The 142,737-nt window shown below is 47.0% G+C and overlaps 4 protein-coding genes across 10 annotated transcripts; 1 reads left to right on the top strand and 3 right to left on the bottom strand.

Annotated features, from left to right (window-relative positions):
- Window positions 1-36,890: 36,890 nt before the first annotated feature.
- Window positions 36,891-46,287, bottom strand: Smug1 (single-strand-selective monofunctional uracil-DNA glycosylase 1). The gene is made up of 3 exons (XM_032884297.1): window positions 46,245-46,287; window positions 40,798-41,398; window positions 36,891-39,838 (listed from the first exon to the last, which is right to left on the bottom strand). Exons 2-3 carry the CDS (start codon window positions 41,113-41,115, stop codon window positions 39,287-39,289), a joined length of 870 nt encoding a protein of 289 aa, XP_032740188.1. The 5' UTR covers window positions 41,116-41,398; window positions 46,245-46,287; the 3' UTR covers window positions 36,891-39,286.
- Window positions 46,288-81,917: 35,630 nt separating this feature from the next.
- Cbx5 (chromobox 5) lies at window positions 81,918-124,251 on the bottom strand. 4 transcript variants are annotated; one of them, XM_032884271.1, is made up of 6 exons: window positions 99,699-99,736; window positions 99,466-99,565; window positions 97,773-97,955; window positions 88,494-88,680; window positions 83,596-83,696; window positions 81,918-82,462 (listed from the first exon to the last, which is right to left on the bottom strand). In XM_032884271.1, the coding sequence occupies exons 3-6, from the start codon at window positions 97,907-97,909 to the stop codon at window positions 82,312-82,314; spliced, it is 576 nt and encodes a 191-aa protein (XP_032740162.1). In that variant the 5' UTR covers window positions 97,910-97,955; window positions 99,466-99,565; window positions 99,699-99,736; the 3' UTR covers window positions 81,918-82,311. The 4 variants fall into 4 exon arrangements, with proteins under 4 accessions (XP_032740162.1, XP_032740153.1, XP_032740169.1 ...); XM_032884278.1 differs by having other exon boundaries at window positions 82,194-82,462; window positions 99,708-99,779; XM_032884262.1 differs by lacking the exons at window positions 99,466-99,565; window positions 99,699-99,736 and adding an exon at window positions 124,122-124,251.
- Window positions 124,252-124,724: 473 nt separating this feature from the next.
- Hnrnpa1 (heterogeneous nuclear ribonucleoprotein A1) lies at window positions 124,725-130,837 on the top strand. 4 transcript variants are annotated; one of them, XR_004385733.1, is made up of 12 exons: window positions 124,725-124,912; window positions 125,459-125,575; window positions 125,835-125,981; window positions 126,153-126,363; window positions 126,451-126,543; window positions 126,631-126,723; window positions 126,868-126,942; window positions 127,146-127,304; window positions 127,826-127,981; window positions 128,172-128,237; window positions 130,515-130,592; window positions 130,693-130,837. XR_004385733.1 is itself a non-coding variant. In XM_032884250.1 (11 exons), the coding sequence occupies exons 1-10, from the start codon at window positions 124,898-124,900 to the stop codon at window positions 128,225-128,227; spliced, it is 1,122 nt and encodes a 373-aa protein (XP_032740141.1). In that variant the 5' UTR covers window positions 124,725-124,897; the 3' UTR covers window positions 128,228-128,237; window positions 128,456-129,175. The 4 variants fall into 4 exon arrangements, 2 of the variants coding, with proteins under 2 accessions (XP_032740141.1, XP_032740147.1); XR_004385734.1 differs by lacking the exon at window positions 127,146-127,304; XM_032884250.1 differs by lacking the exons at window positions 130,515-130,592; window positions 130,693-130,837 and adding an exon at window positions 128,456-129,175.
- A 1,157-nt stretch (window positions 130,838-131,994) lies between these two features.
- Window positions 131,995-139,249, bottom strand: Nfe2 (nuclear factor, erythroid 2). Its single transcript, XM_032890921.1, has 3 exons — window positions 138,995-139,249; window positions 134,474-134,640; window positions 131,995-133,230 (listed from the first exon to the last, which is right to left on the bottom strand). Exons 2-3 carry the CDS (start codon window positions 134,585-134,587, stop codon window positions 132,223-132,225), a joined length of 1,122 nt encoding a protein of 373 aa, XP_032746812.1. The 5' UTR covers window positions 134,588-134,640; window positions 138,995-139,249; the 3' UTR covers window positions 131,995-132,222.
- Between the last annotated feature and the right edge of the window lie 3,488 nt (window positions 139,250-142,737).

Raw genomic sequence — 142,737 nt, 5'->3', positions numbered from 1 at the left:
TGACCTGGGGAACTAAATCGTTTTCACAACATCAGCCTGCAAGATGTCCAGAGTGGGGAGCTGACTGACTCCCAGGGTCTCTTTGCTCTACAGCCCTCTAATTTCCCGCCTTTGTGTACACTTCACCAGCTCCCATCCGAGTGGGGATACACTCCTGCAGCAGCTGCTCCACCCTCCCCCACACTGGAAGAATGCGACCCTCCCCTTCTGCTCTCCTCCAGGCGCAGACAGGGAGGGAGACAGCATATGGCCCCATTTTCCTTGGCCCGGGGAGGCTATTTGGGAAATGAGAAACCCCCTTGCCCTCCCTCCCCTCTGGGGAGAGGCCGCCCTCCCCCTCTGCACATTCCCCACAAGTTCTCAGACACACAGCCTCCCCTACGTGCCGCTATGTGGTGAACTCACCAAGTTCCTCTCTCCACCCACCCCCCCAGAGGCGCCGGAGCCGGGAAGGGAACCTTTGATGTAGGCGCGTTTTAAAAGGCCCACCTGTCCTGTGGCTTCCCGGCCCCACGCCTGAGCTGCTGGGGCCCTTCACCACACAGCTTTAAATCCCAGGCTTCCTGAGCCCCAGCTCGGCCAGGATTGGGTCACGCAGGAACCTTTTCCTGCTGGGGTGATCAAACCCAAGCAAGCTCATTGGGGACATCTGTCTCTGGTGAAATCAGGTCAGATCTCAAATTTGAGGGGTTCTGTGACACTTAGGAACTTCAAGCAGGAAGACCTGCAATTTTTCTTGGACCAGGGCCTGTGGGCAGGGTCTGTGGGAGGGTCGCTTGGAAAACCTCGTTTGATGTTGAGCTTTCGTGGCAGCGGTTTGATCCAGATGTTCCCCAGTTGTGGGGTTTTCTTCCTGGAGGGAGGGCACTTGGCTGTAAAGGCTTTTCCATCATGTGCACACTTGGAGGGTGCTGAGGGGGGGGTGCGTTTCTGGCTGCCTCCAATCTGCTTGCTCATCAGGCTTCTTCCCCTAACAGGCACCCCTAGTTGCTGGGCTGCTGTCCAGAAATTGTTCTGCACCTCTATTCTCCTGACACCATAAGATGGAGCTGGAGGTGTTTCCCCAAAACGGTTCTCTGGTCAGGGGTCTATGGGAGGAAGGCAAGGAGCCAGATTTCTGGCCAAAACACGAATAATCACATAAGAAACTGCACAGAATTGGACTGAAAGTCGATGAATCCGGGCTCTTGAACAAGCAAGTGCTTGTCCCTCTTTGGGGTCAGCTCTGCAGAGATAGAAGTGAGCATTTCCAGGCCTGTCAGCCTTTCTGCTACCTCAGAGTTCGAAAGGATGGAGTTCCTTCCTACTCCCCCACCCATCAAGAACTTCCCCAGATTCCTGGAAATCTTTCCTTCCAGAGACTAGTCCTTGTCCAGTCTAAGGTAGCTTCTGGGGAAAGTGTGTGGGTCCCTCTCAGCTCCTCAAAAGCCTCTGGTACCTTTGTTGACTGGAGGATTCCTACTTGCACTGTGCATATAACAGCCTAAACTGGACATGGGGATGATGAACTCAGATACAAATCCCAGAGGCTTCTGGGTACCCCTGAAGACCTGTCATCGATGCAAGTTTTGGTAAGTAGACTTTTTCAAGGGAGACACTGGGAGAGGAGAGGAGCTTGCCTAGGTATGGTACAAGAAGAGGAGTTAAAAGGAAACATAGACCAGAGTCTTCCAGAAGAAAGGGCACCAGGGGCACCTCGAGCAGCAGGCTAGTAGGTGGGTGAAGTGCTAGACCAGGCATGGCAAATGTTGGAAGAAAGTGGGCACTGGACTGAAACAGGGAGGAGGGACCAGCTCCATGCCTTTTTCCTACAGGAGAATTTCTATTGAATCCACAGATCCTGCTCTGTGCCTCATCAGAACAAGGTACATTTTTGGAATCACACCAGTCCTGAAGAACAATTCTCAAGTGGCCCCTCACCACCCTCTTCTCCAGCCTGGTATAGATGGATTGGGTGGTACAGTGATGGGTGGAAGGGATGGGGTCCCTCTACCTGAATGTTTTCATATTCCTCCACATCCTCTTCAGTAGGCAATCATTCTCACTGTGCCTGGTCTTATATACCCCATATGTCCTAAACTCGGAGAGCTAAGAAACACCCCATCATTCTTAAGCCATGTCTCACCCACCCCCTCTCCCTCCATACTTCTCTCTGAACAAGGAAGGGCCCTGTAAGGGACCTTCACAGCTGGACAACAGCTGGAGGCCCCACCTATTCTGTGCACTCAACATGACTTCTTCAGGGGCTGTGCCGCCAGAGGGGGAGGGAACAACTCTTAACAGTGAGTGCTCCACCTGACCTGCTCAGATCTGGGGCATAGCAAATGCCCGGCCAGGATCCCAGCCAAGTGGTGTTTGGTGGCTCATGCCTACCATCGCAGCACTCCAGAAACTGAAGCAGGAAATGTGCTTGTTAGTTCAAGGCCAGCCCAAGCCACATAGTGAGTTCTAGGCAGCTTGGGCTCCAGAGTAAAATATTGTCCAGGGCGGGGGTTCTTCCTGGTGTCTCTGTGGCAGGGATGGCCAGTGGGGCATGTGAAAGTTTTGTGTCCCTCACTCTCCTTGGCCTCTTCCCTTTACTCCTGACAAGGGGCTCAAGATAAAGACATATATCTATGAAATGCCTCCTTCACCACCCAGACTAGCTCCTGAACTGCAGGTCTTGGAGCTTAACCCCATGAGGCTACAATAACCACTTATCTCCTTTCCTGAGGGGCTGCCAGAGCCCCTACCACTCAGGCCCTGGCAAAGCTGGGAAGGGGCAAGGACCCAGTCAGGAACAGGGTGCCTTCCATGCTCCCCTTGTGAATGCTGGTGTATTATAAGCCAGTGCCGGTGGATAAAGGGATCCCGAGAATGGAATCATTCTACTTCAGAGCCAGAGTAGGCTCTACACACTGAGTTCATCCTCCTCCACCCTATGTCACCAGGATTCAGGGTACTTTGAATAAGCTATGTCATCTGCAGCTTGGCTATTTGGGGCACCGGAGCCCATTGGTAGAGAGTTTTCTTAGCATGTTTGAAGCCATGGAGACAAAGAGAAGGAGAAGTGGGGAGGGAGAGAAATAAACAGAGCATAGTAGCACACATTTGTAATCCTAGCACTTGGGATGGCTGAGGCAAGAGGATCTGTCACCATGAGATTGTCAGGAGTTCAAAGCCTGCCTGGACAATACTATGAGACCTTGTCTCAAAAGAAGAAAAGAAATAGAAAAGAGAAAATAAAAATAGAAAGAAGGTTGAAGGGAGGGCAGAAATGAGAGAGACTTTCTTGTGCATTTACTATAGGCCTGGTTGAACAGAAATACTGAAGTCTGCCCTTCCTGGGATCTAGACTGGGTCTCCCAAGTAATTTATTCCAATGAAAACCTCCCAAGCACTGTTACACTCGTGGGCACTGACAAAGTCATAGATGCTGAACTGTGTGCCTCTGGCAGTGGGTGGGACTTTGCTCAGGAAAAGAGGGGAGAGAGGTATCTATGTCACTGGGTTTGTACCCCAAATACCACATTAATTCATACAGGGCCATGTTGCAAATCTCAGAGGCTCCAAAACTTTAGTAGAACCCTATCGACTTGGCCAGGCAGTGGTGGCACATGACTTTACTCAGGAGGCAGAGGTAGGCAGATCTCTGTGAGTTTGAGGCCAGCCTGATCTACAGAGCAAGTTCCACGACAGCCAGGGCTACACAGAGAATGCCTGTCTCCAAAAAAGAAAAAAGAAGGAAGGAAAGAAGGAAGAGAGAGAGAGAGAGAGAGAGAGAGAGAGAGAGAGAGAGAGAGCAAGGAACCTTATCACCTGCTCTCACACCTATCCAGACATACGATGACATGTGAATCTCAAGTCAATAAGGTAGACAGGAGAAAAAGAACTCCCATGGAACATCAGTACTGAACAATAAATCAGACTGGAATGCTTCTCTTCTTGGAAGGCAATGAACCAGGAGAACCTCACCCTGCTGGACCAGAAGTAATGTAAGGCTTCTGCTACACCAAGGGGGATGTCCAGGGAGACACCCCCCCCCGGACAGCTCCTGGGACAAGGAGGAGAGGTGGAAACTCTAGGCAAGGCCTGGTGAGGAGGGGACCCAGAGAGGGACTGACAGGAGAGGGAGGGTTGGAGGAGGAGGGGAGATGAATGGTCTTGGCAGGACTGATGGCCAGAGTCAGGATGGATGGATGACGGCCGAGGTTTGTTTACTGGCAGCCCCCAGCCCGCTGCTGCCCGGGGAGAGCAATGGTGGCTGGCACATCAGAGGGCTCTTAGAGAAGCTCTCAGAGATGATTTAGATGGGAATGAATCAGTCCCATATGGATTAAGTGTCCCGGCAAATCCCAGGACCTTACAGATGAGGGGACGGGGCAAGGGCACTGGAGGGAGGGACATCCAGAATGAGGAAGCCCAAGCTTGGAACCACAGAAGGTGCCTTGGCAGGTGCAGCAGGGCAGCCTGGCTCAGATACAGTTCTCTCTTCCCTGAGTGGCCCTGGGCCTTAGAGAAAGACCAACTCCTGCATAGTAACCAACTGGTCTCCCCTTGTCCATCTTTCTGTCTTAGTCTTCACATATCTTCTTCTCATACCCATTTTTCTATCCCTCTGTTTACCTGGCCTCTTCTTCCATACAGGATCTCTGCCATTGTGTCTTTTCCTAGAGACATAAATAGCTTGAGGGGCCTGCCTGGTCTCTGTTCACTCTGATCTCAATGCCACTCTTCCACCTTGCCAGGCCTGGCATGGCCCTATTTCCCGTTGCATGCACTGTGCTGGTCTCTTGTGAGTCCTTAGGTTCCGCAGTGGCAGAGGACCAGGACAACATTCTGGCTGCAGGATGTTTATTCTTTCCCTCTCTTGCACTTTGCTTCAAGTTCCCGGTCCCATTGTGGTGGAGGCTCGGGACACTGGTGCTCATTGGCTAACCTCAAGTTGAGTTACTTACTCACCTTACTCCCAGGCCATGAGGGTAATAGGTTGTGCAAGCCCCATCTCCCAAGCCCCTCTTGGGGATTCTCTGTTATAAAGCCAGCTGCTGTGTGGACAATCTGGAGTCAAAGCATGGGGTAGTCACATATGACGATTGGTTGAAATATCACAGCCTCCCCCTCCCCCATTGGTGATCTATGGGCTGTATGCCCTGTAAAAATTATTTATCGAGGCCTCAGAGTGTCCTGATTTAGTGCATCTGCCTCTGGGGCTGAGAGGCCTGCCTGTCGGCTGGAGCCTAAGCGTTAAACGACGCTAAAAAGTTAAACGGCCAACGTTGGGGGCTCACTCAAGGAGGCACCATAAAGCTGTCGGAGCTGCTTAAATCAGGAATGAGGATTCCCCCGAACATCTTCTCTCCATATGCTGCAAACCAAGAAGCCTTTCCTTGCCCCTCTGCGGCTCCCCAGCATGAGCAGCCCGAAGAAGACAGGTTTGCTTGAGTAGACATTTCCCTCCAGGGGCTCCTAACAAGAGCCCGGAGCAGATGAGGTCATGGTACCCAGCCACCTCAGGCTGGGGCGGGGGGCGGGGGGGTCTCCTTCATGAGAGTCTTAAAGACTCTCATCGAAGATAAAGAAGCTAAAGGTGCAGCTTGTCCCCAAGGGCCTGCCTTGTCAGGGTTCTCCCTTGAGCTTGTCTCTTTTGTTGTTGTTGTTGTTGTTGTTGTTGTTGTTGTTGTTGTTTTAATTTTTTTCCCCCAAGACCCGGCTTCCCTATGTAGCCCTGGCTGTCCTGGAATTCACTATGTAGACTAGGCTGTCCTTGAACCCAGAGATCTGCCTGCCTTTGCCTCCTCCCTGGTGCTGAGAATAAAGCTGTACCACCACCCCAGCAAGCTCGTCCTGATTTAATTTGCATTTCTGTGAATAGAATCCTCTGGAACTCAGTGTCTTCCCACTTGGGTTTGAAGAGAGAGTTCTGTCAAACAGGCTGTGCCCTCTGACCTCATGTGCGACACACACACACACACACACACACACACACACACACACACACACCTACTTTCATGACTCTTTGAAAGACACAGCTTATCCTTTGAGTATGAGGTGACTGGGGCACCTCTGAGTGCCAGCACATACTCAAGCCTGGCAGATGGCTCTCAGCTGAACCCCAGTCCATGCTGCCACCACCCGGCCACTGCCAGGCAGGAGGGAAGGTGGGTCTCCATGGGCTGTCTATCATGCCTACTTTCAGCAGCAATAAAATGTGCCTCTTAAAACCTCCACTCTAGTCCCTAATATTTGCCTGGCCATATATCTCTAGTGATATACGGGCAGAAATTGCTCATAAACAGCTATAAAACCTCTTGGAGCTGGGGAGGAGGCACAGAGCCCAGGCTGCAGGAAGATCGGAAGTGGTTCAGCTTCCGATCCTCCTCTACCCCAAAATTAACCCCATATACCAGTGCTTCATGGAGGAAGGTGACCCAAAGGAAGGTCATGAAGCCCCCAGGCTTCATCTGGCTGCTCCTGGGATGTACTGTGTGACCTTGTGCAAGTCACCCAGCTCCTCTATTCTATGCTTTATTCAGGATGTCAGCTGCCTGAGCCCCTCAAGAAGTTGTCGTGAGGACCAGAGGAGGCAGAGTCACGCATACTATTAAAGAAATTTAGTAGGACACAGGCACTGTCCAAACACACAAGCTGGATACAATCATGCCCACTCACTTTGTAACACCCTGACATGTAACTATTGCTATTGTCCTGCCACAGGTGCAAAACCTGGGGCCCTGAGAAGTGTGCACAGGAAATCGATGTCAGAGAACTGACTCCAAAGGGTGGTCCTTGCCCTTCCCATCTGTCAGGATGAAATCCTGGCGGGCAGGGGGGGGGTGGCTGAAGGGGACCTTCTTTCCTGGGGCTCATTCCTCCCAGTCACCCAAATGACAGCTTCCAAAGTAGAAGGTGCTTTGAGAGAAGCGAAGCTCCTCTCAGAAGAAATGGGAGCCGTACATGCTGAGTGGACCAGCCCCGAGAGCTCTTCGTGGGAGGAGTACAGACCATAACAACTGGTTCCAGCATCCCTACTCCAAGCCCCGCCCCCAAGCCATCCACCAGCTGTTCTTCTGGTCTCCGCCCTCTCCCTCCATCTTTGCCGGAATACCCCTTCCTTGGCAGATTCCAGCCACCATCACCCCTGATATGTCTCTATCTGCCCCCTCTGGTCCAACTACCTTCTCCCCTCCCACCTAGAGTTCCCGCAGCCTCTGGCTTCTCCTTCTCTCTTGGATTCTCTATGCAAGTCCCTAGCTGTCTCTTGTGACTGCCCACCCTGCCCCTCTCTCTCGGTGTCCCCCCAGCTGCCTCGTGGGACACTTAGCCCTGGCCCTTCCTAATGCCCCTCTAGTTTCTACCCTACCCCTCAGAACTCCCAGATACTGCCTTACCCTTTGTCCTTTGTCATGTTCTGGGGTCTTGCTTTAAAAGGCCGCAGCGTACCCCACCACCTGGCTCGGATGAAACAGCTGCAGTGGAGTCCCCTGTTTGCTTGGGTTCGTGATAAAGGTCTCTCATCTCTGAAAGTTTGAGATCTCCCAGGAGAAGGGTCTGTAGCAGTGAGAGATAGCTAGGAGGCTTAGAGTGGAGGACAGAGGTGTCCAGGAGAAGGGGACAAGAAGGTTGCCGTCACCCTGGCCCCGTTCCAGTCTGCCTTGATATTGGAGTCTAAACCATGGTCCACAGCTTCATCTGTTGGCAATGAGGGTCTGGAAATAGAGACAGGCACGTCAAAGACGGCCATCATTGTGCCCCGCACCTCCCCTTCCCGGGTGGCTCCCACCCCCAACCCCACTTTTCTTTAAGTTTCCAAATCAACCTTCCTGCAATAATAATGATAAAGCAGGAAGCTGGGCCAGAGGACAGTGCAGATTTTTCTTCTTGACACGGAGTTTCCGATTAAAGGCAGAGGGACATAAATCCTCCTGCGTAATTGCTGTGCTCCGGCTCAAAGCCACTTGGGAGGGGGCTCCCACCCCCTCTGCCCCCCCTCCATCCTGAGTGGATTGGGAAGGGGGAAGGGAATGTAGCCTTGGTGCACAGGCTGTGCGAGGGGTGGGCTACATGCCCATTTTCCTGCCAGGGGTCCTAGCCTAGAAAGACTGAGACTCACAGTCATGTCAAAGCCCCTGGTTCTCCCACCAAGGAGCCCTCATCCTTCCCAGAGCCCTCGGTGGCTCCTGGGACTTATGATCTTCCCCATACTCATAAGGACCTTGAATTTTATAAATTATTATGTGAGATTGATGTACGGGAAACTGAGGCCTCTTGAACAAACTGGATGGTGGCAGACCTAACGCTGGACTGCTGTCTTAGCTACATTAATACTTGCTCTGTCACATGAAGGAAGGAGCTGACGGTGTTTGTTTATATTAAATCCCAGGCTTCCTGTAGACTGTAGAGTAGTTTTCATATAGACAAAACACACACACACACACACACACACACACACACACACACACACACACTGAGAGAGAGAGACAGAGAGAGAGAGAGAGAGACAGACAGACAGACAGAGCTTTTTGAATAAAATCAGGAATATCCCATGCTATTTATCCCTCTTTACAAACGAGGGGGAAAGAACCCTCAAAGCAGCAGTCAACTGGGGTCTCAAAGTCTTCTGACTCAGCCTCATATGCTTGCCCCATCTCAGAAATTCCCTTTCTTGATGTCTTCTTTTTCGATTTGAGGCCAGCTCTCCTCCTCCACACAACCCTCCCGAATTAAAACCCTTGTTTCTACTCTCCTATCTCTCCCTGTACACCTTTGAGCCATTCCTGTCAGGTCCTAGATGTCTCTTTTCTTTCACCAGACATGGGCTCTGCTCCCCCTAACCTATGTGTTCACTACTGCTCTCTTCCCTATACAAGCATAGTTCTAGGTTTCATTCTATACACAGGAGACATCTGACTTGCCTTGCTCTTGAATCCTGTCTGACATCTTAAGGGAGGGATCCCCTCAACTGGGACCAGGGAGGATGCCATACCATCACCAATCTCCAGATACGACCAGACCCAGCTGATTCCTGCCGCGCTTCTTGGACCACCTGACAAGGAAGCACTGACTAGATCCTGCAGTCACAACTAGTCCTGTAGAAGCCCAGGGGCGCTTTGTGGACACACCATGGCTTGCCCCCAGCAACACTCAGTGGGAGCAAGGACCAGGAAAAGTTGTGAAGTCCTGTCTGGGTTGGGGAGAAAGCGTAGGAAGGATATGAGAAGACATGCATGGAGGGAGAGCCCATCCAAAGCAGCCTGTGTTCAGTTGCAGGCAGTGTTTGATCTCTAAGGGGAAGAGTTTTGTAAAGGCGGGAGAGAGTGAGGGTCCTTGGGAAGGAGGACAAAGGTGTCCACAGAGGTAGGAAATGAAGTTGCCAGGCAGCTGAGCCATGTTCTACCCTGTCCCAGTGTCCAAATCCAAACCGTGATCCATAGGCTCATTCATTGGCTGTGAAGATCTTAAACCCAAGAAGGACCCTTGCTGCTCTGGGTGACTACAGAGCAGACTTCCTGCAGGGCGGAAGGACCAGGCAGAGGGGTGTGGTTACCAGCAAGATCCTCCAGGGTCTGTTTATGTATTCCTAAGCAAGCCCTGGGCTCCCTTTCTTGCTGAGAATCATGCCTTGGGTATTCCTGACACAGGGAGAGTCCATGAGGAAGATCTGGAGCCTTCTCACAGGAAATCCCAAACTACCAGGGATGACAGACCTTCACTGAATATCCAGGCAAGCAAACAGGAACGTTTTCCACAGCTTAATCCTGTCAAACTTCCTGAGATGGATGTATGGGCAGGGACTGGGTGGAGAGGTGCGTAGGGACAGCCTATGAGAAGCAAACTGAGGTCCATTCAGAGACAAGCAAGGATGCCCTGGAGACTTGGGGTAGAGAAAGAGCCTCCTGTTCCTATGCTTCATGGTAAGAGCAGCTATACAGCAGGCACAGGACCAGGAGACAAAGACATGAACCTGAGAGGCAGGAAGGGCACTGGAAGAGCTCCAGAAACTCAGTTTCCCCCCTCCAACAAAAGTGACCTAGACATTTAAGGCCACTAGCATTCATGCTCACCACAGGTCTACACATCCTGGCCCCCAATGTCCAAAGACATTCATTCTCCTGCATTCTAGCTTTCTTCTTTCCAGAATCCTCATTCAACTTATGGCCTGCCCCTCCCTCAATACAGGAGAGGGAGATCCATCCAAGCATCTGAGGAACTAGGGCTAGACATCCCGAGCTCCTACCTAGTGGCAGAGACTGAGGAGCCTAGGGGGCTGCCAAGGATGGATGTGTGAGCTTGTGAGTCCAGGCTGGATCCGACTCTGCCTCTTACTGGTAGATACATCACTCATCTGCCCAGGGGTGGAGATGGGGCAGGGGGAGGGGATGAAAAACACCCACAGCCCATTAACCTACTTTTGCAACTTCATTAAAACAGAGTCTCCGACATGTCGCCATAAATTGTCTTCTGAGGAAGAAGTCTAATCCAACACGGAGTTCAAGCAGCACGGCCTTGCAGAATCGGATGTAATACTGAGCGGAAGAACTGTGTGTGGCATGGGGTGGGGTAGGGGCAGCACTCAGGGCTCTGTGGGCTGGGCTACTCCGGCTCCTGGCACAAGGCCTCCTGGGACAGATGAGAGACAGACAAGGGCTTTGGGCTTTTTCTTCTGGAGAACAAGTCTCACTGTGTAACACAGTCCAGCCTCAAACCCACAATCCTCTTGCCTAAGACTCCAAGCACTAGGATTAGAGACATGTACTACTGCACCTGGCTAAAAAGCCAGCTTTTCTTTTCTTTTTTTTCCCCAGTTCTTGGAGTTGAACCTCACTGTTGCTTGGGAAGTGTTCTACCATGCAGCCACATCCCCAACCCAGGGAAGAGATTTTTCTACAGTATTATACATGTGATGCTCTGGCCAAGAACCCTCAGAGCTTCCCGAGCCCCTCTCTGCAAAGTTAAACCTCTTCTCAGTTTTCCAAGGCCTCCTCCAAGAAGCCATGTTTTGGCCTCACATGGCAGCATGTGCCTGCAATCCCAGGACTCAGGAGGCTGAAGCAGGGGGATCTCCGGTTCAAAATCAGACTGAACTACACAGCAAGTCCCTCTCTCAAAATAAGAAAACAAAACAAAACAAACAAAAAGAATACCCATGCTGTCCTAAGGCCATTTCCATAAGTGTATGTGGTGAGGCACTCTGTCATCCAGCCTGAGCTCAGCAGACCCCAGTGGCCTCCAAAAGGCTAGATGATGCCACTGTCCTGAGTGAATAGGTGGCCGAACCAAGTGGAATATTGGCCCACAGACAGCAGGGCTAGGTTCTCAAGCCTGGTTAGGAGACATGGATGAGAGCCCTGGATAGGAGTTGCCCGGGTCCTGAATCTGCCTTTGCTGCATACAGGCCTCAGTTACTTAGCTTCTCTGTGCCTTAGTTTCCTCATAGGACTTTCTCTTCTGGAGAACAAGTCTCACTATGTAGTTACGTAATACTGCGTGATCATGTGGTTGAATCTTAAATAGGACAACCTATGGAACATGCACAGCACGTAGCACCCAGCACATCCTAGGGGTCAGATACATTGTCTATTATCACTGTCTCGCACTCATTCTAAAGGACCTCTGAAGTTCACAGATCCCAGCTCCATGTCTTACACACGAACTAAGGCCCAGAAAGAAGAGACTTGCGTCTGAATCAGAACCTAGATTTTCTTTTACCCAGGCTCTTTTCTCCGAGACATGCCGCCCTTAGTTGAACAATGAAGGATTCATCTGGGGTAGTGTTGGGTTTCCTGTCACTGTGACCATGCCTTGAGGAACAGCTGAAAGGGCCACGTCTCTGCTCACAGTCTCAGGCCTTCAGCTATGGATGGGGCAACACTGTGTCCACTGAAGCAGAGCATCACAGCTGTGATGAGGTAGGGGACAGAGCTACTTACCTTACAGCAGCCAGGAACAGGACCCTTCAGAGGTATGCCCCAGTTGCACTCCTCCATCTAAGCCCTGCCTCCTAAAGTTTCCACCACATCTTAAAACAGCGCCCCCAGCTGGGGACCAATTGGTTCCACATGCAAGCCTGTGAGGGAATATTTCATATTAAAACCATAACAAGCAGGCAGTGGCTTCCTCTGTCGTGAGCATTCTATTAGGATGGTTGCTTTAGATCCTCTTTTCAAAAAGACCTCCCTGGAAATAATGAATGAGAAGAAAAACAAAAATGACTCACTCTGAATCCCACAACAAAAGTGGACCAAGGAGCTGGAGAATTGGTAAAGTGTTTGCCTAAAACGCCCAAAGCCCCCCGGTTCAATCCTCACCACATTATAAGATGGGTGTGGTGATATAGGCATATATTCCCAGCACTCAGGAAGTAAAGATAGGAGAATCAGAAATTCCAGGACATCCTTGGCTACATATCAAATTCCAAACCAACCTAGGTTAAATGAAACCCTGTCGTCACACAGCCAAAAATAAAGGAGAGGGAGAGAGAGCGAGAGCGAGAGAGAGAGCGAGAGAGAGAGAGAGAGCGAGAGAGAGAGAGAGAGAGAGAGAGAGAGAGAGAGAGAGAATTGGGTTGACTGTCAGAAGAAAACAATGCCGGGGGCCAAGAGCAAGATGGCCTGGGGCCTAAACATCGGGGTCCTCTTCCCTCTACCCTGGCAGTCTGTCATAAAAACCCTGGGGTGTCACAGATCCCAGACTTAGACCCTGACAGTGTGGTCTCAGAATTCCCACCACTGATGCTCCAAGAGGTGGGGCCCCAGAAGGGACATGTGCTCCCCAGGGCTTCCTTGTGAGAGAAGAAAGACCACAGGAAATAGTTCCTGGGGTAGGTTCTTTGGACTTTTCTACTCTGACAGGAAGTGGGGTACCGACCGGGGAGTGGAGCAGATGCTCTGCTGGTCCAGGTGTTTCACTCTGACATGTCTCAGTCCTGAGCCTGTAACTCCACCCTAGCTACAGCCCAAGAAAACACTCCATAAAACACACACTGCTTTAATTTTCCTTTGAAGGGGCAATTTAGCAGGCCGTCTGCAAGCCCTTGGGAGTTAAGGGCATCTATCTCGTTTTCTCAAAGTGCTCTCCCCAAAGTGGATTCCTGAGATCGAAGTTCACAGGTAACTATCGAGGAGGAAGAGGGTTTTTGGAATAAGCATTGGGTTTGCTAAAGTAAGAATGAAGAATAGAAGGGGTTTTTTTTATTTATACAAAGGAAAAAAAAAAAACAGAGCAGGAGAAAGTCAGGCCCAGCCAACCATGAGGAGCACACAAATGCTGTGTGACTCCGCCTGGATTTTTTCCCTCTCTGGGTTGCCTGTAAGTGAAGAGCTCATAAAATAAGAAATGTGTGACTCAGCTCCACCCTCTGGGGCCCTCACACCTACTCAAGATGAGATTCTCTGATATTCATGCTCACAGCCAAATTTTATGTACAGAGCCCTGGCGTTTTCCTTTTTTGGGATCTTGCCAGGACTCACTAAGAGCAATTTCAGCCCCCAGCAACCACAGACCCTCCTCTGCCCTCTACATCACCCCTGGGTTCCTCTGCCTGTCTTCAAAGGTGGATTTTATTAGGCTGCTGGGAAGAGGGAGCCACCACCCTTCCTTAACTTTTTTTTTTTCCTGGTGATTTTCCCATGGCCTTTCTCCTCCTCTCTCTAGAGCAGGGCTGAGGGGCAGCTGCTCCTGGGTCTCTGGATTTATCCAAGATCCTTAGGGACCACAGAGAGTGGGAGATGGAGAGGCAGGACCCTAGGGTGCTTTGAACATGTACTAACTCCCCTTCGCTCCCTGCAAGGAACATCTCCTGTCTGTAAGGTATGTAAAGCTCAGAAGTTTGGGGGTACTCCCTGGAGCTTCCGCCAACTCCTCTCCCAGGGGCGATGTGAGAAAATGAGGGCTGCTCAGAAGCAGAAATGTCAGATGAGGGTCTCACCCGCTCAGGAGCCCTCCCCCTTCTTCACACTTTGGAAGAATGTTTTCTGGTCTCTTAGAATTCCAGCCTCAGTATTCTCAGAGAAGGGGTGATAAAACAAGGAGCCTGTTCTCAGGCTAAGAAGGGCTCCAGAGGTCAGGGTCAGGGATAGAAGGCAGGATATCTTGGCTATGGGCCGGAAGACAGAAGTATGGGAACCCAGGGTGATGGGAAACTCTGGTCCCTGAGGTAGCAGCAGTAGCAGAGGAGACCTCACCAGGGGCGCGCCCACTGGAAATTTGCCGAGCTTCTGCAGCCCAGACTTCCCAGTGGGGACCCTGAGAAGGCCTGATGCCAAGTCACTGGGCTGGTTCTAGGGGAGGGAAGTGTGGATCCTCTGGAGCAGTTGTCAAGGGGAAGAGAAACAGAGTAGAGCCCCCATGAGGGGAATGAGAGGGAGGGGACCAGACAAAACTCAGTACCGGAGTCCTTCTAGTACTGTGTGTGATAGCTAAGCTCCCCTGTTTGTCTGTATGTCTGCATTTTGAGATAGGGTTTCTCTACATAGTTCTAGCTGTCCTGGAACTCACTATATAAATCAGAGTGACCTCAAATTCACAGAGATCCACCTGCCCCCTGCTTCCCAAGTGCTGGGATTAAAGGCTTGTACCACCAAGCCTAGTTTTCCTCTGGAGCCAGGCTCTCGGCCCATTTAAACACACAGATGCCAGGCACCATGGTAGGGCCAGGGAAGTGGAAATTAACAGAAACCCTGCTTCTGAGGACCAGCAGGGCGGGGGGTTGCAAAAAGACATACCCTCTCCAAATGCAAAGCACAAAGTCCTAAGGAAGAAGTTAATATAAACAAGAACAATCAAAAAGCATGCACTGCATGAACCAGGTGTGGTGATAAACACGTGTTGGAAAATAAAAGCAGAACAGGAGTCTAAGGTTATATATTAAGTTCAAATCCAGCCTGGGCTACATGAGACCCTTTCAAACAAACCAACCTCCTGTGCCAAGTATATTGACAAGTTTCTGTAACCCCAGCACTCAAGAGGAGGGAAATATATCAGGAGTTCATGGCAAGTCTGGGTTACACAGCAAGACCCTGCCTCAAAAAATGGGACCTGAGAGAGCTAAGCATGTTGGAGCATGCTTTTAACCCCAGCACTTGAGAGGCAGAGCCAGGTAGATCTCTGTGAGTTTGTAGCCAGCATGATCTATACAGTGAGTCCCAGGACAGCCAGGGCTAGAGAGGGGTTAGAGGGATGGCTTAGCAGTTAAGAGCACTTGCTGCTCTTCCAGAGGACCCAGGTTCTATTCCCAGTAACCTCGCATCAGCTCACAACCATTTGTTAATTCCAGTTTCAGAGGATCACGCGCCCTCTTCTGGCCTCTCTAGGTACTACATGTTAAGCAGACAAACATGCAGAAGAAAACATCCACATATAAAATAAAAAGAAATATTTTTTTAAAGGTGGGGGTAGCCTGAGAAATAACACCAAAGGTTTCCTCTGCCGAGTCCCCATGCCTCCTGGAGGGTACAAGCACAAACCAGCAGCTATTGAGGGGCACTTTGGCTACTCAGGCAGAGGCAGTGCAAATGTAGATAATTAGTCTTCTTTGGAGACTTATCTTCATATGCGATAAGGCTGGAGGCAAGTTGGGACTAGATCAGAGAAAGCCGTGAATTCCTGCTGGAAGTCTTAACTACTCTTCATCAGTCCTGGGGAGTGACAGAAGGCTTCTGTCTGGAGTGAGAGAGAGAGGAGCCTCGTGCAACAGGACTAGAGATCTGCCCTGGAAGCTGCTCACAGATCAGGCTGCCTGTGAGAAAACTTGAAGCAACAAGCATGTTGGTGTGATACCGTCTCTGGAGGTGAGTGTGTGCTCGCACACACAGACACATGCATACATATATAAACCTGGTGATCAGTCTAAGAGAGCCTGTTTTCAACCAAACTGCCCCAGCCTGCTGTGGTGGGGAGACCGTGAACCATCACCTCCCTTCTTCATTGCATCCTCATCCTCCTAACTACCTGGATGGGCAAGAATGCAGCTGCCACCACCACCCCAGGCGCCTGGTGTATCCAGGCTCACCCTCACCTGCTCTAACTGCAGTCTATTCCTGCAGTTACTCCTGCAGACGCATACACAGCCGGGAACAAAGTGAGCATCTCCCCCACCGGGTAATGCTCCCAAATCTAATGCCAGCAGTGGCTGACACCGTAGCATGAGATAGGGAATGACCATCCTCCAGTCTGATGTCAGCTCCTAAAGGTAGTGAAGAATCGGGTGCTGGGATGAAATGAAGGGCATTGCTGATGGGGGCCAACCCAGGGGACCATGTCAACTCTGAGGTGGGGACATAACTGAAATAGATATGAAATAAGACGTAAATAGAGTTGGGGAATTATGCAGAAGAGGAATCAGTGGGGGACATGAGTGACCTCCTGTCCCTCCCCCCAACATTCTCATTCTCTCTCTCTCTCTCTCTCTCTCTCTCTCCACTCCTTGCTGAGGTCAGGGAGATCCACTGGCATGGTTTAAATCTGAAACGTCCCTCGGTTCCTCGAAGGCTCACATTTCAAGTGCTTGTTGCTCAACTAGTAGCATTACTTTGGGAGGCTTTGGAACCTTTAGAAGGTTAAGCCTAGCCAGGGATGTCAAGATGGCCAGGTTGGTAAAGTGCTCAACACACACATGTGAGGACCTAAGATCAATCCCCAGAAACTAAGTAAAAAGTCAGGTGTGGTGACACATGTTTGTCACCTCAGCAATGGGACACGGAGAGAGAAGGATGCTGTGGCTAGGTCAACCGACCTAGGCTGACTGTCAACCTCTGACCAGTGAGATCCTGTCTCAAGAAGACAAAACCACCCAAAGCTGACCTCTCACCTCCATATGTAGATACACTCGTGTGCGCATGCACAAATAGACATGCACCTGCACACGTGTGAATGCAAGCACACGTACAGGAAGTGGACCTACCTGGTTAAAATAGGTCACAATGGGAAGATCTTGGATGTTTATACCCAACCGCCGGTTCCTCTTTGCTTCCTGCTCTGCTGTGGCATGAGGGACATCTGCCAAGCACCCCTCCCACTGTGAACTAAACTGATTCACCATGCTTCCCTCACCATGATGGATTAGACCAGGAGCCAAAATAAATCTTTCTCTCAGCTGATTGTCAGGTACTGTGGTCACGAGGACACGATCACATCACCACTCCGGACAACTGGTTTCTTTTGCCCTTTTTTGGGACCCTGGTGCCCAGGTGCTTAGGTCGGGCCTTATCCTTTCTCCTTCACCCAAGACCCCCAAAGATAGGGATCCTGGTGCAGTAGGCATCCCTGAGCTATCAACGAGTCATCAATTATCAGTGGTTAGCAATTATCATATCTACCTCACCGCACCCTCCACCACCCAAAGAACTGACACAGGCTTGGTCCTTTGGTCTCCTTGATTCTCAAGCTCTGGACATGGGGAATTGTTGAATACATGCTTCTGACCCTTAAGACCTTGGTGACCCTGGGGAAAGGTCAGCAGGAGCTTACCAACCTTTCAATCCTTGGGGAGGGTCTTTCCTCCCTCTCCAGGCCAACCCCGACCAGAGCCTCCGGGACAGACACCCTTTTCAGACAGCCAGTGTCACCCACTCCTCCCCTCCAAACAGTGATTCAGGCTTTTTCTCCTGCCCTCCTGCTCTAACCCCACACTATCTCTGAGGCTGAGGCCTGTGGGTGACCCTCTGGGCAAGAGAAGGAGATCCACCTCCTCACAAGTGTCACTGTGCTTCTAGGCCCTCACTTCTGCCTTTTGTTCAAATATGCCTTAGCCCTGACTATACCAGGCATTTCTCTGTGACACTTGTCCTTGATCTTGCCCTCTGTGGGAAGGACACGAGGAAAAGGCCATCTGTTTTTAAGTCCTATGCCAATATGCCAGGCCACTGGCACCATGGCTTTGAAAAGCTTTCAGACTTCCAGCCTTGCAGAATAGCTCCCCTCATTTCACACCCCTGACTGGCGCCCCTGTAACCCCATCACCAGGGGCACTGGGGGGAACACCTGCCTCCAGATCAGGATGGCAGCCCTGGCCCCAGAGGGAAAGCTGCCTCACACAGCCCAGCCCCCAGTCCTCGTTCTAGAAGGAGGTAATTAGGAGCTGTGCAGTCCTTGTCCCCCAACAGGTACAGCTAAGCAGCAGCATCCATCATCAGGGGCAGCTGCCAGAGATGGGAAGAGTCACGTGACTGGGCAGGACCAACGGGAGGGTGAGGGGAGGCCTCTGAGCTAGGGATTGGCTGGGCTGAAGCTGGAGAGTTGAGGGCTGTTGGGGATAACCTAAGAATGACCTTGTAGGGACTTTAGTGCCCCTGGCTCTACCCTGTCTCCCAAGACATCCTTCCATCTGCCTCCAGCTCCTCATCCGAGGCCCGCCTCCCTGGCCCTAGCCTTTTCTTCTGCCCTTACACGTCATTGATTTAGGCCCATTATTTTTCTCTTTCTAAAGAACGCTGGCCTCTTGTATGCTTACCTAGTCTGAATGAGATGAAGAGTTTTCTGGCCTAACCAGATGGGTGCTGATACCTCCATGAGCGGAAAAGGGAAAGAAGCTGACAGGAGTAAATGCCAATGCAGGTGTGATCCCCAATTGCCCACGCCCATGCCAGGCTGTGCCAGGCCGTGCCAGTCTGTGTGTATGAAGTGCATGCCAACAGCTGTACACATGGCGTGGGTGCAGCCTGGGATGCATTTTGAACACTTGGCACTGATGGGACACGTTACCTAATGTGCTACAGTGCACGAGAAAGAGCTGGACACAATGACCTTGTACCTTATTTCTGTGTGCATGCACAAGCTTACCGTCACATGTCCCCAGACCTGTCACTAACACGATGGACTTCACCTTGACTGTTTCTGACCCAGGTAAGGGAACCCCGGCTTACTTGCCTCTAACTCCTTGGCACATCTCCAAACCAGATGAGGAACTCCCTCCTCAGCCCCAGAGCCACAGGTCAAAGTGGCAGCTGGCAAGAGAGAAGAAAGGGAGAAGAGGGGGGGGGCTTCCCCAACACCTGTGAAGGGTCTTCATTACATATGCAAATTCTCTCATTAGCAATGCAGAACACTTCCTGAGTTAATGGCTGCCTCGTTTCTGTGAAGATATGCTGAGAGGGGACTATGGGAAGGAAAAGAGTTGTGCCAGGGCTTTCCATCCCCCAAGGCTGATCCCTGGCAGGCTTCGGGAGGGGAAGGGGGAGGAGCCTATGGCAGGGACAAAGGACAGCAACCAGCAGGCTTCTGCTATAGGTTTTGCATAGGATATTTGGCTGCGCTTGGGCAAACTGGACAGAGCATAGCTCTGCTCCTGTCGGGGACAGGACCAGCAGGAGTAATGCTGGTGCCAAGTGCACCATTCTCCTCGCCACACCCTCATCTCTCCATCCCCCAAGCCCAAAAGCTGCGGTCCTTCTGGCGTTGGTGAAGTATGACCCTGGTTTCTGCCCCACAGGACACGGAGAGCTCCCTCCCTCTTACTGGTTTAACATGCATCCTCAAGGCCTCATTTCTCCCTGCCTTTGCCCTTGAACACCAGAAGAAGAAGGGGGGGACCATTCCACAGTCTGTCACCCCAATTATAGAGAAGGGAGTCGGGAGTCAGACTCTCCCTTGCCTGCCCCTGCTCTTGTATGCAACTATGTACAAATGAGCCATTTCTTGGGGCTCATTTATGTTGTTTCAATCTCACTGTCATCAACATGGCACCAGAAACAAACACAAGCAGTAACAGTCAACCCACAAGCGTCCTCCGAAACACAGGAGCATCTGCTCACCTCACAGAGGCACAGGCCGCCCTGCTCATATTAACTTGTTCTTAAACACACACCCACGCTCTCTCCAGCTTCTGCTATCCTTGTGCAAGCATATCACCCCGTTTTAGGGACAGAATCCACAGAGACCTCCCCTGCCCTACCCCCTACCTTTCCTTTCTTTGCTTCTTCCTTCCCCCTCCCTCCCTCATCCCTGGGTACCCGTTTGCCAGGGTTATTTATAGAAGCAAGCGATAAATTCAGTGTGTTTCTCGGCGTGCAAAGCTATAAATAATGGCACAGATCATTAAACCCCGAGAGCAGGCCCAGCCGCCCCGCAAACAAGATGAAGTGCAAACCACCACGTGAGAGGGAGAGAGGGAGGTGCAGGGGAGAGAAGCAGGCCCAGCCTGCACCCCTCAACCTAGGCCTAGGGAGCATGGGCTTCCAAGGTACCTGCTGGGCCCAAGGGTTGGGGCAAGCTCAGGGGTGGGAGTGGGGAGGCTCACACACTGGCAAGACAAGCTTACCATATACTCCATCCTTCCTTCGTCCTGCCTCTCTCCCCATCCTCCGCCTCTCACTTCCTTCCTGCATGTTTCTCCCACCTTTCATGTCTCTCTTTAAAAAAAAAAAAAAAAACAAAACAAACTATCCTTCACTGTCCTGGGGTAAGGAGTCACTATTTTTTTAAATTTATTTTTATTTTATATTCATTGGTGCATGTATGTATGTATGTATGTATGTCTAAAAACATCGGTGCATGTATTTCCTGCATGTATGTCTGTGCGAAGCTGTCAGAATCCCTGGAACTGACTTTACAGACAGGTTGAGCCTGCTACGTGGGTGCTGGGAATTGAACCCAGCTCTAACCACTGAACCCACCTCTCCAACCCTGTTTTGTTCTGTTGTTGTTGTTATTTGTTTCTTTTCTTTCAAGACAGGGTCTTGCTATGCAGCTCTGATTGTGTGGATCAGGCTGGCCTCAAACTCACAGAACTCCACCTGCCTCTGCTTGAATCTAAGTCCATACCACTATACCACCCCATATTTTCCCAAGTCCCCTCTGCTCTTCTTCTGTTTCTCCAAGTTCCCTCCTGCCCTCTTACCATCTGCCCTTCATCTCTCCCTCTGCATCCACCTGTTTCCTTCTTCCTTCCTTCCCCCCCACCCCATGTCTGCAGGCTCCCAGAGAGACTCTGATCCCACCAGGAGCCTTCAGAGGCAGAAAGTTCCCTGTCAGCAGAACACTGGTAAGGGCTGCTGATTCAGTGTCTGTAATATCCAAGGCAGAGGTGGTCGGCAGGGGCAGGGAGGAGGACAGGGAAGATGGATGAGGAGGGAGATATCATAGACACCAGGGACAGGCTCGGGATGAGGGGCTTTCTCGGGAGTGGAACCAGAACCAGGCTCCAACTTGAGCCCATTGGCCCTAGCTTGTCAGCCCAGGGAGGGGGACTTTCAAGGTCTGGAGGGAGAAAGCTGTGGGAAAAGAACAAGAAAACACAGAAGCAGATGGGAGAGGAGGGGAGCCTCAAGGAGGAGCCACTGGAAAAATTGAGAGGAGTAGGAAGCGGCAGAGAAGTCAGCAGGCGCAACAGAATGTGATCCCACCCAATGTTACCTCGCCCCCCAGATCCATGCAGACCTCAGAGGCCTCATTGCCTTCCTGAATATGGGCCAAAGTATAGAAAGTTTGGGATCCCAATTATGACTACCCACCCCTTTCCCCTTTGCTCTTAGGAAATGCCTCTACCTTCTGGGGTTCACCCACCCCTTTCTGGCCTGCAAATTTGCCTCAGCCCCAATGGTCTCTACATCTCATCCCTTCACACTGAGCCTACAATGGTCAGCCCAGGAGAGGCCAAGCAAAGCCCAACTGGGAAGCAAGACCAGAACCTAAAGCAGTAGTCAGTTTTATCCTTTTTGGAGTTGGGGAGGGCTATCAGGTGAAGCAATTCCAAATGAAATTGTAGAGATAGGAGTCTGCCACCGGCCAGAGCCCCGCCTCAGGGGATGACACATAGGGCTGGTAAGATTTGACTGACTGGACGGTGGGCCTGAACAAGGTGTTGTGTCCTGGTGGTGTGGCCAGAGATGGATGGCAAAGCCTGGAGTCTTCCCCACCTGCCCTGCACCATGGCCATACAAGCATCTGCTCCTACTCACTCCTGGGCAGATTTGATGCACAACTTGGTTATTTGCCCGGGGATTTATAGTAGGAACCAGCACTAAAGCTAAATCCCCCAGCCACTGAGTTAAATCAGCTGCTGCGATGGGCCGGAACGACGGAGATGTTGGGCTGCGAGGCTGCACAGTGGGGCTGGAGAAGAAAACACTTGTCCCTGCTCCCTGGGGATCCCTGTCTATAAATCCCCCTCAGGCACCCATTAGGGAGAGCAGTCTCAACAGACTTTAGTGCTGGTGACACAGAGGACGCCACAGCGGGCAGTGCTTGAAGAAGCAGACTGTAGCCAAGGGCTGGGGTAGAACTACAAGAACAGCTTAAAGCATTGGGCTAGTCACAGTGGATGCCACAACTCTGTTTTGAGGGGCTGTGTGAAGTAGAGTCTCTAATGAGAGGGTAGGTTCTGGACAGCCAAAATTCCCTGGGCTCAGATCCTTGCTCAGCCACTTACTGTGTGACCCCCTAGGCAAGTTCCCTGGGCCATTGTCTCACCAGCAGAGACCTCCTAGAGTCTCTGTGACTAAATGAGATATAGTGCCTACATCTGTGCCTCAAGTTACAGAACAAACTCTTGAGGCCAAGCTAGGAATGTTAAAGGAGGGACCGGGCTGTCAGACCCTTGGAAGACTCTAGGGGGGCCAGGAGAATGTTTAAAGAAAGAGGAGGGAGCTGAGAAGTTACCTCGGTGAGTAAAATGCTTATGTTGCAAGCATGAGAAAGTGTTTGGATCTCTAGCACCTATATAGAACACAGGCATGGCCGGAACCCCAGTGCTGGAGAAAGGCAGATCTCAGGGCTCCCTGTCCGGTCTAGCTGAAAAGCTCCAGGTTCAGTAAGAGACTGTTTCAGAAGCTAAGGAGAAGAGCAAGGTGAGAGGTTAGCTGAAGTCAATCTCTAGCCTCCACATAGATACACACATTCATATACACTTGTGTGTACGTGTGTGCTCACACACACACACACACACAAGAAAGACAGAGACAGAGACAGAGACAGACACAGAGACAAACTCTGATTTATTGAGGTCGAGATTCTCAGTCTCACTGAGAGAGTGAAACCAACCTTCCCCAGGGCTCTGACTGAGCATCCTCCATTTGCCTGTCCAATGGGATTGACTGAAAAGCTTTCAGCAAGCTATTTTGATTCTCTAGACCTGCTCTGCTCATCTACAAAATGGGCACAATAAGATTCTTTTTTCCGGAGTTAAGCTCTGGAGTAAGTACTGATTAAATTTAGCCCCGCCCTTACTATGACTTCCTCAGGTGGGCAAGTGAAGGTTGAGCATGGACTCTGAATGTAGCCTCCCTGGATCCAATGGTGTGGCTGATAATGAGGTGCAAGAGGACTGAGGTACACAGGGAAGGCTGTGTGGATAACTAGAGGAGTCAATAAGGAGGCAGAAGCCTGGGGCTGGGGATTTAGCTCAGTGGTAGAGCGCTTACCTAGGAAGCGAAGGCCCTGGGTTGGTCCCCAGCTCCGAAAAAAAAAAAAAAAAAAAAAAAGAACAAAAAAAAAAAAAGGAGGCAGAAGCCTAAGAGGAAGACAGGAACGGACAGGAATAGAAAGCATGGCAGACTCACAGCAGAGAAAGAGAAGGATGGGCCAGAGGCACAGGAGGAAGCCAAGGATGAGAAGAAGGCGACCTCCCCTCCCCCACCCCCAGTCCTCCACCCCAATAGAAATAAATGGCAAGATAGAGAATGGAGATGATATGGGAAAGTGAGAGGAGCCTAGAGCTGGGGTCAGGGAGGAGCCAGGGTTGTAGGTGTACTGAGAGCAATGGAAGCCAGGAGAGTAGAGAAGCAAGACACTGGGAAACAGGCTTAAGACAAAGGAGGGAACCACAAGGCAGGCTTCTGCCAGACCACGATCTGAAGCTGGCTCCATGGCCTCCTCCCAGCTCATCTTTAGCTTGGCTTCCCTCGGCCTCCCTCCCTCCACCCCCACCAAGCCTGCCCAGAGGGATCCTGGGGTACCTGGACTCTGGGTACCAGATCACAGGGTGAGAAGACCCCCAAAGTAAAGCAGAGCCCAGATAGTCAGCCTCCTTCTGGCAGGTCCCCTTCATCAGCAGGTTGGCCTCCAGGAAAGAACCCTTGTGAGTCAGACAGCATTGCCTTACTCATTATGGCCGCCACACCCTCCAGAACATTATGGGTATTGATTGACTGATTCCTGAAACAGCCCTGTCATACCTACCCCACAGAGGCACGCTAAGGCCTGGTGGTGCGAGTCCAGGAGACCCCATGCCCCTGCCCCACTGTGCCCCCTTTCCTTGACCCTCTTTCTATTGTCCAATCTTCACTTCTCTCTTCCTAGTAGGCCACGTCGCAAACCTCAAGCTGGCCTTCTGTTCGCGTCCCAGGCATTTGCAGCAGAATCTGGTGCGGCTGCATAGAACCCGGAGCCCCTTCACTTGGGAATGAGCTGGAAGGGCAACAACTCGACTGAAACCACATCACACAGCTGCTGCGGCACAGTGGGATGGCTGTCACCTTGCACCTTCAGGACCTCAGTCTTCCCGGTTTCCACACCTAGAGGACCAGGGATGGCCTGCCATCTAAGACCCACCCATGAAAGAACCGGAACAGAGAAGGAAGCGGAATGAGAAGTGTTCCTGGGCGGAAAAGCCCGGAATGTACAGCTACCGAAGAGGAACCCGAAACTTAATCCACAGATTCCTAACATAAAAATAAAGGGAACCAGATAGCAGCTTTAAAAATCTCACTAGCCACACCGGGTGGTGTTCGCCGGCAATATTAGCACTCTGGGGCTGGAACCTGGATGATCAGGAGTTAAAAGCCATCTGCAGATACGTAATGAGTTCCGGGATAGCCTAGGCTACACGAGACTGTTCCAAATAATAAACCAAGCTACATGAGAGTCTGTTTCAAATGATAAACAAGTCTCCCCACATTCCAGAAGGCTTATCAGTCCCGTTCCCAGCACCAATTCCTTGCCCTCCATCAAAGCATGGTCAGGCAGGGCCAGCAAGATGGCTCGATGGGTATAGGTACTTAGACCTAAGTTAGATCCCCGAATCCAGGTAAAGGTGGAAGGAGACAATGGGTTCCATAAAATTGTCCTCTGACCTTCAAATGATCCTTCAATGGCATATACACACATGTGTATATACATACACACAATGATAAATAAATAATTTTTAAAAATGTATCTACTTTGATGTGCATGAGTGCTTGTACGGATATATTCGTGTCTGTATGTCTGTATGTATGTATGTATGCATATATGTATGTATGTATACTATGTGCATCTCTGGTACCCATTGAGGTCATAGAAGGGTGTCCGATCACCTGGAACTGGAGTTACAGACAGTAATGAGCCGCCATATTAGTCCTGGGGACCAAAATTGAGTCTTCCATGAGAGTTGCAAGTGCTCTTAATCACTTAGACATCTCTTCAACCTATAAATGAAATTAAAGGAACACACATACACGATGTAACACACTCAACACAGTGAAGAGATTTTTCAGTGGTTAGAGCACTTATTGCTTTTGCGAAGAACCTGGGTTCAATTCCCAGCACCAACACAGTGGCTCACAACCATGGTGGCTCAAGTCCAATTTCAGGGGATCTAACACCCTCTTCTGGCCTCCAAGGGCACCAGGCATATGTGTGGTACACAGACATACATTCAAGCAAAACATTTATATATATATAAGATAACATAAATAAATATTCTTAAAATGTTTAAAGAACAATGAAAGGAAGGGCTAGCAGCATGTCTCATCAGCTGAGGGGTAGCCACTGTTCTTGCAGAGGACACGAATTCTGCTTCCAGCATGTTGGGCAACTCAAGACACCTGTAACTCCAGCTTCAGGTCCCTCCCCTGGCCTCATTCATATACATACACCTACATACAGACACATGCATACTCAAAATCAAAATCTTTTATTTTAAAGGATTCTCGATGTGGTGGAGGCAGGAGGATTCCTGTGGGATCCAAGCCAGCCCTGGTTAAACAGAGAGAACCTCTCTCAAAATTAAAAAATAAATAAGAAAAAATGTGATCATAACAACAAGGATTTGGCTCGTTCTCATCACTACACACATTCTAGACTTTTTTCCTTGAGATGGGAGGCAGAGAACCTTTGTTATGGAACTGGAGGGCGGCTGGGTTGAAAGAATTTGAGGTCTGAGAGAAATGGAGAAAGTAGAGGTCGTGGTGCCCCACAAAAGCTCTCCCAGAGCAGGGAAGCTGAATCCAAGGAGAAGGCCAGTTCCTCAGTGTGTTTCCTGCTCCAAGCTGACACACACACACACACACACACACACACACACACACACACACACACACACACACACACACGGCTCATGTGGAACTAAGCCCCTACCAGCCAGTTTTTCTACCTTCTACCCGATACTGCTGCTCTTAGCTGCTTCTGGTCATTAGCACATCAGCAGCAAACGAAATAAATCAAATGTAAATAATACCCCACACTGTCCACAGGACCAATCACCCGTTTCCCATTTGCTGTTCTAGCACATCCTCATCCCCCTTCCCAAGGCCACACACCCTCATCAGTATTCTCTCCATCTCCCCCAAGTCCAATTTAAATCCCTCCCGTGTCTCTCATTCTCTCACCTTTAAACACACACACACACACACACACACACACACACACACACACACACAAAGCATTCACATATCCTAGATTGCCCTAGAACTCACTATGTATCCAAGATACCCTTGAAGTTCTGACCCTCCTGCCTCTGCCTCTCGAGTGCTGGAATTGCAGCTGTGTATACCTCAGTGTGCCTGGTCTGAGAGGCAGTTTGGCCTACAGTTGAGTGTTGAGAATGAAAAGTGCACATCTGGGCTCAGCTCAGTTTTCTCTTTGTGACTCACAGGGTTCCCAGAGTAAGGAGACCAACTAGAGACTGGGGGGAGGCAGTCACTTCAAGAGCCCTGTCCCCCATCGTGGGTAGGGCCTTGGAGAAAGAGGCTTTGATGTGGTGGGTGCTGTAGGTGCTCCGGGACTTCCTCAAACTGTCCAGCTAGGGACTTCTGGGGACCTTTGGGAGCTTTGGGGTTTCTTTGTTTGGCTCTTCTCTTACTGCCTCTCTCCCTCAGTCTGTAATCTCTTAATTTTAGGTTGAGGGTGCCTTGTGCATGAGAATGGGCTCTCAAAATGGAGCCTGAGAAACATCCGCATATGCGTGTCCAGAAGACTGCTGGAAATGCAAACTCTTGGCCCTGCCCCCGGACCCATTCAGTCCCATGTAAAGCGTGTGATCATCAGGTGATTCAGAACACATTAGAGTTGAAAGCTGTAGCCTACACTTCCAGAAAGGCAGACCAGGGACCCCCACAGGCAGAGAGCCCAAGCCATTCATTCATTAAAGCTCCTATTTGATAAACAAGCACCTGCTGAGTGAAAGATGCCAGGCACTGGGGATAAAACTGTGAATTACTCGGGGGCTGGAGAGATGGCTCGGCAGATAGGAGAACTGGATGCTCTTTTAGAGAACCTGGGTTGGTTCCCAGTACCCACATGGTAGCTCGTGTTACTTCAGTCCCAGAGGAACCTATACTTTTTTCTTCTAGCCTGCATGGGCACCAGACAGTCACATGGTACACAGACACCTGTGGGTGCCTAGGTCTGTGTTGCCAGGCTGAGAGAACAGGTTTGCTCTCACCTAGTTGTCTAAGCCTAGCCAGCACCCCAGCTCTGCAGAACAGGGCCTTATTTAATGGAAGGCTGTCTCAACCCCGTGGCTGATGAGATCCACCCTTTGGATCAAAAAGGAGATAGGATTAGGAGCAGTGAGATGGGGAAGCGCAGAATCTGAGCAAAAGGTGGGAACTCTTGAATGTGCCCCACCATCCCGGGGGCACACTCAAGCTTGTTTCCCCACCCCCAGTGCTGAGAGGGGACGCTATACACTGAGCTATACCCCAGCCCTTGGCCTCTCTATTAGAACCCCTCCAGGGTGCCACTCTGACCTCCCACAAGGGTCTCCTGACAGAAGCCTCCCATAGATAACATCATGCCAGTTTCTCTTTAACCCAGAAGCTGAGACAGTGAAGGCAGGGTCCACCTAACAGGGTGAGCACGGGATAGGAGACCAATGGGGACTGGTGGGGACTGGTTGAAGGACACTGAGGAAAGTAAGGAACACACAGACTCAGGGGTTGGGCGAGAGTAAATGCTGCATGCAGAATGGGACCAGCAAGGGGAATCAGTTAGGAGTCTGCAGCAGTCAACAACATAGGTGAGCAAAACCGGCTTTGTCTGAAATTCTTCAGGTGGAGAGAGTGAAGTCTGAGGTTCAGAATCATGTTACATTTTGATAAAAGGGCTGAGCAGTATAAATATATTCTGGCCATTGAGAACTCAGGAGAAAGGAAGAAGATGCCTGGCTGTTGGGTTCAGGGCCTGAGCCACCTGACAGGATCAGCCATCCAAGAGGATCTTGGGATTGGTTCTGGAAGATCTGGTCAGAGTAAGGTTTGTAGGATAGAGAGGACTTAGGGTAGAGAGTCACCAAGAACAAAAGCGAAGAAATAAGGAAAGAGTAGATGACACACCTCTGTGTACCTCTGTCGTCTCCTTCGAGCCTCTGTCTCATGGATGGGCATAGTCCTGTGCTCAGTAGCGCTCTGCTGCCTGCGGCAGGGCAGGTACATGAGGAACAGTCAGTCCTGGTCACTTGCTGGCAGGAGTCCCCAAGCAAATCGTTTCTCAAGGCCTCAGTTTCCCTATTGGAAAAGCAGTAAAGAGAAGGCAGGATTTCAGACCCTGTTGATCTGTGTTTTCCCCCGGCCAGAATGCTGAGCATCTGGAATCTTGCAGGCCCTGTCAAGAGTGAGTGGCACAAGGTGTCCAGAGTGTCTGTTGTGCGGAGTTCCCAGGGGAATGAAGTAGAGCCAGCAAGTAGCCAGGACCATGTAGATAAGGGCCAACGAGGATTGCTCAGAATGAGGAATGACCAACAGACCTCATCCCACATCTCTTCCCCAAATCCTTCTCAGCATGTGTTTTTGGTTTTTTTTTTTTTTGTTTTGTTTTGTTTTGTTTTGTTTTGTTTTTTCACTCTGTTGCAGTATTGAAGTTTCTGTGCTCTTGTCTTTGGACCCCTTAGGAATCTCACCAGCATCACTGAACACTCCTGAATCTCTCTCCCCAGTCTGGTCTTCACAGGAATCTAAGACCCACGAGCCTCCTCTACTTGGATACTTAGCAGGCATCTCACACTAAATGCGTCCAAAGCATGTCTCTTGAGGCCAGCTTCTTGGTACTCCATGACACCAGGTGATGGCAAGTTCCATACTCTGGTCACTGATGGGAAGCAAAACAACACAAACACCTCTTAGTTTATCCTTGACGATGCTGCTTTCACAGTTCCCATCTGACTCACCGCAAACCCCCCTACAGCTGACTCTGCAAAATCTATCCAGACTGTGCTTTCCACACTGCATGATGCTCCACTGCATCCTCCCTGGCCCAGGCCCCACTCTCTCCTCGCTGCTACAGTGCTCTCTTGGACGTCCTCGCTCCCCACTGCATTCTCAACATGGCCGCTCCCCACTGCATTCTCAACATGGCGGCATCACTCTCAGGCCCTGACTCTCCAGTGGCTCCCTGTTCATTCAGAGTGTGAGTGGAAGTTTTGCTGTGACTCATTAGTCCCCCACACGATCGTGATTAGCTTCCTGCGACCTCTAAGAAGCCACAGCTCATTCCCTTCCTTATTTTCCCTACTCCAGTCACATCGGCTTCAATGCAGTTCCTCCAGCGTGCCAGACATGCTCGCAGGAGGATTTCCCCTTGCTGTTTGTCTGCCAGGAAAGATCTTCCCCTAAATCTGCCTGGGCCATCAGCATCTGGTAAATGCCAGGCTCCATATGTTGGGAGTGGGGGGACAGAACACAGATATGCTAGGGAGGGAACGGGGAGATGAAACAGGGGAGTTGGGTCCCACACAAGACGTGAAATGGCTTGTCTTGCTGTCTCCTTGGGACACTGTCTTCAGAAAAGCAGGGATCTCGGGTGGGTCTGCTCTTGGTTCTTCAGCAAGTGACCCTTTTCTGTACTAATCACAGGGCTGATGGGCCCGTGTCTATCAACCTCAGGATTTCTGGACAGGAGCTGTCTGATGGTCCCGAATGAACAGACCGGTCCTTTCTGTGCCGAGAGGATACAGAGAAGCCACCTTTTTCAATCATGCACTTGTTACCACCACCTCCAGCCTCTCCTTCAGGCCTCTTACTCTGATGCTAGGATGTGGGCTTGAAGAGGAAAGGGAATGGCACAGGGAAAAGGGCACAGGAGGCTTAAGAGAGGAAACTGACGCAGAGAAACACAAGCTGTGTGGGGCCAGTGACCCAGAGATAGACGGGAATTGCACAGGCCAAAAGGAGTCCCAGGTCAGAGGTGGATGCAGGCAGCAAGTGAAAAACAGCCATGCACTGAGGGTAGGGCGCTCTGTCCAGAGGGACAGACCCACAGGATGGGAAGGAGCCAGGAACATCCCGAAAGAGGAACGGGAGGGGCGGCGCGGGCAGCAGGACCACGCGCTGCCGGGCTGCGCCGGCGGAGGCGGACGGAGGCGGGAGGAGGCGGCGGGCTCAGCGGAGCGGGCGGGCGCCGGGAGCGGGCTCGTAAAAGCCGCGCGGCGCGGGGAAATTGCCGCCAGAATCGCTGAGCTCCACAAAACGCCGCCCGCGCAGCCCGCCGCCGCGCCCGCTCCAATCTCCAGCCTCATCGGCGCGCGGGCTGGTTATGCATTTAAATGTTATTTAATTGGATTGCGGAGGAGCTGGGGGCCAGAGTGCCCCCGCCTCCGCCCCGCACGCGCTGCACGTCTGTTTTCCGAGTCACAGATTGCCACGCACCCCCTCCTGCCCAATCCTTTGCCTCCGACGCTTCTCTTCCTCCCTTCTGAACCCGGCCAGAGGACACTCAGAAAGACATCAGCCTATGAAGACTGAAAACTCAGAGGCTCCACACTCACACACACACACACACACACACACACACACACACACACACACACACCCTGAAGACGCACAAAGACATAGCAGCAGCATAAATTGGCTACACTCACTTATACGAGTGTCCATCTGGAAGATTAAGAATGGCAAACAAAGATGGTCCGGGAGGACACAAGTGCGTATTAACACACTGGGAGCTCGTGCTGCAAAACAAAACATCACCTAACCTCTCCCGGGATAATGGCATTCACAAAGTGACACTGCCGAGCACGGGCAGGAGATGCCAAAGTATGATCCACATAGGATGAGGCAGAGACCCTCCCCAAAGCTGGGTAAGAAGGGAAGCCTGTGTTCGTGCTTACACTCAGGCAGACCATCACATATTTGCTGTACCCTTTCAGGGTTGGAAAACAAAACCTTTTGTTCAGTGACATGCTGTCCTCCCAAACCCTAGCACGCAAAGCTTCAAGAGGCAACTGCCTTTGTAAGGAAGTTCTTTAAACTGAACAAAGAAACAAAATCGAGTCCCGATTACAGCAAGCAGGATGGTGGATAGACACCAGGAGGGCCTTCTTGAGAGGATAGAAGCTGGAACCCCCAAGAGGTGAGGTTGGCCATGTGTGTGAGGTGGGTGTCTCCCATCTCCATAGGGAGATAGCTAAGAAGTCAGCCGCACCATCGAGGTGCATGGGAGGACAGCATGTCCTGCAGGGGTGTGTCCTCCACATGCTCCCAACCAGCCACAGTTAACTGCTGACCTGAGATGATCAGGATTACGCCACTTCAATTAATGAAAATGGAAATGACAACCTGGCTTGGCCCAGGTCCCCATAGAGGACCATTCTGGGCTCTCCGCCATCCCTTATGCAAGCAGGGCCAGAGACTTGAGGATCTGAGCGGGCTGTGGGGACAAGAAGAACGGGAGAAATGTACGGGGGAGTGAGGGTGGGACTCCATCGCAGCTGGCCTGCTTGCATTGTCTGAGAGCATGAAGGCTGGAAGAGGAGAAAGTGTCCTCACACACAGGAGGATGCTCAGGCAGGCTGACAATGAGGCTTCTGAAAAGGAAAGCAATCGGTTTCCCCCTGAGCAACTTATTTCTGCCTCGCCCGATGACCACTGCTGGGCAGTCTATCCATGTGTCTAACCTCAATGTCTTATGCTCCAGTTGAACTTACTGACTTCTCTGGGGAATTATCAGAGGTGGGGCGGTGGAGGGCGTTGGGGGAGACTGACATCCTAAATAGGAACACTAGAAAAACGGAGAGTTGGTTTGGGATAGGCCACAATCTCTAATCTCGATTCTTTTTCCCCTCTACTACTAACTAGCTCTTGGCCTCAGCTATGGCCAAGCTGCATTTCCAGAACATATTGGAGAGGGCTAGATTGTGAACCCTGGGCTTTATACATGCTGAGGGGCCAGTCTACGACCGCAACCCAGCCTTTAATTTAGTACCATAACACTCCCTGACACCGTGTCCTGAAGTTTTCCACCCCAGTAGCCACTAGAACAAGGTCTTCTTATAGAGAGCAAACTCTCTCCCCATCTTCCATGGAGATATGCCCAATCTTTGGCTCCTGCCTGACTCCTTCTGAGCCCCTCTCCTCAACCTGTTCCCCTAGCCCATGGCAGTCAGGGCTGAAAAGTATCTGACCACAGAGAAGGGAAGCTACCAAGTCTCTCTTACTGTTAAGCTGCCCTGTCCCGTCATTCCGCACACCCAAACCCATCTGTCTAAGGAATGCCCAGAACACTGTGTGGACGACAACATGCTTGATCTGTCCTATAAAGTATATGCTTGTATCTCCAGTACTAGACAGCGGACACTGCGAGGATAAAGGACCATCTCAGCACCCCCACCACACACACACACACACACACACACACACACACACACACACACACACACACACTCCTGCAGTGCCTAGCATGCACAATAACACACAGAACATATAACGGACATCTGATGAAGTGAGAAGGGAAGTGAGAGCCCATGCAGTGGGCTTCATCCCAATCTCCCTTTAAGACATTCTGTTTGGGGAAAGATGGGAAGAAGTGAGTGGATTCTTTCTTTCCTGAGACCCCTCAGTCTCAGAAGAGAGACCAAGCACAGCTTGGCAGAGAGAGAGAGAGAGAGAGAGAGAGAGAGAGAGAGAGAGAGAGAGAGAGAGAGAGAGAGAACGTATTAGTAAGAACTTCTAAGCTTCTATCACTCCTCAAAATCAGAACCTAAACCCCATCACAGAGCAAACACAATGACACTAGATAAACTTACGGTCATGGATTGGCACATGAACCCTCCCAAACTAGATTCATGCTTACTAGCATGTTCCTGTGAGGACCTACATTGCGCTAAGACTAAGCACAGGGAAAAGGGGGAGAAGAGCCCTTCTCCCTGGCCTCAGGGCCCCTTGAGTACCTTGGAGAGTTAACCTGGGTTGTATAAGGGAAACCCCATCTGGGGATCTAGACTCTGTTAAAATCCCAGCAGGAGGCTCCTCCGGTCTCTCAAATCAAAATCTCCCAAAGTAAAGCAGAGGGACTTGAATTTTTCTGAACCTCCGTGGCTGATTCTGATTCACAGCAGGGTTGCAAGACGTTGACCTCTACATTAGGGCTATCCAGCAGGACTTCCACAGTAATGGAGAAGTTCTTTATCTGTCCTGTCAGTGCCACCAGTCATGTGTGTGTGAGCACCTGAGATATGGCTAGTGAACTAAAGGAGGAAATTTTACTTAATTCTTATTAATTTAAAATGACTTCTTCACAGGCAGGGCAGGGGATGCAGTTCATTTAGTAAGTTGCCAGCCTAGCATGCACAGACCCTAGGTTCGATTCCCGGTACTATAAAAGACCAGACGTGGAAGCGCATACCTGCTATCCCAGCATTCAAAGAGTGAACCCTCAGCAGGTTCAAGGATAGCCCAGGACACATGAGATTTATTATCAGTAAATAAGTTGGCTGTACAGGGCTTGTGATTGTTGTATCGGACCACAAAATTCTAAGTGACCCTAAGTTCTACACATCTTATGTTCTTTCTAGATTCATTTATTTTATGTGTTTGAGCGTTTATATGTTTATGCACCACATGTATGACTGGTACCTAAAGAGGTCAAAAGAGGGCTTTGAATTCCCTAGAACTGGAGTTATAGGCGGTTGGGGGCTGCCATGTGGGCACTGGAATTGAACCCAGGTCTTCCGCAAGAACAAATACTCTTAGCCATTGAGCTGTGTCTCCAGCCCCCTGTTTCATTTATTTTGAAAAATTTAAGGCCAGACGTGGTAGCACACACCTTTAACCCCAGCACTAAGGAGGTGCAGGCAGGCCAGTCTCTGAATTCAAGGCCAACCCAGTGTACAGAATGAGTTCTAGGACACCTGGGGCCACACAGAGGAAACCTTGTCTCTAAATAAATAAATACATAAATAAATAAATAAATAAATAAATAAATAAATAAATAAACGAACGCATTATCGCATGTGTGCATGGGACTGATATGTGCCTATGAGTGCGATCAGGTGAACAGACAACTTTGTAGAATCGATTCTTTCTCTTACACCTTTACATGGGTCCTGGGCTCTAACCCAGACTACCGGGTTTGTGTGGCTAGTGCATTTGCCCGGTGAGCCATCTGGAAAACCCTCAACTTGATTTAAGACTTCACTTCTCGAGCTGAAGAGATGGCTCAGAGGTTAAGAGCACTGACTGCTCTTCCAGAGGTCCTGAGTTCAATTCCCAGCAACCACATGGTGGCTCACAACCATCTGTAATGAGATCCGATGCCCTCTCTTGGTGTGTCTGAAGACAGCTACAGTGTATTCATATAAATAATAAATAAATAAACCTTAAAAAAAAAAGACTTCACTTCTCATGGTTTTGCATGTGTGTTTGTACGTGTGTATGCATGACTGTGTCTGTAACAGGTTTTGCATGTGTGTTTGTACATGTGTATGCATGACTGTGTCTGTAACAGGTTTTGCATGTGTGTTTGTACGTGTGTATGCATGACTGTGTCTGTAACAGGTTTTGCATGCATGTTTGTACATGTGTATGCATGACTGTGTCTGTAACAGGTTTTGCATGTGTACGTGTGTATGAATGACTGTGTCTCTATGTATGTACATGCCTATGGAGGTTGACATCAGGTGTCTTCCTCAGCCGCCCTCCACAGTTTTGCATGTGTGTGGGGGCAGCTGGGTGCATGTAAGTGTTCGTGAGGGTATGTGAACGTAGGCATGCAAGTGCATGTGTATGTGCATGTCTGTGGAGACAGGAGGTCAATAGCAGGTGACTTCCTCTATTGCTGTCCTTACTTAAGCTTGCTATCCAGGTAGACTGACAAGCTCTAGGGATCTTGTCTCCCGTACTAGGATTAGGGCACAGCGATTAGCCTCCTCCCCCTAAAGATACTCTTATCTGCACTGAGGAATCCTCCTCTGATTTAATTGATAAAAACCGGCATGGTGGAACTAAGTCTGGACAGCCAGGTAAGTGCCCAGACCAGATTCTAAGCTTGAGGAGGAGGAGGGAGGCTTGGGGGAGTGGGGGGGAGACGGACAGGGACACTTCTCTCCTGAGCGCACTATCTTATCTGAAGTTAACCTTGGTGACGGATAAAACGACTTTGCTGCTACGAACTGAATTATGCCCCACAGAATTCATATGCTACAGCCCTAATGTTTGGAGATAGACCCTTTAAATAAGTGAAGAAGCATTAAAGAAAGGTTAAATGAAATCCGGAGGGTAAAGCAATAATCCAATGACTGGTATCCTTCTAGGAAAGAAGAGGGACGCCACGGAGCCACGCGTGGCAAAGTACATAAAGATACGGAGGCCAGCTGCTGCAATGAAGAAAGGCCTGAGCAGCTAACATTGTCATCTTGCACCTCCAGCGGCCAGAATTATGAGAAAATAAACTCCATTGTTTAAGCCATCTAGACTGGGTGTTTTTATTATGACAACCCTAGCAGGCACGGGAGTCTAACCAGTCTCCGACAAGTCACACTGGAGGAATTGAGGGCATTAGCCCACTACAGTCAGAGCATGTAGTGACTGGGCCATAGGCTGGCCTTATGCACCACACTGGTCTCTACCAGCCTTTTGCATATTCTCACTACATGCTAATCCCCTCACTTCCCCACACCTTCCCTACTGCAGCCTCACCTCCACTATTGACTTCACTCCCTTTGCTGAACTTTGGATCTTCAGTGTTTCCCCAGAACCCATGCCTTTTAGACTCCACTAGTCTATCGTCCTATAGGGAGGTGTAGAACCTTTAAGAGGCAGACCCTAGTGGGAGGAAGTAAGGATGACACTGGGTGTGTCCTCAGAGGGGATTGTAGGACTCCTGCCCCCGCCTCTGCCATGAGGCAAGCAGGATCTCTTCGCAGCACATCTAACATGGATGGACTATGCAGCTGAGGCCAGAAACAACTCGATGAGTGACCATGGGTTGGGAACGCTCAAGCTGTGTGCCTTCCAGACTAGGAATGTGGCTCTGTGATGTTTGCCAGCTTGGCTTGGGCTCCTTCAGCTGTGGGCTTCTATCAGATGTTTCCGCGTGTGTGTTCTGACTCTCCTCATTGGACTCTAAAACTCTCAAGGAGTGGCCTAGTGGTCAAGACCCTTCATGAGCTGGTTCTAACTTCTACATTTCTTTTCCCACCTGGCCAAGCCTTTCCCCCTTGAATGTGATGATGCCCCTTCTTCTACGCTCTGACCTTCCAGTCTTCCAGGCTACCCCCACCAGAGCTCCTCACCACCTCAGCTAAACATGCGAGGGTGAAGAGCAACTTCACCTCTCTAGCATCCACAATGCTACCACAAGGACCATCCTTGGCGGTAACTGCAGGCACACCAAGGAGACCACTGTGTGATGGTGTGATGCCCTGAGGTGGTTATGACAGTGGAGTCTGCACAAACTGTACCAGCTTGGGGAAGGCCCCCAGTATGACCGACTTCACTTCAGATACCGGCTGCACTTCTGACCAAGAGTTCCCAGAAACCCTTTGGCTTCAGTAATTTGCACAACAGAACTCAGGGGGGAAAACACTATGTTTATTTATTAAAATGTACCACAAATAAAAATCAAGAAATGTAGCTCAGTCATAGAAACTCACCCACAAAATCCTGGGCTCTATACTCAGAATTCCAAAATGACACACAGAGCGAATGAATGAATGAATGAATGAATGAATGAATGAATGAATGAATGAATGAATGAATCAATGAATACACAAACAAGCACCAAATACCCAAAAAGAAACACATATACATGTGCTCACCAACCAGCAAGCTTAGAAGAGAGCTGGTCAGGGTTACTGTGGAGGTATAACTGGTTGAGACCATTGGCCATGAGGCTGAACTCAATCTCTATCCTTGTCCCATCCTGGCATTCAGGCTCGAGCCCCAACACTTGGAGCATACGGCTGGTCTTTCTGGAGGGCTGGCCTCCATCCTGAGCCAGAGCTCGACAAATCCTGGGACGCTCTGAGACTCCAACATCAATAATTACAACACTTCTATCACTGGGGAATCCTTGAAGATTTAGTCTCCCTCTCTGGAGCTGAGATAGGAATATACTGATGTTTAGAATGTTGGAGATGACTTGTATCCCAGGAGATAGGGAGACCACATGCCTTCATTAAGATGGTCCCAAGACCTGCTCCCACTGTGGCTCACTTTCCAGCCCTTATCACAGATCATCCAACCAACTATCAAAGAGACAGGTGAGACACCGGTTCCCCACTGTCCCCAACAGTGCCCAACAGTGTCCTGATGAACTTCAGGACAGGCCACTACCAAAACCCCTGTAGCTTGTCTAGGACAGAGGTCTCTGTCACCCCTCCCCAAGCTACCTGAGAAAAGTTTTTGCAAGCAGTGAATAGGTAGGAAAAGGGAGGAAATATCCTAAAACCATCATTCTCCCACCAATAAAGTGCAGGAAGAGAGAACCAACACATGGCTTAGGAGTCTTTAATGCTTAGTCTAAAAAAATCAGAGGCCGAGTTTTGTATAGCATTGGTCCTTCTCCAGTGGGGCTATAGGCAAAGGTGTTCAGCGTGGACAGGGAATTCCCTTGTAGAGCACAGATACGCCCCACCTCGAAGGGAGGGGAGCAGGAGCATGTAGTGAGGGCCATAAGACAGTCTTTTGCAAAGCACTCTGCTGTGTTATCTCAGTTGATCCTCACCTCACACCAATGCCAGGAAGCAGCAACAACCCCCCCACCCCTTTTAAAAAAAGGATCTTGGTGCTTAGAGAGGTTGTTCCCAAGCAGGGCAGGCAGGGTGGCACATCCTTTTAATCCCAGCACTCAGGAAGCAGAGGTAGGCAGAGGTCAAAGTGGATCTGGTCTACATAATGAGTTAAGGGCCAACACAATGAGACCTTGTTTCAAAATTTAAAAACAAACAGACAACATTAACAGAACCCAAACAGAGGGAGTTGTGTTTTTTTGTTTCTTCTTTTAAAATATGCGTTTTCTGAGGCAAGCCTGGTCTACAAAGTGAGTTCTAGGACAGCAAGGGCAACACAGAGAAACCCTGTGTCAAAAAACAAAAATAAATAATTTTTTTAAAAAAGTTCACAGGCCTTATAGGGAGGGGGAGGAGGGGGGAGGGATGAAAATCTAGATCTTTCCTAGTCCACCACACAGAAGTCTCCCTCAGATACACAGCTTCAGTCTCCCTGAAGTTCACTTTTTTATTACTTATTTACTTATTTTTGAGACAGAGACTAATGTGTTCCAGGCTGGCCTTGAACTCAATATGTAGCTGGAGGTGGCCTTGAACTCCTGATCCTCCTGCCTCTGAGTGCTTGGATTATAGGAGTGTGCCAGGACACCTGGCTAAGAAGTCCATTCTCAACATGATGTCTGTCCTAGACCCTGGAAGGACAGGAGTCTGCCAGGTGCTCTGTGAGGATGAGTAAGGATCCCGAAAAGATCACCCACTGACTGGGGAAGAGGACTGATAAGGGAGGCTGGACTCTATCAGTGTGTGGAAGCATCACACTGAACCCCACTAGTATGCACAATTAGTGTCAAAAAAAGGCTGAGGTAGATCAGCATTGGAGAACTTCCCTAGTGTGCATGACTCAATGCCAAACATAATGCCAATAAAAAGCAAAACAGGAAACTATCTTTCCTCCAAAACTGTGACTATGACTTCAGACATCCTGATCTGGGACCTTCTGCACATGGGGGGCTCCCCAGGCAAGGATGTGTGGTAGGTGGAGTGCACAAGCCCAACCCTCTGCAGATGCTGTGCAGGACCAGGCACTGGAGACAAGAGGGTGAGGTTCCAGGGAAGGGGAAGGCAGCAGGAGAGCTGCCCACTCTGGGCCATTAGAGGATGGCCCAGTAGGCTGAATGCAGCATGGAGCCCAGCAAGACCTGTGCAGTCATCAGCTGTGCAACACTGACTGGGCCTCTATGGTGTAGGCCTGACTGAACCCTCATCCGTTAGCAGAGGCAGCAGCCCCAGCTCTTGGAGTCTTTCCCTGGCTGCTGTTTCCCAGCCTTTGTTGGCCTGTGGGCTTCGAGGAGATGGATGCAGGAGCCCCTCCACCTGCACCTCCGGGGTCAGCCCTGCTAGAGCTCTTCGAGCTCTCTGCTCTGCCAGCCGCCCCACTCCCACTACCAGCCGCACCCCTAGCAGCTGCACCTGCCGGCAGAGGGCGGCGTCGCAGATCGACAGTAGCTGCTCCCGCTGCTTGGCCGGCAGATCAGCCGGGGTAAGGTTTCGCCCGCTGGGAGCCAAGAAGAGTAGAGGACACAGATTGTGGACAAAGCAGTGCCGGAAGAAGACTTGAGGCTGTCCGCAGAGGGTCCGGAAAAAGCCCCAGAATCGGGCTCCGCTCACCTCTGACTGCGGGCACTCCAGTCCCAACACTGGTCGCTTAGGGTGCTCTTGGGGAGGGGACAGCACAGAGCCCCCAATGCCCAACCAGTCCCGGACCACATTCACTTCCCCAAAAGGTACCTGTGGGAGAAGGAGAGAGACACAAGGCACTTCAGGCTGGAGACCTGAGCCTTTCTACCTACCTTTCCACCTACCATGATGATCTCGACTGCCCCCACAGTCAACCGACGATCTGTTAAGGACTCTCCGCCCTGTGGTTTGCCTCTGTCCATTTCCCTCCAGTTTTTCCCACCATGGACCATGACCAGCAGAAATTGTGCCTTCACTTTCTCCAGGCACGGGGGGCCAAACACTGGCAGGAAGGACACTGGGGCATTTGGCCCTACAGAGGGAGTGATGATTCTAATACTGGTGGACAGACAGAACGCTAGGGTAAAAGGAGATGGGACAGGCTGGCCACTGATCTCTGGGTACCCTCCCTGCCCCAGGCATCAGGCTGTCATTTCCATCGACCACCATTGATCACCTTTCATCACTCAGTTGGGGTCAATAAAAGCGATTGAGCCTCCTGCCCTGAGGCTTCTTTGCCTCCCCCATCTGCAACGCACCCCAGCTGAACAGCAGTCACTCATCCGGATCCCTCAGGGAGAGCAGGCAGCCCTAAGCCCGCCTCGCTCTAAACCTTTTGGAGACCCAGGGATTTGCCAGAAGAGTGCCCTGCAGTTCCTGTACACCCATCTCACCCCCCCAGCCAGTCTTCCTCGGCTCCCAGGAGTCCCAGCCCTTCTCCTGACGCCAGCCACACTCAAGGGACAAGGGAGATCCGGCAAGGTAAGGCACAGGGCAGGAGGACGGAAGGAAGGGCTCTCAGAGGCAATTAGTGGAAAGCTCACAGGGGAAACGGAACTACTGTTAATGTGCTTGGTTAACTATGAGGGGAGAAGTGCATGAGACCACAGGAGCCAGTGTGCGTCCTGTAGGGGATGGGGCAGGGGGACCCACCCGTGTCCCAGCCAATTACATACTCCTCCTCTACAGCACACCCAGGCACACATCCACACAGGAAGCCAGGCCTTTACCCCAGTTTGGGCCATGCCAAAAGGTCCTGGATTCATGCCCAGGAACAGCACTTCCTTGGGGCCTTGGCAGTAGCGAGTCACGTAGTTCCGGTGTGGCTCCCAAGCATAATCCACTGGGTTGTAGATGACACCCACAGGCTCTGGAAACTGCAGCTGGCTCAGCTCAGCATTGAGCCGGAGCTCTTCCTCCAGGAAGCCCTCAGCTAAGCTTCGAGCGCAAGGCTCCATCAGGGCCCTGGCAGGCTCATGGGCAGGCCCCAGTGGGAAAGTCTGGGACACAGCCATGCCGTTGTCACCTGGAAAAGAAGTGGAGAGCATTTCCTTCAACCCAAAAACGTTAGGATCTGTACTTGCTGGGAGCTCCTACTGCCATTTCCTGGGCTCGGAAGACACCCCAGGAAACCCCAAGTCAGTCACCACAAGCTCACTTGGTATGGAATGATGGTTTTGCTTCCCAACTCCAGAGCCCTCCCTCTTTCTGATACACCAAGCATCCTACCTTAGCTACTGGTCTTGTGGCTACAACGCAACCCGTACAGGCAGGAGAAGGAAGGGTTTATCTCAGCTCTCAGAGAGTACAGTTCATCATGGTGGGTCATGGCTGCAGGAAAGCAAAACACATTGCAGCCCTAGTCAAAACTCAGAGAGTGATGGATGCCTATGTCCAACTAGATCTCTCTCTCTCTCTCTCTCTCTCTCTCTCTCTCTCTCTCTCTCTGAACAACCTCCCCTTGGTTCTATGAGACAGGTTCTCACTATGCAACCTTGGATGGCCTGGAGTTCGATATGCTGGCCAGGCTAGCCTTGAACTCATGTCTCTACCTGGTATTAACGGTGTGTGTTATCACCCCTGGCTAGAGTTCTTCTCTTGGTGCTGTGCTGGCTAGTTTTTATGTCAACAAGCTAAAGCTATGTTGGAAGATGGATCCTCAGTTGAGAGAACGCCCCCACCAGACTGGCCTATGGTGCATTTTCCTTGATTGATGATTCTCGTGGACGAGCTCCCTGTGGGCAGGGCCAGCCCTGAGCTGCTGAGCCTGCTTGCTCTAAGACAGCACCTGAGCAAGCCATGGGAGCTAACCTGTAAGCAGCACTTCTCTACAGCTTCTGCTTCAGCTCCTGCTTCTAGGCTCCTGCTTCGTGCTCCTGTCCTGACTTCCTCGATAATGGACTGCGGGGTGGAACGGCAAGCTAAAACAAACTCCTTCCTCCCTTAGTTGCTTTTGGTCATGGTGTTTTATCGCAGCAAGAGAAACCCTCACGGGTGGTGCCACACACATTTAGTTCACGTTTTCTCATCTCGATTAACCTAATTTAGAAACTCTCTCACAGACATACCCAGAGATCCATCTTCAAAATGATTCCAGATCTGTGGAGTTGGCACGGATATTAGCCACAGCAGTAACCCCATCCCAAACTTTCCATCAGGTGAGGCCAGAGCCACTATTTCCTAGGCCACGCTGAACTCACAGAACCTTTTCCCCTTCAGTACTAAGAGTTAAACCTGAGTTCTCGACCATGCTAGGCAACTGCTCCACAGTCCTAACCCTTTCCACATTTTGATGGGTTGGGGGGTGGGGTGCACGGGGAGTGTCTCGCTAAGTTACTCAGGCCAGTCTTGAATTTACCCTGGAGACTGGCCCTGAACTTGTGATCCTGCTGCCCGGTCTAGAGTGAGTTCCAGTATAGCCAGAGCTACACAGAGAGACCCTGTCTCAAAAAAAACACAACCCTGACAAAAAAAGATTTATATTTATTTATGTGTGTGTGTGTGCACATGCGCATGTGTGTACAATAAATACCTGTGGTGATCAAGGAGGCCAGAGAAGGCACTGGACCCCCTGGAGCTACAGTTACAGAAAGTTGTTGAGCTTAGGGTGGGTGCTGGGAACTCAACTCGGGTTCTCTGCCAGAGCAGTACACACTCTTAACCACTAAGTCAGATCTCTAGCCCCTTCTCTTACTTACAGGGTCACAGGCAACCCAGAATGGTCTCGAGCTTGGTAGGAAGCTGATAGGGTTGGTCATGGACGCCTGATCTTCCTGCCTCCGCTTCTAAAGAGCTGGGATTACAGTCTGCAGCAGGCCAGGCTACACTGTCAGGACACATCTACTGTTATCCCTTCTCTCCAATGTCATCCTTAATAAAACCAGTCCAGCCAGGATGAGCGTGTCCTGGAAACACCGTGCTGACAAATGGGATGCAGGTGCACAGCCACAGCCCAGAGACTCGGGAAGGCTAATTACAGCAGCTTCCAGGTGGCAAGCAATTGCTCTACGCCAGGTACACCTCATTGATCTTCATAACAACCCCATGAGGTGGGTATTATTGCTCCCATGTTACAAGCCAGGAGACTGAGGCTTAACAAGATCAAGCAAGTTGCCTAGGGTCCTGCAGTTAGCAAGTAATGAAGCTGGGATTTGAACTCACACTATCTGACTCACACTATGCTCTTAACCACCCGCAGCATCTTGCCTTAGATGGTTTTATGAGCCACCCTACTAATTCTACAAGCCTCTAACCCCAGCCCAGCCCCTTTCCCACACTCAAGAATCCTCAGAGGGAAGTCGGATGATTACGAGTCTCTGAATAGACTCTTACAAGCTACGGAACCATGGCCAGAGCCTCGGGTTTTCACATCTGAATACTAAGGATAATAATACCCACTTCATAAAGCTGTCTATGCACGGGAGAGGGGAAGGAGCTCGGCAGCAAGCCTTCTAAATGCCAACAGCTGTTCTCTCTCACACTCCTATGCACACCCAGTGCTTGTCCCTGGCCATTCCACTCACTTTCAAAATGCTTCTCCTACCCCAACTCACAAAACTTTACACAGGTCATTTCTCCAAATCCAACCAAATATGATCCTTGAGTTAACCAGGACATCAAACTGCAGCCAACCAGGAGGATAACCCAACACATCCGGTAACACAACTCACCCTTCAAGATGGCAATGAAAACCACCTCCTTGGTAAGCTTTGCCTCTTCAGTATATGGAAACGTTCCTCAGAGCCCAGCACACCCCACAAGCTAGGATTATAAAATGTTGAAGGCTCGGTCTCCAGCTATAAGAGATGACTGGATAAATGAAGATGCTAGCCCCATAGGCTACTGGAAGTCAGGTCTCATTGAAAGAAGTAGGTCCCTGGGGGTGTGTCACTGAAGGATGTATCTTGGCCTTGGTCCCTTCACCCCCAAGCCTCTTCTTTCTGGCTAACCTATGTAGAACTTTCCCCTACACTCACCTTTCCACCATGATATTCAACCTCAGCAGAAGCCATGAAGTCCAACAGCCAGGGACTGGAACCACTGAAACCGTGATCCAGGTTCTACTCTTCCTCTCTCTGAATTTCTGTTTTTCTCAGGTATCTATCAGAGCAAAGAACGGCCTGGCATATCACACGAAGGGAGGTTGGCTGGGAAGCCAAGACATATGTGTATCTCAATCAAAGTGATTCAGATGTCAAGTGAAGGCTGAGTCACTGGGTACTGCCTGAACTAGTAACTTCTTCATAAATTCACCCTTTGTCTCCCCAGTCAGAGTAAAGAAGACTCGAAGCCAGGTTCTAGACTATCCCCACCACACCTATAACGTCCTAGATCTTATCACCAACCCCTGACCAGCTCTAGCAGTCTTGTTTACAGCTACCTTTCAAACAAAGCATTTTTGTTTCTCTGTGCTAGGGGTGGAACCCTGGAGCCAAGCAGGCAGGGACTTTACTACTGAGCTACCCTGATGAACCATTACTGATGGATCCCTCGCTACCACCCAGTATGAGAGAATGATAATAATATATCACTAAGCTACATCGATAGCCACTGCTGCCTCTGCTGCTTCTTCCTCCTCCTCCTCCTCTTCCTCTTCCTCTTTCTTTTAGACTTTATTTTTATCTTATGTGTTTTGAGACAAAGTCTCACTACATGGCCTTGCCTGTCCTGAAATTCAACCGACTAACCTCAAACTAGTGGCCTTCTTCCTGCCTCAGTCTCCCGAGTGCAGGGACCTGCATGTGTCTTCAGCTTGTTTGTCTACACGGGCTCCCAGGACGCTCTGAAAGCTGAGGATGGTGTGGTGAACTGGGTTTTCCGGAACCTTGCTTTGCAATTGTTAGAAAAAGCAGCACAGTGATCTCTCTCAGGTCTAAGATGGGTCTGCTCTGGGTTAAAGACAGCAAGGATGGACATGCACAGAAGTGACAAGAGCTTGCTTTCACCGTCACCTGATAGCAAGTACCACAGGCTAAGTCAGCTGACTTGAATGCTAGTCCTGGTTTTTTTTCTCTCTTAAAAGGTTCTTTCTCTTAACATTTTTTTTTCTTAAGTAGGGAGAGCAAGCATGCCTTAGCACTCATGTAGCAAGGGATAAGTTCTGAGAGTTGGTTTTCTTCTACTGCCAAGGCTCTGAGGATTGAATACAGGTCATCAGGTTTGGTGGCAAGAGCCCTATCAGCCAAGACATCTCAGAAGGTTCTCTTGCACACGTCATTTTTAAGACTCTTCTCTCTAGGAACCACATAGTTCATCGACCTACCACCAGAAGTTGTTTATTTCTTAAATATTTATGAGTCCTTTCTTGCTGGAGGAATAACTCCGAAATAAATAAAATATAAGACAGGCTTTGGGTAAGCCATGAAGAGCTAAGGGGAGAGATAAACATACAGAAATACAATGCAGAAATACAATGTAATCTGAGCATTACTATCTCAGACGAAACACGAAAGGAGCCCTAACGGTAAGTCTGACAGTCCTCCCTAAAGTCATCAACAGTCATAAGCTTAATGCCTGATGCTGCAACTCAGTAAAGTGTTTACCAAAGATGAATGAAGCCTTGGGTTCAATCCCCAGCACCATAAACCAGGTATGGAAGCACATGCCTATAAACTCAGCACTCAGGCAGAAAGATGAAATCAGGGGCGTTCGTCCATCCATAGCAAGGGTGAAGGCAATTTGGACTACGTGCAATTTTTTCCCTCAAAAAGCAAACACCAAGAAGCTTAAGAAACATGTCACGCATTTAAGATTACATTTAAAAGCAAAGGACAATCCTGAGGTGCATCCAGGCCACAGTGGGATAGAGGCTCCTTAGGTAAGAGCACTGGCTACTTTTCCAATGGTCCTGAGTTTAATTCCCAGCACCCATAAAGCGGCTTGCAACAGTCAAACTGTAGTCCTATAGGATCCAATGCCCTCTTCTGGTGCGTAGACAAAACACCCATATGTATAAAATAGCATAAATAAATAAACCTAAAATAAAATTAAGAATCCAAGCCTCTAGCTACTGCTGTCCCTTGTAGACCTTACAGGAAACCACAGGATTTAAATCAAAACAAAGCTGCAGGGCTCATAGGGGCCCCTTGTGGGCCTTGGCGTCACAGCGCGGCAACCCCTCCACGGTCCCGCAAGCCCCCACCGCCCTGTGCAGAGATCCAGCCCACTACTCCCTCACCTGCATGAGCTCCCCATGCAGCTTCCGCTTCCTTTCTTCGTCCTGGCGCTGAGGACACTGGGAATCGTAGTCAACAGCATTTGAATAAGGAGAATGGCTAGCAGCGTCCGCTTCCGCCGGAAATGCCAAATCCCCCGGAAAGCTTGCGAAAAGAGCTCCGTGGGTCGCTGGGGATTGTAGTTTAATATTATGATTTACCTCAAGACGTCACAGCAATCTGGATTCATCCAGCCTTCACTCACCAGAGACCTTTCCCAGACCTCCTGCTGCCCCAAGTTATAAGACATCATCTTTGCAGTCCTCCAAGGGCCATTAACTGTGTGCATAACATCTGCGGAGGCAACCGGGTACTTGTGGCAGATCTATAGAGTGAGTACCAGGGCAGCCAGGGCTACACAGAGAAACCCTGTCTCAACAAAACAAAACAACCAAACAAATATCCATGAAGGCATTTCTCTCAGCACCCAACTCTTAGACAATGAACATCCCCGTTAACATTAGCATCCAAATCCACAGCCTCACCCCTTTAATCTATTTCTCTCTTCCTTTGACATCTGCCAGCCTGTATCCTGGATTGGGTTTCTCCAGAGAAGCAAAATCAAAACCATCCTTTTATCTATGTGAGATGTATTGTGGAAATATGCTCACAGTCCTATTTAACCTGCTGTCTGTAAGCTGGAGAACCAGGAAAGCCCTCTGTGTAGTTCGGTCTGAGTCCAAAGTGTTTCTACAGATCTGCTTCTAATAGAAGCCTCAGGGAGGTTGGGGATTTAGCTCAGTAGTAGAGCGCTTGCCTAGGAAGCGCAAGGCCCTGGGTTCGGTCCCCAGCTCCGACAAAAAAAAAAAAAAAAGAAGCCTCAGAAATGGAAAGATCTGAGAACCAAGGCCCCCAGACAAGCCTCGAATGTTGTCTGAAGGGAGAGAGTAGATGGCGCAGTCCACAGAGGCAGAATTGGAGGCTAGTATGGCCTGTATGGTTGTATATACCTGCAATCTAACCATTTGGGTGGCTGAAGCAGGACCATCAGTTGAAGGCCACACTGGCCTTCAGCGACACAGTGAGACCCTGGAGAGAGAGCCTGTGCTCAGTCATTTGCTGCACTGGACTCTGAACAAGTTGGTGGTGCCCACCCAGGTTGGTAAGGAGAATCTTCCTGATTTGGTCTGCCCTTTCACACCTCAGATTTTTGTTTGTTTACTAACTCTATGGGTGTCCCCTGGCCCACATAAGTAGACATATAAAAATAACACATTCTATCTTTCCAAACTCTCCTAGAAGAGTCTGCCCAGGAAGCTTTCCCCCAACAAATCCTAATCCCCAGTTGTGCCTGCCTATCCCCTCAGAACCGACTTCCAAAGCCATTCGACCCCTGCTTTGTTCCTGTCTAACTAAACATTTCTGCGTGACTTTTCACCCAACTGGGATCTTCCATGGTATCTTCTGGGTCCCTTGCCTCCCACAACACTCTTGCCTGAGCGAGCCAGGGCTCTCTCATCACCAAAGCAAAGTCCCCAATGGGTGCTCAGAAGACCAGCGAACTCAGAACACAACCCTTTCCTAAGCCTGCTCCTGCATCCAGATAAAAGCAGTGGTTGCAGCTGTCGTGAGGAGTGACCCTCCAGCATTCCTGTCAGACTGCCCATTATTTGCTGAGCTGTAGTACTCAACAGCCTCTTCCCTCGGTGTCTTGCCACTTTCTTTTTTTGAAAGATTTATTTATTTATTATAGATGAGTACACTGTAGCCGTCCTCAGACACACCAGAAGAGGGCATCAGATCCCATTACGGATGGTTGTGAGCCACCATGTGGTTGCTGGGAATTGAACTCAGGACCTCTGGAAGAGCAGTCCATGCTCTTAACACTGAGCCATCTCTCCAAGTCACTGTTTTCCTTCTGTACAGTTTGTCCCTCACCTCTTCCATAGCTTGTTTTCTGTCTCCAGGTGCCTCTGTCTTCCCCTGGGTGTACCTCAATGTCTCTACTTCCTCTGCAATGAATAAAAGTAAACTTCTAGAACAGGACCCTCTGTCTCTGTTATCTGCCATTTTCCTGTCTCCAAACAAAAATAACCTAGGAGGTGGTTGTTGTTTTGAAACAAGGTCTCATCTTGGCTGCCTAACACATGGCCTAAACCAGACTGACCTCACAGAGATCTGCTAGAATTAAAGGCCCACCACCATTTAGTCTTTATACCCCTCAGCATCTGCCTTCTCTCTGTGGGCAGGAGCTCTGCTAAAGATTCTTAGAAATGAGACCCAGAGGTGAGAGGTGGGCATTGCCCTTCCCTAGTCTCCAGACCCTCCAGATGTTTCCAACGGACAGATTGTCACTATTTGATGGCCTTGTGGGGACAGTAGATTCTGGCCGCAGCCAAGGAAGAGCTAGCAGGTGCGCCCTGAGCTGTGAAGCAGCCTCTGAGGCCCCCCAGCCTCTACTTGCCTCTTGGGTGCAGAAGGGTTAACTTGCTTTCTTGGTTCCCCCGGTTTCCGCAGGCTGCAGGGGCTGTGTTGGGCCACGAGCGCCATCTATCGGCCGTTGAGGGAGTTAGCTTTGCCTCACTAAGATTTCTAGGCCACGCAGCCTTTCTCCTGCCAAGGGCTCTGGCTGCACAAAGCTTAAAATTGCCTTTTGGATGAATGCAACCCACGTTTTCCCCTCTCCGGGTACCAGGTGTCACCTGGCCACTTCCCTGGGGAACTCCAAAGGACTTTCTGGAGCTTTCTCTCCACGCTCTGATCTCCTCTCTCCCAGCCAGGTCAGCACCCGTGAGTGATTAGAATGAAAGCTGATAGTCTGGAACTAGGGCTTGATCTGCGGTCACGCTCTCAGCTTACTAATGGGGACCTCAGGCAGGTTACTTCACTTCTCTGTGCCTCGGTTATCCCAGCTGTAAAATGGAACAATCCTTGAAATCTCTTTGTCTTTCGTGATAAATTAACTGGCAAAGTGCTTTATTAAGGCCTGTCGAAGAAGGGACTGTGTGAAGGTTAGTCACACAGGTTGCTATGGCTACTGGCAAGCCTGAAAGAAGATGCTGGGCTGAACCCTCAACCTCCTGACCAGACACAAAGGCACAGTACAGTACTAGTCAACTCATCCCTGCAGAGTCCATTACAGACCACGCCCTGCCCGAGTTAGGTGTGGGGACTGGGAGTTCAGGGCTATAGAGAACCTTTCCGTTTCCGAAGGTCCGGAGATTTGATGAAAGGTCAGAAAAACGAAGGAGGGCAGGGTTTAGCTCAGTGGTGAACTACAGAGTAGCATGCACAAAGTCCTGGATCCTATTCCATTGTACACACACGCACACACACTTCCATAAAAAGGCAATAAGGAGGAATTGGCAGGCACATAAAATGACCTTTTTGCTGGGTATGGTTTCACGCACCTATATCAGCACTGGAGACTGAGGCAGGAGGATCACAAGTTTAGCACCAGCCTGGGCTATAGAGCCAGAGTCTGTCTTAGAAACAAAACAAAACAAAAGACACTGGCAGAAAAGGATGGCTCCAAAAAAGTGCCTCTTACTAAGCCTGATGACCTAAACTCAATCTCCAAAACCCACTTGGTAGAAGGAGAAAACTGATTCCTGCAAGCAGTCTTTTCCCCCTCTACAAAAGGTGATGGTACGTGATCACACACTCACAAGTAAACGTCAAACAGACACCAAGCCCACAAAATGTGCAGCTTTGGAGGAGGGCAGGCCCAGTATGTAGGGGAACCTGGGCCACTGCACCCCAACAACCTGTCCTTCACTCTGGCTCAGAACTCTCAAAGGCAGCCTGTAAATGCATCTCTTACAGGACTCTCCAGTTCTTCAGGAACCTATCCTTCCCTGGCTTGCCTGGTGGATCAGAGACTAGAGTAGAGGAAGCTGTCTGGGGGTCCCCAGACCCCATTCCCACTTACCTCCCAGAGTTGGGGAAGCAGAGCAGCCGAGTTCATACCAAGCCTTTTCCTGATATCTAATCTTTGTGTTAACCTTCCTGTATCTCGAAAGAGAAATGGGTACATAGATTTACCCAAGGGGTGAGAAGGCAGAAATGTGGGCAAAAATGTGGGCCTCCGTTGGCTAAGGCCTTACTCTGACCCTCAATCCCAAGACCACACAACACAACTCTTTGGGTTGAAACCCACTTAACAGGAGGCAGGTGGCAGCTTCCTAATCTTACAACTCAGGTGTCCCCAGTCTCCTGGCTCTGGATGCCTTCCTTGATACCCAGGAGAGGGATGGGCAGCTACAGAGCTGACATTGCTTACTTGGGAAGCAATTATCGGAGGAGCCGTCAGCTCAGTGAGGCTCAGTTCTCACTAATCGGATTTCATCGGAGCCCCAGGCTGGGGGAGGGGGTACTGAGTAATTTGGCTTGATGCAGTGGTAGGAGATGTCCGGGAGGGGAGGAGGCTGCATAATCTGTCTGAGTGGTATTATAGTTGTCCAAAGCGGTTATCCTGAGTGGGCCACACAGACATCAGAAAGACAGTGTTCCGGGTTGGGGGGACTGATCCCCAGGTCTTGGAGAGAGAAAAATGGATGTTAGATTTTGCAGACAGAACATTGCCCACAGTTGAGCTGGGCTGAGCAGGTAGGAGAGGGAGGAGGTTCAGCCTGGGAGCAAGGCCACTAAGCCAAGTGAGAAGGTGCTCTGAGACCCAACATGCCACCTAGCCATCACCCAAACACCCTGGCTGTGTCCATAGCCAGTCAGACACAAAGGAAGACTTGAGTCCTCCCGTGGTACTTGCAGGCCACACTTAATCCTGTCTGTCACCAGCCTTCTCCCACAGCCTCCCTAAACCCGTGTTCCCTTTTCTGCCCATATCACCCCAGTCCCACGTGGTGTCCTCCAACCCTTGCCCCCCTCACCCCGAAACCTCTCCTCACCTCTATAATCCACTCCACAGCTTACAGAACAGTGCAAGCATGACAGCAAGAGCCGCTTATCTACTGAGTCTCCTCCCACACCCGGCACCACACAAGTGCTTCAAGCTGGATTCACCTTCCTCTCAGCCCTCCCCATCCAGCATTTGGCCTTTCTCATCCTCACTGCCAAACCACTATTGTCCCTGGCCTGGAATTCTTTCCCTTTCTCAAGACCCCGCCCAACTCCATTAGAAGGATCCCCCTCTCTTTGCCTGTACCAGGCTTTGGAACCAATATGTCTGTTGGTGCTTTAGAGCTCATGGCTCTGCCAGCCTGTGTATTACTGGAGGCTGGCACTTGCTTCTGTCCCGGGTGCTGCCTTGTGTCTAGTATATGCTCAGTGAATCCCTGTGCCAGGGTTGAGGTGGTGCTAAGAGGGGGACCCTGACTTAGCAGGTTCCGGTACTAGGTTCTACCCTCAGCAACGAAGGAAGAAAGAAAATAGCAGAGTAGGCACGGTGGCTCACCCCTGAAATCCAGAGATAGCAGTGAAAGGTGGAGTCCGAAGCATCAAAAACTCAAGGTCATCCTCAGCTACATAGTGAGTTTGAATCCCGCTTGCTATGTATGAGACATTGTGTCGAAAAGACAAAGTATCAGAGCAGACCTGGGACGCCTAACTGCCACCTATGCTGGCTGTGACTCCCAGCCTTCCAAAAGGGAGAGCCTCCCTCCTAAGCCGATATTATTTCACCTGTACAGGCCACAATGACCTTCTTTCTGCTCCTTGCCCCAGAGGGTTGATGGCCTCTCCCAGCACTCAACAGTCCCTGTCACTCAGGCCCACTCTCTGCCCCACCCTCACCCCCTTACAGCCAGGATGAAGCTGAGCCCCGGCACTCTGGGCACTAGGTGGAACCGGATGCAAACCCACCCTACCCCTCACCCAGAAGGGAGGACGCGGGAGCGGCGGGCCCCGCGGCACTAGCTCGCTTGCATATATTTGCATGCGATTTGCATGTGATCAACTTCACGTTCAAAGCCTGCCCCTCGGCCCTTGCGGGCGGGCCACCCCGCACATCCTCCTGGGTGCGGCCAGGGTCCCCGCGCCCCCGCGCCGGCCCAGCCGCGCAGCCGCGCGCCTCGCGGAGGATCCCAGCCCATTGAGGCCGCTGATTGATGGCGCTGCCCTCCGCGTGAACCCGCCTTTAATACCGAGGAAGTTATGAAACCGCCATACATCAGCGCCCGCCGCCCCGCCCGGCCGCCGCCCCGCCGGCCGGCTCCTCTTCAAAACCTCATTTGGGCTCCGGCCGCGGGGCTCACGGGGAGGGGGGGTGGGACCCCGCGCGCCCCCCACGGCTGCATCTCCGGACCCATTTAGAACTGCTGACATTTTATCTGTGTTCCATACATCACTCCCAGCAGCTATCTCTCAGAGAGCGGCGGGGGGCTGGTCCGGGTCCTGAGCTGAAGATGCTAGGAAGCTGGATGAAGGTGGGGGAACCGCAGCTGCCTGAATGAATGCCCCTTCCCAATCTGAGAGTTGGTGCAGGTGGGGTGCATCCTGTGCAAGTCCCTGTTGCCTTTTCTTGAAGTGGCTAGTTTTGTTGCCCATCCTCCTACTGAAGAGTATGATGGTGGTCGTTTAACCTCTTCTGTAGACCTCTTCTAATATTTACTGCACCTCCCTTCTCGGAAGTCCTTCTGAATGTCTAACCATTGTGCCTCATGCTGCTTTTTCTTCTCGTTTTGTCCTTGGAAGATAAGAGAGCCATGTCGCCTCGGACATGCTTTAAATCCTTTGTTACAATGTCAGAGCAGTCCAAGTACCTGCCCACACTCTAGAGTTTTACAAACACAATAGAAGGCGGACCGCTGCCTTTCACCTTAGAATGGAGAAAATGGAGACCCGAACTCCACAGGAAACAAGGCCAGGACCCAGGGCCCCGAGGCAGAGAGCAGGGACAGACAACGATGTCTGGACTAACAGACAGCGGGTAGAGGAGGAAGAAAGGGGGATGGGAGAGAAGCGGGCAGACAAAGGGAGAAACACACAAAGCGCTGGACAGACAAAGGGACTGTGGCTGGGGACAGGCAGACAGCGGAGAGGCAGAGACAGCTGCACGTCCGCCGGCGGGCATGTGAGCGAGCCCTCCCGCCTGCCCATGTCACTCAAGGCTCTACAGGAATGTGGCCCGGGTCCCTGGGGGTACTGCAGCTCTAGTTTACGTCTCTCTCATTTTCCTGCGGGTCTTTGCCTCCGAGCTCACCGCGCCTGCCCTCTGGTCTCCCCTGTCTGTGACCCCGGCCCAGTCACCGCACCTCATGGCCTGCCCTTCGCCCTGGCTCAGGGAAACAGACATCTCTGCGAGCGTAGGGATCTCCCCGGACTCCGCCAGTGCAGGAGGGCGCAAGGCACGTCTGGGGCTGGAGAAGGCCAAGGGCTGCCCGGCTCAAAGACTAGAAGGCACGGGTGTGGCTCATTGAGCCCCAGAGGGTAGGTGTGGTCGCGCATCATTTGCATCTCATTTGCATATCCGAGTTCCCATTCCTCCCCTCAGGCTCTGCAGTCCACCCCCAAACCCCACCCTGCCTTGAACTTCAGCTAGGCCCCAGTAGCCCTAGAGAGGTGAGGAAGGGCAGAGCGGGCGTGAGAAAGACACCCGGTGGATCCTGGAGGAGTCACTACACTGCAGCACAAGTCACCCCTGCGCAGATTAAAGCAACATCTCCCCGGGGCTGCAGGGCCTCAGGTCCTCTATGACCCCTGGAGCTTGCTAGCGCTCTCTCTCTCTCTCTCTCTCTCTCTCTCTCTCTCTCTCTCTCTCTCACTCACACACACACACACACACACACACACACACACACACACACACACACACTGTTTAGCCCAACCAACCGCAGCTACCCTGTTCCATGAAGTATTTTCTAGCTACACAAGCCTCAAGTGCTGGCCTCTCCACGGCCTCCAAAACTGTCGTCGTCTGACCAGAGGACGACAGGACACAGGGTTTGCACAGCTTATAGACCAACCTATGGTGGTCTCTCCAGTGGGACTGCCTTCTCTACATGCCCACCATGAACCAAGTAAACTCTAGTGAAACCCTCAAAACCTCTCTTGGGAATCCCTCCCTGACGTTCCTCCTTAACTCACTACCCCCTGCACCAGGCAGAGTCCGCACATCCTGTGCAACCTCCCCGGAACACACTTAAAGATGAGACGCAGATCCTCTTGGCATTACAAGCACCAATCAGGGGCGCACCCCAGAGGAGGTCAGGAAGGAATACAATAGAGGCCTTCTTGTTTCCTAAATGGTCCCTTTGCACAAGGAAGCATGGAAGAAGGGAATGAAAAACTAGGACAATGAGAGGAGAGTGGATCAGGAAGGCACAGAAGAGGAGCAGAACTCAAAGCAAGGAGAGAAAAGAGCAGAACAGGAGGGCGGAGCCCTGGGTGCTGGGTCAGATGAGCTCGGAATCAGGGAGGAGCGAGCCTTGATCCCTGCTGGAGCAGATCTAGGTGAGCCTAGTCACTCCTGTCCTGGTTTTCCGATTTGGTTTGATTTGGGCTTTGTTTGTTTGATGGGGTCTCCCAGTGTGGCCTCAGCTGTCCTGTAACTTGCAGTGGTCCTCCAGCCTCAGCTCTTAAGGTTAGAATTATAGGTGTGAGCCATCACACACACCTAGCCAGTTTTTCTGTCCGAGAAATAGATGCATCTCCCTCCTACTCTCTCCCTGACCTTGGGGAGAAGGGACAGCAGAGGGTTGTCACCTCCTCGCTGGGACAAGGGTGCTGCAATCCGGTTGTGATACTGTGGGAGGCTGCGGGTTCTATCTGGCCATCTGAGCCTCCAAGGCACACTGAATGACTGATTTCCTTCCTCTGACCCTGACAGAAAGCTCATGCACTTGTGGCGCCCGCGTGTTCATTGTTGTCCTAGGCGGCGAGTAGATGCATAGTGCAGGTAACTGGACTGCCACTGCCCCTCCACTTCCTGAGAGAACGTAGGTGGAGGCCAGTGGGTCACAGAGTTCTCTCCTTAACCCCACAGAGCCAGATCCTGGTTCCAGAGGACAAGCTGCTTTCCTGCATTCAGCCTCCTTCATTTCACCAAACCTCGTAGCCCATGGCCTTGTCCTTCCTGGTGCAAGCTTACATCTTTTTCTGATACTTTATTTTTGAGGCTCCCCAATGACAAAGCAGAGTCAGGACTCTAGTGCTCTAGAGGATGGTGGGCAAAAGAAGAATAGCTTTCAGTCTTGGATGGAGGAGTAGGAGTGGGAAGAGACTAGGAGAGGAGGAAGTACTCTGCTGAGGACAAGGAAGGAGCACCAGGAAGACTGTGAGGAGGAGGCATCGTCCACCACCTCCTCTCTTCCCCAGTTGCAGTTGAAATGGAAGGTAGACAACTGGAAGGACTAGCTGGCTGAGACAAGGAAAGAATTCTGGGATAGTAAGATGAAGGCAAAGTCTGCACGGGTCTGAGAGCGTCTGAATCGGTGCAGGCCCCTCGGCAGCAGCTACAGGAGCAGGAGCTGAGGTAACCCGAGGTGCAAAGAAGCTCTGCGCGCCAGCATTGCAGGGGTTCTCGCAGCACCAGACACCAAAGGAAAAAGACTGGTCCCAGAGCCCCCTTGTGGCCGCTCAGGACAGGACCGGAGGCGCTGCACGCACCCAGCCTGCTTAGAAGGCCTGGGCCGCTGCAAGGAGGTGGCTCTGAGGCCCTCTATGGCAGAATAAGGCTTAACGCCTTCGGTTTTCATAGCCACCGGCCTTTGGCACGTCTCCTCTTGGGCTTCAGTTTCTTCATCCATCCAAAGAGATCAGATTGATTTTGGATGGTTCCTGCACACGTGTGACTCCAGCCCTGAGAGAAACTGAAGCCAAACGAGTAGTCTGGCCTCAGACTTGCTGCAATCCTCCCGTTTTACAAGTGTTGAGGTTACAAGCCAAAAGCATCATACCTGGCATACAGTTCTAAAGACTTCAGCATGTCAAAGTCACACTTGGTGCAGTCCTTTAGTCCCAGCACTTCGGAGGCAGAGGCAGATGGATCTCTGTGAGTTCAAGACAAGCCTGGTCTAGGACAGCCAGAACTGCAAACAAACAAACAAATAAGCAAACAAACAAAACGACTTCAGCATGTGGTGAGGGTGAGGACTCAGGTACTGGCCATAGGTGTGCAATGGGCTCTATTCCTCTGTACTTCTCCCCAGCTGAGATTTTTGTTGGGGGGAGAGGGGAAGGGGGTCATAGACAGACTGTGAAGACTCAAGCCCTCCTGCAATGCCTTCAAGGGAGGGTAATCTGCAAGCTTTGGCTTGATCAATCAGGCTGGCCTGAGGCCACCAGCAGGAGATCAGCAAACCCTCAAGAGCTAGTATCCCTCTTGACATGTCATCACATGCTTGGGGTCTGTCATTCTTTCGCCACAGACACAGCCTAGGTTAGGTGGAACAGAGCCCAGAGGCTGAAGTGCTGGGTAAGAGCCACTCAGGCTCAGCATGCTCAGCCTCCCACACTACTGAATGCATAGGCACACCCCCACATTCAGGGCTCCACACATGTGGCTCTCCAGAGACTCCTTTGGCCCTAAGGAGATGGCTGAGTAAGTGAACATAACATTAAGTCCTAGACCAGGGACAAGGGGCAAGGGCAGGATGCCTGCAGCATTGGTGGGGTCCTGGGGAGACCAGGAGCTTCGCATCACTTATGATGGAAGCCAAGGATCCCTACAAACTGGAAAATGCATGCCAAGAAACAACCCAGCCAGGGCTTTAACCCAGAGACCACTTTTCCCCTGGAGCCATACTCTTTAGGACTACTCTCCTGGACTATTTGGAAGTCACTCCAGATATCTAACCTAGAAGTTTTCACCGTGGGGATTATTTTAGCCTTTTACCCGTTTTAAGCCTTAGAAACTATTTTTGAAATTCTGAAGAGGAAAGAGAAGTAAACACAAAGGGCCAATGGTGACAGGGTAATACCAGACAGAGCTGGAACAGTCAGGGGACACCCCTTTGCAGGATGAATCGGGATATAGGCTGCTTTGGAAGAGAGACCACAAGGAGGGTTTCCTAGAAAAGGGCTCATGGTGACATTTTTCTGGGAAAACAACAACAACAACAACAACACATTAGCTAATTAAAGCTGAGCATGACAGTGAGAAAAAGGACAGGAGACAGGGAAGGAAGAGGAGAAATGAACGCACAGCAGAGAAGGCCCTAGACAAGATGGAACAGGATCTCAGGTGGAAATGGCTTGGGATAGCCCCTAAATGTTCTGAAGTGACCTAGCCTGAGAACACCCACCCTGCCTCCCCATGTGGACTGACTGACAAGCCATGCTGAGGAATGGGAGGGGGCTTTGGTACTTCAGGGGGCTTAAGGGGAGTCAGAGGCCTCTGCCTTCCTGCACTACCCCTCGGTACCCATGAATTGGGATGTTAACATTCCCCACACCCAATCATAAGTCACCCCAAGGCCTGTGCTGATGCAGGAAGGGAAACAAGGTCAGAACCCTCACCAAGCTGGCCTCCACCTGCCAGGGAGGGAACATCCACTGTCCTGACTCTTAGCACCTAGCTCTAGAGACCCTGCTGGTCTTGCTCCTGGTTCTGTTTGTGGCAGCCCCTGTCCAGATCCGCTTTCAGTCCCCAGAACCAGAGGCTCCGCCAGTCTGGTGCCATGTCCTGGAGTGAAGCTGCCACAGGAAGGACTCCCAGACACTGTGGAGTGAAATGTCACCAGGATCTGGAACAGGCCTGGGTCTCAGTTCTCTCTCAGCTTGGGCTGGCCAGCTTCAGGTCCAGGGATCCTGAAGCTACACTGGGAGCAGGGAAGGGAAAACTCTGGAAAATGGGGCTCTGGTACCCCAGCTAAGGCAGGGAGCAGGCAACAGCACCTGGCTGCTGCATGCAGAGGTGAACTAAGGAACTCATTCCCTTCCCAGCCTGGATGTGACTGATCTCCTTTAGGAGTTTCCTGGCAGCCCTGAAGCTCTCTTGCAGGAAGCTGATGCTGGCTGGCATCATTCGGGTCAGGATGGACAGGAGGTCTGAGCAGTCCTGTGAGGCAGGCAGTACCATTCAAAGCCACACCTACAAACTGGTCCAGACGGGCTAAAAACAAGAGGCCTAGAGCCCATCTGGGAAGCTGAGGGATGAGAAGAGATGCTCAGGCTGAGAGGACACAGGACACATGAGCAGCAGAAAATGTGGATGAAGCAAGAGGAGAAACCAAGACCCAAGAAGATGGAAGGAAGACAATCTGCTTCCAATAACCTCCGTGTCTAGCCCCACCTAGGAGCCTGCCTTCCCAGAATACCAGGGATCACCAGAGAGTCCAGGAATAGGAATCCAAGGTGTGTGTGTGCATGCGGGTGTGTGTGTGTGTGTGTGTGTGTGTGTGTGTGTGTGTCTGACTTACTGTGGGTTGCCTGCTTGTACCTTTGTACATTACCTGTATACCTTATGGGGACCAGAAAAGGGTGTCGGAGCCCCTGTAACCAGAAGTACCAATGATTGAGAGTAGCCACGTGGTGCTGAGAATCGAACCTGGGTCCTCTGGAAGATCAGGCCTGGGAGTCCAGGTTTTGTTTCTGAATCTATTTCACCATGCTTGTGGTTTTGGTAAAAGCAGACTGTGGAGCAATTTGGAGGCAGACAGCCGGGCTGAGAGGCTTGGCCCTATCCCTGTCCCTGCCCCCATCCCTTCTGCTTATTGATTGAAGCTTCCATTCACTCCTCTTGCAAAGTATTTCACAGGGATTGGCTGGAAACTCAGGATCACAATGAGTAAGAATCTATTGGCATTTGATGAGAGCCTACCTGGGTAGGTTGTCAAATGGCCGACACCATTGCGTGGTTGGGACCTGGTACTCAGTTAGGGCAGCCTAGTTGCTGTCTGGCTGTGTGATTTCAGGCCAGACCCTTGACCCTCCTGAGCCTCGATGTCTTGTGTATAGAGGGCGAGTGGTCAGAATGCCTCCCCTGTGGGGCTCTTGAGGGATCGAATAATTAAATGATGTGATGTGTGTGGCAATAATCTCTGGACAAGTGTCAGCTATAACAATGAGAGGAACAATGGTGGCTTTTAGCCTGAAGACAGAGCTCAGTTTGCACAATGCTTGCGCAGTACGTGTATGAATTCCTAGGTTCTATCCTAGGCATAAATTTTATCATAGGCATAGTGGTACATGTGGATAATACCAGCACTTGGGACAGGGAAGCAGAGGTCCAGAAATTCAAGGTCATCTTCAGCTACATCATGGATTCAATCCAATCTGTTGATGATGTTTGGAGAGAGATAGCTTTCTTTCTTTTCAAAAACACTGTCTCACTGTGTAGTCCTGAAACTCACTATGTAGACCAATCTAGCACTGAACGCACAAAAAATTCCACCTATCTCTGCCCCCTTGCTTCTGGGAGTAAAAGCATAGACCACTACACCTGACAAGGTTTACATTTTTTATTACCAGATGTCTTACCCTGCTTCCAACACTGGAGTCAAGGGAAGAAAGCGCTTTGCCTTCATGTAGTGGGTCGCCTGGACCATAAAGGAGAGGCCAAGGCAGAGGCAGGAGAGTTACAGCTGGGAGGCAGCAGAAGCACCCTCAGCAGGCACCCTGGAGAGGACTCTCAGGCTGCTTGCTGCGGCGCTTCTGCTTCATACTAACCAGTGCACTGACCACACTAGTAATGGCAGCAGGGATGCACACACAAACTACTGTAAGCCTGGATCAGCAGTCTGACCTCCCCCAGCTTCAGCTACCTCATCTCAAGACTAAGGCAGTGGACTGCCAGACAATCTGCGTCCTCTCTGACCAGAATAAAATGATGACTCGGTGGCTGGGTGCATTCCAAGACACATGACCTCTATGCATTTCACCTGGAGCCTACCTCACTCTCATATGCACAGAGGTTCAGAAGTAAGGGCATTGACCTTGCGGTTCGCACGCCCTTTGCTTTGCTCACCCAATGCCAAGTCAAGCTGGCACACCACTTCTGGGTGCCACAGGCCGGGCGCCTGCTGCCCCCTGCTGGCTAAGTGTAGCGTGGCAGCCTCTCCTGCCGGAGCTAAGTTTGAGAGCCCGGCCTATTGGCATGTAGGTTGTCCAGCTTCACCGGGTCCTTAGGATCATCCCATCCAACTGCTCCCCGCAACCCACTGCCGGGATCCCAGGAAAGGCTGTGATAAGAACGAGAAGAACTCTCCACTGGCTCTGATCCCTCTACAGAAAAGAAGTTTCGAACGTAGTGGTATTTAGAAATGAATAAACAATTGAGAGTAAGCGAGGCCCTGTCCTGCGTGCTTTAAGATCTGATAAATGTGGTTGCAGAGGTTCCCGTTTCACAGAGAAGGGGACCAAGGCGAAGATGCCCGAAGCCACATAGCCAGCAAGCTCAAACCGGAACCTTATCCCTGGGAACAAGCAAAGAGAGTCTGGGAGACAGACACGTGATGAACATCTATAGACAGTACCCGGGCTGCAGGACCACGGGCTGGGGGAGGGAAGGGAGGCGGGTTCCCCTTTGACCCCAGGGCCCCAAAGATGCTATCAGCCAGACCCTGCGGAAAATCCTTCCTGGATCCCTGTGCATTCCAGCCTCAGCCCGCTAGTTTTACAGCCTCCCGCAGCCAGGACGCTGTTTATGGCTGCCCCATTCTCCAGCCCTTGTCTCCAGGCCCCAAAGGCATCTGGCCCGGACAGGAGGCTGGGAGTTGGGGGTGGGGGGGTTGCTCCCCGCCCAGCTCTCCTTTGAACCCTGCTGGGCGCCGGAAGGAAGAGGCTGGGCTTGGGGCCTCCAAGCTGCACACTGAGCCAGAGGGGGAGGACCCCCCAGGCAGGGCCACCTAGCACCACCTAAGTGCCCCTGTTTGCTCTCGTTGTGTGACCTTGGGCTCGTGATTTAACCTTCCTCAGCTTTAGTTCATTCTTCAGAGAATGGAACTCGTAGCTCCTCACGGTTCTTTTAAGAATGTGACATGTCAGGTACAAACTTCCTGCTTCAAATTATAGTTGATATGATTAGCTTTATAGAGTCTGTAAATAAAGCAAAGAACAGGAGATTCTCGTCCAGCAGGCCTACCAACTCTGCCCCAAAGCTAGTTAGTCCCTGAGGTGGACCTCCAGTGCCCCTCTGCATCCTTCGCCCGCCCTCGCCCTCGCGTGCGTATTACCCTCTGCTGGCAGTGCGAAGAACTTCACTCTCTGCCACGGAATGTCTGGGAACCAGGGCTAGAAGGGGCTCTCCCCATGTTCCCAGGTCACCTAGAATCTGCAAAGGAGTCATAGACATGCAGATGGGTTGCAGAGTCATGAAGTAGTGTGTTGGCTCAGCAGAGAGAGCAACAGGAAAAAAATGACATGGCCTTTTCCTGAGATGCTCCCAGCCCTATGGGAGAAGGGTAAGAGAGCTACAGGAAAGCCTGTAACACCATTGGAGACCTGGGGACAGAGCTGCCAGAGATGTGAAGCAAGCCCTATACCCACACGCTCACATCCCCATACCCCACTCCCACAGTAGGTTAGGGATGGGAAGAAATATCAAATGTGCCTACTAGCAAGGGCAGGACTCCTTGGAACAGTGACCACCCTGAGTCTCAGCGTCTGTCTGCTGATGACAGCAACTCCCACCCAGGCATGAATGCCAGAGCGGGCAACCTGGCCACCCTGCAAGTCATGGCAAGGAGGCATGGGCAGGAAGCACTTCTTCATATGTGGGACAGTAGGCTGGGGCCCCAGGCCCTGAGCCTCACAGCCCCTCCTTTGCTCCTGCTTTCCATGTGCCAGCTCAGAGAAGGTGATTCCGGAAGAGAGGGTGTCAAGAAAGCGCAAGGGACTTTGGGTTGTAGACCTTTCTTGAAAGCCAAGGTCCAAATATCCCTCAGCAGAGTGGGGCTGTGCCCCTCAACACCATCCTCGCGCTTCCCAAGGTCTGCCGTGTCCTCTCCACTCCATTTCCCACCAACTGCCCAGCTGTCCCCTCCCACCCACACCACCACTCCAGCTGCCAAGAATTCCAAACAAAAGGCCAGGATCCAGGCCCTGTTTATGTCATGGCAAGCTCTGTCCAGCCAGAAGCTGCCCACCTCTGACCCCCAGCCCTACCCCCAGGGCTCTGTTGGAACATACATTGAGCAGGGATGGGTGGACAGGCCCTCCTTGCCTGAGGCTGAAGTACCACTGTTTCTCCAGTCTTAGTTTGAGCCCCAAACAGGTGGGCCTGGCGTGGGAAGCCTCTTTTCCAGATGACCTAAGAGCATGTGAGAGATGACCTGTGTTGAGGGTGTTCTGCTTCCCTGTGCGTCTGTGTTCTAGCTGTCTCCTCTTTAGCCCATCTACTGCCCCCTCCCCTAGGCCTGTCCAGACAGCCTCCCTCCCTCACAAGTAAACACAGTGCAAAGAACAGAGCCTGAGACCCCCAAGTGCAGCTGCCCTGGGTAGGTTGTAAACCGAACAGGTCTACAGTAAACACAAAGCAGGAGCCTCTATAAACAGAAAGGGAAAGGAGCTCCAGCTGAGGGACTCTCAGGACAGCACAGCAGAGGACGGTACCTGGTCCAGGGAAAGGAGGCACCATAAGGACCAAGAGTGCAGGACAGAAGTGAGATAGCACTGTATCCAGGCCACCATCTCACAAGCTCTCTGTCATAGCACACACTCCAACCCCATGGACCAGGGACAGAGTGCCAGGAAGTATTGAGGAATTGACAATCAAGAGTTGGGTCCGTCGCTAATGTTGGGACAGAGGTCCTGGGAGCAGAGGGGTCTAGCAGGAAGTCCCCAAGTATCTATGCTGGAGGGTCAGGTTCCCAACTCCAAGGTAAAAAGTCATCCGTCTCCAACACATCCTCCGCCCCACCCCCAATCTGGATTTGGTCCATCCGGCCTGACCTATATTCTCCTTTGTTTCCTACCTCCGACATCTCCATGTTTCCGCTGGGTCGAATTTTTTAAAATTATTTTATTGTTACTTGATATGAATGAGTGCTTTGCCTGCATGCGTGTCTGTGAAGCACCTGGTACTCTTCAGAAGCCAGAAGACAGCATTGGATTCCCTGAAACCAGGATTACAGAAATGGAACTGTGGACCCTTGTGAGTCTCTGTGTGCTGGGAATTGAACCTGGAGCCTCTAGGCAACAGCAAGTGTTCTTAATCACTGAGCGGTCTCTCCGTCCCCTCAGTGCGTTGCATTAACCTGGAGCCTGTACGATCATTCACTTCATATTTGGACGACCAGTAGGGACTACAGCTGTAGAGACATCTGGCACGTGTTGCCGTCTCCCCAGTCCGTCTCTACACCCAGTTTCACTTCCTTCCACCTGTATATGTGGTCCTGCCCCATGTGACCTCACACAACCGAGAGAGAGGGCAAAGAGATTCAGGCAAACCCCGTGCTAGGTCCAAGTCCATGCCTGGGTGTGAGAGAGAGAGATAGGGCCCCATGAATCTCCCCAAGTTTCCTAGTACACAGGCTGGCAGACCTTACAACCATGACCTGATTCTCTATTGCCCCCACCCCCCAACTAATTGCTATTCATAGGACACAGCTGGGTGATTAATGGCCTGATTAATAATTACTCAGGCTAATAAAATAATTAATTAATTTGGCAAGCCATTATTTATCTGGTTGTCTTCAACCTGAAACTCGGAAACTAGGAGTTAGGAAATCTCCCTCCAGGTTCTTTCAAAAATATAATCTTTAACAGAGTGGATGGGGATGTCTCTCCCCATCCCAAGACCCTTCCCAAGTGGGAGAGGAAAGGACTGGGGTTTCTGAGAATATAGACATAGGCTAGAGATGAACCCATGGCAACCTCAAACCCAGGGAGGGGCTGACTAGAGCTGGGGGCTCTCAAGAAAGACTGGAACCCTGCATCTGAGCACCCAGGTTTGGGAAATTTTTGTATGCATTCTCTCCAGCACATGATTGATGACACCATTCTCAACAAATGATCTTTATCTCTCCTCTTGTCTCCCAAATTTATGATTTTGCCCCCAAACTCCAGCTTAGGTGAGTGAGGAGTAGGTGAGACCCAAGAAGTACTGGGGAGTCCCCAGGGGGCCAGGGCCCTCCATCTGTGTCTAGGTTCCCAGTAAAACCAGAGAAACAGGGGACAGCCGATCTCTTGAGAGGCAAGGATGAAGGCAGGCTCTACTCCAGGAGTGACTTGTCCCATGTCTTGTAGGCAGGTAGAGGTCACACATGAGTACTTGTGTGCTTCAGTGAGAGAGATTAGGTGGGCTCCCAGCAACACTAAGTATGCGTAAGAACTCCATCTTGTTCTAGATAGAAGTATGGAAAACAGGATAATAAATAGAGCATGCCTAGGATAAAAGCCTCCACAAAAGAGATGCTTCTAAAGTTCATGTAGCCTGGGGGTGGGGGATGGGGGTCGGGTTCTATCATTCCAGCGCTAGGGAGTTGGAAGCAGGAGTAGCAATTCAAGGCCAGACTCTGCCACCGGTTATAAAGGCCAAGCTGGACTCTCCATGGGAAGGAAAACCTCAGTTTGGACATTTGAAGTGGGCTTTAAGGAATGAGCAGGAACCTACTAGTGAGGTCTACAAGACATTGCCAAGGCTGTTGAGGAGCAGGACAAGTGGAAAAGTGTGTGGGAAGTAGCCAGGCAGACACAGGCAAGGCCAAGGTGGCTGGAGGAGCATCTTTTCCTGTGAGTAGTGCGGAGATAGGAGAGGGGTCCACGCTGTTTTGTGTGTTCGGAAGGCAATTCTGGCAAACAGGGAAGAGCGCTGGTACCTTGGGGCCAGCCTAGGAGACCCTGGGAACAGGCTGGACTCCAGGCCTCCACAGTGGGCATGGAAGATCCCTCGGGGTCCGGCTACTGGGGATTCCCACTCTGTCGGTCTTGAGTTGCAGCAGGACTGCGTGGGATCGCTGTTCTTAAATCTTCCCACACCTCTGGAGGATGGAGAGGAGCCAAGCCTGCTTTAGGATAGGATAGCATATATGGATGGGATTCATCGGCGGCCTGCAGTGGAGGCAGCGCCGCTGCCAGCAGAGGGAGCGCGCGAGACGTGCCGCCAAGAGCAGGGCCTCGCTCTGGCGGGCGCCCCCTGCCGGACACTTGCGCTCCCAACCACCCCCCACCCCCTACCCCCACCCCCGGGTCACCCTCGGGGACAGGTCTCGAGGAGTTTGAAGTCCCTGCGTGTGATTCCAAAGTGCGGCCACCCAGGGCGACTCAGGCACTGGCAAGAGCAATGTGAGGCAGGTCCTACAGACAGTCTCTCACCGAAGCCCACCGGGCCAGCCCGGAGCAGGGGCGGGGCGCGCGGGGCCACCCAGCCGTCCCAGTGGGCGGCCACCGTGTGGGCACCTGGTCCGACCCGCCGCCGCTTCCGTGGGGGAAGGGCGACTCATTTCACCTGAGCTTCTTTCTATTGCCTCACCCATGGCAACATTTTTCACACCTCCTCTCCCTACCGGTTTCCAGTTATGAGGGGGTTTCAGGTTACAGTCCTCGGAACTCTCATTTTCAGCCCTTCTCCCTGAGCATCCAGGTTTGACTCCGTTGGGGAAGTCCTCCCTGATGTCTGACCACCATTACTCTTACTGCAGCTGCAGCCAAATCTTCCGAGTTATAGCCTCACTGGAGAAAGTGAGTGCCTTAATTTTCTTCCCACGCTTGCTCACAATTCCGTTCCCCTCCACGAAAAGCCTTCCCTGCCACCCCATCTTGCATTCCGATCGCCTTTTGTCATGCAGGCCACCCAACACTGCTTCTGATTCCCCCCCCCATCTAATTTCCTATCTCGCGCTATACCCAATCCCCAAGAAGCTGGAGCCATGAATAGCCTCAGTTTCCCGGGACAGCACTGGGTCTGTGGCTCCCTCCCGGCCCTCTCAGCGAGCTGCAGCTCCTACTAAGGGGGAGTTGATGGGTGGGGTGGGGGATGGAGGTCGTAGGCTCTGCAAGGTGCTCGGCAAGCCTGAGCCTAGGACGCTGAGTCCCGCATCCGACCCGCACCAGCGCAGGGCGCACGAGTTCCCATTCTTAGCGCAAGGAAGACCCCGTGTGGCCGTTGTAGGAGGCGCAGAAGAGGGAGAGAGCTCAGGCGTCGGACCGGATTCCGGGGTTCTGGCCTACTGTAGGGATTTATTCCCTGACGTCCTCAGCAGTGCCTTGGAATCCTTTAGTTTGTTCACACACACTCAAAACACAGCAACCTGGACTTGCAGAATGATTTCGCTAAACCACAAGGAATAGTAATGTACTAACAGCAGCAAGTGTGATTGTGGTTAGACTTCTGGAAGGACTTCAGATAGGGAAGCAGGGAGACGGATCTTAATAAAGGGATGGGGCAAATGTCCCGGTCCTGGGAAGAGGGGATTCTGAGGCTGGAGTGAGTGTGGGATTGTCATGGCCTGCTTTACATGCCTCTTCCCTAAGGAACTACACTTCAAATGACAGGTGGGTGGGGACATTTCTCCATTCTAGGAGTCTGCTCTTTGCCTGTGCCTTACGCAGGATGAGAACTGAGTGTTGGAACCCAGGTAGGTCACTGGAAATGATCACCCAACAAGCAGGACCGGGACCGTGCACGGTCCACCCCTAAGTCTTTTGAAGCTGGAACCGTTTGGCTCCGCCCAATCGCCGTGTCATTTGCACACATTTGCATACCCAGCTGTGCAAGGCTGCCTTCGACAGCACACCTTCGATTGCTGATGCGTGCGCTGCGCATCTAGTGAGACCAACTAGAGCGGGCCACCTTTGTGCCCAACCCCCCGCCGTCGCGCTGGCTCGCGCCACCTTCTGGGCAGGGGGGTCCACACCCCGGATTAGAAGCCACCACCTCCGAGCAGTCCGATCTTCCCACCTTTCTGAAGGACTAGTGCGGTTTCCTATCCTACTATAATGCGGTGTATGTGATTGGGGTACCCTAAACTCTGGGAACTTCGCAGAATTTCGAACAAAGATTATGATGTAAGCTCTGGCTAAGAACATCCTTCGACTTCTGCTAGCAGCATTGTGTAGCTTCCGTGTGGGCCAGGCTTGTGCCCACTGGCCTTCTGTCAGAGGACTGCAGACTCTGGACTGCTCTGGCTCAACTCATCAGCCCACCCTGACTGCCCTCCTGCTCTCTTGTCTCCCAGACAGACTTGGTAGTATATAGGCCTGTAATCCCAGATGTTTGGGGGGTTGAAACAAAAGGATCACAAATTGAAGGCAACTCTGGGCAGTGTAGGAAGACCCTAAAAAATTAATTAATTAAAAATATATCTCAGATGTTAGCTGACACCTGTAATCCTAGCACTCTGGAGGCTGAGGCAGGAGGATCGTCTTGAGTTTCAGGTTTGGGTTATGTAGTAAATTCCAGGTCAGTCAGAGCTTCATTGCAGGATATAAGTATCATTATTAATAATAAAGCTTATCTTTAATGTTCAATGGTAAAGCACTTGCCTACAGAATGAAAGGCCCTGGGTTCTTCCACAGCAGAACACACACACACACACACACACACACACACACACACACACACACACACACAGAGAGAGAGAGAGAGAGAGAGAGAGAGAGAGAGAGAGAGAGAGAGAGAGAGAGAGAGAAAAAAAAGAGCTTCCATTATCCTCTCTCGGGCCTCCTGGCACCAATGTCTGTGCCCAGGTGCTGCACTCCTTAGATTATGAGCTCTCTCTCTCAAGACAGGGACCATGTCTTGAGAGACATGTCCTACTTTGAGCCACAGACTCTGGTGCCCCCACAGACCCTGGTTACCCCACTCAACAAGGGAATGAAAGGCTTACTGCTTGTGCGAAAGGGCAGGTTCCCCGGCTTCAGGTGGGTGAAAAGGGTGTCGCTTGCCCCCTTGACCATGGTGCGAGGACACATCCCTGGAAACCGTGGCACTGGACATACATTCATCCAGCATCCAGCCGGGTGGGACTCCGAGGGTCCAGCACTGAGCCGACCTGGATGCGATTTCCACCGTGGCTGCCAGAGGGCAGCATGAACTTCCAAATCACCTCGGGCAGCCTGACTCCGCGATTCGCCAGACAGAACTCTAACCCTGGCCTGGCCCAGCTGCTGTCTTGTATTGCCCAGCCTGCCTCTCATGGTGGTCACAGGCCCTAAATTGGTAGCCAAGGATTGAGATGACTTAAGTTTCTGGGAAAGGAGCTCTTCCAGGAGTCCTGCTGGAAACATGCCTGCTTCCGGTACAGGGGACCCAGACGCCTAAGGCCGGTCAGTTTCCTCTGAGCTGTATGCAGAAATGCTGAGGAAGAGCTGAAAGGTGATGGTCAAAGGATGAAAACGGTCCAGGTAGGCATGAGTAAAATAGATGAGAAGCATTCGAAATGATGAGCATATTAATTGGATCCAATCATTTCACACCATATACATACTGCTTCGAAACTCAGAAATTTGTACAAGTATAATTTGCAAATACTTTAAAATTAATGAGTCAATGTGTATGTGTGAGCATGCATGTGTGTGGCCACACCATGCCACAACGGATGTGTAGAGGTCAGCTTTGTGGAGTCAGTTTTCTCCTTCCACCTCTGTGTGGGCTCCAGGGTTTGAACTCAGTCATCAGGCCTTGTGCTTCACGCACCTTTACACATGGAGTCATCTCACCAGCCTACTAACATTTTTTTTTAAATATTTCATAAAGCTAAGGAACTTTTTTTTTTCTTTTTTCTTTTTTTCGGAGCTGGGGACCGAACCCAGGGCCTTGTGCTTGCTAGGCAAGCGCTCTACCACTGAGCTAAATCCCCAACCCCTCTAAGGAACTTTTTTTTTTTTTTTTTTTTTTTTTTTTTTTTCGGAGCTGGGGATCGAACCCAGGGCCTTGCGTTTCCTAGGCAAGCGCTCTACCACTGAGCTAAATCCCCAACCCCCTAAGGAACTTTTTTTTTTTTTTTTGGAGCTGGGGACCGAACCCAGGGCCTTGCGCTTCCAGGCAAGCGCTCTACCACTGAGCTAAATCCCCAACCCCTAAGGAACTTTTTAAAACCCAGGTGTGATGCCATATGCCTTTAGTCCCACCATTTAGCAGACAGAGGCAGAGGCAGGCAGATCTCTGAGTTAGGCCAGCTAGAGCTACAAAGTGAGACGTGAGACTCTGTTGTCAAAAAAAAAAAAAAAAAAAGCACAGTGTTTGCCTGCATTGATGTCTGTGCATCACGCGTGTGCCTGGCGTCCTGGGGAAACTGATACAGTTGGTTTAACTGCTGTCATACAGACTGTGCAACAACAGGACCAGCAGACCTGTGTCTCAGTGGTGCTGGGGGGCACATATCCGGTTGTACTCCTCCATCGGTCGCCCAGCCCGACCCAACACTTAACAGCCTTGCCCATAGCCTAGGGTGTTCAGGGAATTTTGGGAGGTGAGGTCCCCTCTGGGTTTATATTGCGTACCCTCTCTTTACCCTGACACTTCGCGTGCCCTGGGCTCCTCGAATGCTTGATATCCTTCCAGACTGTGCTGCCTCTGATGCACTCTGGCCTTCCACCTGCAGTCTCCTGCTTTTGGGTGGCATGGTAGTTTTATGTGGTGCTGTGGAACCAACCCATTGCACTTGTTGGGCAACTGAGCCATATCCCCAATTCCCTCTTTCCTCCATACATTTTTTCTTCTCCCTGGCCTCTCTCAGAATGGAGTCTGCATTAAGGAGCTGGAGGGTGGGGGTGTTAGCTTAGGGACTAAGTTGCATGCTTGGGGAGGAGAGAGCAATTTCTCCATAATGACTTCTTCCTCTGAGCTCAGAGAAACCCCTCCCAAGCAGCAACCCAAGCACTGTTTGCTCATTTTCATATGATCTGCAGATTATGCGCTGCCTTGAATTTTCCAGGCAACTGCTTCCCGCCCATGTCCATTAAATGGCTTGACTTAGGCCCAGAGGAATTTAATGTAGTCAAAATGAGAACAAACATATTCAAATGGATCCTTCCTTCCAATTCATCCACATCCAGATGCAGCATTTCCTTGTGAGGGACCCAGAGATGTCAGTAAAAACCTCCTGCCACTTGGCCCTTGAGATCTGTAATAGAGACTAGGTATCCTTATCTGTGGTCACTTGAACTGCTACATCCTTGCTCTTCCCCTCATTCCCTTTCTGGGATGTTTAAAGCAGGAGGCCTGAAGGTTGAGGGGATCCAGGTATCCCAACCCCCCTACCCCACCTGAGTAAAAATTAAAGCCATTAAAGATGCACAGAGGACCCTAAAATTATCCACATATTCTTCAGGTTTCTAGGGAGGTCATAGAGTTCAGAGGGAAGTCTATCCTTTTTCAGAACATAGGTGGGCAGATGCTGAATTGATTCATTGCCCAGAGAGAGCTCTTGGGAAGCAAAGTTCTAGCCTGCTGTTTATGGAGAGTAACATTACTTGCTGCCTGGAGCCACAGAAGCATGCACCTTCCCAGGGCTTCCTCAGTCCTTGAATCTGCTTGACACACATGACACATCTGATCTTACTAAGTTCTCACCTCTGCCTTTCCACTAGTTCATTCATGTGCTAATTTTCACAGCACAAGTCTGTTTCTCTCTCTCCCCAAACTTGTACTTTGGTCTCCAAACCACATTGATCCAACTCTTTAATCCATGCCCCAGACTCCAGTGAAGCAAAGGGCGGGGTAAGGTGGGTACGGGAACATAATTTAGTTGGTAGAGTACTTGCTTTTGCCTAGCTTGCACAAGACCTCAGCATAAAACCAGATATGGTGGCACATACCTAGAATCCCAGCACTTGGGAGGTAGGAGAAAGATCAGACATTCAAGCTCACTCTTGGCTATACACTGAGTTTGAGACCACCTTCGGCATCAGGTTTCCAGCTGCCTACAAGCTCCCCAGGTTGATGAATGAAACATTTTTACAGACATGAGAAAAGAAACAAATATTTTGGATAGAAGCTAGGCATGGTGGTGCCTGCCTGTAATATGATTCAGGATGTTAAGGCCACAGAATAAGAGTTCAAGGACATGGACTGGAGAGATGGCTCAGCGGTTAAGAGCCCTAGGCTGCTCTTCCAGAGGTCCTGAGTTCAATTCCCAGCAACCACATGGTGGCTCACAACCATCTGTAGTGAGATCTGAGGCTCTCTTCTGGTGTCTGAAGACAGCTACAGTGTATGCATATACATAAAATAAATAAATTTTAAAAAAAAACAACAAAAAAAGAGTTCAAGGACACCCTTGGGGTTCTGCCTCAAAAAGGTGTTTTTCTTTCTTTCTTTTTTTCAGAGCTGAGGACCGAACCCAGGGCCTTGCGCTTTCTAGGCAAGCGCTCTATCACTGGGCTAAATCCCCAACCCCAAAAAGGTGTTTTTCAAACAAAGAATCCAACAGTTTTATATCAGCAACTTCCAGACTTATAGCAACCCTTGCCCTGAGATGACACAAACACACCAAAGGTTATAAAATTCTCCCAAGTTGCCATTATTGGGCTGGAGAAATGGTTCAGTGGTTAAAAGAACCTGCTTTTCTTGCAGAGGACCCAGGTTCAGTTCCTATCATCACTCACACGGCAGGTAGCTTGCAGCCATCATCCATATGTATATTTGTGGTACACAGCAGACATTACACTTTGCCTGAATGAGGCAGTGAGGCAGAAGCTAGAGCTACTCAGTAGACAGGACACAGGACAGCCAGGCACAGGTCTCTAACAGCTGAGCACCCCTGGCTCCCGCCATGAATGGTAACACACAAGGAAGCTGAAAATCATGGGGGAAGGCAGGCTGCCTCAAGAGGTGCTGCAGGTGTGGAAATAGCTAGAGGACATCCATTCCACACCCACACAGCAATGGCAAGGACTTCTGCTCACCTGCCCCCTTGCCTCCTTGCAGATGTGGCAAAATTTCACAAGCTGCAGCAGCTGTGGCCAACACTGCATCTCCCTACACCCTTCCTTCTCCACAGGCAGTGGTGACAGGAGCGGGTGGGGGAGGGCACAGTCCCAGCCCCATTTAAAATTATCAGCATTTCTCCCTCCCTGGCTCACAACCAATTATCAGACATGCTTTTGCCGAGGGAGTTGGCGGCTCCCAGTCTGGCAGTGGGCTAGAGGCTTGCTTTTCCCAGTCTGGCAGTGGGCACCACATTTCATACAGACCTGCACCTGCTTCCAGAGACCACATGGGCTTATGAATGAGCTTATGGAGAGTCCTGAACTGTTGCAAGAAAGATGATAATTTGACAGGTTGAAATGAAATATCAAAATTAAGGCTGCTTATGGAATTGGGACAGGTAGGAAAATCAGAAGAGGAAAAAAGGCAAGAGAGCCAGACAAATGCACACAATACAGTGGGCAAAGGGGAAATACCATTAAAGGGGGTGGTACGCCTGAGTGGGGAGAGCCTGCACCTGGAAATCAAGATGCTACAGCTGCTGAGGGGAGGCAACAGAGGCAACACAAAGATCAGGGAGGAGGCTAGAGCCTCAGACTAGACTGTGCTTTCAAATGACACTAAATACTGGGCTCAGGGTTTGTACAGAGCCACACAGTGCCTATGCCAGATGCCCACATTCTCACTGACCCCAGTCTTCACCTTGTCTCCTCTTCCCTCCCTTCAGATAGAGAGCCTGGCCTACAGTGATGTCTCCCAAGTGCCGGAGTTAAAGGCATGACGCCATGCCCAGTGATGTCTCCCTTAAAAAACAAAACAAAAAAAGCATACGTAAGCAAGTCAACTTTGTGCAGCTGGTTTTCTCCAGATCTCTTCCAGGGATTGGATTTAGGTTGCCAGCTTCCCCATAGTAAGTGCCTTTATGCACCAAGCTCTCAAGTCGCACTTGTGTTGCTCTCTCCAAGCACAAACAGGTCCATTCCAGGCTTGGGCAGCAGCTGTTGTCATGGCCTCCTCTGTTCAGTCAGGGTCACTCTCACCACAGAGGACACTTGGCTCTAGCTTACACTTCTTTCCATAGAGCAGAGGGCCTGGGGCTGCTGACTCCAACTGAGCAGCTGAGTTACGTGCTGTGAGCCTGATCACAGACCCCCAGTGACCCTCTACTTGCCCCAGCTACCAGCACTGCACCCACTTCGCTACCTTGGTAACTTTCAACACAAACAAGGATGAGGCAAAAGTCCAGTCTGGACTTCTCCAGAAAACAGAAAGATTCAGAGGGGGAAGCTATGGCAGCAAAGAGCTAACCTGAACCAGGGCCAGGCAGACCCCTTTGCTCACGGAGGGAAGACACAAACCAAGATCGTTATCTAGGGCTGGTCAGACCCCCTGTAATTCTGGAGTTAGTCCGGATTCAGACAAGAACGGAAAGGGAGAAAGCAGACCCAGACCTCAGAGGTAGGAAATAAATAATGTCCAGAAAGGCCTCTCTCTGAAGTGGACCAAATGGCTCTCCTGCCCCATGTTTATGGGGTCATGGACCATTAAGCCAGCCAACCTACAGATGTCTTCATAAGACTTTTACGAGATTAGACTGCAGAGACCCTATAATTCAGCAGCCAGAAAGGAAAACAAGAGAGAGGAATTGCAGACAAGCTGGTGGAAATCAGGACTTGGCTCCAGGGTCTGTCCATCTTCAGGTCTCCCGCTGCAAGCTCCTGCCCAACCACACCAGGTTCAGGGCCACATTACCTCACTTTCCCCCCTGATCCAATTTCCTACTGCCATCCCATTTCTGGCCCACAGGTAGGGCACAGGTTTCTTTGGTACTTGCAAGCACAAAGAGGATACAGTTACAGGGTAACCATTTTGAGCTTTGTAAGCCTTACACTTTCTTGATGTACTTTATTGGTGAAGAGCACCTGGTGGTCCTTTATTTTCCATACTGTCTATGGAGAGCTGGAAGAGCAGGGAAACCAAGAAGGCAAATAAACTGAACTCAGTTCAGGGTCATAGCAGGCACAGGCAGTGGCTTATTCCCCAGGGTTGGCGCCACCCTGTGGCTGTTTTCAGAACCAACAAATCCCCAAAGGTAACAGCAGCCAGTTCTCTCTTCTCTTCTTTCACAAATACTTCAGAAATGGGATGGATGGATGGATGGGGTCAGCCCAGTGAGTGCTTGCTTAGCTTGCACAAGGTTTGATGATCAGCACTGAAAGAAACAGGGAATGGCAGAAATGGCTGACACTTCAGGACCCAAATTTAAAAGGTTTATAGACCCAGCTCTTCAAACTACCACTCAAGATCCATATTTGAAAAGCAATCCTTTATTAGAACCAATACAAGAGTATGAAAAGAGGGAAAAGAGGGTGGAAGGGGAGAGAATGATGTCTGAATCGGATGTCAGTTATAGAAAGACATGTCTGGGTTTTTTTTCAAAACATTTACACTTAAAATGCAAACATACATGTATATAGATAGATAGACCACTTATCCTTTAAAGAAATCAAAAGCAGGCGAGTTTGGCTGAAATAGAACCAAGAAACACAACCAAAACTCCCCCACAAACCAAAAAGTCCACCGAGAATTCAAGACCTCACTTCCACTAGACACCTGGCCACAAAGTGTGGTCTGCTTCACACTCAGAATGGCACAGCAGAGACTGAGAAAATCCAGCCTCGAGGACCTCTGAAAGCCCTCTCCGTGAGGAGGTGGGAACATGGCCAGCAGGCAGGGGTAAGGCAACTGCTGGCTACTACTTGGCAGGACATGAGACTGCTCCTTTCCCATCCTCCAGAGAACCCTCTAGGATCCCTGTTAGGAGTAGCGTCCACCTAACAGTACTGGAGTGTGTACCTCCAGGGAGCTTTTTCATGGTACCAATACAAGGTCAAGTAGGGGAAAGGAAACCTATCACGAAGAGCTTGGGGATGCCTTAGCCCTATACTGAAACACAGAATAAGGCTTTTGAACCCTCAAGTGGGCAAACAAGTGTCCAAGATGTCCTCAGTGGGTCAGATGGTGGACACTGAAAAGAGGTGACAGATTCCACACACAGTGAACTGGAAGAAGCCTTGAGGACCAATGCTCAATTCTGAAATGTTACACCTATTTCTAGAAACAAACAAACAAAAATCCAATACGGCTTTTTGGTGGGGGAAGGGAGAGCTATGTTGCTTGAACCATCTGGCTTCTATGAGAGGGCAGAGGCATAGAAGCATGAAGGGTTCAGTAGACTAACTGTCCTAGGATCAGCCTGGAAAATGAAAGCAACAATATAAATCCAAAATACCAAGTGTCACTTCCTTTCGAAGACAGTCAGAAGTGGTTGTAAGTCCATGAAAATAGGACCTTAACTCCCAACCTGCAGAGAAAGACATGTGGTAGCATTCCTGCCTCAAGATTCCTAAACCAAGGCTCTTGAATTTCTAACAGTCTCTTTGTAATATAAGACACAGAACCCACAAGTGCCTTCCCTTACATTGTCCCAAGTTAGACTGGACGATCAAGACTCCAACATTCACAAAACACTGTTAACATCTGAACTAGCAGCTTTGATGAGGGGTAAAGGGTGGGGGGGTCAGAAACTCGCCAAGGTCACTAACTACTTCCAAAGTTGGAAATAGCTCAGTGAGGGCTAAAAAAGTTCGACTTAAGGTATCCTCCACAGGCAATCCTAAAGGGTTGATCAGCTCTGATCTGTAATGCCTCACAACACCCCATGAGGTAGGTCAGTATTATCACCCCATTTGACAGATGGGGAACTGAGGCATTGAAAGGAAAGACTTGCCCAAGGTCAGCCATTAAGACCAAGTAGGAGGTTAGCACAGAACTATGCACTAGAACATCTCACTTTCAGTCATTTCACTGCAGCCGGAGGAGTCCAATCAACACACTGTTAATTGAGGGCTGCTGCTCACCTGGAGTAACCCAAGGCTGGACAAACCACCTTAGTGCCACTTTGAAAATTAAGTTGCATTTTTTAAACACTAAAACTCACTAAGAAGTGAAGGGTTAGCCAGGCAGTGATGGCGCACACGTTTGATCACAGTACTTGGGAGGCAGGGGCAGGCAGATCTTTGAGTTCGAGGCCAGTCTGGTCAACAGAGCAAGTTCCAGGACATCCATGGCTACACAGAGACCCCATCTTAGAAAACAAACAAACAAACAAACAAACAAAAGACATTGATTCTCAGTCTTCTACTGGGTAATCCAGGTTCCCAAGGTCCAGAAAGCAGCATGGGCCTCCTAAGTAAGATTAGCACTGAGCATCTGAAGTGCAGCAGGGCTGCAGGGCACAGTGTAGACTCCTAAGCACAATTCCCTCTCTACTGTCTGGCATTCCTCCTGTGACACCAACACCTCCTGTGACAGCAACTGTTCCACAGCCTGACTCATCTCACCCAAAGGTGGTAGCATCTTTACAAACATCTTAAGGACATACTGATGCTTCTCCTACTACCAGAAAGGAAAACAGAAACAAAGATGTCTTCCCCATACCTTAGAACTCCAGTAGGAAATCATTTTGTGCCTATCTTAAAACTACTGGGGTTGGGGGCACTGCTAAGCTGGTTTAGGATCAAACCCTAATGCTGCTGGAAACTGAAAAACACTGACTTGCATCTCGATCATGCTGTCACACAAGGAAACTATCTCTTTAGTTTTCAAAGAGTTCCAAAGCAGGACACTGCCTTCCTCCCACAGCCTTCACAACAACCAGTACAGAACTCTATATACAAGCACTCAACAGATGATACGATGTTCACTAGGGACACACTACGACTTTAATATATATGTTTATATCCTGCTGATCTGATTAGAATGAATAGATCATATGATAAAAAAAATTCAAGGTTGGTGTTTCAGCAATGTCAGCTTAGGTTTAGTCTGTCTGGAAACTTCCCTAACAAAACACTCTGAGCTAGGAATACAGTTCAGTGGTAGAGCACTTGTCTAAAATGTACAAGGCCCTGAGTTCAATTCTCTCCTACCCACCCACACAAACACAAATGCATGTACCCCCTCATACTCCCAGTGCTCAAGGCTGAGGCTGGAGGGCTGTAAGCACTAGGGTCAGCCTGGGTTACTTAAAAAAAAAAAAAGGCTCTTTAAAATTAGCAATCTGGGCTTGGACCAACTGTTAGGGTCACAGTTGCCAACACCAAGAACATTACCAAAAAAAGATGATAAAAAGTTCATTGCATTCAATTTGGCCTAATTTCTTGCTAATAGTTTCCTATTAGATTTTCCGATTAATACTGATGGCTCTTACCTAGGCTGTGATAATTAGGTTTTGATCTATTGTGACATTAATGATCACAATCAGTTGACTTTGAAATTGTCTTTAATTAATGACTCCTTCCTTGTCAGCTTTTGCCTCCAGTGCAGGCTCTGCCCTTCCTCCACCACTATGTTTTAACTCCTTCTCTCACTGACCTCAGAGACAAACAGCATTGGTGGACCACTTTTTCCCATAAAACAAGACTTTAAAACATATTTCTGACAGGAGCAAAAAGAGATGATGTTAGGTGAAATGAGGGCCAAGAGGAAAGACAAGGGAATAAACTGTCACTGAACAGGAGAGACCCCATTTTAGACAATGACCAAAATCAAGCTTGATGTTCAAGTGGTAATGACAGAAGTAACTAAGAAAAATAAGACGAGGTAGATGAAAATTCAAAATATTCAGCACAAGCAAAAAACAAACAAGAAACTTCACATTTTAACCTTCTAGAGCAGTTAGTTGAATTTCTGGGAATTCTGACTTCTAAAGTCAGTCAATTACATCTTCGTCTTGGGCTCTCAGGAGTCAGAATAAGAACCTGAAAGACAGACTTTTCCCTCTCTGAGAAGGGTGTCACGCACAATGAGGAGCCAGAGCACATTATTCCTGTGGAAGGCTTTGATATAAGTGACACAGGAGCTGCTTACGCCCTGGCACTGAGACCCACGTGACCCAAAGGTAGCTCATTCCTAAGCCTTGTTCTAAGGAAGTCTTGTCATTAGATGGTATGTTTTGGGCTTTAAAGCCAGACTAATGTTGATTTCTCCAAAAGGGTGAGAAATTGAACAGTGTGAGCAACTTGCTAAAACGCCCACAGAGAAGAAATATACACAGCACAGGCAATACTAACACAGTCATGAATGCTTTGGCAGTCTAAACAAGACAGTCCTCATGCTCATTTATCTGCACTCTTGGTAACAAAAGCCTTTCTAGCTTTATTTCCTGCAATGCTGCCCATGGCCAGTTAACTCAGTTCATCCAAGACCACAGGTCTTTCCCACAGAAGAAGCAGTTAATGGCACCCTCCTACTGCAGATTTACCTTACCCCCCGTGGAAACCCAGGGCTTCATGGATTCCTCACCAGCACTCAACCACTTAACTAACTGCCCACTAAAGACTCACCTTTTTGTATACCTGATGCTGTCCCAGACCAGTAATTTATATACATGTGCAGTATTCATTATCCAAAACTATACTGATCAACTCATCCCACACCACTATCAAAGTTCTCTAGCGAGTTCCTGAGCCAAACTGTTTGTTGAATGAAAACAATATTGATGTATGCTAAAGTTGTAGAAATGTGAACAACACAATGTGTAAAATTGAGGATGGATCACCCAGTTTCATTTCTGTTTTTGCGTAAAGCTAGCAAAATGTGAGCACTAGAGGGTGAAGCCGGCAAGAAACAGTCAGGACTAAACAGAAAAGGGGGGGGGGGGAGAAAAAAAAGAAATTCAACTTTAGAAAGATGTTTTGAAGGGTGGGAGATGGCTCAGCAGTTAAGAGCACTGACTACTCTTCCAAATCTGGTTCTCAACACCCACATAGTGGCTCACTCCTGTCTAAGAGGATATGAGACCCTCTTCTGTCTCCTAGGGAACCAGGCATGCACATGGTGCATATACATGCAGGCAGAAATCCCATATATATAACTTAAAAAAAAAATTGAAATGTAAATAAGAAATACTCAAGTTAATAAAGAAAAAAAAAAGGCATTTTGAGCCAGGCATAGTGGCATACAACTGATTCAAAAAGATCCTAAGTTCAAGGCCAATCTGGGTAATCTTTTCCTATTTTTCCTTTCACAAGATCTATGTAGGTCTGGCTGGCCTAGAACTCACTATATAGTCCAGGCTGGCCTCCGATTAAGATTCATCTACTTCTGCCTCCTAAAGACTGGAAATAAAGGAGTATTACACTGTACCTGGCTAGCACAGATAACTCCATACAGAAGGAGCTAAGAGCCAGATATGGTGGCATACACCTATAATCCTAGAGACTGGGAGATAGAGGCCGGAGATCAAGAATTCAACTTAGGGGTTGGGGATTTAGCTCAGTGGTAGAGCGCTGCCCAGCAAGCGCCAAGGCCCGTTGGGTCCCCAGCCCGAAAAAAAAAAAAAAAAAAAAAAAAAAAAAAGAATTCAACTTAGCAGGGCTGGAGGATGGCTCAGTGGTTAAGAGCACTGACTGCTCTTCCAGAGGTCCTGAGTTCAAATCCCAGCAACCACATGGTGACTCACAACCATCTGTAATGGGATCCGATGCCCTTTTCTGGTGTGTCTGCAGACAGCAACAACATACTCACAGAAGTTTAAAAAAAAAAAAAAATTCAACTTGGTTATACAACCAAGGTTAGCTTGCTATCAGTGACTTAAAGTCCTTAGAGCAACAAAAACAGGTGAATTTGGTGATCCATCAACTGTATGGCAGGGGAGGGAAGGGGGCAGACAAAGATGGCACAGCAGTTGCCCGGCTGTCCACGCTGGCCCTAGGTTCAATTCCCAGTACCACAAAATTAGTTCTGGAGAAGGTTAACACAGGAGAATATAGTCAGTGTTTAGGAGTATTTCTTTCACCTTTGGCCATGAACTCTTTAGAGCGAAGATAGAAGATAACTCTAGGAAACACTTCTGTCCACAGCTGCAATTCTCCAGCAGAATCAAGCTACTTGGCACAACACAGGCTGGAGGCACAAATGGGTGTCTGGCTTCTTCATACTGAGAGCTGAAGATAATACTGGAATCCCGGTTCCCTATTTCTATATATAACCAGGAAACTTACTAAGAGGAAAACAAGGGGTTGGGGATTTAGCTCAGTGGTAGAGCACTTGCCTAGCAAGCGGAAGGCCCTTGGTTCGGTCCTCAGCTCTGGGGGGGAAAAAAAAAAGAAAAAGAAGAAAACAAGGGTGTTTTGGTAATAATTAACAGAAAACCAATACTCCATGAATTTTTGAGAGGGAAAAACATTGTAAAGAGCATTAAAACCAGCAGGCCACTCCTTCCCTTCATTTTTTGCATTACAAGGCATTAAACCCTCAAACTGTATACTCAGTCCTTCCACTGCCAGTTTACAGCCCACTGCTGCTGAGCGCTCAGCAGGCTGTCCTTCCCTCCAGCTGCTAATCAGAGACTAAGATCCTCAGGAACTCGGGCCACTTCTGGGCTACCTTCATCTGCCCTAATTACTAGTCTAGGTTGCCTGAAGGACACATCTGCTCTCTAACCACCTGCATTTCATCAAGTTAAGCAGACAATGGTCACTTATCCAGCCTTTGAGCTTGCCTCTACCATCTTCAGAGAATGAACTATGGAGAGGTAAGGGTTAGGTGCTCTTCCCCTACCACAGTACCATTCACAGGTTCTTCCTGGCTGACTTAAGGCAAAGCCTCACCGTCTGTCTGCCATGTCACTGCAGTAACAGCTGTCCTGTCAACTGTGCAGTGTAATTGTTGACATAATTTATTCAAGAACACAGAGCTCAGCAGCAGCTGAGCAGAGAAGTGATGCTAGCAAACACTGTGAATGTCTAGGATGTGCACATCACTTGGCTCATCTGTGGACCAGAGCACCTTCCCCTCATTACCATGAACGATCTAGAAATGGGTGGCTGCTCAGATAGCTATGCTTTAAAAATCGAAAGCAACAACAAAAACAGCCTCAGTAGTTGATAAAGTCTAGAATTAAGGCTACCTCAGCGTTTATTCCTTTTCCTCAGCTTTTGAGCTGGGACAAGAGTGCTCAGCTCCAAACCCTGTTATTTCCTTACATTTAGTCCTGATTCTCAGTCTCCTCAACTATATAAGAAGAAAGGAATGAAGAGAAGATGGGCACTTTCAGGGGACAAAAAGAACAGAACAGGAGCAGAAATAATAGCAAAGTAAGAGTAGTTTGCTGTGGGAGAAGGTTGTGTCAAAAAGCTAATGTCAAGCAAGACCTGTTGGTTTCTGAGGCGATGGTCTTCCATGAAAATAGTTTTTAAAATAAGCTACAACTAAAAGTCTGAGGATGGAGAGGGCAGGAACATTAATCCTCTAGGGACTTAGTGGTAAAGTTAAAGAGTATCACTGCTGCGAGGACTTAGAAACTGATGACACTGTGGCTAATGGTTCCTTTCTAACAATTCCCAACTTAAAATAACAGCACGGAAGGGAATGTGTGGATCTGCTGATTCCTCTTTGGTACAGGAATGCTTTGGGAGGCCATAAAAGTTGGCAGGGTTAGAGGGTGCCCAGCACCTTGGCACAAGCAAGCACCAGGCAGTCCCTCACACCTATATGAATACAGTCTAAGAATGAGGGTGAAGGAAAGAACACATACACACCATGTGATACCAAAGACAACTGTATCCAGCCCCGTCCTATTATCTTCCTGCACTACAGCTTACAGACCCCACAGTTAGTCTTGTCATTTAATAACAAACTGATACCACTTTACAGAAGCAGAATCAGGGATTGAAAGTAACGAAGCCAAAAGAGTGTGAGGGCTAAACAGTGTAAAGTCTCAAGCCCTCAAGAGAACTGAGTTGTTATGGGAGGGTAGGTGAGAATAGTCAGGAGTGGCCTAGAAGACCACACCAGGGACCCTGTATTCTCCTGGCAGAGCTAAGTGAGATTAAAAAATACACAACATGTAGGCTGCTGCTATTAGCTTTCTAAAAGCTGGACAACATCCTTTCTATGCCAGTATGTCAAAACAAAGGCCAGCTGGTCATCAATATATTCTAATTAACAACCAAGAAACTGAAGTCATCGTCATTATAATAAAATTCCCCAAAGCAACCAACCCCAAAGATCACGACTCTAAGGTGATTAAAAGTTACAGGGGAACAGAAGGAAAAGATCAGGGTGAAAGAGAACACTATGGGAACCACACAGCATGTGAATGATGTAATGCCTGACTTTCACAGAGCTACACTTAGGAGTCAGACCATCAGTTATATTACAAGAGAACCAATACCAACATCTCTCCCGTGGAGCACAGTGATAAGCACATTATTTTTATGGATATGTTTAGGATGGAAAGGGATGGGAGAAGCGAGAGGAGGCAGGAAGGTGAAGGTATTATATACAAAGAGAAATGACAGAGACTGCCTCCTCCTTTAGCTCTTTGCGCTTTCTTTTTCTTTGTTTTCCGCATCCTCTGGATACGCATGCCACGTCAGTCTCTCTTCATAAAATGCTATCACAATTTGTGGACATTTCACATTAGCTTCTTTTGCAAGGACCAGGTCAGCTTCATCTGTGTCTTTCCTGGAAAGAAAGGGTACAAGACTTAGAAGGAGACATGAGACTGAGACAGTCTGTCAGTGTCAATGCCTGAGGTTAGCTGGTTTGATATCGAAGTAGAAAAGGCTCTTTACAGGGCTGGAGATATAGCTCAGAGGTGGAGTCTTCTGTATTTGATCTTTAGCATCAAAAAATAAACAAAAGGGTTGGGGATTTAGCTTAGTGGTAGAGCGCTTGCCTAGGAAGTGCAAGGCCCTGGGTTCAGTCCCCAGCTCTGAAAAAAAGAACCAAAAATAAACAAACAAACAAACAAAAAATAAAGAGCTGAAGAAATGGCTGTTCTTGCAGAGGACCTGGGCTCAGTTCCTAGCACCTGCATGGTACCGCAGGACTGCCTGTAATGCCAGTTCCAGGGGATCCAACACCCTCTTCTAGCCTCTGCAGGCACTGCATACATGGTACACACACACACACATATATATATGGAGGCAAAACACATACACGTAGAAAAAAAAATAGGCAATAAATCTTAAAAGAAAAAGGAAAGGGAGGAAAGGAAAGAGAAGAAAGGAAAAGGCCAGTCAGATATGTGAGTACATGCCTATAACTCTGTAACTCCAGGTCTAGGGAAATGGAGACAGGAGAATGAATTCAATGTCCTGCACTACATAGTAAGTTCAAGGACACCTTGAGCTACATGAGACCTTGTCAAGAAAGGAGGGAGGGAGGATGGGGAAGCATTCCATTTTCTTCTGTAAGTCACTTTCTCTAATAAAGTAATTTGTGCTTTATTTCTTTATTTAGCATTCAGTTTGATGTCTTTTGTTGAAATTAATTTCTCTTTTAGACATCATTTGGTGACCCTGATCCTCAATGATGTAGGAAGTTTTACTTAGCTCTTACCCCATAGTCATAGGCTAATGATCTCACGGTAAATGATTCAGTTCTATACAGAATTTAGGTAGTAGTAATACTTTTTTTTAACCCAAATATGATTACTATAATACAACAATACCAAAGCTTGAGAATGTCACAAATTTATTCTGAACCATAAATTCCCACTTAATACTGACACTATGGATTAAATTTAGGAATTCTCAATTTCACACTCTTTCTTCATAGCAAAAAACACAACTGTGAAGCACAATTCCTCTTACCATTTCATTAAGAACATTAAGTCTCCACAGGAATCTGTCGCCCCAATGATCTTTTCTGGTTCCAGTCCTCTCTCAAAGCCCCGAGCGATATCATTGCTTTGCTATAAATAGAATAGGAGAAATTGGAGCTTGCAGAGATCAAGGAAAAACAAAACAAAACAAAAAAACCTGTTTTTCTGAACAACAAATCATAGCCTTTGTTAATATCATCTGGTATCATTTGTCATCAGTTCAGAAAAATCCTTGCAACTCAAGAAATAGAATACTGACCTAGGTCAATCAGAGGCAGCAATGTTATGAGATATTTTTGCAATAGATGTAGTCATCTTTCCTGGTATTCCTTGTAAATGATTAAAGGGGGACCCCCCACAAGTCTTTAGCACCCCAGGAGTTTCAGGAGAATCACTTGGGTACTCCACCCCTCTAACCTACTCAATCTCTTCAGCACTGCGAGCAGACCCTCCCTCTACTGTTGCTTCTCAGACACCAAACAAGCTCACTTTCACTCTCAACTTCAGATGCTTTCTCGACAATAGCCTTTTAGACTTTTAATTTATCTTAACAGTGGCCAACAGTTTTAATATTTCACAGTCATTTATATTGTAAAACAGAGGTTCAAAGATCACCAACACTAGCTTGCATATAACTTGAGAAAGGAGCCTCTGGTCTGCTCAGACTCGCTACTAACATTAATTGGGACTGGTCTGAGACTGCAAACAACTGAACTGACAACTCATGAGAAGAGCACAGGGACTGCTTTAGTCTCTGGCTGATCCAGGTGTGATGGCAACAGTCAGAACAAAAAAGTCTAATTTTATACATATTTTTTTCTAAAGTTTACAAGAGATAATACAAGCTCATTCATCACAAAGAAAACTTAAGATTTACCATAGGAACCAAATCCCAACCCTCTCTGATCATGACTTGCCTTTGAGCTACAAAAGCAGGCCAGTGAGACGGCTCAGTGGGCAAAAAGGCTTGTAGCCAAGCCCAACAACCTGAGTTCGATCCCTAGGACTCACAGGGTGCATGGGGAGTATCAACTCCCACATATTCCCTGACCCACACCCCCCAAAACAATGAGCAAATACAAAACACACAAACAAATGATTCTGAAATAGATACACAAAAGTCTGCACAGTCCTGGTGGTCCTCAAAGATACCAGAACACCAAAAGGAAGAAATCGTAGCCAAGGATCAGTAGGAAGACACTGGCTCTTTAAGACACAACCTCTTTGGGGCATTTAAGGGGAATTGGTTCCCAGATGCAAACACAGCTGCTCACAGCTGGAATGCTGGCACAGTGACTAAGTCATACATCATCTCTGGCAGCTGGAAAGAGTCTGCTACATAGGGAGGGAAATGGAAAAAGAATGTTCAAGCTGCTGAAAGGAGCTGAGGCAAGGAAAACACTAAAATCATCACAGGTAGTAATCTTAAATCAGGCATAAAACTGACTAAGAAATTTCTTCTGCAGTGGTCTAAAAAAAGGCAATCTCCCCATACCTTGAAAACACACAACTACTATGATCATGCCAGCTGTCTACCTGACAGCTGCCAGTATTGCTGAGAATGCTATCAAGGGCCCCAGACAAACATTATGATATAAAGGGTGTCTGGAGGTTGTTTCCAAGGTCAGCAACTCCAGAACCTAGACACGAAGCCCTCTGAAGTGGCCAGGGACTCAAATCAAAGCCAGATTACTGCCTTTAAAAGAACAAGACCTTAAGTTGAAGAAATGTTTACTATCTTTCACAATACATAGTTAAAAGTCTTTGATTATTATTTGCTACTTTAACTAGAAATGAACCAAATGACAAAAGCCAGAACACAAAGGGTTAACAAAAAGGTGACTACCACCAAGCCCAAAGTTCCAACTTCAATTCCAAGACCAACCTGGTAGAAGAAGGCTACTGGCTTTTTCAAGTTGTTCTCTACCATCCATCCATGTGCAGTCCACACATGCTTAACACATGCGAAATAATAAAATGTACTAAAATATATAAATGAAATTTAAAAAGGGCAGAGACAGAATGAGACCAGCAAGGTCTACACAGTGAGTTTCAGGCCAGCCAAGGTTCATGCATTGTTTGAGACCCCATCTCATACAAACAAACCCCAAAACAAAAAACAAGTCCTCAGAAAATGAAAAGTATTCTTCCCTTAAGTTCCTCATCAATACAGTTTATTATAGTCAGAACATGGCATAGGTTGCAGCCAGTGCTGGCCCTGGCCTTTAATCCCAGTGCTCAAAAGGCAGATGCAAGAGAATCTCTGTGAATCAGACATCAGCCAGGTCTACATAGCCAGCTCCAGGGCAGCCATTACTACACAGAGACCTTGTCTTAGTAAACAAACAAACAAGAAGTTGTAAAATTAAAATAACAAGAGAAAGAGGTCAGGAACAGCCCCCATAGAGGCCAAGAATTACACACAATCTTTATAAAACCCCAATGCTTCAGTTTACCCACAGAAACTCTCATTTAACTGATGTGAGGTTCACCTTGGTTACTAGAGGCATAGTCACAGTTTTGAGAAAAGTGTAGAAAAATGGGCATCTAACTTTAGCATAGATAAATAGGGATGCTATATGAACTAATACTTGTATTTTATTAAATATTAAGCACATAGGTTTCATAACCCTGAAATAAATGGCAAGAGGGAAAGCTGGAGATGTAGAATGTTTGTGTAACACATACATTTGACAAAGATGAGATAGAAAAAAAAAGGGACAATGTAGTGTTTATGCACCCTCAATCTAAAAATCAGGTAAAAGCAACTGAATCAAACCAAACTTCATAATTAGTTTCCAAACTAAAGAATAAACACACAAAAGATGAAAATTATTTTCTTTTTAGGTTATACAGCTAGAATAAAATTAGTGGAAAGTAGCAGGTATGGTGCTATTCAGGCACATGCCTAACATCCCACTGTTCAGGAGCCAATGGCAGAAGTGGAGGCTCCAGGCTAGGCAGGAATACATTGTGAGCTCAGGGTCAGACAAGTCGGTTACAGAGCAGGACCTCTGGCTCCAAACAACGGAGAGGCTGGGCTCCTTAGTTCGGTCGCAGAGTTCTCTTTCTAATATGCAACAAGTCCTGAGTTCAATCCCTAGCACAGCATAAAACAATACCACAGGCCTACCATCTCAGTACTTGGGAGGTTGAGGTAGGAGTACAAGAAGTTCAAAGTAATCCTCAGCCATACTCGAAATGTGAGGCCAGACTTAAGACACAGGACACTGTCTCAAATATCAACAACAGAAACAACAACAAAACAAAAGAAAAAACAAACAAAAAGCTAAGAGAAAAGATAAATGTTATGGATGTAAAGACAGACAGACTCCTGAGGTTCATTAGCCAGCAAACCTTCGTGAATCAATGAATTCAAGAAAGACATCTGACTTTGGTCTCTGGTCGTCACATACATATGAATGTGTATATATGTGTACTCATGTGCATATAACAAGTATGCAAACTATACACATATCACACACAAAAAAATGATTAAAAAAGTGTTACTGGAACAGAAGACAAGATAAAAAGAAGCAGTAAGCATTTCATGGTTTTTTTTTTTAATGTTAGTTATTATTGTGTGTTCTGGTGGGCAGATGCATGCAGGAGTTAAAGGTCAACTTAAGGAGTCAGTTTTATCCTACAATATGAGGGATCGGATTTGAACTCAGGTTTTCAGGCTTGGCAAAAGGCACCATTACTCCTGAGCCAATTCCTTAGCAACTTTTCTGTAGGTTGATATCATTATGCAGGTGAGGGCTGGCATAAGTTAGATCAAGGCCATGACTGGACAGTAAAAGAATAAGGCTACAAAGTGTTTGTAGGGAGAGAAGGAGGAGAATCAAGATGGAGACTGAGAAGGATGACCCAGATCTAGGTGGTCCTGAATTGCCAACGTAGCTGGGATAGATTTCTGTAGACAAATTTATCTTTTTTTTTTTTTTGGTTGTTCTTTTTTTCGGAGCTGGGGACCGAACCCAGGGCCTTGCGCTTCCTAGGCATGTGCTCTACCACTGATCTAAATCCCCAACCCTGACAAATTTATCTTAACTAGGTGGGCAGTTTATATCCTTATCAGTTGGTTTTATGTTTATTGTGTGGATGTACTGTCCATTGAGTATTTAACATATAAATCTGGTTGTTGGGTTACAGTTTGTTGAGTCTTGATATTATCGGGTAGCTGGGACTAGAGTTCCCAGCTGGCCAGGGTGACTAGCAATGGGAACAGAGAGACCACTAGGGCCAGAAGATAGACAGCTAGGCTAAGGTGGCGTGGTGCCTCACTGAAGGCAGCTAACACTGAGATAAATTAAGGTTGGTTCTATATGGCCCTACAGTGCCAGAACTAACACCAGGGAGCCACTGCCTGGGTCCAAGAGTACCAGGGGCCAAGCGTGGAGCAGTGACTCGAGGGAACCATTCATGTCCCTTTTAATTATACCACAACACTTTTCTTTCTTTAAAAAGAAGAAAATCAGAAGTGTCTTCCTCTTGACTCACTGGCTAGAGAGCTTGCTCCTCTTCTAGAGGTCCTAAGTTTGGTTTTCAGCACTCACTTTAGGGAGTTCACAACTACCTGTAACTCTACCTGCAGGGAATCCAACACCCTCTGGCCTCCTCAGGCACCCACACAAGACACACATTCACACACGTTTCTACTCATGGAAGGGACAGAGTGGGTTGCACTTCATATTAATTTTTACGCTTAAATACAATTAGTACTACTAGTTCTCACTCAGCCAGAAGGGGTCACTGTAGCTAATCAACACACTTCCCTGCAAGCTTTTGTTCAACAATATACCAGAAGGTTCATCCTTAGAAAATAACTAAGCCCCTGTTTGCACAACAGTAGCAGGTGGACAGTGGCAGGAGTGGGAAGCTCACCTCTCTCTTTTTTTTGGATTTAATATCATCAGCACTGTTGGAAAAACTGGATTTCCTCTTGTTTCCTTCTGACTTCTCCCTAGGCTTGTTGTTCTCTCCCTCCTTCATCTTCTTGTACTTTTTCATAAACTCAGAAATTAGTTCAGGACAATCCAAGTTCTTCTCAGGTTCCCAAGTGTTGTGCTCCCTGGACAATAACAATAAAGACAGAAAGAAAAGACTTAGAGATAAGGATAATGCCCTATTTTTATCCACTTTCTGTCTCTGCAGAACTCAAAACTGGCGAGAGTATGCAAACTACATCTTCAGCTGTTTTCATTGCTAGCGCTTGTTTTAAAGAGGACATGAAAAGAAAGGACAGGGAAGCTATTAGGGATTTAACAAGCGGCGTTAAGTGTGGTTCAGTGGTAAGGTAATGCCATGGGGTCCACCTCCAGCTCTGCGGAGAAAAAGAAATCCGACACCTGCTCCTCAATTTCACTGAAGAGACATGGGGAAAGCATGTTCACGACGTCGTGTAAGAATTGTTAGAGCCTTAGTATTTCTTCAGGACTGGGGATCAAACCCCAAACGAGGATTTTATGTCTGCTTCACCACCCAGCTATAGCCATACAGCAACATTTTAATAGCCAAAACCTCCAAACAAACCTGAATGCTCACCAACTGATGAATGGATGAACAAAAATGTGGTGCAAGTATATAATGGAATAGTATTAAGTAATAAAAAGAAACAAAATAAAACTTGAGGAAAATCTCAAAAACAGTATACTGAGTTTATAAGAAAACATGCTTTCTTTCTGATTCCATTTCTCTGACAAACCCTGACAAGATATATTTTAGACTAAGGAAATGTTCTGTAATGGACATCTGGGAACAAACCACACCAATCTCTGAGTTCAAAGCTAGTCTGGTCTACCGGAGAAACCCTGTCTCAAAAAAACAAAACAACGAAACAAGAAACATCAAATGTACAATTTCAGTGGGTATGGGTGGCTTTTTTTTTTTTTTTTGAGGGTGAGATTCACTCTATGGACCAGGCTGGCCCAAACTCAAGACATCTGCCTGCCTCTGCTTCCCAAGTGCTGGGATGAAAAGCCAGTGTTGGGACTAAAGGCATGTGGCACTACTGCCTGGAATAGGTGACTCTTATGGTACATAAATTATAGTTTAGTAGACCCACTTAAGACTACCAATTTGAGGGTAGAGATGTTTCAGTGGTTAGAGTGCTTGTTACTCTTGCAAAGGACCTGAACATCTGTAATTCCAGTTCTAGTACTGGAGACCCAAGCCAGTGCAATGTATCCCATGTAAGCACTCTACCAACTGAAACACACTCCCAGTTTTCCCTGTAGGCTTCTATTTTATTTTGTCTTATTTTATTTTATTTTCACCAAGGGTCTGTGGCTAGCCTGGAATTTGCTAGGTAGGTAGATCAGGACGACCTCTAATAGAGATTCAACCATCTCTACTTCTCAGAATGCTGAGATTAATGGTGCAGGCCACAATACTCAGCTTCTCTCTGAGTTTAAAGACAGTCTTACTGTATAGCTCAGGTTGGTCTTGAACTTTTTGAAATTCTCTTGCCAAAGCCTTCCAAATACCTAGAGCACAGGAATGAACCAACATGTTTGTGTTTTTATATTCTCAAAATTGACCTCCAAATTTTGTATTTATAGCACAAGTTTTAGAAAATTAAAACTAAGGGCTGGGGATTTAGCTCAGTGGTAGAGCGCTTACCTAGGAAGCGCAAGGCCCTGGGTTCGGTCCCCAGCTCCGAAAAAAAAGAACCAAAAAAAAAAAAAAGAAAAAGAAAATTAAAACTAGGGCTGGAGAGATGCAATGGTTAAGAGCACTGATTGCTCTTCCAGAGGTCCTGAGTTCAATTTCCAGCAACCACATAGTGGCTCACAACCACCTGTAATGGGATCTGATGCCCTCTTCTGGTGTGTCTGAAGACAGTGACAATGTACTTATATAAATAAAATAAATAAATAAAAGAATGTAATCTTTAAAAAAATTAAAACCACAACAGTCTTGTGGAATTAAAGCAAATGTACCTGGCAAAGAAAAAGTGTACTACCATCCCTTTCCCTATTGAGAGGCAAAGCTCTGTTAGAGGGCAAGCACTAGGTTTTGTGTGTGTGTTTGTGTATATCCCACTGGTAACCTGTAATGAACCACAAAAGCAAAAGATAAGTTAATAAGCCACAAACACTGCAACTATAACCTGCAGTTAGCTTGAGGGGAAGTTGCTGACATTAAATCGAGCCCAACAGTGCTGGCCTGTAAGAGTTTTAGAGGGAAACCAAGACTTTACTGGCACCGTTTGTGTGACATTTTGGATTAAGAATCTGTAGAAATGAACCTTTTGCTAGTCAGTCTTCTGGGGGAATATTTCCTCAGGGTTATCACACAGAAGCTATGGTTCAGTCCGTAAGGGTCCACGGCTGCACATCAGGGTGGCAGAACTGGGTAATATTTAAGTGTCCCATGTTGTATTGGTTTTCAAGACATGACATCTCTCATGAAGAGCATTTGATGTCTTATACCAAGGGACAGGATAAAGACCCCAAAGAAAGGCCTTCCATAAAGATGCAGCCTCAGGTGCAGTGGCAACCCGAAAACATTGGAGACACAAGGACAATGGTTAAGTGTGGAGTAGAGCTGGCCTGAACCTTGGAGACAAGCAATGTGTGTGGCTGATGGCAGCTTCAGAGAAGCAGGACTGTTCAAGTCCCGTGGTGAGCAAGTCCAAGATGTCAGACTGGGAACTACACAGCTGGGCTTGGATTTTGCTTAAGTAAGTAGGGACTAGTTTTTAGGCACTGATTCTGATCATAAGGTATAGAAATATTTTTGATTTTACAGAAGCCCAAAATTAAGACCTTGGACTTAGGGGTTGGGGATTTAGCTCAGTGGTAGGCGCTTGCCCTAGGCGCCAAGGCCCTGGGTTCGGTCCCCCACCAGCTCTGAAAAAAAAAAAAAAAAAAAAAAAGACCTTGGACTTACTTTATTATTTATTTTTGTTTTTTGAGACAAAGTCTATGCAGCTCTGATTATCCTGGAACTTACTCTACAGACTAGGCTGGCCTGAAAGTCATAGATCTGCCTCCAGAGTACTGGTATGAAAGGTACTTGCCACTGTGCCTGGAATGGTATTTTCTAAGGAAACATGGACAGAGCTAAAAAGGTGGATTAGTGGTTAAGAGCACTGGCTGCTCTTCCAGAGGACCCAGGATCAATTCCTAACACCCTCAACTGTCTTAGTAACACAGAATCTGAAAGTCTGTGTGGTTACCACATCACCAGGCATGTATATAGTACCCAGACATACATTCAAGAAGAATATCCATACATATGCAATACAAAAAAATAGACCTTGAACTTTCAAAGTATTGAAATTTTTCATTTTCAAAAAATATAAGATTTTTTTTTTCTTTTTTCTTTTTTTCGGAGCTGGGGACCGAACTCAAGGCCTTTCGTTTGCTAGGCAAGCGCTCTACCACTGAGCTAAATCCCCAACCCCAAAATATAAGATTTTTAAAGTAGGACTGGGTATGTGGGTTGTTGGATTTGGGATTCTTTTGTTTGTTTTTTTCAAGACAGGATTTCTCTAGTAGCTTTGGCTGTCCTGGAACTCACTCTGTACATGAGGCTGGTCTTGAATACAGAGATCCACGTTGTGCTGGGACTAAAGGCTTATGCCAATATTACCTAGCCTGAACTGTTCTTTATACTGTGATGTTAACATGAATCTTGAAGACAATAAAAGGTTACACTGTAACAATTATATGCTTGTTTATCAAACTGACAAGGAGCAGACCTGGGATGCTGTCTTGGTTATCTGGGAAGAGACCTTCAATTGAAGAATAGCTTCTATCAGACTAACCTAGACCTGTGAGCATGTCTATCTGTAGAACATTTTTTTGATTGCTAATTGATATAAAGGGACCCTACCCACTGTGACTAGTACCATCCCAGAGGCAGGAGCAGGGTGGCAGGCAGATCTCTCTGAATTCAAGGCTTGCCTGGTCTACATAGAAAATTGCAGGACACCAGGGCTTCATAGAAAAACCTGTCTCAAACAAAACAAAGGGGGGAAAAAGGCAGCAAACAAGTAACCAGCATTCCTCCAGTTTCTACTTACATTTCTTTCTTTCTTTCTTTTTTTTTTTTTTTTGGTTCTTTTTTTCGGAGCTGGGGACCGAACCCAGGGCCTTGCGCTTCCTAGGTAAGCGCTCTACCACTGAGCTAAATCCCCAGCCCCTCTACTTACATTTCTTATCCTGTTCAAGTTCCTGCTATGACTTCCTTCAGCCATGGAATGTATGTAACATGTAGATGAAATGTAGATGAAATAAACCCTTTCCCTTCCACATAGCTTTTGGTCACAGCAACAGAAAGCTGTGACAGAAACTGACAGAAAACTATAGCACAACTTGTATCATCACAGTAAGAAAGGTAGGTACGGGCTGGGCAGTGGTGCACCCTGTTAATCCCAGCACTCAAGAGGCAAAGGAAGGAAGATCTCTCCAGTTTGAGGCCATCCACGTGCACAGAGTTCCAGAACAGCCAGGGATACACAGAGAAATCCCTGTCTTGAAGAGAAAAACAAAAGTTGCTAAAAAATAGTAAGATAAGTTGAGACCATTCACCTTTTATAATAGTATTTTGTTAAAAATTTTCTATCAGTAGTTGTTTTTTAAAATAAAACTAAAATTTTTATTTTGTGTATGAGTGTTTTGCCTATATGGCATGAATAGTGTCCATGGAAGCCAGAAAAGGATATTGGATCCCTGGGACTTAAACATGGAACCACCATGTGGGTGCTAGAAATTGAACCTGGGTCTTTTGATAGAATAGCCAATGTTCTTCGCTGTAGAGCTGTTATTTCTGGTCCCTTATCATTAATTGTTACTGTTATTTTCTTAAAAGATCTATGTTTATGAATTCTTGGCCTAAATATATATGTGCACCATGTACAGGCCTGGTCAGAAGAGAGAATCAGAACCCTTGGAACTAGAATAAAAGATGCTTATAAGCCACCACATAGGTGTTGTGAATCAAATCCAGGTCCTCTGCAAGAACAAGAGCTCTAAATCAGTGAGCCCTTTCTCCAGTTTCCGGTTAATTTATTAATATTTTTTTTCCTTTCAGTTTCTCAAGTCAGAGTTTCTCTGTGTAATCCTGGCATTCCTAAACTCACTCTATTAAACCAGGCTGACCTCAAACTCAAGAGACCCGCCTGCCTCTGCCTCCCAAATGCTGGGACTAAAGATGTGCATCATTATGCTCAGTTTAATTTTAATTTTTTATGGAGCACACCAGCATATTCCTTTAACCCAGGTTGGCCTGGGGTTCATTATGCAGCCAAGAATGACCTTAACCTCCGGATCCTCCTTGCCTCTACTGCTGACAGATAGGTTTATCCAATGTATGCAGTTCTAGGGATCAACCCCAAACTTTCATGTATACTACACAAGTACTCTAGCAACTGAGCCAAATTCATAGTTCCTGTTAATTTTGTACTTTAATGTATTAAACTCTTATAAGTTATGTATGGTACAGGAATAAACAGTTTATATATGGATGGTACCCACTGATCCAAAATGAGGTACACTCTTGCAGACAATGCTCAGGGAAGAGAAGAAAATTTGTTCCAGCCTTTAATGAAAGCCCAGGCGTTTGCTGGCTATAATGGCGCACACCTTTGATCCCAGTACTCTGGAGGCAGAGGCAGGTAGATCTCTTTGAGTTAGAGACTACCTTGGTCTACATTGTGAATTCCAGGACAGTCAGCTACATAGTGAGACCCTGTCTTGAAAAAAAAAATTTTTTTTTATTATTTCTTTTACTATATATAAAAGGGTATATGTATAACAAAGGAGTCTATAATAGGGCATCAGATTCCATGGAACTGGAGTCACAAGCCATTGTGAACTGTGGGACAAGGGTATTGGGAACCTAACTAGAGTTCTCTGAAAAAGTAGGAGGTACTTATAACTGCTAAGCCATGTCTCCACTCCCAGACATTCGTTTATACAATATATATCTACCCCAGCTTTGCCTTTCAGTTCTGTACCTATGTTAAGTGCCAAAAGTTCAAACAGTCTTAAGCACCTTTCAAATATACAAGTATTTCTAATGATGACTCAATAATAAATCTAAGAACAACCAGGAATTCTTCAAGCATTATTAGAAGTGCTATTTCATAGGACTTTACTGTGTCTCACTCACTTCAACAATTTTCATGCCTAGTCGTTCTTCTTTAGAAACATGGTGATGAAGCAGAGCCCAGCTGGGAAGAGTTCTTGCCTAGATATACAAAGTGCTATAAAAAAACAAAACCACCACCACCAACAGCAGCAGCAACAACAACTCCCCAAAAAACAGTGTGGCGTATTGGGAATTGGTTCTAATGCTTTGTCCTATTTCTGCTCCCAAAAAGCCAAGCTTTCAGATCTGAGGGCTTCAAAGAATTGCTGTACAGCCACTGGCTGGGCAGGGAGACAGGGCGGGACTTTTAGACTGCTAAGGCAAAAGACCTAGGTGGCAGAGAGAATCACCTCAACTCAGGGCAGAGGATCAGATTTTTTTTTTCCCAAAATATTTATTACATGTAAGTACACTGTAGCTGTTCAGACACACCAGAAGAGGGCATCAGATCCCATTACAGATGGTTGTGAGCCACCATGTGGTTGCTGGGATTTGAACTCAGGACCTCTGGAAGTGCAGTCAGTGCTCTTAACCACTGAGCCATCTCTCCAGCCCAGAGGATCAGATTTAAGAAGTCATCCAACAATGCAGGTGGAAAGGGAATGCACTTTCTGGGGAGCCCCCTCCCCCACAAAGGAGGTAATGAGGTAGCCGAGATAGAGTTTAGAAGGTATTAAGCCATGAATACTGGAGGGAAATGTATGCTGGCTGCAGGGAGGATTAGAAATGCCCAACCATTAAGATAGTCAAGTCAAGCCGGGCAGGGGGGTGGGGGGTGGGGTGTCTTTCATTTGAGAATCCAAAGGGTTCTGTCAGGTGGGACCCACTGGAAGCATAAAGCAACAGTTTAAAATTCACCATTACAGTGGTGACCTAGAATCACAGCACTTGGGAAGGAGAAACATAAAGATCAGAAGTTCAAGGTTATCTTAGGCTACAGGGTAAATTCTAGGTCAGCCTGGGCTATGGAAACAGTTTATAGAAATAGTAATCTGGGGGTTGGGGATTTGGCTCAGTGGTACAGCGCTTGCCTAGGAGGCGCAAGGTCCTGGGTTTGGTCCCCAGCCCGGGGGGGATGGATAGTAATCTGGTCCAACAGATGCTAAGTATCCTGTGATGCATGAATCAATTTACCTAAAATGCTCAATGTTCCATTTGAGTAACGTTAAATCATAAAATAATATTTCTGAGTTCCTGAAGGGCCTTAACATAAAGGCACTTTATTGTGATTCTTCACAAATTAAGTTTTATCCCTTGTTTCTATGTTTGCTTTCTGTGGTACCCAAACCCTCACATACATTAGACAAACACTCTACTACTGAGCTATATAGCTCCTGTGCAAGCCCTGAAGACCTGAGTTCAGTCCCCAGAACTCACATAAAAATGTAGATGCACTGGTGCTCCTACTCTAAGATGGGAGGAAAGACAAGACTGACTAGAGGAGACCGGCCAGCCTGAGAGAGGTACACTGCACACAACCAAACCAAGAGACCTTGACTCATACAAGAAGGTGAAAGTGGGGGCTGGGGATTTAGCTCAGTGGTAGAGCGCTTACCTAGGAAGCACAAGGCCCTGGGTTCGGTCCCCAGCTCCGAAAAATAGAACCAAAAAAAAAAAAAGAAGGTGAAAGTGACCTGCCCCTCACATGTTTAAAATTACTAACAAAGAGACGTTTACATTGAAATGTTAGCTATAAGCTGGCCATAGTAGTACATACCTTTAATCTCAGCCCTGGAATTCAGGAGAACTACCTGCCTCTGAGAGCTGAGATTAAAGGCTAGGCTTCTTTTAAGTCTATTAATATACTGCATGTGAGCTTAGTGTACATACAATTAGAGGTCAGAGACCACCTCAGCTATGGGTCCCTGCCTTCCACCTTGTTTGACTAGGGTCCCTTATTCCCTGCTATATATGACTGGCTACTTGTCCCTCAGGCTCCCAGGATTCTCTTGTCTCTGTCTCCCATCTCAGTGTATCACTGCAGGGAGAGATGTAAGTCCGACTTTATATGGGTTCTAGTGATCTAAATTCAAATGTAAGAGGTCCACCCACACTCACTGAGACCACCAAGTACTATGCCTTATCCCTGGGTTTTTGTTTCTTTTCCTCTTTTGGTATATATGTGAGGACAAAACCAGGACCCTGGGGTTGGGATTTAGCCCAGGGGGAGAGCGCTTGCCTAGGAAACACAAGGCCCTGGGTTCGGTCCCCAGCACCAAAAAAAAAAACCAAAAAAAAAAAAAAAAAAAAAAAACAGGACCCTGAGTATGCTGGGTGAAAACTCTCTACTACTAAGCTACACCTACCAACCTCTTATACCTATTTTATTAGAGTGGGGGTGGGGTGAGGGTTGGGGGATTATAAAATTAGCCAATGGGCTGAAGAAATGGTTCAGTGTTTAAGAGGATTGTCTGCTCTCCCAGAGAACTGTGGTCTGATTTCCAGCATTTACATGGCAGCTTACAACCACCTGTAACTCCTCTTCAAGCTGATCTGATGCCCTCTACTGGACCGTGGGCACCAGACAACATACATGTAGTATATATAGGCAAAACACTTATACACATAAAATAAGAAAAAAAAATTAGCTCCATGTGGTGGCACATGCCTTTAATCACAGCACTTGGCAAGCTAATTTCCTGAGTTCAAAGTCAGCCTGGTCCAATGAGGGAGTTCCAGGACAGCCAAGGTTACACAGAAAAACCCTGTCTCAAAAAACATAAAAAATAAACAAAACAAAATGGCAAAAAAATTTAAGTTATAATAATAAAAAAAAGAAATTAACCAAGGTCATTCACCTGTATCTTAGGGGATGGAACAAGAATCTGGTCCCAGGATATCTGGCTCCCAAGTCTGTGTTTCCAACCAATTCCTTAAACTACTCTTCAAAAGTAAAACCATTAAAGTATCAGCTCCATGATAGGGACAGTGTGTGGTCTGCTGCCTGTTTTGATTTTCATGACAGTATGTAAATGGAAAAAGACAGATTATGGCTCATGGACAAGGAAACCAAAGCTTTCTAATCTCTACAAAGTCTTAAAGACTGAAAAAGAAAGCACTTACTCAGAAAAGCCTTTCCACTTCAGCAGATACTCCACTTGCCCTTTAACCATGCGCCTGTCCAACACCTTTTCCACCACATACTCCTCCTCATCCTCTGATGAAGAGCTGTCGGCTGTCCTCTTGGTCTTCTTTCCCATGTTGGGTATGTGTTGGTCCACCTAAAGGAGTGCGGCCACCAGGTTCCTGAAAAGGGGGAAAGATGAAATGGTTTAATCTATCTGAGGGTTAAAATTGTCACTTTGTGATGGAACAGAGGATATAACACCAGTGAGACACTTATCCTTCTCTTTGATCTACAATTATTATATGACAGTGCTACAAATTTAACATGGGTCAATCCACACTTCTCTAACAACTTCTCTTCAGCTGGAGATCAAAATTATTAGATGGAATAATTGTTTCACTCTTTAATTTCATATTCCCAAAGATCAAACAGCATGGGTGTTACTCCTGACCATTTCTACATCTACTTGTGAGCCAGGAACTCAAAGAGAAATATGGAAAGCCTTCAATTAAAGAAACAAAGAATAAAAAAAAATCTTTTTCCTCCAAGGTGAATAAAAGACCCTTTCCCCCCAATGCACCTGAATTTAACTTTTCTATACTCTGAACTCTCAGGATACACACACACACACACACACACACACACACACACATCCTGCTTGGGCCATCTCTTACATTTCCATTGAATTGGTACATTTCCCTTAAACAATTTGAGCCTGTCCTTTCAGATTATCTATCAGCTCACAGAAGCAAGGCTGACAGCTCAAAATACTAAGTCTTCTTTTTAGCAAGCTCAGTTGGGGATAAAAGGGAAGAGGGGCAGAGAAAAAAATTTCAGAATTACTCACTGGACTAGTCTGTAATTCCCAGAGCTCAACTAACCTAAATAGTTCAGGAGGTACCTTGTCTCTTAACTGAAGTTGACTTTGGGCCAAAGGAAGAGGAAGGAGAAGTCTGGCCCCAGACTCTGCATCAACATGAAGCCTCCTAAGAACACAGAGGACTTATTCATCAGCCTCAGGCCCCAGAAAAGCCACAGCAAGGCAGCACAAATGGAAACTGAGTTAAGCTCAGAAATATGCACATCAGGAGTGCTCACAGAGAATCTAGTTTTTAAAATTCCCACACTGTTGTTACCATAATCATTTTAAAATAATTCTTTCCTAACAATGTTAAATGGCACCCATAGTCTGAATTACCAAGTAGCAAGAATTGATTCTCAGTTGACTCCATTGTTATTTTGCTATAATCTCTAAAGATATTTTTCAGAACATTCCCATCTTGGCCAGAAAGCCAATCTCAGAAATAAAAAGGGCAGCTAATCTTAAAATCATGTTCAAGTCAAAGAAGCAGAAGTTGTATTTAACAATTTATTTAAATTATTAATTTGTAAGAAATTATTACAGAAATAAAGTGTTGAAAATCCTACCTATAAAACTGATTAGCAAATAGGTATGCCCGCCTCAAAAACTGCTTATATTAATTTCTGACCTATGGTAACTTTATTTGAGAAAGAAGGCTTGGGGGAATGTAGTTAAGGGGTTTTGAAATAATCTTTCCATTTATTTAGAAGACTCATAAACATCAAAAAATATATAAGGTTTATTTAAAATAAACACAGCCTCCGACCTCACCACAGACAGGAAATGTCATATTCCAGGGAGAGTACCCCACCCCCACCCCCACTCACCTTGGAATTTCCGGGAGCTGAGCACTTTAGGTCAGAGCGCTGGGTTAAAACCAGCCCCATGTTGGAAGCATGCAGTTAAGCATTGTGGCTATGGCCTTCCCTGCCTCACCAGGAAAAAAAAAAAAAAACAAGGATTTACATATGTGTTCTTCAGTTTGAGGAAGAGAATTTTTTTTCTTTATACCTTCATGTTGAAGAGAAGCCCTCAAAGTAGATCAATAGGGGTTCCCTACCTTACCTACCGGATCGCCCCAGTTCGTTCTTTCCCTCTGGGCTAACAGGAGGGGCCTCCCCTCCCAGGTCTGGGGCTTGGCGGGCTGGCAGCTCCCCCGCCCCCACCCAGCTGCCTGGGCGCCACTGCGCAGCTGTCCCAGTCCGTTGCCATGACAACTGGCAGCCGTACTAGACTAAGGGGGGGGAGAGGCAAATGAAAAAGTTAAAAGGCTTAACTTTCCTTTTCACTGCAGACTGGGTGGAGAAGTTGGAAGGTATCTTCCCCTGGCCCCGAGGCTAAGGCTTTCAGAGTTCAAGGGAGTTAGGTTCTTTGTTTTAAAGTCCAAAATTTAGGCTTATTTCTCTAAAAGCGCTGTGAACTAATCAATAGCATTTTAGGACCACCTAACAGGATTATCGCTCACTGGAAGAAGGGGAAAAACAAGAGTAGGTACTACAACAGATCAGGACAAACAACCCTTTATCTAGAATCATTCGGGACAAAGGCTTTCCCACCATCTGTCCAGTTAATTAAAATTGCTTGAGGGGGAAAAGTAACAGGAAAGGGAGAGGGAAAATATTTTACTATGTAACATCTCTTGTTTGAGAGAATTACAACAGAACCCAAAGACTTTAAACAAACAATGACCAGGGATCAAGCTATGTAATTTTGGGAGCTGGTTATGGAAACCAGGGCATTATACTATTGTTTTATTTAAAAAGCAAAACAACAAACCAAACAAACAAAAAACAAAGAGCCAGGATATGTTTGATAGAGCCAGGTACGGTGAGGTGGGAGGGGGTGCCTCTATGGGCCCAAGCTAAGGCATCCCTTCCCCCTGAGGTACCAGCCATATAGTATCAGCTAGAGTATGGAACAGAGTTTATTTAGGGCATGGGAAATGGAGTTGGGAAGGGAGTTGAGAGAGAGAAGCAGGGAGGGAGGGAGGGAGGGAGGGAGAGAGGGAGGAAAGGTCTGCCAGGAACAAGTGGAGGGAGGGGGAAAGGGAGAAAGTGGTCAGGGAGAGTATGAGAATAAGAGCAAGAGAGAGGAGGTGGCAAGCAGCCCCTTTTATAGTGAGCAAGGCATACCTGGCTATTGCCAGGTAACTGTGGGGAGCAGCCTAGAAGGAATGCTAACCATACAGACTACTGAGCTACACCCCATACCACCAAAGGAAAAAAAAAGAAAAAGAAAAGAAAAAGAGGGCTGGAGAGATGGCTCAGTGGCTAAGAGCACTGACTGCTCTTCCAGAGGTCCTGAGTTCAATTCCCAGCAACCACATGGTGGCTCACAACCATCTGTAATGGGATCTGATGCCCTCTTCTGGTGTGTCTGAAGACAGCTACAGTGTATTCATATAAATAAAATAAATAAATCTTTAAAAAAAAAAAAAGAACAGGGTTGGGGATTTAGCTCAGCAGTAGAGCGCTTGCCTAGCATGCACAAGACCCTGGGTTGGGTCCCCAGCTCAAAAAAAAGAACAAAAAAAAAAAAAAAAAAAAAAAAAAAGAAAAGAAGGAAAAAAACCCTTTCAACTGAATTTACAGATGGGAAAAATTAGTTCCTTAGTTTAAAGGCAAGGGAGAACAAGTTGGCAACAGCCATCACAGTATTTATTAGTTATTCTTATAATGCTATAAAGCAGACTTTTAGTAATTAATATCCCAATATATTACTCATATATAAATCTTCATATTAATAATCCCTAATACCCAAGAAAAGAAGGGTATTATAATACCATAATAATAATAAAAGAGCAAAGACCATTAAGAGGAAACACATCAGGAATTTAAGGTCGTACACAACTACATTGCCATGAGTTACAAGAGATCTAGTCTCAGGAGAAAAGAAAATCAGACACATATAGACATATATACAATGTCTTTTCACTTGGCTCTAATAAACATATTTGTTTCACATATCGGAATTTAAATTTTGTGGCTTCTTCAATGGGAGAGTAAAGAAATCAAAGAAATGGGAGAGTAAAGATAGTCAAAAAGTAAAGAATTACAGGAACTAGAGAGAGGAGTAACTCAACTAATTATGAACATTTACTGCTCTTGTAGAGGACCAGGGTTCAGTTCCCAGCATCCACAGAGTGGCTCACAACCACTTATAACTCTAATCCCATGGGATCTGACACCCTCTTAAGGGTAACAGGCATGTATGTATGCAATCAAACACTTAAACATAAAAATTTTAAAAACTTTTTAAAAGGAAAAAAAAAAGAACTACAAGTCAGCAAACCACAGAGATACTGCACATCAACATTTATGGTAATGCTATCTACAACAAAAACTATATTATTCTATAAACCAACCTAGGTGCCCAGCAACAGAGGGATGGATAAAGTAAATGCATACATACACTATGAAATCTTTTTCAGACATAAAGAATGAAAATACATCAGTTGCAGGAAAGCAGATGTATATGGAGATAATCATATCGAAAGAAGCCAGTCTCAAAGATAAATGTAGTATGTTCTCTCAATAGTAGCTCCTACTTTATAGATAGATACAAAATCATGTATGTAGAACTAAAACTGTGTAGGGGTAAAGAGGAACTACAGAGGGATGAGAAATGGGAGGATAGGAGTGGATGGGGTAGGGAACTATGTTCAATATATAATACATATCTATATAAAAACTTTACAAAAGAAAAGAAGGCCAGGAGGGCATGGTGGTTCATACCTTTACTCTCAGTACAGGAGACAGAGGCAGGTGGATATCTACATTTATGGCCAGTGGGGGTGGGAGAGAGGTACTTTTGAGTAGAGAATGGCGGTAATTTTGGCTATCATACCAAAGTCAGATTATGAGAGTTTTTATGGTACTAGATATTGAACCAAGCACACTGAACACTGCTGGGCAAGTGCTTTACCAATGTACAATCTCTCTAGTCCATTTAGTTATTTTTATTCAGAGAAATGGTCTCATCGAGTTAACCCAAGAAGTCCTTAAACTTACAATCTCCTGCCTCAGCTTCCTGAATCAAGCAATGCTTGCCACTATGATTAAAAAAAAAATTAAAAAAAAAAAATCACTAGAGAATTTCTCAAAGTTCAGAAACTTATGGACTTTTGCACCTCCCCCCCTTTCTTTAAAGGACTGCTTCTCTGTTTCCCTGGTTGTCTTGCAACTCACTAATTCTCATTGTCTCTCATTCTCCCCTCCCCCTGCATAGGGTTTCTTTGTGTAGAGTCAGGCTGGCCTCGAACTCACAGAGCTCTACCTGCCTCCTGAGTGCTGGAATTAAAGATGTGTACCACCACCACCCCGGGGAACTAAGAACTTAAACCAGACTGGTCTTGAACTCATAGATCTATATCTCTGTTTTCTGTTTCTACATCCTGAGGTGATGGAATTAGAGGTGTGTACCACTATGTCCCGCACTATCACAGCTTTTCAAATTAAAAAAAGATACAAGGAGGGGTTGGGGATTTAGCTCAGTGGTAGAGCGCTTGCCTAGCAAGCGCAAGGCCCCAGGTTCGGGTCCCCAGCTCAAAAAAAAAAAAAAAAAAAAAAAAAAAGATACAAGTGTATATACACACTATACATTAATAGTGCATACTATATACTATACATATACTATGTACATATCATATATTCTATAGTATATTATGTGCTACATAGTATATACTATAGTATATATATATATATATATATATATATATATATATACTATGTACCATATTCTCTACACACACGCACGCACGCACGCACGCACGCACGCACGCACAGTGTTTGGTTGCCTGCATGCCATAATGTTTATATGGAGATCAAAGGACACACTTTGGGAATTGGCTGATACTCTTCCTCTTCCTCTGTTGAGTTCCAGACACTGAATAGATTATCAGGCTTGACAGCAAGCATCTTTACTCACCAAGCCGTTCCCCCAGTCAATGTAGCAGTGCTCTGCTACCAACATCAGAAGGTAAAAAGAGAATTATCACAAGCTGGAGGCCCATCTGGGCTATAATAAGAAGACAAATATAAAAACAAACTGAGGTCTGGAAAGGTGGCTCAGTAGTTAGGAGAGCTTGCTACTCTTCCAGAGGACCCTCAGCATCCATGTCAGGTGGCTTACAACTATTTGTAATTCTGTCTTCAGGGGATCTGATGCCTTCTTCTGGTTTCTATGTGCACTGCATATGTGCATGCACAGGCACGCACATATACACACACCCCGAAAAACAAAATCCCCAAAACTTTGAGACAGGATCTATGTAGCTCTGGCTGTCCTGGAACTCTGTATAGACCAGGCTAGCCTTAAACTCAGAGATCCACCTGCTTCTGCTTCCCTAGTGCTGGGATTAGAGGTGTATATCACTATGCCTGGCCTCATCTTTTTCTTTAATTAAAGAATATAAAAATATAACCAGAGAAAATAAAATATGGTCAAAGTAGTAATTTACCTGGTAAATTACTCTTGAGCAAATAACCTTTATATTAAACCTCAGCATAACTGAAACGGAACAAACAGTTGGAGCAGCAGCAAAGGCCTATCTATAATCCCAGCACTTGAAGAGGTAGAGCTGGGCCAGGTGGACTCACTGTTAAAAGCCAACCTGGTTTACACAGTGAATTCCACACCTACATAGTAAGATCTTGTTTCAAGAAAAAAAAAAAAAAAAAAGCCAGGGCTGCATAGACAGCTTAGCACTGACAAGCACTGGCTGTTCTTCCAGAGTACCAGAATTGATTTCCAGCACCCACTGGTGGTTTTACAACTGTTTGTAACTCTAATCCCTTCATTTGATTTCGACTAGCACAATTGACCTGGAGTACACAAGCATACACACAAGCAAAACACCCATACCCATAAAATAAAAATAAATTAAAAATCTAGAGTAATAGGTCCTCATGGCATACCCACAAGGGAAATGGTTGGATTTATATTGAAAGAGCTATATTATAAAAGAGCTATGCAAGCCTTGATCCCTGGATCCCACACAAAGGTGGAAAAGAGAACATTGACACTCAAGGTTGTTGTACTGGCTGGTTTTGTGTATCAACTTGACACAAACTGGAGTCATCACAGAGAAAGGAATTTCAATTGAGAAAATGCCTCCATGAGAACCAGCTGTAAGGCATTTTCTCAACTAGTGATCAAGGGGGCAGGACCCAGCCCATTGTGGGTGGTGCTGTCCCTGGGCTGGTAGTCTTGGGTTCTATTAGAGAGCAGACTGAGCAAGTCAGTAAGTTAACATCTCTCCATGACCTCTGCATCAGCTCCTGCTTCCTGACCTGCTTGAGTTCCAGTCCTGACTTGCTTTGGAGATGAACAGCAACATGAAAGTGTAAGCTGAATAAACCCTTTCCTCCCCAACTTACTTCTTGGTCATTGATGTTTGTGCAGGAATAGAAACCCTGACTAAGACAAATTGGTACCAGAAATGGGGTATTCTTGTGACAACCTGACCGTGTTTTGGGAAGAACCGTGAAAGGACTTCGGAACTTTGAGCTAGAAGAGCTATTGGGATGTTAAGAGCTTCTGTAGAAGCTTGGAAGATAATGTTGAAAACAGTGCAGAAGATGGAGACCTGGCTTGTGAAATTTCAGAGGAAAGATTAAAGACTCTTATCAGGGCTGTTGCTATTTTGATTGTGAAGATGTTATGGTTTTGGTCAGCTAGGGCTGATGAATCAGCTGTGATTAACAAGATACCAGAACTGCAAATCAAAACCTTTGCATTACTGGGACTATTGATGCTGGTCAGCTGGGCCTAAGAAATTGGTGTTAAGAAGAAACCAGCTCACTGAGGTGAAATCTTTTATTTATTATATAAGCACACTATAGCTGTCTTCAGACACACCAGAAGAGGGCATCGGATCCCATTACAGATGGCTGTGAGCCACCATGCGGTTGCTGGGATTTGAACTCAGGACCTCTGGAAGAGCAGTCAGTGCTCTTAACCACTGAGCCATCTCTCCAGCCCACTGAGGTGAAATCTTTTGGGAAGTTTTCTCTGAGAGCCCACTGAGGCTGTGTTCCAGAGGTAGACAAGGTTGTGCCTCACGCTGTGGCTGGACTTGATAGTGTATAAGAGTCACCCAGGTGGTACTAGCTTTGAAGGAATGAAGGGGTCATGAAGAGCAGCTGAGGCTGGGCACTGTGAGAGGCCAGGGAAGGCCATTGGTGAAGGTGCAGCCTCAGTTGCAACTGATGGCCCAGGACTGAAGGGGTCATGCAAAGGAGTTGAGACTTGGTAGCATTTAGAGAGCCTGTGAGAGGCTATTGGTGAAGCCTAGTTGCAGTGGAAGACAGCAGAATTTTGGAGATGCCAGTACCATGAGATGACCACCAAGAGCAGCAGCAGCAATGGAGTACAGCAGCTGGAGCCTAGAAAACAACGTGTGTGCTACAAAGGGCAGAGCTGGGAAGTGACCCAAGCCCTTAAAGGAGCCTAGAAGATCATGAGTGGATCCCAGACATTGGACAGTTGAAGTTTCATTTTGCTTTTGATTGTGACTGTGCCCTGATATTTTTTTCCCTCTTAAAGGAAGAAAGTATTTTAGTATAGTCTACAGTTAAGAGACTTTGAATTTTAAAGACTTTCAATTTTAAAAGATATTGGATATTTTAAATGGATTGATCTTTTAATATGTAAAGACTGTGGAACTCAAAGTTATTTAGATCTTGGGGATGAATAAGAAAGTAAAGGTTGAGGCTTAAAGCGATGTGTTTGTGTGTCAAGTTGACAAGGGGTCAATTGAACTGGCTAGTTTTGTGTGTCAACTTGACACAAGCTGGAGTTACCACAGAGAAAGGAAGTTTCAATTGAGAAAATGCCTCCATGATACCCAGTTGTAAGGCATTTTCTCAACTAGTATTCAACGGAGAAGGACCCAGCCCATTGTGGGTAATGCTGTCCCTGGGCTAGTAGTCTTGGGTTCTATAAGAAAGCAAGCTGAGCAAGCCAGGGGAAGCAAGCCAGTAAGTAACATCCCTCCATGGCCTCTGCATCAGCTCCTGCTTCCTGACCTGCTTGAGTTCCAGTCCTGACTTCCTTTGGTGATGAACAGCAACGTGGAAGTGTGAGCTGAGTAAACCCTTTCCTCCCCAACTTGCTTCTTGGTCATGCTTGTGCAGGAATAGAAACCCTGACATAGTTGTCTTCTGGCCTCTACTCCTTGCCATGGTGTAAATACCCTGCTACGAAGTATGCTCATGTGTGTGTGCACAAAACAACAAAGGACAAAATATTCTCGTCATTTTTACCCTTATAAAACAATAGGAGGGGTTGGGGATTTAGCTCAGCGGTAGAGCGCTTGCCTAGCAAGCGTAAGGCTCTGGGTTTGGTCCCCAGCTCCGGCAAGGGGGGGGGGGGACAATAGGAAATAAAAAGGTTCAGATCTACTAACTCCTGTCTATCTATAAGAGCAGCCTGAAAGGGCTTGTGAATCAAGGTCCCTTTTTCTATGGGAAATGGGTTTTCTAACAGCTGACAAATCAAATTGGGCCTGATGCCAGGAGTCAGAGTCCAACCATAATGTTCTTTAAAGAATGGCATACAAGTGTATTATAAATCTCCTGGATGGTCACAGATCAGAAGCTGGCAAGGATGACGACATAGTTCTGATGGAATGTGTCTTATCTTAACCTTGAAGTTACAGATCTGCTCAGGAGCTGCAGTTAGAAATGAGAAATGCACTCAGACATGGGAGGGGACATAATTCTCTTTTAGACAGTGCGACCCAGTGTATTAGGGTCAAATGAAACACAAAGCCAGATGGACAATTTAAGGCTCGTCCCTGCACCAGATGAAGCATCGAGACTGGTGGATCAAACTGAGCCTGGGAAGGAGCATTCGAGTATGAGAAATGATATAGCTGGCAGGTGATGGAGTGATTACAGCAGAATCCTGATACTATGGCAGAGGAAGAGAGGACAAGTAACCTTATCCTTATGGAAATCTTCATGGGAAGAGCTAAGGAACTTCTCAGGTTTCTAGAGAGCCTTTTTAAGCAAAACAGCTTTCAGTCGTCTCTTAAATACTAATGGAGTATACACCATAGCCTGTAGCAACTAGAGCCCATAGGGCTAAGAAAAGACCAGTACCAACAGATCTTCCTATAAATGACATAAGACAACTTCACCTTATAGTGTCCTCAGCCAGGAACATGGATAGAAACCAGTCTTGGAAAAGCAGCGAAGAACTTTGTGGTCGGGCAGTCAGACCCACATTCCAAACCACTGACAAAGGATTATTTAAAGGATGAATCTTCAAAAAACAAAGTGTGGGGTGTGTGTGTGTGTGTGTTGGGGGGAGGATTGCAGAAAGAAGATAAGGGATGCCAGACAGTAGTATACAAGCCTTTAATTCCAGCATTGGGAAGGCAGAGGCAGGTCATTCACTGTGATTTCCAGGACAGCCAGAGCTACACAAAGAATCCTGAGGGGATGGGGACAAAATTCTAGACTAAAGAAAAGAGCATTTAAAATCCCTATGTCTGGGAGTTGGGGATTTAGCTCAGTGGTAGAGTGCTTGCCTAGCAAGGGCAAGGCCCTGGGTTCGGTCCCCAGCTCCGAAAAAAAGAAAAAAGAAAAAAAAAATTCCTAAGTCTGAGCTCAGTGGTTAAGAGTACTGACTGCTCTTGCCAAGGTCCTGAGTTCAATTCCCAGCAACCTCATAGTGGCTCACAACCATTTGTAATGGGATCTGATGCTCTTTTCTGGTGTGTCTGACAATGTAGTCACATACATAAAAATAAATAGATAAAAATCTTAAAAAAAAAAAAAAAAAAGTCCCTGTCAATCCAGAATAATAGGTATAGTGGCTAGCTATTAGCATTAAGCAATTACTGAATGAAACTCCCCACAAAGTCCCTGGTCTGCTGGTCTGCTCTAGTCTTAAATGATCATGGCATAGCAAGCATATTTTTTTTAAATTACCAATTAAATAAACAAAGCAATATGGATAACTAACTGGTAAACACTTCACTGAATTATCAAGTTATTTGGTAGTAGTATCCAGATGCATAATCAATGAATTCTCCATTTTTGGATCCCAGTAAGAATCCGTAAGCCAGCCAGGTGATGGTGCACACCTTTTATCCCAGCATTCAGGAGGCAGAGGCAGGTGAATCTGTTTAAGACCAGTCTGGTTTACAAACCGACTTCCAGGAAAACAGCCAGAGTTGCTAACAGAGAAACCTTGGCTTGACACAAAACAAAACAGCAGCAAAAATTCTCCAGACAGCAAGCTCTGGCTAAAAAAGGGAAGGGAAAAACATGTGCAAATCTCCCTCTTATCACACAAATTAAATGCTATTGATCAAAGGCTTCATATGACCCAGGCTCCCTCCCCTCTATCTTCCCTCCCCTGACAGGTTCTCTCTCTATATAATCAATTATGTTGTCCTCCAACTTACAGTAACCCTCCTGCCTCTGCCTCCCTAGTTCTGGGATTACTGGCACATACCACTATACTCAAAGAAAAATTTAAATTTCTTCTCTAAGACCCTTGAAGAAAGACACTAGTTCAGGGTTGCTGGGCATTGTAGTGCTGCCTCCAGTCCTCCAGTACTTCTCAGGAGGGTGCAGCAGAAGCAAGAGGCCAGCCTGGCCATAGAACAAGATCTTGTCTCAAAGACTAAAACCAGAACAAACTGGGCTCAAGAGATGGCTCAGAGGTTAAGAGCACTGAGTGCTTTTCCAGAGATCTTGAATTCAATTCCCAGCAACCACATGGTGGCTCACAACCATCTGTAATGGGATCTGATGTTCTCTTCTGGTGTGTCTGAAGACAGCAACACTGTCTCATACATCTCATACATAAAATAAGTAAGTCTTAAAAAACCTAGAACAAACTTTGTAGGATATGGGAAGCTTCAATTGTTAGCAACAGTCCTAACTTCTAGGAGTGTTCTATGCAATCACAGCAAATAAACAGATACAAACAGTCAAACTTACAGAACCACTTTAATCTATTCACGTCTTTTGTTCCTCATGAATATTAAAGTATCAATGATCTCAGGTATGTAACACAAACAACGTAAAGACACTTTCTTGCACTGGAGCTATAATTTCTAAAGATTGGGTCATGTAGCATATTAACAAGAACACAGCACAGCTGCACACTATAGCTGTCCAGGTGTCTGTTTCAGGTTTTGTTACATGGGGCCGATAACTAACACCCCCCACCTACACTTGTGCATATGAACACCCAATTCAGGAGAAGTCAAAGCTTTTAAAGTATCTATTTAAGAGACTCAATTAGGAAAGAGTTGAGAAGGATTAACTGTGGCCACTAACAGACCTATCATTAATAAGCCTCACACAGGAAACACAAACTTTATTACTCTACAGAGTAATACAGAAAAGTGTGTTCCCTGAGGCTAGCAGTTACAATTCATACTTTAAAAACCAGACTAGGTTGGGGATTTAGCTCAGTGGTAGAGCGCTTGCCTAGGAGGCGCAAGGCCCTGGGTTCGGTCCCCAGCTCGAAAAAAAGAACCAAAAAAAAAAAAAAAAAAAAACCAGACTAAGTGATTGAGAGTGGAGCCTGTAGTAAAGGGAATGGTTTTTTGTTTTGTTTTATTGTTTATTTTCTATGTATACAGCGTCCTTCCTCCATGAATACCTGCCTGTCAGAAGGCACCAGATCCTATTACAGATGGCTGTGAGCCACCATGTAGTTGCTGGGAATTGAACTCAGGACCTCTGGAAGTGCAGTCAGTGCTCTTAACCACTGAACCATCTCAAATCCTGTAAGGGGAATGTTTAACATGTATGTGCAAAGCTCTGAGTTCAATTACTAGAATATTTCCCAAAAATGAAACACTAAGGCACAGTTTCAACCAACTAATAACTACATTGAAGCTGGGTACTATTAATTCTATAAAGCCTCCTGCTACAATCAACAAAAAAGTAAAGAATCTTTATTTGATTTTTGGTTTTGAGACAAGGCCTCATTCTGACTAGTACCTTAGATGGACAACAATCTTCCTGCCTGTTTTCAGAGCACTGGGATTACAGATGTTACCCAGTTTCCCTTCTTTTTTTAGATTATATGACAGACCTTGTTAAAGGCCATTCTATATTTCCATTTGAATGTTTGTGCCCCATCCCTAACTCTAACCGTTCTCTAAAAGACAGTACTACTGTGGCTGGCCCAGAGAGCAATGACAGACTCCCTCTATGTGCCACCCAAAGGTGTGTGCTACACACCCAGTTGACCACTCTCTTAAACAAAGGAGAGGTGGGGATTAATAAAGATGTAGTAAGGGCTGGAGAGATGGCTCAGCAGTTAAGAGTACTATCTGCTCTTCCCGAGGTCCTGAGTTCAATTCCCAACAACCACATGGTGGCTCACAACCATCTGTAATGGGATCTGATGCTCTCTTCTGGTGTGTGAAGACAGCCACAGTGCACTCACATACATAAAATAAACAAATCTTCAAGGAAAAAAAAAAGATGTATTAAGGCAGGTGGTGGTGGCACCTCGATCTCTGAGAGTTTGAGAACAGCAAGGGCTACACTGAGAAGTCCTGTCTCAAAAAAGGAAAAAATAGAAGGAAGAAAGGAAGGAAGGAAGGGAGAAGCAAGCAAGCAGCACAGGAGGTATGAGTAAGACATTACCAAGATTGGGTATGGGTTCTTCAAGAGGTAGTGGCCCTGACCACTATTATTTTATATAAATGAATGTGGACTATAGAACTCAATTCTCAGAACTGTTTGACATGTCAGTCTGATAAACTAGTATGCCTAGCAACTGCATACAAATTCTTATATTTCAAAATAAGGCTACTTGAATATTTGTCCCCTTCCCATTAAAATCTACTGAATTTCTCCTCTTAAGTTGTCATAAAATTTAGTTAAGGTGCTGGTAAATTAACCACTGGACACATACTATATACCGAGCTGTTCCAAGATTTATAAGAAAGTAGAACTTGGCATCATTATTGGAAAATGTCTTCCAGATGGTGCTTCCTAAAAACTCTACCACCTCTGGAATGTCCTAACTCATCTTAAGACCCTACTCTCAAGTGGGTGTTAAACACACACACACACCCTGTGATTTCATCATAAACAAATCTTTAAAAATATGGGTAAATTACCATGAATTTATACACACCACTTGGGCAGATTATCCTCATAAAATATAGAAGCTGGAGCCAGGTGTGGTGGTGCATACCTTTAATCCCAGCATTCTGGAGGTAAGGCAGATAGATCTTTTTGAGTGTGAGGTCAGCCTAGCCTATATAGTAAGTTCCAATTCAAAACAATGGAAGTTAATTTAAAAGAGAAATTAAATGTTCCTCTACCTAAATAAAACTGACATGAAAGACTTTTCAAACATCAGCCATAAAACTCAAGTCTTTACCTGGCATTGTTTACAGATTTTATAGTTCAATAGCTCAGGGCTTCAGGTCATTAGCATATACTAAGTCAGGAAATTTTGATTCGCCTAATACTGTGTTTGGTAATGGCATTCAGTAGACATAAAAATTAACCTATACAACCATAATTTAAAATATTACTAATTTAACTGTTGAGATGATTTATTTAAGTCAATATACCACAATCTGACTAATTGTATATTAATTACATGCTGAAAAGAAAGACATTTTTACATGATTAAAGTAAAGTAAGAAAGATCTCAGACTGTAAACTTCAGGGACTAAAGAGAGCGTTCGTCAGCCAATGGCACAGCTCTGTGCTTTTCGGTCACCTTGGCATATGTGCAACATGAATTACATTGAAGTCAGACCCTACAATTTAGATAAATAAAATCAAGCCAGTATTGAATTTTTCCCATTCCATACAAGGGTATCCTTGGTAGCTTCTGGGCCATCTATTATGATCCTGACCAATTTTGCTTTGTGGCAATTTAAAAGCTGTTAAAAAAAAATACATAATGGGTGATGACAGAAGAAACAAACCCACACCAGAAGTTATTGAACCTTGCAGGTCTTAGCAAGTGTCTCTATTGACATTTAAGTGTGAGTTACTATGGCACAATATAATAAAAGTGTGTTCCACACTTCAAATATATTGATAGTTAAATGCACAGAAAGGCCATCATCAGATAAATGGCTAAGGGGATGGCTGATCTCAGACCACCCAGCTCTTCAAGTGTTTTGTTATTTAAGCCAAGTAAGAATTTTTTTTTTTTGTCCAGTTTCCAACCACATTCCCAATTCAAATCCTGTGCCAAAAAGATGATTAATATAGTCATTCTGTTCCTTTTCTAAAACTGTTTAGCTGGGCTCTGGGATATTTGTTGAGAGCCCACTAAGTGTCAAACACCACATGGCCACTAAATCTACCGTCTTCAGCCTATGGGCTGAAAACTTAGTTTCTCCTTGGTTAAGTCAGTGTTCCATAAAGGTTTTGATAAAAACAAAACAAAAACAACAACAAAAAACAAAATCAAAAACCAAATGAGGGGCTGGAAGAGATGACTTAGCAGTTAAGAGCAATGGCTGCTCTACCAGAGAACCTGGGTTTGATTCCCAGCACCCACATTATAGCTCTCAATTGTCTTGAACTCTTGTTCCAGGGGATCCGACATCCTCACATTGATATACATGAAGTCAAATTACCAATGTACAAAAAATAAAAATAAAACAACAACAAACTGAATGAGCAAAAGAGGACTACATGGGCTTTGGAAGCAGCCAAACTTCATCTGCTGAGGGTTAGTGCCTGTGAGGCATGCAGAAGGCTGAGAGTTCAACATCCAATACTACAAAGCCAATCCAAAAGATCAAAAAGGCGGCATGGTCGCCAACCTCATGGCACTCACAAGCTGAAGCAGAAGGATCACTGAAAGCTCAAGTCAAACTTAGACTACATAGTAAGTTCCATTAAGGCCTTAAGCTACGATTTAAGTGTCCCAAAATTAAAGTAAAGGAAGGCTACTTAAGAGGTAACACTACAGCTGTAATTGGTTCAGCTGTTAAGAGCAGCTCCTTGCTGCTCTTGCAGAAGACCTGGTTAGGTTTCCAGCACCTAGCAGTCCACAGATGAAGACTGATAGATTATAACAAGTCACAGTGTGTGTTACCTCCTGTTCCAGGGAATTTCATATTCTCTTCTAACCTCCACAGGCACCACCAGGCAAGCATGTGGTACATATACAATCTGTATAGGTATGTTTGTGTTGGGGCACATTTGTGCCACAGCATGCCCACGGAGGTCAAAGTACAACTTGGAGAAGTTAGTTTTCTCCATCATGTGGGTTCTGGGATGGACTCCAGACCACCAGGTTGACCTCGAGTAAGCAACCATCCCCAGTAAAGCAACTTAAAAAGCGGTAACAAAGTATCATTACTAGAGGTAGAGTGCTTGGACTGAAGGCCTTGTCACCATACCTGACCCAAGCACATCTCTTTAATACTGGAAAGAAGACTGCAGTAAGTAGACATGGATCCTATCCATATCAACGATCAAAGATGAAACAGAATAGCTCACTTAACCTTAAATGTTAATCAATGCCCTAATTATTTATTTCATAGGTCTGCTGTGGGAGAAAAAGACAAAACAATTTGGGCACAGGGGTTTCATTAGACAAGGAAAACAGATGCATCACTTTCAGTTTCTCTTTTCCCCGGTTGAAAAGTGAAAGATGTCTGGCTAGAGACTCATTTTGTAGACTAGGCTGGTCTCTAACTTGCAGCAATCCTGCTAACTCTGCCTCCCAGATGATAGGGTTAGAGAAGCACCAAACCAGGCTTTTTAATGTTTATTACTTTTCCAAGGTCTATAGGAACAACTGAGACATCAATTCTTTTGTTCCAAATTAGTTATTTATGTGTTCTACTCTTTTTGATTTATCACTCTTACTATTCTCAAGTAACTTTCAGTTTGGTTTTCCTACTTCTGTCTTTTGAGATACTCTCACTATTAGCTCAGGCTGTGCTTGAACTCATGTGGTCCTCCTACCTTTGCCTTTCAAATTCTTTGTTGTTCGGGGTTGGTGCTGGAAATAAACCAAGTCAGCACCTTGCATAAGCTAAATTTTGAGCTGCATCCCAGTTGTTTGACCCTTGAGTAACTTTGATGTTGTTTGGAGACTTCCTAGATGTCTTACTAATTTCTAATCCAGTTGCACTAAGATCAGAAAACACTTTATATAATAGCAGCCTTTTGAATGAGACTTATATTCCATACCAGTTAAAAACATTTTGCTGTTGTGTAAACTATTCTACAGATGTTAATGTCAGACTGGCTGATAATACTGTCTTCCACTTCAATACTTTTCTACATTTGTTTTTATCAATTAGTTAAATCTCCAAATATAATCACAGAAGTTTGCTATTTCTCATGTATCTTTTCTCCTTCCACTGTGAGGCTGAGGATGAAACCCTGGGCCTAATGCATTCTAGGCCAACGCTCTATCACTGAACTGTATCCCAGCCCCTGAAGCTTTTATTATTAGCTGTATAAACACAAGATTCTTATGTCCTCTTGATGAATGGATTCTTTAATTAACTAACCTGCTGTTATTTGCCCAATCTATCTCATAGGTCTGTTATGGAAAAAGAACAAGAGAGCACTTTGGAAATAGAGGCAAAAGTTTAACAATAAAGGAAGCTAAAAAATAACTTTAATGAATTTTCTGAATTATCTTTAATTTTATCTCTGCTGTCTCCAACTACTCAAATAAAAGAGGTTTACTATGTCTTATCGGATCTTTAGACATAATTTACTGTTAAAAGATACTGAACAAATTAGCGGTATGTCACCCTCCATAGTGCTGTACAAGTGAGTCTTAATGATTTAGGGATGAGAACAAGGCACACTAAGTTCAAGGATTTGCTTCAGAAACCAAAGTTAAGATTTCCCAGCTTGTTAGCTGACCTCTTTAGTACAGGGCATTTTATTCCAACATAATTATACCTGTTGGCTCAGATGCAAATGTGCTGTACTCTGAGGAATGTAGATTACAATCAGGGAGTACTTGAATTCAATGTGCTTCCTTGGCTCCATGGAGAAGACGGGAGTACTATTTGTTATGACTGACCTTGAAACAATCTTTCAATCTCATGTATTAGCCATGAAGCATAATACAACACACACTCAGAAAACCTGTAAATTAAAACTGCACATGGAGCTCTTTGTTCCATCTATGACCTATTTTAGGGTACAAAAAGAATGTGTCAGTGCTTAATTCTGAAGAAGTACTTATTACTGGAAAGGGAAGTTCAGAATATATGGCTCCCAATTGGCCAACTCACTACACTTTTTAAAGAGAAGTTATGCATATATTTAAGTACAGGTTTGCCTATCTATATTAATAGCCCAAGGAGTTAATCAACCAGCAATCAAGTATTTGCCTCTCAAGTTCTAGGCAAAATGACACAGGGCTATAATGGTCAAATGTCAGAATTATTATTATTGTTATTGTTGAGAATATATAACTTTAGTTGGCCTGAAACTGGTGTATATATAGACGAGGCTGAGAAATTCCCCTGGCTCTGCCTCCCAACTGCAGGAATTAAAAGGCATTCAGCACCAGACTCTGCTTAATTTGTATTGTTAGTTATTGGCACTAAAAAAAAAAGTTCAAGGTCAGCCCCATCTACAAAGACAGTTCAAAAATAGCCAGGATTAACAGAGAAACTGTCTTGATTGATTGATAAATAAATAAATAAGCAAGCAAGCTAGCTTTGGGGATGAGCTCAAGGCCTGCCTGTGTACTTAGTTACTAGTTTCAAAATTAAATTCAACGACGAATGGTGACTCACATCTTTTAACCTCAGTACTCATGGATTGCTGAGTTGGAGGCCAGTTTGATCTATTTAGCAAGTTCTAGAATGTCCAGAGCTACATAATAGAGTCCCTGCCTCAAAAATAAATAAATAAAGTCACGTTTTGTGGACTGGACAGATAGCTTAGTGATTTCTAAGAGTGTTAGCTGCAATCTGGGCAGTGGTGATCTATGCCTTCAGTCCCAGCATTCAGAAGAGGAGGCAGGCAGATGTTTGTTGTGAAGTCACCCTGGTCTACAGAGTTGAGTTCCAGGACATGCAAGACTACATAGAAAAAAAAAATCCCTTCCTGGGTTCGATCCCCAGCCCCGAAAAAAAAAAGAAAAAAAAAAAATCCCTGTTTGGAAAAAATAACCAGAGAGAGACAGAGAGACAGAAACAGACCCACATAAAGAGATTCACATATGAACCCACATAAAGAGATTCACATATGAAATATACACATGTAGGCAAAATACTCAGACATATCAATTAATCTAAAAAAGTTTACAATTCTTTAGAAAAAAGATCCAGGTTTCTGAGTCTTATATTTTTCATTTGTCTTCCATTTTTTAAAATAATCTTTTTTTAAATTAGATGAAATTTATTTGGGTAACAGTCCCCAGGGCTCACTGAAAAGATTCATACCCTAATCCTATGAATTTGTGAATATTACCTTACATAGCAATGTTATTAAAAGATGAGAAGAGGGGTTGGGGATTTAGCTCAGTGGTAGAGCACTTGCCTAGCAAGCACAAGGCCCTGGGTTCAGTCCCCAGCTCCGAAAAAAAAATAAAAAAAGACAAAAGATGAGAAGAAATTTACCCCGATCACCCCAGCAGGCCTTAAGTGCAATCACATTCATCTTTATAAGAAATAAAATGAGTTCCCAGCACGCAAAGAACAGAATGTGAAACAGCAAAGGAACCTCACGCCATAAGCCATAAGAAGCCAGGTATGTACAAGAGGTTCGAGACATTGAATGCAGATTTCCAGCCTGTAGAATCCTCTGTAGTGTGCTGTTATAGAAGCTACAAGAAGCTATTAAGTGCAGGAAATAAACCTTTAAAGATCAATAACTGGGGGCTGTGGTATAAATTGAACAGGGAATGTGTTTAGCATGTTCCAATCTCTGCATTCTGCCTCCAGCACCCTATTAGAACACAAAGATAAGAAGTGTGCTTCAAATAATCCCCCCAAAAATGTCTAAGACTTTCCATTTTTGTTTTGAGAATCTATGTAGGCCAGGCTGGCCCTGAACTCACAGATCTGATTTGACTGATTCTCAAATTCCAGGACTAAAGGTGTGGGATACCACATCTAGCCTGACTCTTTTTTTGTCTTTTTTTTCTAAAGATTTATTAATTTATTATATACAAGTACACTGTCACTGTCTTCAGACACACCAGAAGAAGGCATCAGATCTCATTCAAGATGGTTGTGAGCCACCATGTGGTTGCTGGATTTGAACTCAGGACCTCTGGAAGAGCAGTCAGTGCTCTTAACCGCTGAGCCATCTCTCCAGCCCCTTCTGTCCCATTTTTAACACAGTGTTTCACTATGTAGCTGTGGCTATCCTGAAACACACTATATAGACCAGGCTGGCCTCAAACTCAAGATATCTGTCCGCCTTTTCCTCCTGAGTGCTGGGAGTAAAACCTCTATGACCAACTTAAAACTTTTCAGACAGGGGTTGGGGATTTAGCTCAGTGGTAGAGCGCTTGCCTAGGAAGCGCAAGGCCCTGGGTTCGGTCCCCAGCTCCGAAAAAAAAAAAGAACCAAAAAAAACAAAAAAACAAAAAAAAATTTCAGACAGAATTTCACTATGCTGACAAGGCTGGCTTCCCTGGCTCCAAATTCAAAATTCCACCTGCTTCTTCCTCACAGTGTAGTATGCCCTGTTGTATAAAACCCTTCATCCTTCATATCAATGGGTAAATATTTTTTTTAAAAAAATACGTGATATAGCCAGGTGTAGTGGCACATGCCTTTAATCCTAGCACTTGGGAGGCAGAGGCAGTCAGAGCTCTCTGTGAATTCCAGACCGGCCAGGGTTACATGGTTAAGACATTGTCTCAAAATACAAAATACAATTCATTCAAAATAAACCTACAGGCCTAAGACAAACTCTAAGAGGGTTAATATTTACATAGTTGCTAACAAGAACAGTGTAGATTTTTCCACAGATAGTAGGTTGAGCTCCTGAACAGACTAAACATAGGCACAGTTGTCACTGTGGGTGTTCTGCCAGCACAAGTGTAAAGTTGTCGACAGAAATGAGTATGTGGCTTCAAGTGCCTTACAGAATCCAACAAACTCATAGCTTGTACTACATATAAGCCAACTCTTCCCAAATCACCTAGGTTCTTTTCAAAATTTCTTAAAATTCTATCTGGGTGTATGTGAGCATACAGGTACCTAAGGAAGTCAGTGGTATTCAAGTCCCTAACACTGGAGTTATGTGTAGTTGTGAGTCACCTAATCTGGCTGCTAGAAACTGAACTCAGATCCTTTACAAGAACAGTAAATGCCTTTAAATGCTAGCATAGGACTGGCCCAATTTGGAGGAAGGTTAATATATATAAAAATTATCAGACAAAATAAAAGTGTTCAGCTACACAGTGGTGAGCTTTGATCCCACTACTCAGGAGGAAGAGGCAAGCTAATGATCTCTTTGAGTTCAAGATCAGCTTGGTCTACAAACCAAGTTCAGAGAAACCAAACCCTGTTTCAAAAACAAAACAAAAACTAGGGCTATACCGTAGTTTCATGACAGAACTCATAAGCAAGCATGAGGAGGACCTTCTGTTCTACCCTCAGCACCATGAGAAGCTAGGGGTGGAGAATCACAAACCTAAGGCCAGCATGGGCTACAATAATGATGCTCTATCAAGAAAATAGAAAAGAAACTCCAGCACCAATAAACAAAGTCACTAGCTTTCCTCAGAAAACTTCACCCTGTGTTGGCTGGATACCAAACAAACCTTTCCCTTTTCTAAAGTATTGTCAAGGCTGAGAAAAGTCAATGGTAAAGCACTTGCTTAGCATGTTCAATCCCTAACACTTAAGTATCCTTTCATAACCATGTACAAGTCACTTCAGTTATGTTTCTTCTTTCCCAACTACCACCCTGCTTATTACTACACACACACACACACACACACACACACAAACTTTATATTTCTTTTTTGAGACAGGGTCTCTCTGCATAGCCCTGGCTATCCTCAAGTCACTATGCAAACTAGGATTGCACTAACTCAGAGATCCTCTTGCCTCTGCCTCCAAAATTAAAGGCCCACAGTTTTAGACAAACTAAATGGAATTGTGTTATTTTCTTATTTACTAATCCCTTTAGGCTTAGTTGCAAGAGTGGGCCTCTAACATTTAAACACAAGTGCTAAAGTTTTAAAATGTAGTTCAACACTTGTACTATTACAGTATGTTTTGAAAAGGCAAACATTGTTAGAATAATTTTAAAAAGATTTATTTATGTGTATTGGTAATCTGTGAAGAGCTAGATGCTCTTGGATCTCTTGGAACTGGAGTTACAGTTGTGAACTGACATGTAGGTGCTGGGGATTGAACCTAGGTCCTCTGGAAGAACAGCCAATGCTGTTAACCACTTCACTGGCATCCCAGAATTTTCAATGTGATAGCCTCAAAATGTCAATAATTATCAGTAAAAAAATGTCCCTACTGTAGAGAAATGCTTATCACACTTACACATTGGAAAAGAACACATAAGCAGAAAGTTTATTTCCTTTATTTTCTTTTTTGGGGTGTGGATGGGAGTGGTTCAACACAGGGTTTCTCTTGTACCTCCCTGGCTGTCCTGGAACTCACTACATAGACCAGGCTATCCTCAAATTCATAGATCTGCCTATCTTTGCCTCCCAAGTACTGGGATCAAAGGCATGTTACCCCAGCCTAGACTAAGTCGTTTTCATAGCTTATTTCAGACCTTTAAAACCACCTGCAGATGCTGGGTGGTACACACCTTTAATCCCAGAGCTTGGGAAGCAGAGGCGGGAATATCTGAGTTTGAGGCCAGCCTAATCTAAAGACCAAGCTCCAGGATATCCAAGTCTTTGTGTACAAAGAAACCCTGTCTCAAAAAACTAAACCACCTACCCCACTCCCCTGCAGAGAGAGAGAGAGAGAGAGAGAGAGAGAGAGAGAGAGAGAGAGAGAGAGAGAGAGAGCGCACAAGCAGGCGTGCCAGTAAAAATAATAAAGTCCACCAATTAGCATGTGATAAATACAGTTGGGAGGAATCCACTTGGTGATGTAAGGTTTGTAAGGTTGATCTGGTGTTCTGTAAGTACCAATGAATTTGGTCAATGGAAACTGTTCTACTTTCTCTCTTTTGTCTGTCTGTTGAGCCAGGGTCGCAGAGTCTGATCGGCCTGCAACTTGATATGATGAAGATGCTCTTGACCATCCTCTTCCATTGCCTCCCTACTGCTAGGATTGCAGGTCAGCACCACCATGCCAGGTTTATTCCCTGATAAGAACTCCAGGTATGGTAGACCAGAATTCCACCAACCACACGTACAACCTTGAAACTGACCTGATTTTTAAGAAAATAAATCCAACAGATGAGAACACAGTACTTCACATGCTTGTTTGGTGAAACTCACTTTATGGACTATACAGACAGAATCAGAGGGTCTTGTATGGTGTATACATGTAACCACATCACCTGAGACACTGAGGCAGAAGATTCCTTCAAATCAAGACCAACCTGGACTACAAAATGAGTTCATGGACAACAGAGACTTTGCTTAAAGAAAACAAACAAACGAAAAATTATTAAGAGGGCTGGAGGGTTGGGATTTAGCTCAGTGGTAGAGCGCTTGCCTAGCATGTCATAAAGGCCCTGGGTTCGGTCCCCAGCTCAAAAAAAAAAAAAAAAAAAAAAAAAAAAGGGCTGGAGAGATGGCTCTGCAGTTAAGGGCACTGACTCTTCTTCCAGAGGTCCTAAGTTCAATTCCCAGCAACCACATGGTGGCTCACAGCAATCCGTAATGGGATCTGATGCCCTCTTCTGGTGTGTCCCAAGACAGTGACAGTGTACTCACATATATAAAAATAATAAATCTTAAAAACAAAAAAAACCTATAGAGACAAAGAGTCTGAAATATTCCAGAGAAATGACAATACCAGGCATGGTGACACATGATTTTTAATTCCAGCACCTGGAAGACAGAGGCAGGTGTAATCTCTGGTAAAAAAAAAAATTAAAAGCATGAGCATGTAAGACAGGGATACATATCTAGCCCCTTACTTGCCATTTTTTAACAAATCACATACAGTGAAGATGTAATCAATCCTGTTTATGAAACAGAGTTGGAACTATGTAGTCCCTGCTGACCTGAAACTCACAAAGCAGACTGGCTGGCCATAATCCTATGTTTACTCTCTAAGAAATAGTAAAATTTCCCTTTTTAATCTCAAGACACAAAAACTAATCTACACCAGAGGAAAAACAGTATGTAAGACGTCGCCAAGACAAGGTGGCAGTGGTGATGGCAATTTCCTCCATGCTTGCTAACTACTAAACTGCTACATATCTGAACATAATAAATTCTAGCATTAGCCACTTTAAATGGAGACTTTATTATTCATTTTCACATTTTTGATATTGTTTTAAAACTGAAACATTAAAAGAGAGAGGCTGGAAAGATGGCTCAGTGGTTAAGAGCACTGACTCCTCCTCCAGAGGTCCTGAGTTCAATTCCTAGCAACCACATGGTGGCTCACAACCATCTGTAATGGGATCAGATGCCCTCTTCTGGTGTGTCCCTAGACAGTGATAGTGTACTCACACACATAAAATAAATTTAAAAAAAAGAAAAAGAAAGAGGCTGAGCGAGTGTGGCTCACACCTTTAATCCCAGCACTGGAGACAAGTGGCTGTGTATCTCTGAGTTCAAGACTAGCCTGGTCTACAAAATGAGTTCTAAGACAGTCAGGGCTACAGAGATGTGGAAGGAAAAAGGAATTTTGAACCATATCTAGGTAGATGCCGAGTCTAGTGTGACTTTAGAGCTCAGCACTTAAGTTGCATTATTAGCATAAATAAGTATCTCATAGTTGTACAGTATATTTGCCCTTTTTGAAGTGCCAGTGATGTGGAAATATCTATTCATTAGAAACATCACTAAAATCTGTCAGGCATGATAGCACTATGGAGGGAGGACAGGTAGATCTCTTCATGTGAAGCCAGCCTGGGACATATAATATCTCAAAAACAAAACAGAAAACTAAACTGAAATCATCAGTCTTTTGTACAAAGTACGAAAGCATCTTCCTTTCTTTTCTTCTTTTTTGAGATAGGGTCTGATTATGCTTTGGCTGTCAAGTGACCCACTACATGGATCAGGAGGCTGGCCTCAAACTCACGGATATCCATCTACCTGCTAGGATTAAAGGCATTGACTACTATGGTAGGCTGGAATTTTCTTATCACAAGTATACCTCAGACTATTAAGTAAATCAACAGACACAGATAGTAAATGAAAATTATACATTTGTCTAGATCCTCTGAGAAGTGTGGGCATTATCAACACCAAGGAGACTGCAGAGAAAATACAAAAAAAGATATAGGAATAATGACCCAAGAGATGGTAGAGTCTTCTGTCCCCAACACCCTAAATACCTTTCAAATGAATCAGCTTTTTCACCCAGAATCAGACATCCTCAAATGAACAGCAGAAATAGGAACTTAGGATATCTTGAATGTTAGGGGAGAAAAATGTTCTTCGGAGGAGACACTCGAATAATTGGAAACATGAATAGTGGTCACAAGTACATAATGACTGAAAACAAAAAACAAATGTGTCCATTTTTATTAAGGTTTTCATTGTTTCATTAATGACAATTACCCCTCAAACATACAGGCCTCGACCTGTTTCCATAGAAGCAACACGTCTTGACTTTTGACATACAGCTCACAAAAACTTTCATAGGGATACAAGTACAAATACAGCGGCCCTGGAAACGGGTGGTAGTGGTTAAGTCTATTTTTCTTGGATGTTTTTCATTAAAGTATTCATTTCACTCTAAAATTTTAACATTCTTCTTTCCAAAGAATAAAGGCACGTCCTCCAGAGTCTAAGTGAAGGGTGAAACTTTTTGTTCCAAAAAGTACAAGAAAAATGCCAAAGTCAAGGGGCACAAGAAAACATATGTTTTCCTTAAGGTAATATACGGAATGAATGCCTTAATTATAGGAGTCATTTTAGTTAAATGTTCGCCCCCACAAATGCAAGACTAAGCTTTATTTTTTGAGAGGAGTCTGTCCTACTGGCTCCAGGTTTGCTTTATATGAATTTAACCTACCGACTCCCGCGCTCCCCACTGGAGTCCAGCCTCTGCCTCTTGGGGAAGGCCGGCCTATGGCGCGCTTGGGGTTCATTGGCTCGGAGAGACGCAACTCAGGCAAGAAAAACCCGCCTCCCACATTCCGATGGCCCAAGGACGGGTTGGTAGGCAGCTATAGGAAGACCCAATTGGCCTATACACTCGCCAGTCAAACGCTTCGGCAACGCAGCTTCACCGAACCTGCAAGGATAAAACATCCCGCCCCAGTTGTCCTATTGGCTGGCCCGACCCGTCGCGGCCCCTTCACCGTCGTCCCCCCCCCCCAGTTCAGCGGTCCATTCATTTCGTACAATAACCGGTGCAATTGGAGCAGGTTCAAGATCTCGTACGGGTAGACAAGACTCTGCCACTTACCCGGGATCTAAAGTGATCACTCACACTAAGGCCTGCACGGTTCCTCTGTGGCAAAGCGGCACCACAAGCCACCGCTACCGCCGCCTTCTGCGCAATGCCAACCGCCCGCCAAAACGGATCCTTCCCTGCGCCTGCGCAACCAATCCCGGGCTTGGACCTTTTCTCCGCCCAAAACGCCTGCGCAAAACAGAACACAGGTCCCTCCACTACGCAGGCGCCTACGAACCTCGTATCCCTCTCCCGCCCGCCATTTCACGTGTTCCAGACAGCAGGCGGAACTTCGTACTGCGCCGGCGTAAACTCGCCATTTTTATTACACATGCGCTTTATAGCTGGGAATAGTCGCGGCGAACTACTTTCTAACGTATCGTCCTTTGCCGAGTGAGTTTGTAACATTTGGGTGTGGGGAAGGTATAAAACACATTTAAAGACGTGAGTACATTCAAATATAAATTACTGGCTAGCTAGCCAATCAATGTGGTTAAGAAAAAGATCCCTTGGGGCATCAATGACTCAAAGGGGCGGGGACTGAGTAGAACGCCCAAACGGATGCCGTTTCTTAGCAGGGCGTTTTCACAGGCCAATGGTGGGAGGGAACAATTTCAAATCTCCAATAAGACTGAAGCAAGGGCGGAGTCTACCAATGCCGAAAGCGAGGAGGCGGGATAAAAGGGAGAGCAGAAGGTAGGCTGCCAGACACGTTCGTTATCTTATTCCTTTCTGCTCTTTGACGCTGGCGAGGAAGCATCGCTGAACGCTCTCATCATCCTACCGTCATGTCTAAGTCAGAGGTGAGTTGAGCGCGCTCTGCAGCTTCGCTTTCTTCCACACTTACTGAATATGGCGGGATGTGACCTGTTTTGTCGCTGGCTCCCGTGCTTTCGGTGTTTGATCGATTACTGCTGAGGCCTACTTTAAAAAATGCAGGTCGCCATTTTGTCCTCATAGTCACCATGAGGCTGCGATCCGACAGCCATTAATTTCTACGCACTGTTCCTTGTGGCAGAATTCTTAAACTTAACGATCTGGGGTTTGTGGACTTTTTTTCGTTTTTCCCTGTCTGGTCTAATGATCTCTTGTTAAAGAGATACTAAGTCTTAATGGCGATGGACCAGACCAACCTGTGTCTTTTGTTGCGCGTGCGTATGAAGTAACAGTAAGGACGCATGCGCCGCGTGCAACTCGAGTCCCCAGTCAAGCCCAGGAAGGAGCACGTGGTCTTGTGCAGTAATAAAGAACAATAAAAAAGTGTGGCGTGTGTTGATGAATGGTGTTGATTGATTCGCCCAAGTTCCAGGCCCTCCACTAAGCCCCCTCTTTCCTCCACTTTATTTTAGTCCCCCAAGGAACCGGAACAGCTGCGGAAGCTCTTCATTGGAGGGCTGAGCTTCGAAACAACCGACGAGAGTCTGAGGAGCCATTTTGAGCAATGGGGAACACTCACCGACTGTGTGGTAAGATTTAAAAAAACAAAAGGAAGAGCTGCCTTATTTCTTCTGACTTAACCTTGACGCTTCTTAGCTAAATGTTTTGTGAAGTTAATTAATGGGATACTAAAAATCATCGTTGTGGAGCTTTGCTAACAAGATCTGTAAAGAGCTTTTTATTTTCTGACTCTGGATGGAGTTTCATGTTTGCAACGCTCTGACTAGGAATGACTTTTGGCTTTGCGATCAGATCAGGCACTGTGTTGATTGAATTAACTCTAAACAGGTAATGAGAGATCCAAACACCAAAAGATCCAGAGGCTTTGGGTTTGTCACGTATGCCACTGTGGAGGAAGTGGATGCTGCCATGAATGCAAGACCACACAAGGTGGATGGAAGAGTTGTGGAACCTAAGAGAGCTGTGTCAAGAGAAGTGAGTGGTTTTTCCTAATAGCTGGTTCTTTTTTAACTTGAGATTGTAATGGGGCAGATTTCAACTGGGAGATCCTCCCTCCTGAGTGAAATTAAAGGCATGTGCCACCACAGGTGTCAATCATTTAGGAATGTGCTGCTACTAAATAACTGGAGTCATTTTTCCTTTTAGGATTCTCAGAGACCAGGTGCCCACTTAACTGTGAAGAAGATCTTTGTTGGCGGTATTAAAGAAGACACTGAAGAACATCACCTACGAGATTATTTTGAGCAGTATGGGAAAATTGAAGTGATTGAAATTATGACTGACAGAGGCAGTGGAAAAAAGAGGGGATTTGCGTTTGTCACCTTTGATGACCATGACTCTGTGGATAAGATTGTTAGTAAGTATCAGAGGATTACATTTTCCTTTATGATTTCTGGAGTTCACATGTTTTTTAAAAAGTCCTGAATTTAATTTTTCCTCTTAGTTCAGAAATACCATACTGTGAATGGCCACAACTGTGAAGTAAGAAAGGCTCTGTCGAAACAAGAGATGGCTAGTGCTTCATCCAGCCAGAGAGGTGTGTTTATTGCTTGGTTAGACTTGGGGTGAGGGGGACACTGTTAGTTATTACAGGTTAACCTAATGATCCAAAATTTCTTTTAAGGTCGAAGTGGTTCCGGAAACTTTGGTGGTGGTCGTGGAGGTGGTTTCGGTGGCAATGACAATTTTGGTCGAGGAGGGAACTTCAGTGGTCGTGGTGTGTATGGTTTTGTTTGGCTCCTTGTTGGTTTTAGAACTTGTAACTAGTAATTGCTACCCTGTGTCCCCAGCACTAGGTTTTGATATTTGATAAGTATTCATTCACGTACAAAGCCTGGTTTAAAGCTTTGGTTTCTTCCAGGTGGCTTTGGTGGCAGCCGTGGTGGTGGTGGATATGGTGGCAGTGGGGATGGCTATAATGGATTTGGCAATGATGGTAAGTTTCTTAAGGAGTCTGTAAGGAGTGGTTTCTGGCGACCTCTACCTTTAGAATAGGCTACTAGAGACTAAACCTAGTGCATGACAAAGTTCAGTCAGCCCCATAAAATGCATGCCCTGAGCAGCCTTTAGCTATTGAACTTGCGTAGATTTTTCTTGTTAAATACTTTTGTCTTATTGAGAAGACTTGTATTCTTGTAGGTGGTTATGGAGGAGGCGGCCCTGGTTACTCTGGAGGAAGCAGAGGCTATGGAAGTGGTGGACAGGGTTATGGAAACCAGGGCAGTGGCTATGGCGGGAGTGGCAGCTATGACAGCTATAACAACGGAGGAGGCGGAGGCGGCTTTGGCGGTGGTAGTGGTAGGTATCCAGTGACGCAGGTACTTGGTGCGGAGCTAGATGAGACTTCCAGGGTTTATGCCCGTCTCAGACTTCGCGGCTGGCTCTTAGAGCATTGTAGGTACATTGCATGGTGCGTGCAAATAGGCTTGCTGTGCTACCTCCTCCTGGCTTTAAGCTGGGGCCGCCTCCCCCAAAGTGAGTAGGTGGATGAGTGGTTAGTGTCTTCCACGTGAGGTAGTTAGAGACATAGCTGGATTGTCTACATTCTGCTGGGACTTCAGGCATTTAGTTGATATATCCAAGAAATGTCTGTCTTGGCCTAGAATATGTACACAAAGACCTTCGATTCTAACTTGCCACTGAGAGAAACTTAATTGTGTCATTAGTTAGGTTGATTTTCTTTAAATGCTGGATTATTAACTGAATGCCTCACTCAGAATGAAATGTAAGGGCTTGAAGTTGACAGAAGGTATATATAATAAAGATTCAGGATCCTAAACACATTGGCTTGTCAGTCATCAAAGACTTTTCCATTTTAGGAAGCAATTTTGGAGGTGGTGGAAGCTACAATGATTTTGGCAATTACAACAACCAGTCATCAAATTTTGGACCGATGAAAGGAGGAAACTTTGGAGGCAGGAGCTCTGGCCCTTATGGTGGTGGAGGCCAGTACTTTGCTAAACCACGAAACCAAGGTATAGTATTATGATGTAATAAAAGACTGATAGTTAAATCTCCCTTCAAAGGGCATCAACCAAGAGGGTCATGTAATCCTTGTTAGGTCATCTTAATTTAAGCTAGGGACGTTTTTTAACAAATCGTTGACAATTACCACAAAATCGTTAGCACAAAGTATTAAAACAAAGCATTGTCTTAATACTTCAGGTGGCTATGGAGGTTCCAGCAGCAGCAGTAGCTATGGCAGTGGCAGGAGGTTCTAATTACAGCCAGGTAAGTGCCTCCTTTGTGTGTGTTCTATAATTGAACCCAGTAACCCAAATGTAGCTGAGCAGTGCAACATAGTTAACATTATAACTGCAGTAAAATGGTGGATATTAAGTTAATATGCAGTTCAGCAAAATTTGTGGGAAACAACTTGCTCTATTGGATTGTAGCCTTGAGTCTTAATGTGTTTTAGATTAACAACTTTATTCCATATTGTTCAACAGGAAACAAAGCTTAGCAGGAGAGGAGAGCCAGAGAAGTGACAGGGAAGCTACAGGTTACAACAGATTTGTGAACTCAGCCAAGCACAGTGGTGGCAGGGCCTAGCTGCTACAAAGAAGACATGTTTTAGACAATACTCATGTGTGTGGGCAAAAACTCCAGGACTGTATCTGTGACTAATTGTATAACAGGTTATTTTAGTTTCTGTTCTGTGGAAAGTGTAAAGCATTCCAACGAAGGGTTTTACTGTAGACCTTTTTCACCCATGCTGTTGATTGCTAAATGTAAAAGTCTGATCATGACGCTGAATAAATGTGTCTTTTTTTTTTTTTTTTTTTTTTTTTTTTTAAATGTGCTGTGTAAAGTTAGTCTACTCTGAAGCCATCTTGGTAAACTTCCCCAACAGTGTGAAGTTAGAATTCCTTCAGGGTGGTGCCAAATTCCATTTGGAATTTATTTATGGTTGCTTGGGTGGAGAAGCCATTGTCTTCAAAAACCTTGGTGTTGCTAAACTGCCAGTTACTGTTGTAACTTAATGAGTTTCACCATTTAAAGGGTCATCCAAGCAAGATCACAATTTGGTTATAAAATGGTTGTTGGCACACCCTATGCAATATCAAAATTGAATAACGGTATCAGATAAAATAACAGATGGGAATGAAGCTTGTGTATCATCCATTATCATGTGTACTCAATAAACGATTTAATTCTCTTGAATGGAATGACAACTGTATGGATTTGGGACTGGCAGAGATTTGGACTTTCCCTACCCAATACCCCTGGTAAATGTTGATTGTTTGTTACCACAGTGTAAGTTCAAAGCTCTGCCAGCATAGAAGCCAACTGCTGGTTAATGCCACCTATAAGCCCAGAGATTAGCAGTGTTGGGGCATCTTTATAAGAACTCTTAATTGCCCTAATCACAGGCTGTAGTGAAGGAAAACTGCAGTTTTAACTGGGTTGTGGGTGGGTGTGCCTGAAGGTGATTCTAGTTCGTTGAAATTTTAAGTTACGAATATAATTAACAATGTATAATTTTGTATTAACGGCAGTTTTCCTTCACACTACTGTCCTCAAGTGTTAATTGTATAGAAAATGAGTTCAAAACAGTTACTATCTGATAATTGTTACTTGTGCATAGGTTCTTACAAGTTTCCCATTTGGTGCCCCTTTTAAGTGCCATTGTACGGGGTAGCATAGATGACTGTGTATTCCTACTCATGGGTATATATATATTGCTTGGAAGTTTTGGGGAGGGGGGAAGTGGGGTGGTGGGAGGTGGGGGTGGGGGAAGCATGGATGGTAGTTCCATGATACTGGCTGAGTTTGCAATAGCAGGTGGAACCTTAACTATTGAGGGAGTTTGCAGATACCTCAGGAATCGGGACAATGCCTTTAAAGATCCAGGAGATGTTCAGCTACTAGGAACTGCTAGCAAGTATAGCGCGAATGGCTTCCAGCTCAGAATCTCTACAGCTGAGAGTAGACACTTGTGGTATGTGGAGTACAGATAAGCCAGGGGCAGGCCACGGCACCTCCATGAAAGCTAGGAGGGAGTGAAGTTTGAGTGACCATCGCAAGGAAGGAGGCAGACGAGAGTAAGGCACACCTGACTCTTAGGACTAGCAGGCAGAGCCAGAAGGAAAGGTTTATTGCTATGCTGCTAGGTAAGAACAGATTTTACTTACATCCGTATAGTTGTAAATTATAGTCCAATTTTCTGTTGGATTTCTCTTAATTATATTATATTGAGCCAAAACTAGTCCAGTTAAGCTGCACTTGGTTTTTCTGGAGATGAATTGTTTTTATTTAATTAATGCCCTATTAATCCTACTTGAAGGAAATGAATACATTTCTATTGTGACAATGTTTTGGCCCTTTAATTTTATTTAACCTTCCTTTGACCCATTTTCTTAAAGCAATGGCTCAAAGTAATATTAGATACATTTCCCCAAAATGGTGGGAGGGTGGGTGGATTGTTAATGGGAGGGGGTGGGACTAGTTTAATGATGGGAATTGGCCCCACAAAAGGCTAGTTCTAAATGTTGTTTGCTTTTTTAGGAAGGAATCTGCTATGAGGCTTAACTGCTGTCATAAAATTTGTTAAAAAAACATTCTACAGAAGTTATTGGCTAAAAGGTGAGTTTTTGACTGATAATTTGTTAGAACTGTACATACAAACTAGGAGTCCACCACTGTCTATGTAAAGCTGCATAACTGTCTTTCTTCTCCTTTACAGGAACATCCTTAAGAGAAGAGCCTTTATTCTGGGCCACTCTACTACTTCTCACTGCCATGCAGTTGGGTTTTAGCTGTACTGCTAAAAATCATTCAATTTTGTGAATGGCTTACTTTTTTTACAATAAACTTTTTAATTAACTTGGCTCTGTTTCTTGTCTTCCTTTGTGGCATTTACAGCAGCAATGAGTCTTTTCACTCCTTAACACAGATTGAAACCCACATTAAAATCTAAAGACGTGATCTGGTCAGGGTGGCAAATGCCTCCAATCCCAGCACTCTGACCCAAGCATCTAATTTCTTCAGTTAGAGGATGGAGTCTGTGTGGTTTACACCTAAGAGTGTTTTGAGAGGGTCTCGCTATAGTCTTGGCTGGCCTAGATCTCCCTGCCTGTAGCTCCAGAGCTCTAGGCTTACACCACAACTGATAGTTGTGTATCAAGGTAAAAGCAAAGATATGGGAGATTTCAAGCTGGGTGTGCCACACAGCATCCTAATATTTGAAAGGATTTGAGAATCAAGGTCATTTTCCACTACATGTAGATGGCCAACTTGAGTTAGTGTGGGACCCTGTTTAAAGAGTATTCCAGCACTATGACTTGAAGGAGACAGACACCTCTCCAATAACCAGGCTCCTGCATGGATGTAGTACATTTTGAGTCACATAAGAGAAAGGCTGGATTGTGGTGCCAGTATCTTTAATCCCAGCACTCTGGAGACAGGTGAATGGATCTTTGAGTTGGAGGGTACCTTGGTCCACCCTGTCTCAAAGGTGGTAGTGATAGCATCCCCCAACCCCAACATAGCAGTTGTCTTAACCAAGAAGGATTGGTTTGTAGCCTTTTCAGTTGCCTAGTTTTGAGGCTTTGGTACAATGCATGCCTGAATGTGGGACATTACTAAGGTGTGACTGAAATGCCTTCAATTTGAGTGCTTGTTCAAACTTTACAATCCAGTCACTTAGGCTTCAAAAGATCTTTGGCCTCTCAGACCCAGAGTGAAAAGTAAGCAGGAGAAAAAGTTTGTGAATCTATCAGGAGTGTGTGTGTTTTCCAGAGAACTTCCACAGAGGATACAGCAGCTCTTGGCATTTATGAAATAGGGGGGCCACCAAGGACAGGGGTTCCTCAAAGCACTGGGCTCCTGACTCTGGAAGCTGCTGTGAAGGCAGGTGGATTGTCAAATTGCTCATGCCCTAATTTTATGTATGCTTTAAATGAGCTTAGGATTTCCTTATCTCCAATAAACAGCGGTTTCTGAGACAGTTTAGCTTCATGATCCTCAAAGAAGACACAATGGGAAGCTATTTCCACACAGCTCTTTATGGACCAAAGCTTGGACAAGAGGTGGAGGTGGGGACCTGAGAAGCCAACACTCACCTGGCCTCCAGGCAAACCTCAAATACATCTTTGAACTTCCAAATGGTCTTTTGGTCTGGAGAACTCAGCCTTGATTGGGGATTGGGAAGTACCTTTATCAGAAGGGAATGAGGGGAGTTCCTAGCACCAGTGTCCACCCCCTCTAGGCCAGCTCAATCTGTGGCCTCCATTTTGGTCCCACGGGGTACCAGAAAGATGGCCCCATCAGCAGCCTGTTGCAGTACATATTCCTCTGGTGAATAACTGTTGCCAGATTCATCCCGAAGATGCTGGAAAATATCATGGTACAGCTCTGTCAGCTGTTGGCGCATGACCTCCAGAGTGCGGTCAGCCTCCCCTCTGGCTCTGAGGAGCCTCTCCCTTTCACTGCCCAGCCGCTCCAGCTCTCGCTCCAACTGCACAATGGTTTCCAGTTTTCTCTTGCGACAGTTCTGGGCTGCCACCTTGTTCTTGCCCCGCCGACGGATGTCCCGAACTAGAGCCAGCTGGCTCTCCGTTAGCGGATACTGTGCCAACAACTCATTAAAGTCATCTACCGGCAAGTTAACTATCTTGTCCGTAGGGAAAGGAATCTTCATGGCCAGGGCCCGCCGCTCATCCCGACTCCCTGCCTCCCCACGGACAGCAGGCTTAGCCCGCACTGGACCGGAGGATGACTCTAAGGCCAAGGGTGTTTCAGTGGGCGGAAGAGTATAGTTGGGATGGGCCAAAGAGTTGGGCATAAGTGAGTAAGGGTACTCCACCGGGTACATGTCCACATACTCGCTCCTCCGCCTGCCAGCCTCTGCGCCTTCTAGCTCAAGAGATTCTGCATCGCTGTAGTTGAGGGATAATCCCGAGTCAGATTCTGGATCTTCTTGGGGCTTGGGTTGCCCCACTGGCAGCCCAATGTCCAAGAGAGCTAAGGGGTCTGGGAGGGGCTCATTGAGCAGGCCTGAAAGGGTAAGTGGCTTTGACACGGGTATGGCTATGTTGCCATAGGAGTATGGGAGGTCTGGGGCATGGGGAGTGGATGCTGGGAGCTCATAAGGTGGTGGAGGAAGGGTGAAGCCTGCATCTGGATGAATTGAACAGGGGCAGTATGTTGGAGGTGGCAGTGGCCCAGGGTATGGGGTGGGTGCTTGAGGCTCAAAAGATGGCTCACTTGGAACGTTTAGACCCTGCAAAGAGAGGGAAAAAAAAAAGAGGCTTAGAAGATAGACTATGCTGGACAGTGGTGGTAAACCCCTTTAATCCCAGCATTCAAGAGGCAAAGGCAATCTGAGTTCTAGGCTAGCCTGCACTATACAGTAAACACCAGGACTACATAGAGAAACTCTGGGAAAAAGAAAGAAGCTGGGCATGGTGGGACACACCTTTAATCTCAGCACTCTGGACACAGAGACAACCAGATCTCTGAGTTCAAAGCCACCCTGGTCTACAGAATGAGTTCCAGGACAACTGAGACTACTCAAAGAAATCCTGTATCAAAATGGGGAAAGGGGGGTTTGGGGTTATGAAGAGGAAAAGGCTGTTTAAGCAGGAATAAAAGTTGGGATGGGGTTAGGGGGATGTTAGCCCGGAAACAGGGAAGGAGAATAACAATCGAAATGTAAATAAGAAATACTCAAGTTAATAAAGATTTAAAAAAAAAAAAAAAGCAGGAATAAAAGTCACTGTTGAGACCCTCAGAGAAGACAACCTCACATTGAACTGGTTACAGAGTCTTCTTTATCAGGAGAAGCCCTTACTAGGCCAAATGGCTCCTGTTCCTTTATTCTCTTCAGGAAGACAAGGTCATTATTATCCAAGATGGATCCTCAGAACTTCTACTGTGGTTATCTAGGGTCAAAGGGTCAAGTTCAGGGCTTTGTCATTCCCTGGGTGCCCAGCAGAGGGAGCCAGTGTGTGGGAGGAGGGTCTAAGGGCAGATCCTGAGGACACCAGGCAGAGGTAGGCACAAAGCCCAGGCTGAGGGTTAACCCTCTGTCCAGGCCCAGGTGCAGTGAGGAGAACACATATTACAAACAAGGCCCCCAACTTATGTAGCAGAGCTATCCTGCTCGAGCCTAGCTGAGGACAAAGGCACCATTGTTAAACCAACAGACACCCCTTTGTCCAACATTCAGGAGGAGAGGACCCCAGCACAGTCTATCTCCCCTTTCTGAGGCCCTTTAACTAAGGCTCTGCTACCTGGAGGAAAGGAGTTTGTTGCTATGGGTGAGGGGTGGTAATGAGGGAAGATGGGCAGAGCTGGAAGAGAGTCAGATCAGAGGAGAAGATAAAAGAGAGAAGAAGTAGAGCAGAGGCTGGTAGCGAGAGATGTTAGCAGAGCAGCTGGACAGAAGCCTACAACCCCCCCGGTGTTCCTCTTTATCCCCCTACTCTCTGCTTCTGGCCGGGCAAGAGCCCACCCATACTCACCTGCAGCTCAGTAATGGACATGATCTCTTGCCAAGTCAGTTCCATCTCTCCAAGCTCCCCAGTAGGCAGCTGTGGTAATCTGTTTCTGTTTGGCTGGGGAGGACACGGGGGCATCCTACTGTGCCAGCTGATAGCCCCAGCTTCCCCCAAGCACAGGTTCCCGCAACCTGTGTGGAAGGAAGAAAGGTATTAGGATTGCTTCTACCAGGTTGAAAGTTTGTCCTGTCCTCATGCAGAATTCCCATAAGAAAGGAGCATTGTCAGTGGTTCACGGGTGCCATCAACCACCCTATGAGCTATAATGTCCTTTTCTTCAGTGGTGTACTCTCTACCTCACCTGCTCTGACCACAGTCAGTCCTCTGGGCACACAGTAGGCATCTTTACTTTTTCTCAGCAAGATGCCTTTTCTTACTCCCTAAAAACGGCGTTCCTGTCCAGAGACAAAATCCAGCCTTCTGGTGTTTTAGGATTGAAGTTTTGTTTTCCACTCTGGGAGGAAACAACAGGAGTCAGTCACCCTTGTCTTCTTCTTGGGTCTTCAGTGTAAGGTCTAAGCCTTTATTTATTTTATTTTTGAAACAAGGTCTCACTATGTATTCCTGGCTGTCCTGGAACTTGCTGTGTAGACCAGATTGGCTTCTAGCTCACAGAAATCCACCCGCCTCTGCCTCCCAAGTGGTGGAATTAAAGGCATATGTCACCACACCTCGTATTTCAGCCCTTTCTTCCCAAGATGTGAGAGCTTGAGGATCCTCAAGGAGTGTGTTGTGGGAAGTATTAGGCAGACAGCCCCTCCCCTTCCCTGAGATAGGGCCCAAGCCTGCTGGTGATAGCAGCCCTTCCCTCTCCTCCCATCCTTACTTTAGGCTCCCCTGCCTGGGCCAGATAAGGGGTTTATCAGCTGCAGGCAGCAGAGGCAGAGGAGGAATGGGCTCCAGGAGACACTGGACCTCTACCCTGTATCCCAACCACGTCACTTGGTCGTGTCCCACCCCACATAACCATGGCTCCTTTCTCTTCCAAGGTCAACACACGACAAAGATTTAGCAAGCGCTTGTCAAGACTTGTGCTGGCATTTTAAAAAAAAAGCATAGCTTATCAGGCTGGATGTCACAAAGACCCTGTAAGGGGGTAGAAGGCAGACACTGAAGCCCACGCTGATAGATGGCAAGTTGGAACCTGATCACACCCCTCGCTGCCTTCTAGGCTCCTTTGGTTCCCAAGGTGCTCGCTATCCACAACCCACGCCACTATAGGCAGTCTACCTCAGCAAGTTCCCACAGCGTCTCAGGCCCCTTTCTTTTTCTTCTTCAATATCTCTTTGGGCTCTCAAGTGCTGCCTCCTCTGTGCTTCTTTTTAATCTGGGTTCTAGCTTTCAGCTCTGCTGCAAAGTAGCAGTGAGGTGTTGGGTAAGACACTTCACTGCTCCTGGTTAGTTCTCCCAGTAGTAAAGTCAGGGGGTTAGACAGCCCAACTTGAACTGGGGGAATTCCTCACTGCTTGGACAATTGCAAACTCTCACCCTGGTTTTCACCATCTCCTCTTGGTCCATCCATCTCCTCATCCTGCCTCCATATTCCCCAATACCCATCTCTATCTGAATCTGTTTTCTTTGTGTCCAAATAGATTCCAAGTACACTTACTTAGCAAGGTTTTCCTGATCTCTCAGGGTCAGGCACAGCACAGCATATACATGCATTCACATCCACTCTACACACCATATAAATAAAGGAAACATCTTGGGCTGGAGAGATGGCTCAGCGGTTACGAGCACTGACTGCTCTTCCAGAGGTCCTGAGTTCAAGTCCCAGCAACCCCATGGTGGCTCACAACCATCTGTAATGGGATCTGATGCCCTCTTCTGGTATGTCTGAAGTGTACTCATATACATAAAATAAATAAATACATCTTTAAAAAAAAAAAAAAAAAGGAAACATCTTACAGAAGACCAGAGGATGGGGCTGGATAACCTCAAATATGACTTTATATCACCTGTCACAAAGATAGCCCCTCCTGCTATTCGTTATGTAGTCCCCTCTTGGACCTACCACAAAATGTATACCCACTACCGAGTTTCCCTCTTTTTAATTTGATCTGCCTAAGGCCCTGTCTCCACCCTCTTGCTATAATGCCATCCCCAGAAATGGGAGTTGATATAGGCACAGGCTTTTGACCAATGGGTAGAATGGGTGGGGTGTTTATGTCTGTCCAGGATGCCATTTCAACACCGGAACTCCACCCTCCCCACCCAGGTTCTGGCGGAAATTGCCCAAAGGCATAGTGAATGAAGAAGGAGTTTGGGGGTTAGGCAGGGACTATACTGTTGCCTCATAGTTCTTCTCCCACTCAACCTCTCTTTGTCTCACCTGTCTTCCTGGGTCCAAATCTGAGGTACCTTACAAAGATCTTGCCCCAGAAGGCAAGGTTCTCCTGTCTTCAAGATGCATCTTGGACAAACTGCATCAGAGTTTCCAGCTAAATAAAGACAGGACTAGAGAACTCCACTACTATGAGAAGGAACAAGCTGCATCTAGTCAGACAGACACATTCACTTGGAGTGTATAAAAACCATTCCTGAAGGCCTTGTGTCTACTGAACTGATTTCATGTGCAGGCACCTAAGAACAACAATGCTCTAGACATAGAGGTGAGGCCAGTCTCTCCTCAAAAAACACACGTCTAGATGAATTTTCAGGAAAGAACACAAAGTCAGAAAGGGGACTAGCAAATGGTCTATATCCTTCTTTTAGCTGCAAACCCAGGCAAAGTCAGACTCCAGGTGGTACCTAGCTATCAACCCTTTCCTATGAAGACCTAAAGGTGAGTCTTCTTCTTCTTCCTGGGATTTAAGAGAGAGAGAGAGAGGGAGAGAGAGAGAGAGAGAGAGAGGAGGCAGGAAGAAGCTAGAGCCTGGGCTAGAGCCTGGGCAGAAGTTCATAAAGGAAACCACCAGACCATTGGCTTGCACCAGGCACAGGCCCTTTAGGTCTTGGGAGCCTGCCTTTCAGAGAATCAGCAAGCTTGCAGCCAGTAGGACTGACTAGAAGCCAGACAAATAGAATACCAGAGATGATAGCGAAAAGAGACAGGAAATGTGAGCTAGGTTTCCAGGGGCTCGTTAGCAAAAGCTGCTCTTGTTTTACACTTTGGCCTTCCTCTTCAGGCCATACAAACACTGAATCTGCCGGGCTGGTTATTCTCTTTAGTCCTCTACACTGTAGATCTGGTAGAACTTGAGCCAACTGCAGAAACCTCCATTCTTCCTTTTCACCTACCCACTCTCCCCTCTCTTCCTCCCTCCCTTCCTCCTCCCCTCCTTCCAGACCAACCCAGAACCTTGAACATACCATGCCAACACTCTACCACCAAGCTACATCCTTGGAATCTTCCAAAGATCTTTTTATGACCCTTAAGACTTCACAGGTTATGAAATGTTCTAGGGACACAGGATCATTTGCAGAGGTAGGAGAAGAAGACAGTCTAGCTTCCACTGCTGGTCCAAGACTTTGAACTTCTTTGACAGGGAGCTTGCCTTGGGGTACTGTATTAAGGCTGATTAGGTTACTCCATCTCTCTTGGTGTCAACACAGACAAAGGAAGGATTGGGGAGATATGAGTAAAGCTTGGTGTGTAGATTAGAAGGTAAGCAACCTCGTTACAAAGATTAGGGAGACTTTCTCAAAGGGGAGAGGCACACAAAAGCGAAATAGAGAAGCCAATAGAACGAAGATTTGAGCCATAAAGGCTTAGTCCCCTGGGAGCATATACGACTCAACATGATGCTAGGGAACAAGGAAAAGGGGACAAATTTCTTCTGCTCTCCTGTGACATTATCCCTAGAACCCTGGCTCGTAGGAAGTAATAAGTAGAGGCCGCAGTCCACAGATCTGGTAGCTCTCTTTCTCTTCCACAGCATCTCAACCTCCTGCTACTAGCAGCCAAGAATTTCCATAGAAGCATCTGTACTGAGACTGAATGCCCTCCTCTTTGCAGGTCCAGCTTAGGACTGTAGAGGAGAGGCAACCGGGGGGAACTCGGCCAACTACCCTTGCTATAGCTAGGCTCTTCGGAAGTTCAGACATCCAATAACTACCGCCCCTTTGCTTCCCACAAATCTCGGATGGTTGGGGCTACAGAATACCGTGAGGTATTCTGTACGGGGGGGGGGTACCTTATTACTGGAGCCTACGAGCTCCCCAAGTCAGCAGGCCAAATGAAGGGTTCCTCCTGGTCACTCCCTTGCTCCTCCAGGGTGTTTTTTAGTAAAACACTGTGTGGTCCCCATCTACAACCTCCCTCCCACCCCAAGGATTCAAGAACAGCCAGGAAGTTATCTAAAAGTGTCTCCAAAGTATCTCCAAGTCGTATTACTCCAAACGTATCAATTTCCTACACCAGGGACAGTCTAGGAAGATGTCTTAGAAACATCCAGACAGAAAGTTAGGTATTCCTCCCGGTACCTCCTCCACCTGCCCAGCCTGACCTCCCCAGAGCCCACTAAAGTCTCCCTCCAGACTCGCCTTTTAGGCACCTGTGGCAGATTCCAAGCCCGGCGAGAAGAGAGATGAGGCTGCGGGTAGTGTCCCTGAGAGGCTGGGTCAGAGCTGACACCTCCTGGGCGCTGAGCGCTGCCTCTGAGCACTATTGAGGGCCGAGCCCCGCCCCCGGGCCATGGCTGGGCGCGGAGCACCGGTTGGCCGGGGTAGAAGCGGGCGCACCGGCGGTCTCTCCGAAGCCCTCGGTCAGAGTTAGCAGTGCTTCCTCCAACCCTTCCCTTTTCCCCGTGGCCCTCCTCTCCTCCTGCCCCTTCTGGCCAAGAGAAGAAACTTGAGCCCGGTGTGGTTTCTGCCTGCACCCCGCCCCCGCCTCTCAATGGCGGCGGGGGCACCCGGGGTTCACAGGCTCCCGACCCTCTCCAGCTGATTCAGGACAGTGCATTCCCTGTTCTTTCACAGCCGATGGTCCACTCACAAGTGACTCCTAAGCTTAAACACGGTCAGCAGCCTCCTCTTTCTTTCAGGTGGTGTTTCTTAAAGACAGGGAAACTGAGTCATAGCAAGGCAAAAGACAGCAGGCAGTAAGGACAAGTATCTGAGTCCAATTTGCTTGGGGCAACAGCCTTCACTTCTAGAAAGCCTGGGCTCCAAGGAAGCTATTTTGGGGATGAGAGGCTGCTAGCTGCTTAGAGGTATTCTTTTATGTGTACACCCCTCCCCAAACCCTACCTCAGATGCTATAGGACAAAGGATTCTTTTTTGGCCATCTATTTATTGGTTGATTGATTGATGGATTGCCAACGTGTATGGGGTGTGAGGGTCCTTAAGTGGTAGGCTGTCCTGTTGGTTAATAGTCTCCCTAAAAGGGATCTTTTCTTTCTTGCAGGCCAGGATACATACATACATCAGATTCATCTCCAGGTACACAACAGCTCTGTATCAGACTACTGTGCCTTCCCAGAATTCTCTCGTCGTTCTGCTTTCCCTGTGCTGGAGTTATAGGAGTACTCATTGTGTTTGCTCCAGGTCAAAGCAACATGTCTTTTTGGTCTACCTAACTTTGGTTCTGATTAATACAGTTTACACTTTTTCTCACTGATATTCAAGTAAATTTGGAAACATTTTGAGGCCAGAAAGAAAGCTGAGTATTTGGCAAAAGACCTAGAACCCCTGTACTCAGGAGGTGGAGGAAATATCAGTTCAAGGTCAACGTTGCCTAGATAGGGAGTTTGAGGCCAGCCTGAAGTGCATGGGACCCTGCCTCTGAAAAACAAAATAATAAGATAGACAGGAATCAGATGAGTCCTACCCCAAGTTAGAGGTGTCATTCTGCTAGCCCTTTGGATAGGATTATGCTTGTGGTTAGAATAGTGGGAGTATTCTGTCCTGAACACGAACTACAGCTGCTGGGAGCCTTCCAACCCTTCCATCACAAAACCGTCTTCTTTTACCACTCTAGTTCTCCCCGCTATCCTCTACAACCTGGCAACACGGTCAAGCAAGTAAGGACTGTGTTGATACCACAAAGAACCTCTCCCATCAAGCTAACATCGATGAGATTGCTCACACTCAGCCAGACCCAAGGCTGAGTACTTCCCATTCCAACCTGATCTCACACACACACACACACACACACACACACACACACACACACACACACACACACACACACACACACACACACACCTGTATGGTTTATGTGGGACAGGAGGCAATCCAGTGACTTTACTGCATGCTGGATGTGGGCTTGGGGCCTAGTGTGGGACTGGATCTAGGTCACATGCATGCCCTTGCATACTTATCTGGGTCCTCATAGGGAATAAAAGATAGTAATAGTCACACATGCAGTTGATTATATAATATCAGGTTACAGATAATCTGTGAACAGAGTGTGTGGAATTTCAGATACATCTATACACAACATAGACCTTAGCTTTCATTCATTCAAAAATATTTATTTTCGGGGGCTGGGAAGATGGTTCAGTGGCTAAGAGCACTGACTGCTCCTCCAGAGGTCCTGAGTTCAATTCCCAGCAACCACATGGTGGCTCACAACCATCTGAAATGGGATCTGATGCCCTCTTCTGGTGTGTCTGAAGACAGCTACAGTGTACTCATATACATAAATAATTATTTAAAGAGATACTTATTTTCTACTCCAGAAACAAATATGACTAAGACAGTCCGTATTCTCACACACAGTCAGAACTATAGCCAGTGTACATGATGACACATGCCTAAAAATCCAGTACTTGGGAGACTGAGGCAGAAAGTCAAAGATTTTTTTAAAGCTACCCTGGGTTACATAGTAAATTCCAGGACAACATGTGATACATAATGAAACACTGTTTAAAAAAGAAAAAAAGTAGGGGTTGGGGATTTAGCTCAGTGGTAGAGCACTTGCCTAGCAAGCACAAGGCCCTGGGTTCGGTCCCCAGCTCCTAAAAAAAGAAAAAAGAAAAAAGAAAAAAAGCATTCATGGAACAAAGACAAGAAAAAAAAAAAAAAACAAAACCACTACTCCAGGCTTGTCTGATCTATACAGTAATATAAAGTAAGTTCCAGGCCAGCCAGGGATACATGGAAGACCCTGTCTCAAAAACAAAACAACACAAAAAGTCTAGGCATAGCACTATTCAATGAAAGAAGTTAATCCTAGTTGGTGAAATTCAAGCAAGGTGTTCCAGTGGATCTGGGATGTGGAGAAAAAAGAAGAGTATTCTGGCAAAGGTGTGGGTACACTGAAGCATAAAATACAGAAGTTTCTAGAGTGGGCTTGAGGTGACAAGTAGGTGATAAGCCTAAACACCCCCCCCCCCCGGGAGCTGGGGATATCACCTAGTGACAAACATTTTCTTAGGTCCTGGAATCTGGGATAAGGAAGCTTGTGTACTTTACCAGGGGCTGAAGAGCAAGGCTCTCTGAGAATCAAATTAGGGAGCATGTATTCTCTCCTGCAGACACTCCTAGAAGTATTTGAAGTCCTTTACTTGCTGGGATGTGGCCAGGTATAATGAGCTAAGTAAGTAGCCCCTGAGGCACTACCACCCACTTCACCTCACCCCCCTCCCTAGGCAGAGCTCTGTCCTGTGGTTTCTGGGCTGTGTTCTCCCCTCTCAAGTCACCCCAGGGAGAAGGGGATTGATTCCCTTAGTCCCCTTCTGCCAGATCTGCATGTCCGCAGTCAATGCCCGGCAACAATGCCTCTTTGGCTTGACTTACAATCTGCAGGGTGTTAGGGGAGTGCCACCTGAGTGGATTGCATAGACTTGGCCAAGTGACAATGACTAAGATTTTCCTGTCTCCAGAATTCTTCCACTTTAACAAAGGTAGGAGAGGCAGAATACAGATAGAAGAGAGGCCACATAGCTTTATTATATTAGCATTTTCCACTTTTGCTGCTCACCCAACCCCTAAATAGTTAATCTGTCACTCCAGTCCAATCCACCCCCACTATGTATGTGCACACCACCAGCAGCATCAGGTCAAGCCACAAGCAATGTTGCCAAACACCCCACTGGGTTATGCAACCAGCTTCCCGAGAAGGGTGAGCAGGGCGGGGTGGGTAGAGGTGGAACCAGGGGAGGGCCATGGGTCCCACAGGGAACTGGCTGCCTTGCTGGATTGCCTACTGGTGTGACCGCAGTGGCCCCAGAGGGCGGGGATAGTACTGGCCTTTTATCAGTGCCCCGCAGCATTGCACCCGCCACCCCCTGGCTTCCTCTCTCAACAGACGGAAGGGGGAGGCAGCCACAGTGGGGATAGGG

This window comes from Rattus rattus, chromosome 1, assembly GCF_011064425.1.
Source record: "Rattus rattus isolate New Zealand chromosome 1, Rrattus_CSIRO_v1, whole genome shotgun sequence".
Lineage (NCBI taxonomy): Eukaryota > Metazoa > Chordata > Mammalia > Rodentia > Muridae > Rattus > Rattus rattus.
Note: the sequence above shows the minus strand (reverse complement) of the source record. Positions and strands in the feature narration are given on the sequence as shown.

Bases quoted from the DNA above. Each gene is read 5' to 3' on its own strand.
- Smug1 (XM_032884297.1), bottom strand. From the start codon at position 41,115: ATGCTCTCCACTTCTTTTCCAGGTGACAACGGCATGGCTGTGTCCCAG. The intron at 39,839-40,797 runs GTAAAGGCCTGG...CTTCTCCCACAG, and splicing joins TTGGCATGGCCCAAACTGGG to GTACCTTTTGGGGAAGTGAA.
- Cbx5 (XM_032884262.1), bottom strand. From the start codon at position 97,909: ATGGGAAAGAAGACCAAGAGGACAGCCGACAGCTCTTCATCAGAGGAT. The intron at 83,697-88,493 runs GTGAGCTTCCCA...TTCTATTTATAG, and splicing joins AATCCAAAAAAAAGAGAGAG to CAAAGCAATGATATCGCTCG. The intron at 82,463-83,595 runs GTAAGAGGAATT...CTTTCTTTCCAG, and splicing joins TTAATGTTCTTAATGAAATG to GAAAGACACAGATGAAGCTG.
- Hnrnpa1 (XM_032884250.1), top strand. The intron at 126,364-126,450 runs GTAAGTATCAGA...TTTTCCTCTTAG, and splicing joins CTCTGTGGATAAGATTGTTA to TTCAGAAATACCATACTGTG. The intron at 126,724-126,867 runs GTGTGTATGGTT...GGTTTCTTCCAG, and splicing joins AGGGAACTTCAGTGGTCGTG to GTGGCTTTGGTGGCAGCCGT.
- Nfe2 (XM_032890921.1), bottom strand. From the start codon at position 134,587: ATGCCCCCGTGTCCTCCCCAGCCAAACAGAAACAGATTACCACAGCTG. The intron at 133,231-134,473 runs GTGAGTATGGGT...CTCTCTTTGCAG, and splicing joins TGTCCATTACTGAGCTGCAG to GGTCTAAACGTTCCAAGTGA.